The sequence below is a fragment of the Monodelphis domestica genome, chromosome 3, assembly GCF_027887165.1.
Source record: "Monodelphis domestica isolate mMonDom1 chromosome 3, mMonDom1.pri, whole genome shotgun sequence".
NCBI lineage: Eukaryota > Metazoa > Chordata > Mammalia > Didelphimorphia > Didelphidae > Monodelphis > Monodelphis domestica.
Genome location: NC_077229.1, coordinates 231413155 through 231557333, shown reverse-complemented (window position 1 = coordinate 231557333; position 144179 = coordinate 231413155).

The window sequence follows — 144179 nt, the reverse complement described above, 5'->3', positions numbered from 1 at the left end:
TTAATGTGCTTAATTCCATAAAAGGTATATGAGATCCCTATGTTCTGTTCTTCTTTGGAGAATCATCTAGTGGTGTGCTCCTCTCAGAGACATGGTCTCCAGAGCCCCCAGGGTTCAACTCTGTATGACAGTTAGTGCTTGGCTCTGTGTGGCAGCACATTATGAAATTCCTGTCTCTTTCCTGATTAAAGATTGGCTTTTGTCAACTACTTTAGTGGTTCTGTGTTTTTCCAGGTGGACAATGAGGTTTCTTCTACCTCTAAATTCTTTGAATCTGTGACATGATAAAGTCAAAAAAGTGGTATAAAAGTGAATAACCATTATTTCAATAAAAGCATATGAGGTTTTGTGTGAAGTAAATTATTATCCAAGTAAGTCAAAAGACATATTAAGGAAAGTCATGGTAAATAATAAAAGCAGAGATTTATAAAGTGCTTAATATGTATGATAGGTTTCAAACTTTCTTCACACAAGTCTCATGTAGTAGGGAGCAAAAGTATTATTATTATCATTGTATACGTAGTGCCTTATGTAACCTTCTACGCACAGGAGTACCAGTTCCCCCCAACAAACCTACTCCAGGCTCATGATACACTTTGGGTTTACATTTACTCAAAATCATAGCTCCCAAGTACCTTGCAATGTGCTTTTTTTTCCCCTCTACATAACAAAGTGACATGGGCACTGTACCCCAGAAACCCAAGCTAACTATTATCAGGGAAACTCCCTTGCTTTTGCATCCTTTTGACTAAACCCAGAAACACCCAATGACCCCACCTAGGGTCCTGAGATGTTTACCCTCTTTTGTCCTCTAGATTTAAGATGGACAAAGAGATGAATCTTTATGCCTCCAGGCAGACCCCAGTCAGATGACCACCTCACCCCACCAAATGCCTGAGGGACTAACACTCTAGGTCACCTCCACACCAGGACATAGCATCTAAAGAGTATAGTAGTAGTCTCTCCTAAGGGAGGATGACGATTGTCTTTGTGTGTTTTTGTGCACAAAGACTCTTGTGCATGAAGATTTAAGTAGAAAAGTCGATGCACAGAGACAGTCCCCAAAACCCCAGAACTGATGTCCTCTGGGGAACAGCCTTTCCACCCAAGCTGTCCCCATGGAAGACAGCCTTTCCATTCATGCTGTTCTCCCAGGAACTGCTCCCCATCTTGCTGTCCTACCTTGCTATCCTCCTGGCCATTCTCAACATTACTTTCTAAATTAATAAATTTCTCTTTTTGTTTTTAAGCCAAGTTTTGGAGTCTTGCATTCTTGCAAAGGGTATCCTTCCCGAACCCCAGGGGTACACATCCAAACCCCATAACACAAAGGACTCAATTAGTTCAAAGAAAAGTCATTTAATGAAATCCCCTTGTAAGAGAAATAGCCATGGAATATTATCCTCATAAACTGACATCACACAGGCCCACAAATGATTGTCTTCAGACAGAAAAGTGGACATATATAGGGATTATGTATAAAAGTCACAAAAATAAGGAATACTTCTAGCCAAGGCATACGTTTAGATGTAAAAAACAGAGAACCATCTATGTCTTGTCTTATCTTATTGTGTTACTCTTACTGACCTTTTATATAGTGTAGCCTTTCCCTTGGGCACATTGCTTATCATGTCTATTACTTTTATTGTCACTGTTGGGTATAAAACATCTAGTCTATGCTCAACATTTTTCCAATAGTCTCTTCATGGTGACCTTCTAGTTATCTTGGCATCTATGTAGTATGAATGAGGCAATGTGATGAAGCAGTAGTACAGATAGCAAGGTACCTAAGAAAAAATAAAATAAAGAAACAAATGGAGTGGGTTGGGCAAATATTGCCTATTTGGGGCCTATTTTCTTAGACATCTATCTATTCACGATTAGAAATTCCAAAATTCCTAATGGCTTGGCATTTGAATAAAATCAATCCTGAACAAAAAAGCAAGTGGAAGAAGCAAGACTACTACTACCTTTTAGGTACTTGGTCTGCATTTCTTCTTTAGCTTGTTTCTCTGCCACTGAAGAGAAAAAAAGAAAACCAATAAAAACATGTCTCTTCATTGTATTTTAATTCCTTCAAAACCCTACTATCTCTTACCTAACATGAAGAAATTAAAGATAGGAAAATTGAAGTGACTTGTCCTTTTTCACCTGATACTAGGGAGTAGTATTTTAGACTCCTAACCTAGTCTTTAGAATCTATCTCCAAGGCCTTTTTTTATTATACCTTGCTACCCCTCCATTGAAGTCTTGTCAAAAGAAAAAGTTCTGACTAACACAGAATGTTTTTAAAAGGTAGGGAAGATGTCTAGGGCAATGTATGAAGTGGTTGTCCAATCACATCAATGAAAATGTTGAAAAGGTCAAATACTTGGTTCATTCAAATAGTTGATAAGGGAATGATGGCTGAAGAGTTGAATTTAGATAAAGAAATAGAATCATTTTCAAAGAAAATTGAACATGAAGAAAGTTTCTGCTAAAATCATATGCCATGCATTTGAGTGATGAACAGAATCTGCAGACTTGACATTTGTCCAGTTTTCATGGAAAACTAGACAAAATAACACACTTTTCAGGAAAATAGTCCTCAATAACTCATTGCTCCCCACCAGTATGAACTAAAAAGAAAGCATTAAAGTCCATGGTAAAAAAAAAATACTTCAGAGATTCAGGAAAGTACAAATTAAAACCACAATTGAAGGCTTTGTTTATTTGTTTGTTTTCTTTGACAGCAGTGCCATTATTCTTTTAAAATTCACCCTTAGGATCTAATAGTAAATCAATGTTATCAATGAGAAATCAGGAAACTTTTCTGAGATTCTATATAATACTAGAAAAATAACTGGGGCTCAATGATTGACTTCTTCACTATAATAATTGTCTGGCTCTCAAGTCTCAGCAGGATGTATTTTTTTTTAATATGCAAGAGTGGGTGTGGTTGACACACCACAGTTGTCCATCAGAAAGAAGCTCCCTTTCACTCAATCTCCAATTTTCATAGAGAGTGACAGAGTTTTCTATACTTCTTGATTTTTATTTCATGATTTGTAGTTCTTATGTGGTTGCCTATTCTGTCTATCTGGAGCTATCTGTCTATCTATCTTTCAAGATCTCCTTACTAGGGGATATCAGAGACTGAAAGAACCATAGACATTATCTATTCTAACTGCCTCATTTTATAGTGGAAAAATGAGTGAAAAAGTGAAACTGAGCATTTAAATGTTTTTCCCAAGGTCACATAGGTAGTAGAAGAATGAAATAAATATTTATATAGTACCTATTAGGTACAAGGATCTGAGCTAAGAGCTTTTACAAATATAAATCTCCTTTCCTCCTCAAAACGTCATAAGTGCTACTGTATCCCTTTTTATAATTGAGAAAGCAGAGGTAAATAGAGGTTGTGGCTTGTCCAAGGTCACATGCCAATAAGTATTTTAGGCTAGATTTGAATTCAGGTGTTCTTGACTGTAGGCCCCAGCCCTCTAATCATTATATCACCAGTCAGTACATGGAAAAGCCCAAGATTTTAACCCTACTTTTCTAATTTCCTACTCCAGAATTTATTATACTACATCTCATCCCATTTAAATGTCATTTCAAAGGGGCAGTTTGGTTCAGTTGAAACAGTGCCAAATCAGAGAACCTAGAATCAAATCTTGACTTTATCTTTTACTGTCTCAGTTTCCGGATATCACAGCAAAAAGAGCTTTTGTGAAATAATCTTGGAATAATCCTCAGATATGAAGAACCTTTAGCAATGTTTAAAAAAAAATGCTTCTAAAATAGACTTATGAATACCAAAGAATGTGATATAGACTACAAAGTCAATTAAAAAAAAGAAAGAAAAAAAAACAGCTGTGTGAGTTTAATATAAATTATACCCCTATTCCTTTTGAAAACCCATTTTGGTCCATATTAGTCCCACCCTTTGACTGGGCATGCATCATACTATGGGAATATACCAGAGGCCTCATGGTTCCCTGGCCACCTGGAAGAGGCTGGCCTCTAGTCCTATGTCACTCCTGGGGTCAGTAGGACAAGTCTGTCTAAGCAGAGAGACCCAGGGGGAGTGACATCAAGGGTTTTATAAGAGAAAGAAATGAGGAAGTGGGAAGGTCATTTTTTGGTTTTTGGTTCTTGGTTCTCTTGGGATGGAGACTCTTGGCCAGATGATCATGTGATTCTCTCTCTCTCTCTCTCTCTCTCTCTCTCTCTCTCTCACTCACTCACTTTTACTAGTAAAGAATTATAAATTAATATACAATATCCAGAGAATTTTCATCATAGTTTTCCTCAGTTGGAATAAGGATACAACTAACCTCCACAAAATAACTACTTTGAAGAATACAACATTCATTTGAAATTATCCTTTTCTAATCCATTTTTTGTCACATTCTTTCATATGCTTGCTTATATGCTTTCATATGCCTATGCTTGATTTTCAAATTACTAAGTCAAAGGGTTGGAAATGTGGTCAGTGTTACTGATTACTTGGGATTTAGCAGTAAATGGTGTCTCGCTAGATTTTCTATATTATAGCCAGAATAATAAATGGTGAAAAAAAAATAAACAATATATATTCTAGCTTGGTTTGTTAAGGAATATGTATTACAGGCTAATAGATCTTGGATGAATGGACGATATAGGAAACATGTTTATTTCTAGCAGCCTGCTTCACCCATACTCTGTAAACCTTAAAATTTCTTAGACTTGTGAATGTTGGAAATTTCACTATTGGAATGTGAACCCCATTGGCAAGGGAGGTTCCTCCTCCTCCCTTCTTAAGATTACTTTAGGACAGAAACCTTTTGCTGAACAATGGAAAAGGCTGCAGCATAGATCAAAATTTAATTATTCCAATCTCCACCCTACTCAGGGTAACAGGATTTAGGAAGGGCTGCAGCATAGATCAAAATTTAATTATTCCAATCTCCACCCTACTCAGTCCTAACAGGATTTAGGAAGGGCTGTAGCAAAGGATCAAGATTTAATTATTTGAGAATATGACCTTCAACAGACATGTGCAAAGGGGCAGACCTCTGGGCGGTCCTGGGTTAAGCTAGAGCCACCATTGGCACAGAGAAGACATGGACAGTGATTGGTAGATGTGAGAACTGAGGGGAGGGAACTTGGATGTTTTCCTTAAAGATAGGAGGGTCTGAGGACTGGGGGTGAGGGGTGGTGGTTGGAGAGGTTTTGCTCTGAGAGGTTGTGCTTGCTCTGAAGGAAGCTGCTCTGAAGGAAGCTGGAGGTGGAGGCCCCTGAGACTGTTTCTCCATTTTGGTCACGTGAGTGATAGGGACTGATCTCTTTTATTTGCCTCAGCTATCTAATGGCTTGGGCCTTTTGGCCCAGCCTAAACAGAAGGGGTATTTAAGCCCTATTCCCTTCTCTCCCCTTTCTCTCTCCCTCTCTCTCTCTATCTCTAATAACCTTTCTTCCTCCTGTTTGTAATTAAACTCCATAAAAGGTGGACTGCTGACTTGAGTTTTCATTTAGGAATTGCATAGCTGAATTCCTGGGCGACCTTAAATTTATATATATATATATATATATCAGTCTTTTAAAGTGATTTCCTTCCTGTCACAACTCCCAAACCAAAGGGTGAATTCCTCTAAGCATGAAGAATTCTTAATCTCAAGAAAGTTGTCCATTATCAAGACACCAACATCAGTCACAATATCTTTATCATATCTATATAAGGGTCACAGACAAATGTTTGGGAGCAATTCAATTTTTGACTAGATTGCTCTTTCATATTAAATTATTTTTCATTGGTTTTTAAGTTTGGGTGAGAATTAAATAGCTAATATATATGTGTGTGCCTTTGTATGTGTTTGTGTGTACATATGGACATGTATATGTATATAATCCATATTGCATGTATAAGGATTAAACTTTAATGGTTTGGCTAAAATATATGAAGATTATAAATAATAGTGGTGGGTTGCCAATTCAAAGTATTATTGCTCAAATTTGAAATGAATTTAATAGCTTTTATTTACAAAAGATGTGGAAAGAGTGAAAGCAGAGAAATACAAAAGGATAAAGAAGACATTGATTAGCCTATCTAACTACATATTGCTCTGGATCTCGACTGAGCCAAGACTTGTTGACTTTCAACAGGAATTAAACTCTCTACAGAAGATAGGAAGGGAAAGCCTGAATGTGATTCTTGAGGCCAACTTTCTTCCTTGAACAGACCTTCTTCTTGAAGCTGACTTTCCTCTTGAAGTCCAACTTCTTCTTGAAGTCCACTTCCTTCTTGGAATACACTCCCTTAGCCCCAGAAATTCAGGGCCTTTTACAGTGACTTTTTTTCTTCCAAACTGTCTAGCACTGCCCCAGGAGGCAGTGTTTGTGGCAACCAGTTCTCACTTTCTGGAGAAGTGAATACTCATCAAAAGGGTTCACAGATTCCTGGTTGATCGAATTTCTGAGGGTGTGAGAACAAAAAAATTTCCTTTTACATGTGTATACACACATGTGAGTGTACATATACATACATGTAGACATCATATGGCACATATGTATATTATATGTGTGTGTAGTTTTATACATGATAGTTATATATGTAGTTATATATTCTTGGACATTTTTTCTGAACCTTTAATAGGTCTTTGGGACAATTCAGCCATGCCCACATTCTATAGCCTAAGACACAAACTGTTAACTGGATGGCTGGCCTTTACTGAGTGATTTTTCATAATTAGCCTACTGGTAAGATATATTTAGTTACCTTAATGGGCAGCTATTAGCTCAGGGTGTTCTATTTACCTAGTAGAGGTGCTAATAATAATTCTAAGAATATGCTTCAAAATAGCTACTATCTCTTGGGATAATGGGGAAGTGACAAAGTCCAGTGAACCTTCTTGAAAGAAAAAGGGAAATAATGAAGAATTCTCTTTTATTCCCAGAGTTTGGAGATTTTTGTGTTTTTATCATATATATATGAATTACTTGAGACAATCATTATGATATGGTTTCATTTTGTGACAGCAATGTTATGTATGTGTGCTTCTGAAGTCAAACTAGGCTTATTCAATGTTTGACCTTAAACCTAATTGTGGTAGTTTCCCCACTTTTATTTATTTCTCTGCCATTGGAATTCTGTACTCATGCCATGCACATTGCTTATTTTCATTGCATTTCTAATGCTATATAGCTTTTAAGGAACTATGAAAGCTATAACTATTGAAAAGAACATCAATGTCTGTTAGAGATATTACATCAGTGGACAATACAAAAAAGTACAAAATAATAATCATTCAAAACCACAGTAAAACAGGATTTGGGACACTAAAGCTCAATAGAAAGTGTGGTCAAATGAAAAAGAGATCCAATAACTCAAAAATTATCACTGCAAAATCTTCTCATTCTGAAATAATGCACAAAGACTTTGAAAGGGACTTGTCAGTTGGGGAGGTTTTCTGTTTTGTTTTGTTTTTTAATGATAACTCATAGTATAGTTGGTAGCTAGGTGGTTCAAAGGATAGAGTGTTAGGCCTCGATCAGAATGATCCAAATTCAAATCCTGTTTAAGACACTTACGAACTATATGATCCTGCGCAAATCAATTAATTTTTGTCCTTAATCCACTGGAGAAGGAAATGGCAAACCACTCCAGTATCTTTGCCAAGAAAACCCTTTGGGCAATGTGGTCCATGAGTTCATGAAGAGTTCAACATGACTGAATAACTAAACAACAACAATTATAATACAGGATTATTGTTGTTCAGTCATTTCAGTCATAACTAACTCTTTTGTGACTCCATTTAGGGTTTTCTGAGCAGAGATACTGGAGTGATTTTCCATTTCCTTCCCCAACTTATTTCATAGATGAGGAACTGAGGCAAAGAGGGCTAAATGGCTTGCCCCAGTTCACATAGCTAGTAATTGAGGCCAGATTTGAACTCAGGAAGATGATTTTTTCTGACTTCAAGTCTAGTACTTTCTACACTATACTAACTAGCTACCTTATGGTCCAGGGTAGATTTCTAAAAATTGAAACAGTAAGAATATAATTTTTTGATTCCTTCTTTCTCTTTGTAGGAAAAAAAATTGTCAAGTGTGAGACAGCACAAAGCCTAGATGACTGAAGATTAGAAAATGATAATTTTTTTTTTTTTTACAAAACTCACTCTTTTTAATTCAAGATTTTACTAAACCCTTGAAGAAGGAGTTCAAAACGAGCCTATCAGATCTTGGTATCATGTCATATGTCATGAAAAGTTAAGAAATTTAGGTAGGTGATGGAAAGATATATACCCTAATGGCCTGAATAGAAACTTCATTCTCTATATGGACATATGGACTATGTAATATATGCAATAATAAACTTATTTTTTTCAAATTGATTTTTAGATGCATTTATTTGGGGGTTGTATATCATTGTTGCATCTTTATAGGATACTAAATCTCAGGTAGAATAAAAGGTGAAAAGAGGAAAAGACATTCCATATGGCAGAAGAGCAAACATGTCAATATCTAAACATCAGATCTCAGAATAAGGGGCTAAACGTAATTTGAATAAGACTATTTCAGTTTGTCTGGTGACCTATTTAATATAAACAGGAATGACATGCAAACCTAGAGAATATTAATAGTTCTTTAGAGAAATGAAAAAAATTTACTTTTAAATAAAATGAAAGTCAAAGTTATAAAATCCCACAATGATAATATTTGTGTTTTTGAAACCTAAGGATATTTGGAAAGTCTTTTGTTCCAAAATTCAATATGGCACCTCTTATAGTTTTTCATTGAATGTGACATCTGATACTTCCACTTGCTATAGTTTCTATCAGTATAATTTTCCCAATCCATTGTTACAAAAGGCAATAGTATGCCCTCTGGTCCACATACTGGAGAGAAAAGCCCTTTAAACCTTCTGCAAAAATGGTAGATTAAAGAGATAAGTTCTCTTACCATCTACATAAACCTGTGGAAGACCTTCCTCTAGAGTTTTACAACCAACTAACATTTATTACTTGGGTCAGAGAATTAATTTAACACGTTCCTCTGTGAAACATTCACTTTTTTGATTCCCTTCTATTTTTATGCCTATTTACAGGTACTTGGTACCATGAAAGTATCTTTCCCTAATGCTTCTTTCAGGTAAAAAGGGTTGGGTTTATGGGGGGTTTCATGCTGTAATCTACAAAATTTCATTTTGTTTGTGCAACTGACAAATCCACTGACAGCACCCACATACTGCATGCCACTTTAATGAGCTATGTGTATATGGCTACATTTAGGAAAAAAAGTTTCTTGTGCAACCTGCTGTGGGCTTGATATGTCTGTGACTGTGCCAAATACATATTCCTAATGCCTTGGGTTTTAATGCTAAGTGCCAGCCACCTGTGCAGTTAGTTCCCTTTGCCACTGGTACAAAAACACTTGTCGACTTAGAATGTTACATAAAGTTTCATGGAAAATAATTCATGTGCAGATGTAAGATTAAAAGATATAAATAATAACCCAGAAGCCTTGATTAGCATTTAAAGCAGTATCAGCAAATTTCAAGGATGGAATAAGCCAATGTAGGTAATTTCACAACTGTTTAAAATACATTAGAAATATCTAGTTTCCTCTCAGTGTAATTCATTGGACATTTGATACTTGAGTCCCTTGGAGGAAATCTAAATAAATCACTATTAAATAAGAGCAACAGGAATCAGCTTTAATCAAGGCAAATCAAACCCAAGTGGGCTTATGTTTTTAAAATAATCCAATGTTTAGTTTAATTGTTTAAGAATTCTTAGAGAAAAATATAAATGTTTCTTGGGAAAAGTCTACAAAATGAGATTCCTGACTGTCCAGCATTATTTTTATATAATGTCATTAACATTCTCACAATTCAAATATACAAACTACTGCAGATATCCTCTTCAGAATATATGAAAATATCTGGAAATAAACTAAATTGTTTGCAATATGGTTCAGAAGAATCCAATCACTGTGGATATTTTTCATCTTGACCTCTCTTCTGCACACCAAACATTTATCCTCAGCTACCAAGTAGAAACAGTGAGTAGGATATTCCACAAGCACTTCAAATTCAACGGTTCAAAATTGAACTTTATTATCTCCCCACACTTTTCTTCTAACCACCTCCCAAGAAAAAATCTTGCTCTTCTCTCTATTCTTGCCAATAGCATCACCATTCTCTCTGGAACCACTATTTGGAAACTAAGTACCATTCTGCCTTTACCCTGCTAATATCTCTTGCATTCATTCTTTCTTCTTTCTTCTCATTGTCAACCCTAGACTTTCAATGCCTCACATGTCTCCTTCCAAATTTTTCCGTCTTCCAAGCTTCATATTCAATACAAAATGGACTACCTGCTATCTCAAACAATTTTCACAGTCTTCTGCATCTGTGTTATCCATAATGAAACCACTGATTACTGAAATTCTGCTCACTGGTTAAGACCACACTTAAATGGCACATTGTCAATGCAACAGTTCCCTAAACCCCGTTAACAGAATGAACTTTCCCTTCTTGGAATTCCCACAGCCTGTTTTAATCTCTGTTATATACTTTTAAGCTTCAATTTTGTGCTGTATCCATCAAAGTCTACTAGATTCTAGAATGCATGTTGTCAAGCACATTTTAATCATCTTTGTAAATTTTAGTGCTAATCAAAGTACTACATAAATGTTTAGTGAAATTATTTCAATTGAATTGTACTTGGCTCCAGTTTTACTGTGTTAAATAGGATTATACTAGATGATCTTCTAAGTTTCTACCTATCAGTTTTTGAAACTATCAATTCTAATTGTGAGATTCCTAGGAAAACTTTATATGGATGTATAACAATCCATTTCATTACAACATGTTTCTAATGTTTGGTTCTATTTTTCTACAAAAAGCAGTGACCAGACCACTCAACTGGAACCAGGAAATTTCCAGACGTGGATCAGAGGACATAGTTTCAAATCTTGGCTCTGCTACTTACAATGCTATCTGTGTGATTTATATCTACATCAAAAAGATCTTCACAGGCTATTAAGTTGGGCCAAGTATAATAAGATGAAATTTAAAAAGGATAAGTATAAAGCTAAGACTCTGAGCTCTACAAAGATTTAGCCCAGATAAGCAAAGCAGACAACTCATCCATCACTGACACCTTGCCTGAAAGCCAACTTGGTGGAGACTCTATTAAAAGAGAAAAGGACTCTGAGGACCAGAAATTTTGCTGTATCCCTATGCTGATAGGTCAACTTGGGTTGGGTTTCATTCAAGCAGATCCCTCAGTTTCTATGCTGGCTTCTCATTTATTTTTAAAATTTTTTTAAATTTTTAATTTTAATAACAAATTTACACATGAATTTCTGAAGTTACATAATCCAAATTGTCTCCCTCCCCTTTTTCCTCCCCTCTCCTGGAGCTGGCAAACAATTCAATCTGGATTATACATGTATTATCATGCAAAACATGTTTGCATATTATTCATTTTTAGAAGCAAATAATCTTATAAAACCCAAACCTTAAAACATATACTGTAAGAGAAAATTTGCAAAAGAGAGGAAGATGCAAAGGAAGGAAATCTGATCCAGTAAAGCAATTTCCTCTTACAATACCTAAATAAACATGTAATAAGTCATATGTTTTCATCTGCATTCTTACTCCAAGAGTTCTTTCTCTGGAGGTGAATAGCATTCTTTTTCATAACTCCCTCAGGATTGTTCTGAATTGCTGTTTTGCTGTTAGTAGCAAAGTCTGTTGCATTTGATTATTCCACAATATTGCTATTACTATATACAATGTTTTCCTGGTTATGCTTATTTCATACTGTATCAGTTCATGCAGGTTTTTTCCAGCCCTTCCTGAAATCATCCTATTCATCATTCTTTATTGTAAAATAGTATTCCATTACCATCATATATCAAAATTTATTCAGCTATTCCCCAGTTGAAGTACATCCCCACCACAAAGAGAACAGCTATAAATATTTTTTGTGCAAACAGGTCCTTTCCCATTTTTTTTATCTCTTTGGGATACCGATGAAGTAATGGTATTACTGGATCAAAGGGTATGAATCTTTAGCCTTTTGGGCATAATCCCAAATTGCCCTCCAGAATGGCTGGTTCAGTTCACAATTTCACCAATTGTGACACCATTGGTGTCTCAATTTTACCACATGCTCTCCAACATTTATCATTTTTATTTCCTGTCATATTGGCCAATCTGATAGGCATGAGATGGTACCTCAGAGTTGTCTTAATTTGCATTTCTCTAACCAAGCATGATTTAGAACATTTTTATAGGAATATTGATAGCTTTGATATCTCCATCTGAAAACTGCCTATTCTTTGACCATTTATCAATTGGGGGTGATTTGGATTCTTATAAATTTGACTTGGTTCTTTATATACTTGAGAAATGAGATATTTATGAGAGAAATTTGTTTAAAAATTTTCCCCGAATTTGCTGTTTCTTTTCTAATCTTGGTTGCATTGATTTTGTTTATAAAAAAAACTTTTAAATTTAATAAAAATTTTTCATTTTACATCTTGTAAGGTTCTGTCTTTCTTGTTTGGTCATACATTCTTCTATTCTCCATACATCTGACAGGAAAATTATTTTATTTTTCCCTAATTTACTTATAATATCACTCTTTACATTTAAATCAAATACTCATTTTGATCTTATTTTGGTATAGGGTGTGAGATATTTATCTAAACCTAATTTTTGCCATACTGTTTTCCTATTTTCCCAGTAGTTTTTGTCAAATAGTGAGTTCTTATTCCAAAAGCTGGAATCTTTAGGTTTATCAAACACTATGTTGCTGAAGTCATTTATCCCTGATCTATTCCATTGATCCACCCTTCTGTTTTTTAGTCAATACCAGGTTGTTTTGATAATTATTGCTTCATAGTAACTGGCTCCTCATTTAAGCCTGATATTTTTGCTATTGGCTCTAGCTGTATATTATACTTCTTATTGCTTTGATTTCTCACTTTTACTAATTGCCTAGACACTTCCTTCCCTGAATACTTACTTATTTGTCTAAAATCAGAAAAGTTTAAACACATAAGAGATGAGGGTTGTGTGCTCAAGGACATGCAATAAGCTAAAGATAAGGGAGCCATTGGTCTTATCACAACAGTTCTTACCTTACTACATAAGAAGGAAAAGTTCTAAAGGTCCTATCTAGTACTATCTTAAATTAAATAGCATTATTTGGAGCATTTTATATATGAATTCAATCCCAACTTAATGCTTTCCGAGTCATCTAATCCTTCAACTCTATAACCCACCAAAAGAATCCTAGTCAATAGATAATATCATTCATCCACTGACTAATGACTGGTGGTAGGTTCATCAAGCTTCTTACACATGGTTGGAGAGAAAGTAGGCTGAGAAATGTCTGCACAAGATCTGTTTAATCCACAAGGAAAGTCAAATCTGAGCATACTTTAAGAACTAGGCTACTCTGGACCAGTTCCCCCTGCCCTCATTACATAGGTATTAGTGTGGATTCCCTATGAATTTATCTTCAGTTGCCTAGTAATAAACAGTCACTACATAGGTTCCTTCTGTTTGTTGAGGTTCATTCTAAGTAGAGTTTCTCTGATTCTGTAAAAATAAATTAAGTTCTATATTATGTACCAAGAAATTATGAGGAGGAAGAGGATTATGATTAAAGGACAGAAACAGAAAATGAGACTATGAACAAATAAGACACCAAGTCAAATCACCTGACCTTACTATCTAAACTTTGCAGAATCCAGAGAAGTGTCATTCACTTTCCTGCTAAGAAACCCTGGGTCTCACCATTAGTAAATTCTCCTATATGTATTACCTTCGCCCATCAGAATGTGAGCTCCTTGAAAGGAAGGACTATATATACCCTTTCTATTTGAAGTGCTTAGCTTAGAGCTCCTGACACAGTAAAGGCTTAAGGCATGCTTTTTCTTTCACTCATTCTGGAAATATCCTAAGCCTGTACTGATGTGTCTAAAATTTGATGAGATCAAACAGCTAAAATATTTTCATACAGGTCAAACCTTTCTGATTGAGCCAAGCATGATTACCATGCAATTACTTAATATAATCTTGAGTGACCATAGCCAATTAAATTTTTCTTTATTGTTAAGGTGTGTGTTTTTAAGTGTTTCCACATACAGGATGCATTTTATTGCTCTTTTCTCTTACAATAAGATGAAAATCAATGAATGCTATTTGAGTTTTATGAAGTCTCATAAAGGCTGGGGCATATGTGTATACAAATATTTATATATTCAGTTTGTATGTATTATATTTGTAAAACCCTACATAATAATAAAAATAAGTCACATTTTCATAGTACTAGTCTCTGAGGATTTCTGCTTTTCACAGGCATCATTTCATTACTTTTTTCAACATTCCAGAATCAGATAAAAAAAACTTACATATAAAAAAAGTGCTCATGACTTAGACCAAGAAATAGGTATAGAAAAGTGATATGACTTGTCGAAGGTCAGTCATAATGCCAGAGCATCCATCAGGCATTGACAGTGAGAACTGCATATACTCTTGTCAAAGATAAAAACACAGTTGGAAAAAATAAAACATAGCATAGAATTAGAAATCCTCATAAAGGATTAGAAAAATCTATAGAAAGCATATTTTGTTGTTTTTTTTTAAGTGGGAAGAAAATTGTGAAGGAGAAAAAATAAATTCAAACTTTTTTAAATGCCTAAAATACAAAAAAGAAAGTATATGTCATGCTACAGAATTTTGGTTGTTCTCTCTCTCTCTCTCTCTCTCTCTCTCTCTCTCTCTCTCTCTCTCTCTCTCTCTCTCCCCTCCCTCCTTCTTGTCCCACTCATCCTCATCCTCCTAGTCCTCACTCTCCTCCTTCAGTGTGACACATCAGCCAAGTTGACACGGGGGGGGGGGGGGGGGGGGGGTTCTTCTTGCCATATAATGACAAAAAGTTTTCATTAATTGCTGAGATATTGTAGATGTACTAAAGACGTGATCCCCACCTCTTATGGGTTTTCTCCTCTGCCATCAATTGAAGCAAGAATTGCAGTATCTAGTGAGAGAGATACAGCTACACATGAAATAGTGATCACTCACTGGTTCCAGCTTACCATTCCAAACCATCTTACTATATCCCTACCCTTTGTTCGTTCTCTGTGCTACAAGGTGCTTGCTCTTCCCTAGCATTCTACCTTATATTTCTTTTCTTTGCATAGGATGCTTCCCCCCTACATAGAATGCAATATCTAGTCTTTGTTACTAATGTTCTAATTGCTTATCTAATTAAAAAGCTTTCATATTGTGTTCCTTAGAAGAATATAACCTCTTTGAGGGCAGTAACAGTTTATTTTGGCATCTTCCGCATTTTTCCCATTCCTTACACATAGATCAGCGCTTAATGAATGTTTGTTGAATTAAGTATAAAATAAAAGGAGTCTCTGTTCTATTTCTTTTCTAAATGATCATGCTTTCATATTCAGAAATCATGAAAACTAATACGACAAGTATGTCCTGGTCACTGAAAATTGGAGCACAAAAACTTTTCCCATACAATGCTGATTCACAACACCCTCTGCTGTTAAAATCTAGGTTTCTCATGAATAAAGCTAAGAAACTGAGCCCAAGATTGTTTTATAATGGGCATAACTGGCTATTTGTTTATTGTTGTAATTCTTGAAGTCCATCTTAAGGGAAAAAGCTTGATACCATATATTATAGTACCAGTGTTCGTGTGCCTGATGGACTTTTTAAAAGATACTTTTTTTGAGGTTTAAATAATAAAAGATAAAAGATAAAATCAATTCCAGGCTATTCACAGAGCACAATTAGCCCATTCAAAGCAAACTCCCTTTAATGAGTCTAACTCTGTGGCAGATAATACAGGAAATAACACTATAACGCCAAAGCATGGTTGGTCAAAGATAGAGAAAGCAGATTCCTACCTAGTGGAATTTGACAGTCTCTCTTCTATAATGATTTTCAACAATAGCCTGATGCATCACTAGACAATCCCATTAAAGTAATTCCTTTGGGTTGAGTCACTGTTTCCACTGTTAAAATGTACAAATTTCTTAAAATATAGTATGATTTCACACTGAATTCAACATCCATGGACAGTTGCTCAGTTTTAATTTTATCATAAAATGTAAGTTCCATGAGGGCGGGCTTTATGTACTCAACCTTAAGTACATAAATAAATTCTTGCTAAATAGATGCTTACTGATTGATCAATTGATTTGGCAAAGAACAGTCTTGATTGAGGGAAACAAGAGGAAAAGTTCTATGATATAGAGTATTGGCTAGAGAGCATAGATTTGAATGAGGCACTACATTGAGAGGCATTGAGCAGACTGTTAATTTTTCTGGATTTGTTTATGAACTTTACCTACAGCCTTTTCTGAAACTCAAGCATAAGAAAGTTAGGAATGCACTGGATAAGGATAAAATTTGAACAAATAACTAGAGAGTATGAAGCATTTGAGATTATAGTCTTTGGCCAAAGCACTTTGGCTGATTTGCTAGGGACAAATAAAATTTAACTAGGGGAGAAAAGTATAATAGGGGAGGTTCCATACCCACTTCAATCAATCATTAGTAATTTTACTATTTTTTAAATACGAATACAATTGTCTGTACCCTACCCTCCATTTTAATTGAATCAAGATGGGAACATGAGTGGCTATCCAAATTAGCTAAATACTCCCACTGGTGTTCTAAGTAGCAGCAGAGATTTTAGTAGTTGTTTACTCAAGTGGACTAAATTTAGTGGCATAGTTATACAAGTTCAAATTGAGTTTTCTAGTCCTTGAATTGGTATAAACCACCAAATGAGATTCATTCTTCAGGGAGGAGAGGGGGAGTTTCTCAATCTTTTTGTCCTCCCCCAAATGATGATGTTATTGGAGAGACTTGATCAATAGGAAATAATACATCAAGCATAGAGCAGAGAGGACAAATTAAGGATATGATAGGAACAAATACAGACAAATGTAGACAAATATAGATGCAAAAAGATAGCCACACACAAAAAGAGTTACCTTCAAAAATCTTGAAGCCTCATACCAGAGGAGAAGGCTCTCTGGAACTCAAGGAACAACTCCAGTATCCAGAATCCAGTGTTATCTACACAAGGAACAACTCCAGTATCCAGTGTTATCTACACATGCATCTTAATCCCATTGTATTCTAAATTGGAACTCTCTCCTCCTGGGCATTGTGTTTATTTGTAGGAGAACAAGCTCCTAGTCTAGAGGGAATGTGCTTTTTTTAAAGCAATTGTACTTGTTATACCAATTTAGCAAATCCCCTTTCTAAAGGCTAATTGGTTATTAAAGGTAACTGATTTTTATGAAAATCATGAGTGAGATTTGTGATTGCTTGTGTTTAGAACCTAGTCCTTCATGATTATTCCTCGAATTATGGGAGTAGCAGCCAGTTTTCCTTTAGAGAACTATCTTACCAATAAGAGTGTGATTGGGAAAGCATAAGGGATGCTATGTTTCCTGTATTTGAACTTTGATACACTCATTATTTAGGATGTGATTCCTTTTTCTCCATTCATATGTGTCTGCTTATATTTCTTTTATTAATTATGTTTTATCATATTCTAAAAAGAATATTTAATGCTTCTAGCTCTTTATATTTACTTGTGATTTATTTATGTTCAGTTTTTACAATGATGTCACATATCCTATAGTAAATAATTTAAAAGAACAAAGGAAATAACTTTTTGTTTTAAAAAATATTTTGTGATAAGGTATTCAGTTATGAATTTCCTTCTTATTTTTTTCTTCTCTAAAAGAGGAAAATGACATTCTTTCATATTTAATTACTCTTTCACATTTTTGTTAGATTTTCCTTTACAGATTTAGATATTATTCCATTTCCACAGATTTGTTTAATAATGATTTTTTTTAATCCAAGGGACACCCATGTTATAATGAATAAAAGATTAATCTGAGAGTCAGTAAGACTTGAGTCAAAATCTTAACTCTTGTATATACTGGGTGAACTATGGGCAATGCATTTACTTTCTAAATGCTTCCAGGAAACTCAAATAAGACAAAAAGTTACAGGTAAATTGTCAATCTGCATTGGGAGTTTTTTCAAGTTCATAAATATGGAGCAGAAAAAGGGACTTCAAGGAACCATCTAATACAACTTCATTTTACTACATGATAATATTGAGGTGCAGGGAGGTTAAAGTGTGTTGTCAAATATAACACATGAAATGTCAGATGTGGCCTTCGAACCCAGATCCTCTGAATTAAGGACCAGTTTTTTTTTCTAGTATACCGCATTAACTTTGTAATACCTAAATATGGCTGTGCTCTATGGCCACCTCTTATTTAATTCATATGTTTATTCTTCATGTCTCTATATACATATATGTTTTGTCCTCTGATAAAATGTAAAAAGAATAGGAAGGATTTTTTTTTCTGTACTTCTATCCCTAGAATCCCCTAGTATACTGTCAAACACATAGAAGGCATTTATTTAATAAATGTTTATAGATCATTAATTATCTGCTAGAAAGGAGAAAACAATTATGTCAATAGATTTAGGGATAGAAAGGAACTTAGAGGTCAGATAGTACAAATACCACAATTTCTATGTGAGAAAGTGAGCTCAAGGGAGGTTGTGACTTGCCTAAGATACCATACGTTGTCAGTATCAGAACCAATATGTGAATCCAGATCCTCTGACTCCAGGGTTCTTGCTCATTGCATTGTATAACACATGAAATAAAGAGAAAAGGGAATAGAAATGGAAAATATGGTTTTATTGTGATACCTTTTAGCTTGGTGTACTTTTACTTTTATATTTTGACATTATCAGGTTTTGTCACATTATGGAAATAATGATTTCAACTCTTTTGAATAACCTAGAATGTGAAAAATTTTGTTCCAGGAACCCTCTCTCACCCCATATTTGTCTTTATGCTTTAGAAAATGTGTTTCCTATAGACAGTAAATTTCAGTAATATATTTTCTGCTTTTCTATTACATTGTATGGGTGAAATTAATTCATTGACATTGAATGTTTCTGTTGTTAAGTTTGTGTCCTCTCCCATTAAATTATTTTGCATCCATTTTCCCTCCATTTATTGAATGAATCATCATTTAGCTCATGATGTTTATTTTGCATTAAATGGCAAGTTGATCTCCTTCCATAAGTTCCTGTTCATTTTTCATTTATCATACTCTACTCCCTTGAGTTTACTTTTATTTTTTATTTTATCTCTCATTGTTCCTTTTGTTCTATAACTATCTTATTTTTTCACTTTTTCTGTCTTATACTGTGCCTCTTTTTCTGTCACTCTTTCCATCTTTTTCCATCTCTCTGTTTCCCTTTCTCTTTCTTTCTCTGTCTATGACTATGTCTGTCTCTGTGTCTGTGTCTCTGTCTCTGTCTCTGACTCTTTCCTCTCTCCCTGTGTCTGTCTCTATCTTTTTCTCTCTGTTTCAGTCTCTGTGTATGTATGTCTCTCTCTCTCTCTCTTGTTTCTCTCCTGACCCACCCTCAATGACTCTCTGTCTCAACTTGAAGTATACTAGGTTAGTTTTGTGAAGATTGGATCTGGCTGTCTCCAGATTGTAACAATGAAGGTACTTAGCCTTTCCTTTATTGTGAAGATTAAATTGTAATCCCCTGTCTATTTTTAGATTTTAATCCTCAAAGTGTTAACTCAGTATTTAAAGTAGATCTACCTATTTTAACTACAAAAAGGTGTTAACTAACTACAAAAGGTGTGAACACCCATGTCATACTTTGAATACTCCATTTCATATTCCTGGAGAGGAGTGTCTGCTGTGATTTGTAGAGGTAAAAATTTAGGGGAAGTGACAGAGAGTAAAAGGTCTTTAAATAGAGAAAACAGAGGCACACAAGGAGGTTTTGAGAGAGATCAATCAAGATTCAGTCACTCAGAGTTGGACTGGAATCAAGATCAGTCACTTGGGCTTGGAGTGAGGAGAGACACTTGAGAAGAGACTGGAAGACAGACATTTGAGGAGAGACTGGAAGATAGACACTCAGACTTGAAGTGAAGACATTTGGCTGTGGAACTGGATCCCTGGAGCTCCTGCAGGAGAACTCAGACTGCTTCCTTTTAGATGGTCATTGTGGTGAGTGTAAAGGCTGACTTAGTTTCCTTGCCCCTTATGGAAGTGTGAACCTCTGAGAAAGACCCATTGTCTTGAGACTCCTTTCACCTGGCTGAGGCTTAGAATTTCTACTTGGCTCTGAGGAAACCAGAGCTCTATCTCCCCTTTTCTCTCTTCCTTAATATCTTCCCTCTATTGTAAAAATAAACTACCATTAATTCCATTCTACTTTAGTAATTCATTTTGGAATTTTAGAAATTAAATCCCTGATGGCCACCAATTAACTATTAAGTGCAACCAATAAATATAACAGTTTTCATATGGATCCAATTGATCTGAATCTCATGACATCTTTGTCTGGAATTAAAATACCACATCTTTGATCTGATGAACTAAATATAATCTAGTGTAGTTTGTATTTGACTAGACCTACTGGGTGAGGAAAGCTAGGTAGTGCAGTGGGTAGAGTCCCAGACCTGGAATCAAGAAGAGAACTTCAAATCTGGCCTCAGACATGTGTTAGCTATGTGACCCTCTGGCAAGTCACTTAACCCTGACAGACTCAGGCTCAGTGAGGGCTCCTTGGAAAAGGAAACAGCAAGCCACTCCAGTGCCTTTGCCAAGAAAACCCCAGACCCAAATTCCACTGGGTTAAGTAGAGTAAGACATGAGTGAAAGACTGAACTACAAATAATAGACCTACTGGGAACATGCAAGCTCAATTACACCACAGAGTAGATCAAATAAAAGAATAGTATCCAAGCTATGTGTCACCATTATAACTGTATAAGCATGCTATTAAGAGTTTCTTTTCTAGTCCAACATTTTATTAATCATAGTATCCAGGAACTTTAGAAGACTGACAGATTCACATTTTAATAATATTGATTAACAGCATACACACCAGCCCACCACACTTACCTCTGGTGTCAGCACAACATTGCAAGAAATCTGAGCTAGAGAAATATGTGTTTATTTGGTGGAAATGGATGAATGGTAGGTAGTGGAGGAAATGTCATTCCTTCAGGCTTCTAGGATATGAGGAACTTCTTGAAGACTGACAGATATTATTGACAGTTTCTACTCCTCTCAACAAACTATTCTTCACCAACTTTGTGCAGGAAAAACCATACCTTATGCTAGTTACTTGAGACTCAACAAATATGTAAAACCCTAAAATATCCCCAGCTGTGCTCCAGCTAGTCCTTTAGTCATTCTTCACAACAGGGAAAGGAAAATATTTCCATTATAGCAGCATGGAGAGACTGGGCAGCTAGGTGGAATAGTGGATAGAGTGCCAGGCTTAAAGTCAGAAAGACTCCTCTAACCAAGTTCAGATCTGGCCTTCAACACTTACTAGCTGTGTGACTCTGGGCAAGTCACTAAACTCAGTATACCTCAGTTTCTTCATCTGTGAAATAAGCTGGAGAAGGAAATGGCCATCTCCAGTGTCCTTCCCAAGAAAATCTCGAATGAGGTCAAAAAGGGTTGGCCTTGACTGAAAATAACTGAATAACAATTCTAGCCTGATGAACACTCACTTTTCCTACAAGCACATTGTCTGCAGAGCTGAAAAGCAGCACCTGTCAATAAAAGCTATTAACCAGAAAGTCCACATTTAACCTATGTTATCACTTCTAATTTGGAGTTACTCTAACCTGTACCACCTGGACTTCAACTTTCAAAACAAATATATCCCAAGAGTCTGACTTTTCCCAACATAATGACATGGCAGAGTAAGAGATCGAGAACATACTTAGTTATATTCTTGGGCCAGTAGATGATAAAAAGGGCAGTACTTCAGTACTTTAAGATGAAAATTGTGGCCCCAAATAAAATTTCCCAGTCTCTTTCATTCCTGATTTGTAGACAAACTTCCCTGGAGTGAAAACTCTGTTCAAATCCTATGGAAATGAAATAGGCTATAGTAGAGTGAAACAAATTCTGGATGTGAACATAAAGGACTTTGATTCCAATCTTAGATCTTCCACTTAATACCTGTGTGACACTGGACAAGTCATTTAACTTCTCTGAGATTCACTTCCTCATCTTTAAAATGAAGGATTTGCACCAGATGCTACCTGAGGTCCCTCCCAACTCTAAATCTATAATTTCATTAACTTGGCTTTCCAATCCAATAGATTCTGGTTCACAATGATTTCTGTTCTGTTTTAGATTCTGCTCTTCTTGACCCAAATGGGAGGATTTTACCTCAGCCCAGGTGACTGCCCTAATTATTGGCAAAACATGGCTCCTTTGGATATTTCCAATTCCTTCCCCCATGTCTGTAATTCCTCAGACAATGACCAAGTCATTTGGTCCCCTATAGACTCCTCCTCACTCCTCGTCCCTGTAGGGTCTATATACCTCATTATAACATGAGTGGAGGGTGAGAATTTCTGCTTGGCATGTAATAAATGTCTGACTCTGGACAGAAACAGCTGCTTTGCCTCATACTTCATAGTGATAATCATCCAGCCTCGATTTCTAGCAACCAGGAGAAGATGCTTGACCTAATGCACATTGTTCTGAGACCTCTATTTCTAAAATCTTAGGACCAGAGCCAAAGTGGTCTTCCTTATGTTGTCTTCAATTGGGCAATGCTGTAAAGATTAAAAATTTAGGTAAACTGAGGCAGGTAGAAATTAGTTTCTTTCTGCAAGGAGTATTATATTTTTTAGAGGTTTATTGAAGATTAAGGAGTAAAGAATATACAAGTAAGAAAAGCACATGCTAGGTGGGCCATGAGGCCCACCCAACTTTCACTCACATCATGAGACACATCTGTTTGCCAGCAAAGCCAGGAAGAGAAGAGGGCCCGCTGTGGGCAGAGACCCTCTAAATAATCATTTTGCTCTGGGCCCATTTGAGAATTCAGTGAGGTTAGAGGGCATTCTGGGAGCTAGCAAGGACTCCTGGGGAATGGAGTCCAGAGTTCAAATCTCAATTTTATATTCCCCCCCCATTTGATCCTCTGAGAAGAACTTCCCCAAAGGATCATAAAAACATAATCAATTTAAAGATTACAATAATTTGAGGGTAAGAGAAAAAAAAAAGAACAAAACAAGAGCCAGAGGGAGATTAGGCCCTAAGGCCAAGGTAGAAAGGAAAATCAGTCCTTGACTCATATGATCAATCTGAAGGGAAGCTGTCTGTGGGCCTCCTCCCCCCTCATGCTCCTAGCATGAACTGCCATCTAGTCCTGTCCACAGGAAGTGAGCATATTCCAGAGGCTGTTCCCTACCTCACTTCCTGTGCCTCACAAGTACCAATGGTGGCTCAAGCTTGGCTTAGGACAGCCCAGGTGGGCAGTTAGTTATTTCTGATTTGTCATTGACTAGCACATGCCCGTGTAGTGTGGGTGTGCACAATTTTGGGTGCTAGACCAAGCAAGATGGAGATTTTAAAATTCACAATGCTGACATTCTACTTCAAGACTTTGAGTAGAATGTTAGCTCTCATCTATTCATGTCCTGTTTAGTTGCTGTGGTGGCCCAATAAGCAACAGATCTATTGACTCCAAAAAGAGTAAGATACTGGCAGAACATGTCAGATCATTTTGGGCAATAATTCAAGACTGGACATAGAATATCATGCCTATTCTCGAATCATTCTTTTAAGGGGTTGACTAATATCTGAGGCCCACTTGACTTGACTACTAATTTGCTTTTGCTACTACTTCTCCTATTACTATTATTTCTGATCATAAAAATAATAATAAAATAATTATTAGCATTATAAATATGATCTCATTTTAGCCTCATAATAACCCTGGGAGTTAAAGTGCTATTTATTATTTTCACTTTAAAGATGAGGAAACTGAGGCAAGTAGAGGCTATAAGGCTTTCCCAAAGTCAGACAATTAGGAATAATCTGAGACCAGATTAGAACTGAGATCTCTCTGACTCTAAAATTGACTCTGTTTCTACCATGCTACTTTGCTGCCTCATTGGACAATGTATGCCTATCCAGTCCTACCTCAAGTCATAAATTTTTAAGGAACCTTCTTCCTTTAATGGAGGAACTAATAAAAATCCAGAGGCACCAACATGTCTAACACACATTTGATGCTCATCAGAAATTTTCATTTAGGGAAGGACACTCCCACAGGTCACTCTGTAAGTCTATTTACCTAAGGCCTTGGAATAGGAGGCCAAAAGAGTACCTCATTTCTTGTCTTGTTTATGAAACAGAAAGGAGGCCAGTGTTACTGGATTGAAGAGTATGTGTTGGGTAATAAAACAAAAGAAGGCCCCCAAAAATATGTTGTGGTTGGAGGGTTACATATTTTGTAAAGGGTCCTCCTTTAAGTAACTCTGCTATTTTTTATTGTCAGTATCCCAATAGGCTCATCCAACAATCTCCCTGCTATAGCCTGATCCAACACAAAAGTATTAGATATGAATTTGCAGGATATATATATTTAAATATTGGTTCAATTGCTTGCTACCTCTGTGACCCTGGACAAGTCTTTTAACTATTATTGCTCTGTCTCTTCATCTATAAAATGTGAATGTTGGACTAGATGGTCCCTAAGGTCTCTTTAAATACTAAATCTATAATCCTGTAATTATGTCTGAAAAGAGGAATAGATAATATCTGGGTTCCATTCAAAACCTAGCAGAATCCTAGCACCAGCCCTAAAAAAAAGGATTACGTAATTCAGGAAGACCACAGGGACTTAAGAATCAATCTTCATGTATCCACTAAGTCCCCAACCTGCTAAGAAAATGTTACACAACCACAATGATAGTCATGGAGGGTCTCTCAGAGAGATGAAATCACTGAGCAAGTAAACAGACTCCACCCTGGGTTTTGTTTCTTTTTTTGCTTTGTTTTATTTTTTGGTTTTTTTTTTAGAGATGGATGAGCTCACCTCAGGAGAGTGGGGCTGAGGAAAGCTCCTAGCCACTAAGCCAACTGCTAGATTTGGCAGCAGATTTCCATCATTCTAACAAGTCCTGTTGGGAGCAATTTTTCTTCTTATTCCAACTCTTGTCTATAGCTTCTATATTCCCCATCTCCTGATTCTTCCAAGCCAACCTCAGCCCTATTGACAGTACCTCAAACTGTCCTAGTCACAGTTCAGATTTAGTTCCTTATTGTAACTCTACCCCAAACTTCTGCCTTCTGTTGTTTTACTTGTTTTTCAGTCGTGTCCAATTCTTTGTGACCCCTTTTGGGATTTTCTTGGCAAAGATACTGGAGTGTTTTGCCACTTTATTTCCAGCTTGTTTGATGGATGAAGAAACTGAGGCAAACAGGGCAAAGTGGCTTTTCCAGGTCACAAAGCTAGGAGATATAAAATGCCAGATATGAACTCAGGAAGATGACTCCAGGTCTGGTACTCTATCCACTGTGACACCAAGCCACTTTTTAAAAAAAATTTGCTTAGTTCTGGAACAAATGCTCTATTCCATCCAGATACTTCTCTTTATCTAAGTATAGTCAACCTCCAAGGAGAACATGAGTCCCTCAGAGTGCTGGGATTGCTTCATTTTTAAATTCATAGACCTTTGCACATAAAAAAATAATAAATATTGGAAATTTTTGATTAATTGATTTTTTTGTTTAATTAGTTACATAAATATGGTACTATCTAATGGACAGATTTTTTTGAATAATATCATTCACTCTTGTGGTAGGAGTAATATCCTTCCTTATTCCTCTACACCACCCCAACCCATAGTCCCACCACTCAAGTTAGATTAGTTTTTCCTTTAAACATATTAATTGAGATATTCCTCAAGATTTGGTTGGCTCAAGAGACTAATGGTTTAGTCTGTTGAAGTCACTTCTTCATCATCTCGTACAAAATAGCCACAAAAAAATGTCAAGGGTCCATCCTCTGATGCTTGTCTTGTAGGTCAAAATGAATAACTCAGAAAAGGGAGCTTTGCTCTGCTAAATCAACTCCACATGTCTTCAAGACTTTTTCTTATTAAAAATATTTCTTCTACTATTGCAAAGTAAATTAAATGCTAAATGACCTAAGAGTGTCTCATTTTGTTCCAATGTTGAACCTAAATAATCAGGGAACTGGCCTGGGTCAGGCTAAGCCCAGAACTCTTCTCCTTTAGTCTGTCTTAGTTTATTGTAAGAAGACACTAGGTTTCTAAGGTTAGACCCCATGCCACAGGATAATAAAGGAAATGGAAGTCAAAATCATTTTACCATTTCCATTATTTGTGATAGCTGAATGTTCATCTCATTCATCTTCTTTCTAATTCCATTACCACCAATTTTGTGGATCTCTAACCATTTCTCACCTGCTCGATTTCAACATGCTTCCTATTAGACTCCCAACCTCGAGTCAACCCTCTTTACAATCCACCCTTCATTCTGCTGCATGGATCTGACCACATGCTTCATTATTCTTAATCGGTCAGTCATTCTTCATAGCTTCCCAAATAAAATAGAGTAGCTGAGTATTCAAGACCTTTCACAATTTCACTCCAACTTGATTTTCCATCTATAATTCATGACAACCACTTTAATATACTCTCCCATATGACCAAAAGGGCCCACGTACTCTCCTTCAAACTCATCCTGCCCTTTGTAGCTTCTGTGTCTTTATATACATCATCTCCCATGCCCAAAATAACCTCTGCTTCCTCATTCTTATTTCTGCCTGTGATGAGCATTTTCTTATCCTTCAAGGCTGAGGTTACGGTATCAACCTCAGGTAGAAGTGATGTTTCCCTCCTTAAATCTATTAGGACACTCTGCATGGTATCTACTATGCATACAATCAGACTCTTATTGGAATTATAGGTTCATTGATTTAAAGCTAAAAGGGATTTTAGTTGTCATCTTGTTCAATCTAGTTGTTTTAACAGATAAGAAATCTGAGAATCAGAGTTGGTAAGAAACTTTTCCAGAGACAGGTTGGGATTTTAATCTAAACCCTCTGCCTCCAAAGTCAGTGCTTTTTTTTTTACAATATAGTATGATGCCTTCCAGTTATCAGGGCACTAGATCCTCTCAGTTATATTTTAAATTTCTTGAAGATAGTTACTTTGTCCTTTTTGATTTGGACCTCTCTGGTGCATTGCAAGGAAACTGATTGGCAGAATGGGCAGAATTATAAACCTAGTCAGATTTCAAATACTGCCCCAGAAGCTACATGACCCTGGACAAGTCACTAAACCTCTCTCAGTCTCAGTTTCTTCATCTATGAAATAGAAAATAATTTAAATTTTCCCCAAGATAGTTGTGAGAATCAAGGGAAATAATATATGTATGCTTTGTAAACCTTAAAGCACTTCATAAATGCTAGCTATTAAAATTTATCCAGTATCTTATACATTGGGCACCTCATAAATATTCCTTTTTTTTTTTTCGATAACCCTTACCTTCCATCTTAGAATCAATACGATTTATTTGTTCTAAGGCAGAGGAGTGGTAAGGGACAGACAATGTGACTTGCCCAGGGTCATACAAAATAGGAAGTGTCTGAAGCCATATTTGAACCTAGGAACTCCTGTATCTAGGTCTAACTCTCATATCACTGAGCCATCGAACTGCACCCCCCCCCCCTTATAAATATTTCTGTAATAAGCATTATCTTAATGCTTTAATACTTCTATATTAATTGTATGATAGAATACCTTGGTTCTCAGACAAAATATTGTGAAGGTTCTTTTCTTTCTTTCTTTTCCTACCTTCCTCTCCCTTTTTCTTTTCCTATCTTCCTCTCTCTCTTTTTCTTTTTTCTCTTTCTCTCTCTCTTTATCACTTTCTTCTTTTCTCTTTCTTCCTTTCTCTTTCTTTCTTTCTTTCTTTCTTTCTTTCTTTCTTTCTTTCTTTCTTTCTTTCTTTCTTTCTTTCTTTTCTTCCTTCCTTCCTTCCTTCCTTCCTTCCTTTCTTTCTTTCTTTCTTTCTTTCTTTCTTTCTTTCTTTCTTTCTTTCTTTCTTTCTTTCTTTCTTTCTTTCTTTCTTTCTTTCTTTCTTTCTTTCTTTCTTTCTTTCTTTCTTTCTTTCTTTCTTTCTTTCTTTCTTTCTTTCTCTCTTTCTTTCTTTCTCTCTTTCTTTCTTTCTCTCTTTCTTTCTTTCTTTCTTTCTTTCTTTCTTTCTTTCTTTCTTTCCTTCCTTCCTTCCTTCCTTCCTTCCTTTCTTTCTTTCTTTCTTTCTTTCTTTCTTTCTTTCTTTCTTTCTTTCTTTCTTTCTTTCTTTCTTTCTTTCTTTCTTTCTTTCTTTCTTTCTTTCTTTCTTTCTTTCTTTCTTTCTTTCTTTCTTTCTTTCTTTCTTTCTTTCTTTCTCTTTCTTTCCTTCATCAACTTGGCTCACCTTCAATTGCTTAGTTAGCAGTAGTTTTCACTTCAGCAAAGGGAACTCCATACTACTATAAACTAATAACATGGAGGTTATTTACATGGACAGTTTGCTGATGCTTGGCAAAATGCAGTTGTATTAAGAGTTTGTTTTTCCTAAGGTTTAACAGTAGAGTTTAGGCTTTTTTTTTTTTAATCCTTACTAAACCCCAGTGGAAAACAGGCTTTTACTGTGAAAGTAATCCAACCAGATATCTTCAAAATCTTAATAGGCAAAGTGGATTGACCTCAGTTCATCTTCATGGAGCTTAGGACAAATTGATCAATTTACTTTCTAAATAATTACCATTTGAATGTTGATTTTTTCCTCCCTAAGATTAGCACATTAAAAAGGCTGTATTTGGAAATGTTAATGTAATTCAGCTAAGCACACATATACATAACCAAAGTCAAAACACTCTTTTTAAGCAAGTTGTAACTGGTTCTGGGAAATGAAGAAGACTCGCTTTTACTTTTGTTGAGGAACTTAAAAAAAAAACCTGAAAATTAAAGTTAAGTTACTGAAATGGATATTTATCCTGCAGCAGGGGGAGGGGGGTTGGGGAGGGAGATATCTATGATTTCTACAATTTACATATCACTGAGACAAGATATAAGATCCCCTACCCAACAGAGTAGGTCCTCATTCCAGGAAGAATAATCAGTAAGCAAGCATCATAAATCAAGGGGTACCATAGGGACCTTATATCCCAAAGTATCTACCAAATAGCAAGAAATTCTTCCCATCAGAATATAATCATTTATTTAATAATATGTATTGAACATCTGCCATATTTAGTGTACCATGCTTGGACATTGGGAAACAAAAGAATGATAAACAATACAGGGTCCTAGTTCTCAAAAAGCTTATTCACTAGCAAATGAAAAAGAACAAATGACTACTTGCTCCTATGTATTCTTAAGGTTGTTAACAAGAAGACATGAACTTAAGTACATCCACCCATACTTTATTGACATTCAGGGTCTGGTCACTTTTCAGCTATGGTAATCAAGGAAGGCATTATAGAGAATTGAAGCTTGGGAAGGCTTTGAACAGTCAGAGACAGAGTGAGGAAGACAAATAATATTCTAGGTAGAGGAAATATCAATTCATAGTAAGACTGAATTTGATCAGGGATTTTTTAGTTGCAATCTTTTAAAGAAATCGCCAGTTTCATTGAATGAAAAATCCAATAGTGCACCTCCCCCCATTTCCATAGCTCCAACCAAGAGTGTAGCTGAGCCTAGGCGAGGTGCTTTGGATGGCAGGACTGAGTAACAGGACAGGTGGGGAGAGGAATACTGTCTAATAATACATATATCTGTCAACTTGGAATCTAGAAACCCCAATCTTGAGATCTTGAGAACCCCAAGTTTGTAGCAACCTGAGGTCTTCATCTTGTCAGTTGAGAATTTCTCCCAGAGGGAAGTCCCAACTTCACAAGTTTCAGACTAACAATAGACCTTAAAGTACTTTAGGTGGAGCTAGCAGTCTTAATCAGGCTTTGTCCTGGTAGTTTCTCCCTTGTATCAAAGACCTTTCTAAGGTAGCCCTGCCCTTGGTTGGATCTTTCCCTTTTGTGTCCACTGTAAAGAAATAGCCTCTCCTTGATAATTCTGGCTAGGACTCCTCATTTTCTTTGTATCCAATCATCCTTAGTCCCCCAAGAGGTATATAAGTCCCCCAATTTTCATGGTTCCTTGGAGGTGTTAATCTAGAGCTATTAGCACTCCCAGGGGTCAGTAGCCTGAGTGGCCAGAGACTCCAGGGCTCTGTGAGGGTTTTGAGTGTGCAACTCTATGTGAAGGCCTGAGGAATTGTACCAAACTCTTCTCCTCATTAAAGACACAGTTTTTCTGACTATTTAATACTTCTGTGTTTTTTTTTCCAGTTTAACATATTGATAACTATTTTAATGTAACTATTTTTTTCTAATCCTCTGTATTCAACTTTATGTATTTAAAACATAATTCTGAGAAGATTGTCAAAGTTGTCCATGACCCACAAAAATGGTTAAAAACCCCATGACTAGAGAATCTCTAAATTACATTCTAGGCCTAAATTTATGCTCCATAATCTAGGTTCAGGAAAGCCTGTGTTTTGAATGGTAAATGACAAAAATCTCAGTGTAGCTCCAAAGCAGGGCCAAGAGTGAGATAAGACTGAAAAGGAGTTTTAGATTTATATTGTGAAGGACCTTATCTCTCAGAATTAGAAGCTTTCTTGGACTTTATTCCATAAGCAATGAGAAGCCATTGAAAGGCTTTTCAGCAAGGGATTGATAAAAGCAAATTTGTTCAGTAGGAAGTTAAACCATTTCAGATGAATTGCAGAAGAGAAAGATTAGGGACTTGGCAATAGAAATCAGTATACGATTATAATAATCTAGGCATGAGTAAGTCATTAATGTATGAAACCACATGGAAAGAAACCTTGTCTTCAGAGAGCCACATTTATATGCCCATTTCATTAGCATATCATCCATTTACCCATAGCTATACAACTAATTAATGTCAGAGCCAAGTTTGAACCCAAGTCTTCTGATTCTGAGCAATATGATTTCTCAACTATCCCATACTGCAGGGGGCCCCAAATTACGGCCACATGTGGCCCCTCAAGGCCATTTTTCCAGCCCCATCACACTTCTGGAAGGGGCACCTCTTTCATTGGTGGTCAGTGAGAGGAGCACTGTATGTGGCGATGCCACAAAGTGCAGTGTCACTCACATACAGTACTACTTCCAGTGACATAATCCTTTGCGAGGCACCTTGTTTTGAGAGTAACTGAATGAGAAGAAGGTGCTGCGTGAAGGATTATGTGGCTGCACAATGGAAGGTGAGCAGGGATCTGGGGGAGGGGATTCCACACTGTGTATACTGCTGCCTGGCATAGTGGTGGCAGTGATGGACCTGTGCAAGGTGTGACAGTCCCATCACAGCCAGCACTGCAGCCTCTGCTATCCCAGACAGCAGGATATAGATTTGTTCATAGTTCTTTTTATAGTCCAGCCCTCCAACAGTCTGAGGGACAGTGAACTGGCCCCCTGTGTAAAAACTTTGGGGAACCCTGCCATACTGCCTTTCTGATTACTGTTGAATGTAATTGAGGATAGGCTAATTCAGAATGGTTTGTTTAGACCCTAGACTTGTCTTTTGCTTTAGGGTCTCCTTTAGTATATATGTGATAGTATGATAATTGCAGAACTAGATATACTTTCTTTAATGTTTAATCCAAAATAGTTTTTTATCTATTGTATGTTTTACCTATGAGAAGAATAAAATTAGCATATTTGGCAATAATGTGGTGACTGCCCTAAGAAATATAATTGGAAGTGTAAAAATGAAAATTAGATCTCAATAATAAAAATATTATATATTTAGATTTATTAATGATTATTAGAAATAAAGGAGTAAGAAGGTAAAAAATAAAAATAAAACCACATGCCCATGGCTAATTAGCCCCATGCTTACCACCAGCACCATGCTAGCTGTCATCAAGCCAAAGGGAGCCAAGAGGGCCGCCCACTCACTAATATCCTCTGTCTACAGGAAGTACGTAACAACAGGAAGTCAGTGGGCTCCCGGAAAATGTAGTTCTTTTTTTAGGGTAACAGAGAAGACATCTTATTGAAAAGAAATTAATTCTTATTAATAGATTCAATTCTAAAATTGTTGAAGTGAATGGTACATTGTAATATCAATTTAGACAGTATCCAAGAGCTCAAGAGGGCTCAATTTGAAGGTACCAAGATAATTAGGGAACATGTAAAAATTAAAATTATTCTCAATAATAAACATATTATATTTAAAGAGATTTATTAATGATCATTAGAAGTAAAGAAATAAAAAGGTAACAAAAAAACCCCCAACACATTCCCATGGCTAATCAGCCTGTTCAAATCCCCCATTTACCATCATCGTGACATTAAGTCAAAGAGCCTGGGACCCTCTACCCCACTGCCTAATATCCCCTGTCTACAGGAAGTATGTAATGACAGGAAGTCAATGGGCTCCTGGGAAATGTAGTTTTTAGGGTAACAGATTTTCAATTATACAAACATAAGCAGCCAAGGCTGACAAAGAAGAGCAACTAGGAGAAAGTGTCACTTTTATGATGTGTGACAGAGGCTGGCACTAGAGAAAAAATGCCAGGATGAAGAGTATGTAGAGTATGTGAAATTGACCACCTTGACAGGGGAGGGGCCAGAGGAGTTTAGAATCTGGAGGAGGAGAAGATCTGGCTGGAGGAGTGAACAGTGAGGCTCTCCGTCAGGAGAGATTGTATTAAAAAAGAATTAAGACTGTCAGTATTAAGAGAGGGAAAGAGAGGAGACCCCCCCCCCTTCTCAAAGCAGGGTTCAGGGGAGATAGCTGATGCTTAGGGTTGGCTCAGAGAGAGGAGAGGGGGTTTGAAGATTTTTCCCCTTCTGCCTTTCCTCCTTAGCTAAAGCCACTCTCCCCAATTCACTTTTGTCCCTCTTGTCCCCCCTCCACTACTCAAGACCAAAGGGTCTCCCCTTGATCTGTTCACTCACACTCAGCTTGAGGAACAGATAACTTTTAATGTCAACTCAATCAGGTAATACAAAAGTAATAATGGGCAGGGAATAGTGGGAAAAGGAAAGTGGGAAAAGGGGTCCCTGTCTCTATCTAAACCCTTTTCCTCCTTCCTTGAGTTTGGGGGGAACTCAGGCCTTGGAAGCCTGAGCCCCCTGAGAGAAAGTCAGGTTGACTCACCCCTGGGCAACAGGAGCTGAGGTAAAGTCTGCTCAGTTCTCTTCAGAAAGTCCCTTCAATTGAGAAGTGTTGGGGGGAAAGATTTCTAGTCACCAGCAGGAAAAGTGTGTAACCCTCAGGAGAAAGTCTTTGTCCCACCTTCTGTCTTTGGCATCTCAAGACCAAGAGAGAGCAACCCCTCTACCAGCCAGAGTCTTCTCCTCAAGATTCCAAACTCCTCAGGCCCCTCCCCTGTCGAAGTGATCAATTTCACATATTCTTCAGCTTGGCACTTTTCTCTAGTGCCAGCCTCTGTCACAAGATGGATTAAAACTTTCTTAAAAATTCCCAAATATTAAATATACCCAAGTCAGCTGGGTTTTATAGAGATTTTAATTAATTCAAATGAGGAATTAATGAAAGAGAGAGAGAGAGAGAGAAAGGAAATAATAATAAAAAGGGCTAGACCAGTCTAGGCCTGCATAAGCCAGCCTAGGCTGAAAACCCTAAGAGAGAGATCAATCAGTCTTTTATCCACTCACCACAAGATTTGTCCAAGCAAGATTCTAGTGTTCAGAGAGACACCAGCTGCCTCCTCCAATTCAGCTTTTCCCAGCTGAATCTCTAGAGACCTCCTTTTTGACCTCCTTTTAAAGGGAATTTTCTCCTATGTCACCTCCCCTAAGTTCTCACACCTACCAATCACAGTAGACATTTTTCCAAAGGACAGACCATTCTTAATTCACAACTGAGTAGACTTAAACTTTTGATTAAGTTCACACCTGAAAAAAACCTCTGAGTAAGTTCTCACCTCTTTGCTCCTTGTAAATTCACAAGTTGCCTGACCTTTATAGGTACTTAGCACCCTTTTGTATTAGATCTAAAAACAGGCACAGCTTAAGAACTTTTGCCTTACTATAAGTATGGGTTTAAATATTTTTCATTGTTCAGCAAGGAGTTTCTTCCCCTAAAGCATGCTTAAGTATGGTGTGGAGTAGAGGTTTTCACATTCCTAATCTAAGGAGAGGTCTCACATTCCTGATCTAAGTTCCTTCATTATTTAAAATGGGGAATGGTCTTAACCAAATCTTATGAAGTAGGGTCTGAGAATTTTTAAGATTCATAATGGATGGGCTCTTAAAAGCACCAGACAGTAAATTTGAGGAATTGGTTCAATGAAAGTAAAAAATACCTCCACTCTTACTTTGCAGACCCAACTTGAATTCAAAGTCCAAGGCCAAAATTTGTTCAATTTCACTTGCGATTAGTGATAATGCACAAACAACTTGGTTTTTCAGGAGTAATTATTGGTTGGGACATAGAAGCCAGAGCTCCAGAAGAATAACTAAAACAGAAATATCCTCTTAAGAAACACTATTTAAGAAAATCTCCACATTATTGAATTCTAGTCAATAAGTACAATAGCATTGGTATATCTACAGCCTATATCCCTGAGAAGAAACTAAAAGTTACTAAGTGTTATGAGTATGAGATATTCCATCCCGATTTGAAAGTCTATTTCAATGAGTATGATGGAGCCAAGTACATTATTCACCCATGGCTAAAACAAATTTACCCTCATGACTAAATTTAGTTCCCTCATGACTAAATTTAGTTAATAACTATATTTTTTGTAAAATCCCACACCATCTAAATCTTAACTTTTTTTTTGGACAAAAGAAAACCAAGATACAATTGATACAGCTAATTTTTCTGAAATAAGCATTTTTAAAAAGTAGAATAAAACTTCTGAGGTGGGAACTAGAAAAAATGTCAGAAGAATAGTATTAGAACTCCAGAATTTGGGAGGGAGGGAATCCACAGAAGGGCTGGTTGAAAGAACTAGGGACATTTAATTTGGGGAGGGGAGGAATGGGAGAGTGGTCTGTTGGGGATGAGAATCATAACTGCCTTTAAATATTTGAAGGGTTTTTATGTAGAATATGAATTAGCCTTGTTTTGTAGAGCCCTAGATAATAAAACAATTGGTTTTAGAAAGAGGAATTTGAAAGCCATTTAAGGAAAATTTTACTAATAATTAAAGCTGTCCAAAATAGGAATGGGTTGCCTGAGGGGTGAGATCTCCATAATTTTGTGTCTTCAAGTAGAGGGAGAATGATCACTCAGCATTGTATAGGCTTTCACTTCTCTGCCATCTTCTTCTTAGATACCATGGTGCTTTCAGAAACTAAGTTTTGGAAGAATTAACAAATATATTCCAGAACTGCTGCTCTAAGAACTCATCATTTTGACCAGTGATTGCCCCAGTTTTACAATCTATTTAAGCCTGATTCCAGTAATTTCATCATGATGCCACACTAGATTCCCTTCCCCTCTCCCTTACTTTCCAACTCTGAAATCACATCCAAATACATTCTTTTATTGCTCCTAAAAAGAATGCCTCTACTTATAGCCCCCTGGGTTCACTCATCATCCAAGTAGCTTTCCAGATCAAAATATCCCTGATAATCACTTTCCTATATGTGTTGTCTTATCATATTAAAATATAAGCTTCTTGCAGGCAGTGCCCATCTTTGCCTTTGTATTTACACCTCAAGTGCTGAGTATAGAATTTGGAAAATAATATGTACTTAATAAATGCTTTCATTCATTCATCTAACCACTTAGTCTTACTTTAGAGGCTATACCTATGTGAGTATAAATTGGATTACATGACGATGTACTTTCTGATCATGAAAGTCTCTGATTTAAGCAACTCCTTGGTAGTTTACACATTGTAACAATGGAGTGAATACGATAATTACCTGAAGAATTCACACTAATTTGTAGGGATACCTATGGGACCATACTGACTATAAAGATATACATAATATAAATCCTAAGGGTCTCAACCGACAATGTAATTGGTCTCAAGGAAGTAATTAAGCAGAGAATTATAGAAATAGTCTTGCTAAGGTAGACTCAGGGACTTCTGAGATTGGAGGAAGCCAGGAACTAGTTGACCATAGGCTTCACTATTAAACCAAGGATTTATTTGGCAAGAATAGAATATTAGAAAATGTACTCTTCTTACTCAGCTTCTTAGGAAGGAACTCAAAAAAGTCAAAGAACTCATACATAAAGTAAAGGGAGAGAGAAAATGCTACTATTAGAAAACAGTTAAACTGATCTCCTTACCAGTGCCTATGTTAACTATCATATTGTGTTGGTTGGAGTGGGCAAGCATCTTCCCTTTTCATGCCCTTAGGTAAAGAGAGCAATAATATTCCACTCTGAGAGCAAGATCAGACCTTTGACACCCCTCATCATTTCAGAAGATATTAAGAATTAGAGATGAAAGAAACCTTAGAAGTCAATGACTTCATTTAAAGAAGAAACAGAGACCCTGAGATTGATGTCTCCTAATATGACAACACAAAGAATATAATCTTTGTTAGGAGTAAAGAGCTTATAATTTTACCCAATTCACAAATAATAATAGCATTTTGTTCTCAATCTTCTTTTTGGATTCCATTATCCCTTATTGTATTTCCTTTTTTTTTTACTTTTTCTCCCATGAGATCTATTTGTTGAAATTCACTAACATTTCATAATATGATGAACATGGAAACATGTATTGCATGATGGCACATGAATAATCTATATCATATTACCTGCTGTCTCAAACAAAAAAGTCTGGCAAAAATTAGATTTGAGCCTCCTAGTTTCATGTACAACAAACTCCAACTAATTAAGTGACAACATTTTTGCACCATTTTTTTTAATTATCAAAGAATTAGAAGGAAAGTAGATGGCCACTGATCAGTGAATGGCCAGCTCTCAGTATCTGCCCACTCAGTGCCTAAGAACTTGGGCTCAAATTCAAAGCATTTGTTATAAAACTCCCCTTCACCCTCTCTCCCCTACTCCCAAGTTCACTTTTAATTTCAGAATAGCAAAAAGATGAATTACTCTATGGCCAACAAGACAGAGTAACCTAGTCCTTTAATAAGTTTGCTGCTAGCCCAGGTCAAGTAGTTTGCTTCTCAGGCCTGGTACTTTTTTGGGCTCAGCTACTATGAATATTTATGAATTCTACAATAGAGCCCCTTTGTTGGATTCCATGACACTTTTCTGACCTTTTGAAAGTCATAATCTAGTCTGTATAGTCCCTCTCAAACCCTATGAACAGGAAAGAACAGACACAACAGCAACAGATGAAATAAAGACAGGAAGGAGACAAATTGTACAGCAGATGTCAGCCCAGGTGGAAGATATGGTGGCCAGTGGCAGCAGTACCTACTAGTTCCCCCTGAAGGCTTAGAGTATTTCTTGTCTTTCATGTCACCAAAGATACATCCTCTGTTCATGTCACCAAAGATACATCCTCTGTTCATCCCTTTTATATGACATGAAGTTCTGTCTCAGCAACCAATTAAGAGGGTTTTCATAATTGCTAATAGGAAGCAAAGAAGTAGAGAGGTAACAGATCAAACCTCCATCTCAAACTTCTAGAAGTGGAATCACACAGCTGTTGATATGAAGTTGAGTACAATGTGAATGTTCTAAGGATGGGTTTTCATCCATCTCCTGCATCATGGCATGGGCAAAAATAGGAGAGAACAATTTATGTGGGGAAGAAAGATTGGATAATAAATATAGCACTAATCTTGGAATCAGGAAGAATTGGGTTCAAGTTCTATCTCAAATAATTACTAGCTCTCCATTTACAAGTCATTTAAGCTAGGTATACTGCAGTTTCCTCATCTGCAAAATGAAAGGATTGGATGATTTTTATGTTTCCTTCCAGCTCTAAATCAATGATCCTATGGTGACCACAATACTATAAAAGAAAACAACACCAAAAGATTTCAGAGAATCCATCAATGCGTGACTCCCAAATAATTCCAGAATACTAATAATAATACATGACTCCTGCCTTTGAGCAGAGAACTAGCTTAGAATGAGGCATAAATTTTCAGATTGGGGAATGGGGGAAAGCCAAAAGAACAAAGTAGGTATCTTGTTATTTTCCCCATTTTTAATTCTTCAAAGTAATTATTACATAATTTAATTTGGTTTAGTCCGTAAACATTCACTTTGGTTTTTCAAGTAGAGACCTATTTATGAATAAATTACAAAATGCAATCTGCAAAGATCTGCTATTGGCTCCATTGAAGGGTTTTGAATTCATGAGGTCAATTGAATGTATCATTTCTCTTGAAAGGGTCTTTTTAGGACTATGGAGACAAAAGCTGGTTGTGTGAAAATACATTTTACAACATTTGCTTACATTTTCTCTTCTCTGAATAATCTATAGGAAAGTCAGAATGTTTAGGATTCTTTTAGATTCCGTTAATATTTCAATCAACCTTTGAATTATATTCCCCCAAAATTTCCAACAATAAATTGAACATTATTGAAATATAACATGTTTTTGTAAGAATATGTTATTATTCAGTTAACTGCTAGTGATTGAATTCAAAGATTGTGACACTTGGTTTACTGGATGAACTTTCTATTAACTGAGAGTATTTTTCAGGCTACACAAAATTATTTGAAGGGCTCAGACTAATTCTTATTAATCCTTTATACGAGATAGTCTTGCCACAGTGCAGACATCATAGTTAACAATAATTATGTAAGCAAAGGAAGAGAAGCAGCATTGGATAGTAGGAAAAAGTCTTAGCTCTTCAGTCATGATATCGAAGTTTAATTCTTGTCTTTAACATTTACTACCTATGTAATTTGGGGGCTCATTGTCTTTGGGACTCAGTCATTCATCTATAAAATAGGGAATAATAATAATATCTAACCTCAACAGAGTTGTTGTATGGATAATATGAAAGAATATATGGGAATCACTTTATAGCCCTTTATAAATGTCCATTATTATTATCATATAATCCACATGCGAATATGATCTTAGGTCTCTTTCTCAAAATTTCTCCAAAAAAAAGTAACAAAAAAACCATAACAGCTCCAAAGGAATGCCCATTCTTTGGAACAGAGTACCTAGAAATGTGTCCATAACTGTTCTGTTATATAAAGAAGATAGCATTACTCAAAATAAGTTAATCCTCATTTATCGAGTATGCATAATAAATAGAACACTGCTCTAGGCACTGTGGGTCATTGCTAAGGAGGTCAAGGATTCAATTTCTATCTTTGAAGAACAGACAGTAATATGAGGAGCCTTATAAGATAATCACTGATAAATGCATAAAAACACAAGTGATATCGTAGGTTCAGCCACAGTCCTTCAGGATCATATACGTTAGTGAAATACGAAAGTGAAAGCAGTAAGGATGAAAAATGGTAAAGGGTGCCAAAGTGACTATATATTGAGATGCTGTAATATGCCACTTGGTGAACAAAGCCACGGAAGTCTTGGCTGATGGTATTTGCAATTAAACTAAAATATATTTTTGCACACTTGTGGGGATGTCCACAAATAGATACTCAAAGGAAATATAGTGTAATAAAAAATAGATATAGAGGGGACCACTCTTTGTATATTGGTAGTTACTGTTTGAATGCTTTGGTGTTTTGATTTGTATTCCTTTTCCCCTGCTGCCTAAAATCATAGTTTGCATCATTTTTATTAAGAAATAAATAAGATTTCAAAAGGGTGAAAAGTCGTGGATTCTATGTTTCTTGGAAACTCCAGCATATCCTCCTTCCTTGAAACAGATTCATTAAACTATGAGAAGTAGGGTAATATTCTCCCAGAAGATTTTAAGCCTATCAATTTCTACGTGCTTGGTTCAAGTCAAAATAGATTAGAGCTGAGTAAAATAAAACACATGGACAGAATTTTGGTCCTCACATCAAAAATATGTAGTCTAATACTTGGGTAGAGCCCTAGAAAAAAAGGCTCCAGCTCTTACAGAAACTTTTGAAAGAGGTTTCCTCAAAGTGGGTGTCTCATCTCCAAATAACTTGGCTTGCAAAGAATTCTTTTAATATTTCTCCAAAGGAGGATTTGCACTGGAGAAGAGCACCTTGTAACATAGCAAAGGTAACTACAAGACAGAGTCAGCAGCAGAAGGCACTCAAACAAATGGCCCCAAGATGTAACTTGTATTCTCTTATCCTTGCTGTCAACTCCTATCCTTTTTTAGGAACTTGGACTTTATTCTGAAACAATCAGTCATAGTGCTTTTGACCTTTGGTTATATGCTAGACTATTTCCATCATGAGATGTCTTTTCTTCCAAGGAAATTCTCAGTGTCTCGGTAACTGATGTATTTATGAGACACAAATCAAAACAGATAGTCCAAAAAAAAAAATAGAGTGACTGAGAGTGGGACTTGGGAAGCGCTGCTTCCCTGAGTACTTCTTTGGCATGCTGCCTAAAATGGACATGGGGATCTCAACAGATGTCCATTAAATGCATTGCAAAATTTCCTCCTTGGTTAAGGGTAAATTCTGAAAACAGAGCAGAGAGTCACCATGTGAGCTAATTTGAACTTTCTAAAATACTTGCCTTTTAAATTTGAGGTTTACATTCATTTAATCTCCTGTATCACTTTCTCCCTGTTATTAAAATCACAATTAGATGGCACATGTGTTTATGCAGTAAAAAACAACCACACTTGTGTGTTAATGAGAAAATCCATCTACATATTTTGCATATGTGAACTCCACCTACCTAGTCCATCTATTTTTTAAACCACTAGCGGACTTAAAAAATACAGTCATTCCTGTTGTACTGATGAGAGGTCAAAGGTCAAAGGTGGAAAAAATCTGTATAGTTCATGATTAAAGGTAAGATTTTAAATGGGTTTGATAAAGGCTTGTAAAAAAGCCAAAAGAGATCCTGCAATTTTAATGTTAAGTGGCTTTTGTATTGGAAAAATGCCCAAGGGCCATGTCTAGCACGGTCACTTACAAATGACTGATGGGAGATCAATACAGACGAAGTGGGGATGCAGCTTTGTCATTGGGATATGTAGTTAGTATGTGATTAGCCTTAAGTAGTATTGCCTTAGATGTAGATGTGCAGTAAAGTACTTAATGTCCATTCACTTCCAGGGTGGCGTCTCTACGTATAGGGTGCCACTCTTACTGATTGACGTTCAGGGGGGCACTGGAGACCCATTTGGAGCTTTAAGGGAAGACTATTGACAATGAGTCTGTAACTAGAACAGAATGGTTCCTTTCAGGATCTTTAGACTAAAAGGAATGAAAACAAAGGAGGTTTTGTAGAATTTTAGGATCAAATTTTTTTTAAACCCTTACCTTTCATCTTGGATTCAATGGGGGTCAAGTGACTTGCCCAGGTCACACAGCTGGGAAGTGTCTGAGGCCATATTTGAACCTAGGATCTCCCGTCTCTAGGTCTGACTCTCAATCCACTGAGCCACCCAGCTGCTCCCAGGTTCAAATTTAAAGGCAGCTAAGTTGCTCAAAGGATAGAGGGCCAGACCTGGAGTCAGGAAGACTCATCTTCTGAGTACAAATCTAGCCTCAGACACTAGCTATGAGAACTTGGTCAAGTCACTAAAGCCCATTTGCTTCAGTTTCCTCATTTGTCAAATGATCTGGAGAAGGAAATGGCAAACCACTCCAGTATCCTTGCTAAGAAAATCTTAAAGCAGGTCAAGAAGAGTTAGACAGGACTGAAAATGATTGAACCACAAAGGTTCCGATGAATGGAAAGGGGACTCAAGTCTCAGATTTGTTGAAGGAGCTGATTGGCTGTTTTTAATCTGAAGGAGTCATATTGGATCTCTTTAAAAAAATTCAAGGGCTATCTTGTGGGGGAAAAAGTTGACTTTCCTGTAGAGCTCGAGAGGGCATGACTAAGACTAATGGGCAGAAATTATTAAAAAGGTAGCTTTCAGTTTAATTTAAGAAAGCACTTCCAAGGAGATTTAGTGGACAGAGCTCTGGTCCTGAAGTTAGGAAGACTTGAGTTCAAATTTGGTCTCAGATTCTTCCTATCTCTTGTAACCCTGGGCAAACATCACTTAAGTTCTCTTTGTCTCCATTTCCCCAACTGTAAAGTGGGGAGAGCACCTACCTCCCAGGATTGTTGTTAGGATCAAATGAGATAATATTTATAAAACCCTTAGCAAAAGGCCTGGCACATAGTAGTTGTTACATAAATAGTAACTATTATTCTTATCATAATTAGCACAATCAGAAAATAGAACAGGCTGCCTTTTGAGATAGTGAGTTTTCCATCAATAGAAATGTTCAGGCAGTTGGTAAACTAAGACATTAATACTATAAAAAGGTTTCTCCATCAGATACAAAATTGGGTTGAGTAACCTTCAAAGTCCCTTCTCTAGCCCTTTTTTGCCAGGTCTGTTGGATGCCAGATAGAGAAACTGGAATTTGCCCCTTCTAGAATTTCACACTTCATGGAAGGGATCTCAAAGGTTGTCTTGTCAAGAGAACTCTTCTGCACTAGCATGATGGACCTAAAGAGGTAGTCGATTGGAAATGTCCCTTAATCCACTGAAGTTCCATTGTCATAGAGTCAGTTTAAAGCTGGGGTTCTCAAGGATTCCCAAAAGGTTTCCTTTCCCTCTGTGACCTACCTAACCAACAGCTCTTTATTGGAAAGAGGGTCATCTCCTTTAGGGATTGCCTTCCAATAGAAAGAGTGCCCAGGCAGCATTTCTGCTGATACACCATGGATGCGTAGTCTGAGTACACTGCAATCTCATTTAGTTTCTCCTGCAACATTAAGCAGAATGGAGAATAACAAAATATGCAGCAGTTATCTTTTGCATAAAGAGTTAGTTATCAGTGCAGGGAAGAAAGAATAATCAGAACCATAGGGAAAAGGTGGGTCAAAGGCAAAAAAAGAGACTGAGGCAATTTTGAAGAGTTTCAGGTCACACACAACAGAGCACATGGCCCACTGTGGGCAATGGCAGGTCCATTTCATCTACTGGAAAAGCACATTTGTTACCAGCTTTCAATTCACAAAGTGGTATCTGTTTTCAAAGCTTAGATTAGTATCAGGAAAAAAGCCATTGAAATTGATTAGCTAATGTTCTTAAAGTGCTTCAAAGATATAGGGAGCTATATAAATGCTTATTAATATTATTTATTATTATTAATAAGTTAATATGCTTTTTTTAATGTTTGGTTAAGTGCACTGCAGTATTTTTCTCCCCAGTGACCAGGCATTAAAGACCAGCTAGAAGGCAAACCACTCCAGCATTTCATATTTTGTTTTCCAAATCTTTCCTTTCCTCCATTCTTACATTTAAACTTCAGTGTTTACCTTATGTACGATCCTTATTAACCATTGCACCATTTCAGTGCTAGGTAGGCATGCACTCTTTCAAGGAACCTGGTGGCAAGAGTGAAAACATGTACTATTAGAGGCCACTGACAAAGTTGCTTTTGATATATATTTTTGATTTAATTTTTTTCATTGTCAAGAAGTTGCATCTAATTAGATCAGGTCCCTTTCCTATTAGTGTCTTTTATTTTAGACCTAGCTATAACATTAAATCAGCAGTTACAACACTATATACAATGGCACACAAATAGCATGTTCTGGTGAAAAGAACACTGGCTTGGGAGTCCGGAGATACGGATTCAATCCCAGTTCTGCCACTAGTTAGGCTTATGTATGCCCTTGAACAAACAGATTCACTTCGATAAGCCTCAATTATCCTAGTAAAATGTGTGGGTAGAGCAGATGATTTCTAAGCCTTTTTTTTTTAGCCCTAAAATTCTATGAATCTGTATTTCTGGAGCAAAAAAGGGAGATTAGTAATTTGTCTGGTTCATTCAGAAAACAACTTATTAAGCACCCACTGTGTGTGTTGCACTTTCATAGGATGTAAGGGCACTATCCTACTCCATCATTTACCATCTGAATAGGTCTTCTATTTGCAATTAATTTTAAGGAGTATCTGGGCACCCCAGCTGTCAAAGTAAAGATGAGATAAAGCACTGGCTCTGACTGTCCAGATTGCTGTTATGCATAAGTTCGACATCCTCACATAGTTTCCCACATAAATCAAAGCTGACCCAAAAGCTCCTTGAAAACTGAATTGTAGATGTCTCAAGCAGGGTATTTGGAAGGGATGAGGTTCACTCTCCTGTCTTGGGAGGGGATGGTTACATTCTTTACTAAGGCAAATTATTATTAGAAAGTAACTAACGTTATTAGAAACATTAGTTCTTTATTCCATTATTCCAAATGACAAAAGGGTATACACAGTACACTAGAAGAAATCAATATATACCACTGTGTTGTCCACATTCCTGCTGTGTAAGACTAGGATTTTAGTGAAAAATTTCTCATTTAGTTACTACACAAGATGTTAGTAATATCAACACTGAAAAGCTGGGAATATTGAGATATAAATAAAGGAAGAAACTGCCGAGCAGACCCACAGTAGCACTTTTTTGTGCCCAAGGACAGCTTTGCAAAATGTGACTGGGACATGTAGAATGAAACACAGAGACAAATCAATCTTAATACACAAACTCAATTGGAATTGGGGAAGAGGACAAAGATCCCAGACAAAAGTGAGTCAGCTGCCTTATAAGGAGCAGGCCAAGAAGAGTTCATTGCTGGGTGTATCACTTAGGGAATGCAGGAGTACTTTCTAGGAGCTGCTTGTTCAATTATTCTTGTTATCTCCATATTAAACTTAGTCATATCTCTGTTGCTACAGAAAGACAATATATAATATCTGTATTTCCTTTAAAAAAGTGGGAAGAAAAGGAGGAAATCGAAGAAGGAACAAAGGAGAAAGGAAGCATATTAACAGTGTCATCCTTCAAATATTGGTACCCTTGAGTCAAATCTTGTTTTCTGACCTTTCTTACAGTTTTTTTTTCCTTACAGTTTTGCTCTATAGGTAAACCAAGGCAAAACAGATGTTTTGGAATTTTCCAAAACCAGGGCTTTCTCTATAAATTGGAAATTCCTTCTTATTCCTATAAGAGTAATTTCAAAAGCATTTTTTGCAATTCAGTTAATTAGGGTCAAAAGTGTGAATACCTATTTGTTTAATTGAGCACATATGGAGTTGTATTACCTTCAAGTATTCTGCTGAGCGATATTCCTTTCCCAAAGTGAATTTCAGTTCTTATAAATAAAATCTACATACTGTGTCTCATGACAGAAGGAATAGCAGAAAACTCATGTTTTCCATTATGGGAATGGAGCATTCTTTTCATCTTCATTTTAAATTTCAGTTAAATGAGCATTTATACATCAATAAAGATTTGAGGTTCAATTTTTTTTTTCTTGTTCCAGAGGGATCTGGGAGGAGGGAGGCTTGATTTTTTTTTAAAAAAACTCAACTCAAATCACTCTTCTTTCTGATGTTCAAAAAATAATCTCCATTTGTTCACATAAATATATTTTTAGATGGGAATAAGCTTTTAATTGCTCTCATACAGAAAAGCAACCTTTGACCTTGCCCCAAGTCATTTATAAACAAAATGAATATGAATTTTCATTTTCTATATCTCTTATAAAGATAATTCTGAGAACAGCAGAAGTTGATTTTTTCCACACACTGAAACCAAGTTTTATTTGCTTGTTTTCTTAAAGGAGAAAATAAAAAAAATATTTCTTCCAATATCTTAAAGAATAAAACTAAAGCAGATATAATTTTTTTTGTAAAACTATATCAGAAAGTATTTTCTTTCTTTTTCCCTGATTCTAACCCCATCATTTCCTTTCAAATAAGTATGGAAATGATTTAATGAGCCATAATTAAACAGGATTAAACAAAGATTTCCTGTAGCTCTTAATTCAAATATATTGATAACCCCAATGCCATCAGTCTTGAAGTTTTAATAAAGTACAAGCTGCTATTGAGTCATAAAGGTGGCAAAGTTTCCATTATTCTGCTTCTATTCTATATGTGGGATGCTTATTAGAGGGCATCATATCATCTACCCTTATGTTTACCAACTAAAATAAAATTTTTTGTAATTTGGGGAGAAAAGTAAAGACACATTTATGAGTTAAATATATCTAAAAATGTTACATTTATATCTACAGAATTAAAAGAGTATGGTATGACATTGCCTTTCCTTCCCTTTTTTCTCCCCTTCTCCTTTCCTTTCTTTCCTCTTTTTCTCCTTCCTTTCATTTATCCTTCTTTCTTCCCTTTCTTTCCACCTGCCTTCTTTCCTTCCTTCTTTCCTTTTCTATACCTTCTTCCCTTCTTTACCTCTTTCTTTTCTTCTCTCCTTTCCTTTCTTTCTATATTTCTTTTCTTCCCTCATCCCTTCCCTCTTTCCTTCCTTCTTCCCTTCCACCCTTCCTCCTTCCCTCTCTTTTGCCTACATGCCTACATGCCAAAATAACATTTTCCTTTTGACTCCTTATCAGATAAATTTCTACAAATTCAGGAAGGTCTTTTTCTTCCTTATTTTGACTGCCAAGGTCTGGCATTTGCATTCATTAAATGAGAAGCTTATCATTTGGGGTACTGTGATTTCAGCAGGGGAATTCCCCATATGGGAACTCCTTCCATGTAGGCAAATAAATCCCCAGGACTTACTGAGATACTCAAGCTACTACATAATGATATTATCAAGTAAAAATTATTTTTCTTTTAGATGCTAATGATATTATGGAAATGCATCTCATAGTCCTCTCCAGCAAAGAAGATGCTATCTCAAAATCTTAGGGTTCTTGTTTATACTACTGGTCAAGGCCCATTTTGTGTCCAGCAGAAAATGCATCCTTATAACAAGATACTATAGGAACATGCTCCTTAAAGAAGACCTTAATAGATATCACTTTCAAATGAAAAATAAATTAGCAGATTGGCTAACATGACAGCAAAAGAAAGTAATGAATGTTGCAGGGTATGTGGCAAAATTGGGACATTAATGCATTGCTGGTGAAGTTGTGAATTGATCCAACCATTAAGGATGGCAATTTGGAACTATGCCCAAAGGGTGCTAAAAGACTGTCTGCCCTTTGATCCAGCCATAGCACTGCTGGGTTTATACCCCAAAGAAATAAGGAATAAGACTTGTATAAGAATATTCATAGCCGTGCTGTTTGTAGTGGCAAAAAACTGGAAAATGAGGGGATGCCCTTCAACTAGGGAATGGCTAAACAAATTGTGGTATATGTTGGTGATGGAATACTATTGTGCTAAAAGGAATAATGAACTGGAGGAATTCCTTGTGAACTGGAATGAACTTCAGGAATTGATGCAGAGTGAAAGGAGCAGAACCAGGAGAATATTGTACACAGAGACTGATACACTGTGGCACAATTGAATGTAATAGACTTCCCTACTAGCAGCAGTACAATGACCCAGGACAATTCTGAGGTACTTATGAGAAAGACACTATCCACAACCAGAGGAAGAACTGTGGGAGTAGAACCAAAGAAGAAAAACAACTACTTGATCACATGGGTCTATGTGGGGCTATGACTGGGAAAGTAGACTCTAAAAGATCCCTTAGTGCAAATACTAATAATATAAAAATGGGTCTTGATCAATGGCACATGCTAAACCTAGTGGAATTGCATGTCAGATATAGGAAGGGGGTTGAGGGAGGGAAGGGAAAGAACATGATTCTTATAACCATGTAAAAATATTCTAAATCATCTAATTAAATAAAATTTTAAAAAATTAAAAAAATTTTTAAAAAATTATTCTTTCCAGAGTCCCCCAAGAAACTCATCCCCTCTTGAAAAGTATTCGGATTTCTAATTCTTAATCATGTCAAGTACATAAGTGTGTGGGAATGTGTATGTAGATGCACTACATACCGACTTACATGGTATTTGATAAGCACGGTAAAATAATCACATTTGTTCATTGGATTTTCTTTTCCTTTTTTTTTAAAGGGAAAGGAAGGGCAATCTATGAAGCCTGGGATAAATGCTAAAGAAAAGCCAGGACTCTGTAGAAATCAATCTCCTGCTTTATATACTCCCAAATTATACTCATAAAGAAGAAGCCTCCAGCAGCACTGTCAGTCATGATAAAGCTATCAGTCGGAGATTTATTACGAGTTTTCTTTTCATGTATTCAATGGAAAACATCCCACAGGTGTGTTTGTATTACCAGAGATATATGAAGATTAATTGCGTGCCCAGGCGCTGAAATTCATTGACATATTTTCTAAGATTTAAGTCGTGTTAAGCCAAATGGCTTTTAAAAAGGACTGTCCGGAACATTCACATGGAGAAGGAGAAGGAATATGATATCTTCAAGGTTTAAAGACAAAGGCCAAATCACTATCATTTACCCCAGGGGAATATGAATTCAGCTTTCACCTTGAGGCCCGAGATCTCATTTCCCTAATACTCAGGAAGGTCAACTCGGAGGTGCTGTGGGGATGAGCCTTCCCTCCAGACACCCACCCGGCCTTTCCACCTCTGTCCTTGCGGAACACAGTACACATGTAGACAGAGTTTCATATCATAATAACATAAGCCTGGAGCAGAGAGAAGAGCTTTTTGGCAAAAGGGGCTCCTACCAAGAAAAAAAAAAGATGTCGAAGTTATGTTCCTTTACTCTCCTCTGAAATGCTTTATCCATTTTTCATCTATCTACAAATTTCTGTTGAAAAGAGAACCCTTATAAAATTGTCCAAATTCCCATTTTAAGCCTTTGTTCCCTCCTCCAGGAGTACTTGTGGAGGTACACAAAAATACGGTAAAAAATAAACTTAGATTTCTAGGCTTTTAGTGTAACGTATGTACTGGAAATTTGGAAAAGTTTGGGTGCTGAGAGCAATGATTTTGTTTTTGTTCTGGCCTGTGATTTTTCTGAGGTGTAGCTAGCTTCCCTGGGTGGAAACCTCGCTGTACCAATACTGATCAATAGTTAGTTATTCTGCAAAGCTATGGTGGTGGGCAGTTCCCTGGGGTGTTTCAAGGTTAACAGAATCAGGATGCATCACAGAACCAACTTTAACCCAGGTTTTCCTTACTCCAAGGCTAGCTGAAGAGTCACTACATTACACTACACCTCCTGTTTACTGAACTCCAGACTCCATGCCCAACACTCTATCTGCTACACGGTTTAAGGAATCATGTCTTCAAATACTATAATTTTGAAAATAATATAATAATATAATTTTGGAAAATTAATAAAATGTAATAATAATAAATATTACAATAATATTAATAATAATATAATTTTGGAAAATCAGTGCCTGGTTTTCCTATAGTTATAAAAATATATAGTATTTTAAAATTTTTATTTAATTAGTCAATTTAGAACATTTTCCCCTGATTACCAGAATCATGTCCCTTCCCTCCCCTCCCCGAACCCCTCCCATAGCCAAGGTGCAATTCCATTAGGTTTCACACATAGTATTCTTGTTATCTAGGCAAAGTCCATTGAAACAAAAAGTAAACCCTACTGTTGACATATAAAATTTAGAGATTTAGGAGAGGCCATGGTGGGAAACAGGTGCAAAAAAAAAAGTCTTAATTAGAATGAATTTAAGAAAATCTACATGAAAAATTCTTACTATGAAGTAAGGCCTTCCACTCACCCCCACCCCCCATATTTTGGATAAGATGAGGTTGATGGACTACTCTAATAATGTGGTTTCTTTGTATATTAAAATAATTATTGAGAAAGTACAGAATAGTTCAACAATGTGGTGTAGGGTAAAAAGTATAGATTTGGAGGCACAGCTCCCAAGTTCCAATTCTGGCTTTTTTACTACCAAACCTAACCAGGCTCATTTCCTAATCTATAAAAGAAAGAGACTGGAATAGGTGAGCTCTTTTCTATTTTTAATCCTATGATATTCTACCTCTAGGGCTCAATAATATAAAGCAGAAATAGTAGTCAGTAGTAAAACATTTTTAGCCTTTCATAAGACTAATGATGCAATTAGAACAAAATAGCCTCCTTTACTTCCATCATTAGAATTTCCAAACCTTTTTTTCTTTTACCCAATCCATCATCCACTCACAATCAGAAAAAGAGGACATTATCAAGATTGCCAGTGTGCACTTTGATTGAAGGACAGCCAGTCTTATTAGTGAATAAAGACTTCAGATTTTGGGGGAGCCATGCAGTCCAAGAAAACAAGTTTGAACAGCATCCCCAACAAGGATATACAGGATAACTCATTTAATATTTTGATATTTTGAAACAAGAAGGTTATTTTGATATCTCGATGTATCTGTAATATTATCTGTGGTATATTTCAGGGATTTGCCCCTCTACCCAAATTCAAATTGGCCCTTTTCATTCCATGTGAATCTTTATGCATTCTCCCATAAACCATTGCTAGAAAACATACCCATCACACTGGGGAGCATTGTATAAATTTCTTGACATTGTAGGATACTAGTAGAATGCCTGGGATATTGGTCTATCATCATTTGTTCTTTCAAGGGTTCTTAACCTAGGACTTGTGACTAGGACTTTTTTTGCATATATAGTTATATGTATATGTGTTCTATATAGTTAGACTGATGCAATTATATGTACACTTATTTATACATATGCATATATGCTTACATATACACAAATATGTATATACATATATGTAGATGGACACATATTAATATTACAGATAACCATATCACTACATCTATATTGCATGTCTTTATGTGTGTAAAACTATCTTAATACAATTGTCCTCATCTGTATTCTTATGCTCTTTATTTTTTAACCAAAAAATATTCTGAGAAGGTAACCATAAGTTTCACCAGATTGCCAAATAAGTCCAAGTCACAAAAAATGTTAAGATCTTCTGCTTTAAATGAATATTATCCTCCTTTCTGGCTATCCATTCATTCAAAAGAAAAACAGTAGCATCTCTATGGCATATAATCTGTATCAGGCGCTGTTCTAAGTGCTTTACAAATACTATCTCATTCGAGCAAAAAATGAATTTAAAAGAGGGTGATTCAAGGCAGAGAGATCAATTATCTATATAATTATAAAATTTAAAGAACTTCTCCTTTGCATTTCTTCACTGGTGATATGTTGCAGCCTACTCATATCCATCATATATTATGCTATTGCCCTTTCATTGACCCTCAACTTTAATTCTTTAAAAAAAAAAAAACCTATGGTATTCTATGACTCACATTTACACAACATCATAAGAAGGACACTTTATTATTTGGCAAACAAAATAATGGAAAGAATCCTCAAAAACAGAATTGGTTTCATTTGAAGATCTGAAGATCACTGCCATTTCCTCCCTCATGGGCTTAAATACATTCCCAACATTCAGTGACAAATTATCGAAACAGAATATTAGCATTAGAAGGCATTTGAGTCATCATCTAGTCTAGCCAGAATTGAAGAAAAATCCATTTTTGCATATGCAGAAAATAGCTATCAAACCCTAATTTTAAGAGCTTCAGTGATCTGAGATGACACTGCTGCTTAAAGAAATCTATTCCACTTTGAAGTTGTTTTAATTGTAAGAAATTAACATCCTCCTCACTTCAACTTTTACCCATTGTCCCTATTTTGTCCCCCCTTCACAAACACCATAAGAATTTCAAGCTAAACTTTTCTATTTCCAATTAAATTTTACTCAGTTGTTTCAAACATTTTGTAACAATGTAACAATTGTAAAATAAAGTTCATATAGGATTTTAAGATTTGCAAAATTATTTACAAATAATCTTATTTGTTCCTTATAAAAACCCTGGATGATAGGTGCTACTATTAATCCTCATTTTTCAAATGAGGAAACTGATGTGGCCAGAAGTTAACTGACTTGCCCAGTTACCACACACTTATTAAATAGGTCCAGTGCTCTATACACTGCATCACTTTCCTTATTCTTCATATGTTATAATCTTTCAACATTTTTTCCTAAAATACAAGCTCTACACAAAGCAGATTGCAACACTTGAAGTAGAATTTATAATGTTCTGAGTTTTATGTCTTTTCTAATATAACCCAAAACTTTGTATTTTTGGAAATTTTTTTGTTTGGTGTATTATACTATTAACTCACAGTAAGCTTGTGAAAAACTAAAACCAACAGATCTTTTTTATGGAAATCTTGGTTTAGTCATATCTCTCCTATTCTGTGTTTGGATAGATGGTTTTTTCATCTGATGTGGAGTAATTGATACTTATGCCTACTGAATTTCATCCCATTAAATCTGACCTTATATTATGGCCTTTCATTATTTTAAAATCCTGAAACAGTTGAAAAACGTGGTAGTTTTCTTTCTCACACTTTTGATATCTGTGCATTTGATAAGCCTATTATTTTTGCCTTCATATGAATCATTGATAAAATGTTGGCAATGACAAGAACAAGAACATTCCACTTGTGAATTCCACTTATCTGACTGCGAATTCAAATAATATAAAGTTTAATAACCAGTTGGGATTGGAGTTTTTTACTCAGCTTCAGAGTTGAGGCCAGGCCCCAGAGGCTGGTGGAGGGTTTCTCCCACTCCCATCTACTCTATATCAGTCCTCCCTTTGTCTAATTCAGAATCTTAGCAGTAGACAGAAAGCAAACAAGAACAGGACTGACCTTCAGAAGTGATTGGGCCTGAATCTTTGGGCTGAACCAAGAAGAGGAACACCACTCCAGACTGGGCTAAATGAGCTCCTCCCTCCTCCAACACCAGGAAGGAAGTCCAGCCCAGCAGGAAGGAAGTGCTAGTCACAAGACCCAACTGCCACTCCCAGTTGCCCCTTCCTCCACAAACTGTCAGTCTTATTTCCTTTCCACATTGTGTGTGTGTGTGTGTGTGTGTGTGTGTGTGTGTGTGTGTGTAACCACATGCAAGCCATTTCACTTCAAGGAATTTCTTGATCTATCATATGAGGATAAAACATATTGCATATTTCACAAGAGATTTCTCACCTAAGCCATTTCTAAATCTTAATGTTCTTTATAAATTTAAACTATTACTAATACAATTGCTCTATAATTATAAATATATTGTTCTTCTATGTAATTTTAATTATATTTCCTAAAAGCATCATCCATTTCCTTCCTCTGACTAGATTGTCTGCTACAAAATATCAAAATAATATTAGTTCTTTCCATTACATCATAACAAAATGTTCTCTACCATTCATTGCCAATACAATTTATAGATTCCTTCATATGTGTATTTTAACACTTTAATGGATCTCTGATCATTATGTATACTATATACTCCATTTGTGCACATCATTTTTTTTTCATTCTCTTTGGTTTGTTTTTTACATGTTCTTGAACAAGTCCTCCACTAAGGATCCCTGCAAGTAGTTTAAGGTCTCCCTCTAGATCTTTCTAAATTTTGAAGATATCAGTGGAGCACTCTATTACTCTTCTGCAATAAAGAGTTTATTTCTTTTCAAGATTATGCATTATCTCAATGATATCCTTAAATTATTATTTGAGCATAGGACATCCTTGGACATATGCTATAGTCTGCTTTTTCCCACCCTTTATTTCTCCATTTTTTTTTTAGTTAATGACATCGTCCTAATATACAAAGTTGTGTCTCTATTTGTTTTATATAATCTTGAGGAGGGAACTATTTTAAAAGTCAGAGAATTAGTTCAAATTCTGGCTCTGTTACTTACCACCTGTGTGATCTTGGGGAAGTCACAATTTCTCTGGGATTCATTTTCCTCACCTATAAAGTGAGACCTCTAGATGGTCTCTAATGTAACACATCCATAAATCTATGGGCCTATGATCTGGTCCTTTGTGTATATAATCTTTAATACCACATTATTAACATAAACAATATTTCATCTGGTTTAAGTGATACCTATGAGGTCAAATTGCTTCCTTGTATTAAATTTTTCACTTTACATTATTTATTATCCATACTCCATGCATTTGTATATAGATACCTAAAACTTTTTCTTGCTTGTTGTTTCCTATGAATTCTCTACTGATATTATACTTCCAGTATTATATCTGGCACACTCAGTCCTATGTAGTTTATTGAATATTTATAACCATTTTTATTCATCCCTTTCCCTTTTCAGTTTAAATTCATCTTGTTTAGATTCAAAAGTCTATAGTTACATACACATTTAGTAGTTTTCATTAGATTCTTCCTTAGTCAAAAATCAGATGATTCTTATATCTGAAATGCTAAATCTAAAATCTAAATTCCATTATCAGACATATTCCTAACCAGCTTTTCACTATTTGAATGTGCCATTCCCTCCTGTGGCTCATAATATGTTCTCCTATATTTTTCACAGAATTTGATGTTGAAGGGACCTCAGGGATCATTGAATTCAACACATCCCTGAATACAAATTATCTTTATAAAGTATTTGACAGCTGACAATCTAGTCTTTCCCTGAAGATTTCAAATAAGGAGGAACCCTCTTCCTCACAAAGCAGACCATTGCATTTTTATATTACCCATCTTGGTAGGCAATGTTTACTTAAATCATACATATATTTGTCCTTTACAACAATGGTCCACATGTCTTAGTTCTATCCTATGGGACTAAAAAGAACAAATTTAATTCCTTTTCCACAAGATAGCCTTTTAAACACTTCAAGGTAGCTATCATTTTCCCAACATTCCATAGGCTTTCTTCTATACAGGCTAAACAGTCATAGTTCCTTTAAGCTCAGACCTTCTTATGTGCCAATCCCTTTTGTCAGTCTGGTGAATCTGTGTACCCTTTGCCAGGATGTGTTTGAAGATTTTTATTTCAAATGAAGATTAATATTTCAAAGGGAATTAACTTTATTAAGATAAAGTTATAAAAAAATTAATGTTGTTCTATCTATATAATGATGTTCTAGATTGTCAAGATCTTTTTGAAACCTGACAGACATTCATGGTTTATTATTAATCTCAGGTTTTTGTCACCCACTTCCTTTTTGTTCATGTCTTTCAAAACTTTGCCAAAGTAATTTAAAAATGTAAAATAGTATAGGACAAATCGCTGGTCCCTGGGACACTTCTCTCAGTACCTTTGACATCAAACCATTAATGCCTACTCTGGAGATCTAGTTATTTAATCAGCTTTGATTTCCCCTAACTCACTATGGACTATTTCCTTCTCCCCAAATTTTTTACAAGGATAATATCAGGAACTGAAAATATTTTGATACATCTCAGTAATCTATATCCCTAGCATTTATCTATCCTATCCCCAGAGTAATTCTGTTCAAGAGTATGTACATTTATAAAATAAGTGTTTTTTAAATAAAGTCGTTATAACTAGAGTTTTTACATAACTTGCATTCCCAAAGTATCCCATCTATCCCACTGAGAGGGAATAATGAATATTTTTTAAAGTTTTCAAAAACTAGTTGAGGAAAACTACTTACATTATTGAAAAAGTACAATAAGATAAGAAGTTGGTTTAGGAAAGAACTAAAAACCAGACAAACAATTGGCTAATTTGATCAAAGAAGGAAGAAAACCAAATTACCAGTATAAAAAATGAAAAGGGAGAATTTACAACCAATGAAGAGAAAATTAAAGCAATCATTAGTAGTTATTTTGCCCAATTATATGCCAATAAATCTGACAATCTAAGCAAAATAGATGAATATTTTAAAATGTAAATTGCTGAGTTTAACAAAAGAAGAAATAGAATACTTAAAGAACTTCATCTTGGAAAAGAAATTGAACAAACCACCAATGAATTCCCTAAGAAAAAATTTCTAGTATCAGATGGAACCACAAGTGAATTCTACCAGATATTTAAAAAGCAATTTGTTCTAATACTACATAAAGTATTTGGGAAAATAACTGAAGAAGGAATTCTACCCTATTCCTTTTATGAAACAAATATGGTGTTAATATCTAAACCATGAGGAATAAAAACAGAGAACGAAAACTATAGATCAATCTCTCTAATGAATATTGATGTGAAATTTTAAAATAAAATACTAGCAAGGTGATTGTAGCAATATAATAGAAGGATCATAATTTATGACCAGGTAGGTTTTATACTAGGAATGCAGATATGGTTCAATATTAAGGAAACTATCAGTATAAATAACCACATCAATAACAAAGCCAATACAAATCATATGATTATATCAATAGATGAATAAAAACCTTTTGACAAAATACAACAGTGATTTCTATTAAAAGCACTAGAGAATATTGGAATTAACAGGACATTCCTTAAAATGATAAATAGCATTTATCTAAAACCTTCAGTAATCATTATCTGTAATGGGGATAAATTAGAAGCCTTCCCAATAAGATCAGGAGTGAAACAAGGATGCCCATTACCACAACTATTCACCGTTGTACTTTAATTGTTAGCCATAGCAATAAAAGAGGAACTCGAAGGAATCAGAATAGGCAATGAATAAAGATATCACCCTTTACAAATACAAACCCAAGAACGATATGAACAATACTAGAAAATACTTTTCACACCACTAAAGTCATATCTAAATAATTTTAAAAAAAAACAATAATTCCTACTGGGTAGTCTGAACCAATATAATTAAAATGACAATTTTATTTAAATGTACCTTTTATATATATATATATATATATATATATATATATATATATATATATATATATATATATATACATATAACCATAACCAATCAAAGTACCCCAAAATTATTTCACATAGCCAGAAAAATAATAAAATATATCTAGAAGACCAAAAGGTCTTAATGAAAAAACTATAAAGGAAAATAGTCTACTGCACAGGATCTCAAACTATATTATATTATAAAGTGGCAACTATTGAATAATCTGATACTAGCTAATAAATAGATTGGTAGATCAATGAAATAGATTACACACTCAATACACAGTAGTAAATGACCACATTAACCTAGTATTTCATGTACATACACACAAACACACACACACAGACCCAAGCTGTTGGAAGAACTATTATTCAACAAAACTGCTGAGAAAACTAGCAAACAGTATGACATAAACTAGGTATAGACCAACATAAAGTAAAAATGGATACATGATTTGGAAATAAAAGGCAATACCATAAACAAATTAGGAGAAGACAACATAATTTACCTATCAGACATGGATAAAGGAAGAATTTATAACCAAACAAAACATAGAGAATATTAAATATATATATGACTATTTGGGATTTTAGAGGGTTTTACACAAACAAAACTAATACAACCAAGATTAGAAGGGAAACAACAAACTAAGAAGAAAGTTTTATGTTAATAGTCTGACAAAGATCTAATTTTTAAAATATATAAAAGAACTGAGTTAAATTTATCATAATACAAGGTATTCTCCAATTGACAAATAGTCAGAGGATATGAGCAAACAATTATCAGATGAAGGAATTAAAACTATCTTTATTTATGTTAAAAATGCTCCAAATCACTATCAATTAAGAGAAATGCTCTTTAAAACAACTTTAAGTTATGTCCCCATATCTATCAGACTGGCTAATATGACCAAAATGGAAAACACTTACTATTGGAGGGGAGGTAGGAAAATTGGGACACTAATATGCTGTTGGCAGAGCTGTGAACTCACAACACCATTTTGGAGAACAATTTGAAACCTCAAAAGGTCAAAAATTTGTTCATATCTTTTACCCAGCTATATATATCACTACTAGATCTGTATCCCATAGAGATCAAAGATAGGGGGAAAGGATACCTATTTGCACAAAAATATTTATAGTAATTTTTTTTTGGTGTGGAAAAGAATTGGAAAACTGAAGAGCTCTCCACCAACTGGGGAACAGCTGAATAGGTTGTAGTATTTGAATATAACAGGATACTACTGTGTCATTAGAAATGACAAAAAGGACCACCACAAAAAACCTGGAAAGATATATGAAGTGAAAGAAAGAGAACAAGTATACAAGTGTACATAGTAACAGCATTAGTATAATGATCAACTGTGAATGACTTAAGTATTATCAGTAATGTAAGGATCCATGACAGCTCCAGGAGACCCATGACATAAAGGCTATCTACCACCATAGAAGGAGCTGATGTTATCAGAACACAGATAGAAGTCTATCATTCTTCATTACTTTCTTAATGAATTTTTCTCTAATTAAAATGATACACTTCTTTTATAACAACATAATAAACATGTAAACATATAATTTGGCATGTAAATATATAAAAATATGGAAAAGAAAAAGTATGACAGATTATGTGGTGTCCCATACCCATAGACCTACAATATTGCAAAGAAGAGGCAAGGCTTTCTCATAGATCTTCTTGCTGAGCAAGCTTGAATATTAGAATTTTGTGAAATCATAGGATCAGACATGAGTTTCTTAAATAAGAAAATATTTAGACTATATTTAGTACTCCAGTCTTTGTTATGGCATGCATTTTTTATATCAAAGATTAGTACTCTTTTTTAAACTACTCACTACTCTTCCAGTTTCAAGAAACCCTGGGCAAGTCATTGAACTCCTCTGTAGCTTAGTTTTCTCTTGCTAAATTGTTGGGGTGTGCTCATTGATTTCTAAGGTCACTTACAGCTCTATCCAAATGTATGATCACATTAACCTCTCTATTTGCCAGGATCCAGTGAAAGTGTTTGCTTATTTTCTGAGGCTCAATTAGGGTATTTCAGAGCAATAGTTTTTTTTTTTCTATTGGTTCTAGAACTAGTACTATTAATTTTTAATAGTTTTAAAGATATTGTTTTAGTATTCTACAACACTGTTTTTGGTGCAAAGGATCCTCTTTTAGCATGGGTTTGAATGATCCCTGAAATGTTTCACCATTCCACAATAGCTACTACATTATCTCTAAACATCATTAAAGGTATACTCCTTAAGAGTTAAAATTCTTGCATGTGGCAGAGATATTCATTTTTATGACCAACGAATTAAAAGAGAGCAATGAAAAGTATATATAATATAAAATGTAAAAGTTAATTAAATAATAATTAAAATGTAACCAGTAAGTTCTAGCTTGTTGGATATAGTATATAAACTCCTTATTTTTCCATTTTTTAAAAATCAGAATGACATTTGTCCTCCAAAATGTAGTTATTTCTCTCACTTCCTACAATTTATAAAAATATTGCTGACAATAGTTCATTACTCCCATCTACTACTGCTTTCAGGACTCGAGAATATGTTTCTTCTCATGATGGTAACACCTCTAGAACAACTAGATGCTCTCTTAATATTACTTTAATTGTCTTCTCTAGAGAAGGAAATGGTAAACCATTATGATATCTTTGCCAAGAAAGCCCCATGAACAACATTGACATGCTTTGGTCCATGGGATCGTGAAGAGCAAACATGACTGAACAATCGATCAACAATTGTCTTCAATCAATTAATCAATCAACAGCATTTAGTAAATATGTCAGTCATCATGGTAAGTTCTGAAGATAAAAAGATAAAAAATAAAATAATCTCTCCTCTCAAGGAACTAACCTAGTATCAGAGGAAATAATATGAACATATATAAATATAGTAACTATATCAAAAGACTCCCTTATAATAAAAGTACTTAAAGGCTTTCTCATAATCAAGTATATATTTACATATATACATACTCATATACTTATATATCTCCACACAAGATGATTTAGGGAGGAGTGTACTAGCTATTGGGTAAATGAGGTAAAGTTTATATAGAAGATAGTGCTTGAGATTACTCATGCAGGATGTAATGGATTTTATAAGGAGGAAGCAAGAAGGGAGTACATTCTGGTCATGGACAACTGTGCAAAGGTACAAATACAGGAGATGGAGTACCATGTATTTAAGAAAAAGAAACAGGTCATCTTGGCTATGTCATAGGGTATATGAAGTAATATGTTCTGAATCTAGAAAAATAGGTTAGTTCATTTTGAATAAGTCTAAAAGCCAAATAGATTGGATTAGATTGTATTCTAGAGGTAATTGGAAGCCACCAAAGTTTACTGGATAGTGTGTTGGCATGATTATATCTATTTTGGGGGGAAATCATATCAGCTATTATTTGGAGGATGGATTAGAATAAGGAAATACTTGAGGGAGTAAAGATAATGGTGACTTCAGCCCATATAAGGAAAACCCAGAAATGGGTTAGTTTGGGGAGAAAAGATATTGAAATCAATTTTATACCTTTGAATGTAAGATGTCTATGAGACATCACTCAATGAATTAAATGTCCGCCATATGCAGGAACTTTACTTGATATGGAGATACAAGTACAAAAAGTGAAAAAATCCATACTCACATGGAGTTTGTATTCTAATGAGGGAGACCATGTACCACCCCACATTTCATGAGGGAGGGGCAGAGTTGGTGAAAACAAAAGAGGAGAGAGGTCTGGGTTTATTCTGGCATCATGAGAGAAGATTAATAATGCCAACCTCGCTTCTTACCACTGAAGAAGGAAAAAAGACTTTTGGAAAATGTCAATATGAGAGGAGCTGTCAGTCTTTTTCATGTCTCTCCCACAGCTTGCTACACTAGAGACTTTGGAGACTTTTTCCTTTAAGGTAGATCTAGGACTCTCTTGGCTAAGTTGAGATATCTCACTCCCAAAGAAAGTTGAACCTGCATTGTCTTGTATGTGTGGTTATATGTATACTTTCTCAGATTTCTGTTTTACTAGTAATTTGGATAAAAGAGTGTATTCATTTAGAACTGTTATGTGGTGAGAAGGCAGTCAAACTTTGCATATAAAATTTGGGCCCCCCCTTTTCCATGTAAAAAATTATTGATTACATTCCTTGGGCTAACAATATTTAGGAAAGAAGACAGATTTAGCTCCAGTCTAGTATCCCCTCTTTCTTAGGAGAGCAGAATAATCAGAATCTTGTCCCAAACTCCGGCTTCCCTCTTGGCAGGAATCAAAACTTTCTTGGAGTGGTATTTTGGGGAAGAAATACTAGAGGTATCTATTCTTGCCTCCAAATAAGTCATATCACATTAAGAAACTTTTTACTTGATTTTATATATATATATATATATATATATATATATATATATATTCTTGCTCCAAATATCACATATATAATATATGTATTTGTGTATACATAAATATATATATATATATATAAATTTAAGCTAACCACTATCAGTCAAAAAAAAAAAGATACGTACACAACTTTTTTTTAAATAAACCCTTACCTTCTGTCTTAGAATCAATACTTGATTAGATACTTAGAATCAACACCAATCAATTGGTGACTTGCCCAAAGTCACACAGATATGTTAGATTGATAAAATCATCCTTTCTTATATATTTTGTATTCTTTTTTAGATTTGTATTAGAGGAAAATCTTACACCATTAAAATGGAAAAAAAATCATTTATCCATCACTTTCATATGGCTCCTTGATGAGTATAGCATAATCTTTTTCTTTACCAATTCTACAAACAAGGAGGCAATCAGCTCTTCCTAAGGTATGAAACTCAATATCATCCTGGCATTAAAAAATAGATAGCTTTCATCTTGTGACCATCTCTGTAAAGACATGAGAAAAACCTTTAGATACTTCTTTTTTCCCCTTCAATGTTTCCATAAGATGCTGCTGTTTGTTTTTAGAGCAAACACCTGCTGTTATCTTTTTTTTAAATAGCAGTCATAGATTTTGGTTTGCTCTTTGTAGCAAAGAGTCTTTATCAAACGGCCAAGTTAGGCAAGGTCAAACATTCGAACATCCTTTCTTGTACTAAATTCTAGCTGACTTTCATGTTGAAGGACTCTGGGACTGGACCCTGGAGGAGATAAAGATAAAACCATCATTTACACTTTTCAAAAAATGATGATTTCCAGCTGATAAGTGGAAAGACATTTAGTTGAGGCAAACCATCCATCACATTCCAAAAAGAGCCTCAAGAAACACAGATGGGGAGTTGGTGAATAACGACTCAGTCGAACATCCTTTATGAAAAATTGGATAATGAAAAATGGAGTCTTGGGCTTTATTGACATGAGACTAGGCATTAACACAAGAAAACACAGGTTGAAGCAGTTTTGCAAAGCACAGGAGACAGCATCCTGCTAATGCACCATCAATGAGTAGGGCACTTATTCCCACTAGATAAACTACCATCTCCAAAAATGTGTGTTCAGTGAGTGTGCAGGGCTAGTTTGAGGCCCTATTGGATTAAAGAATAGCTCACATGGGATGTAGGAGAAAACCACAGAATTTTTCTTCTTCCTTAAACGTATTCTTTCCTGTGAAGTGATCTCCGCAAGAGGCCCCAATAAAACTAGCTAGAAATGCTTCTGGCAAACTAGTTCAATTTTCAGTTAACTTGATTATTAAAAAAGGAGCCAGATCTTTTCTTTGAACTGACCTTGTTTAATTTCATAATTATCTCAAAATTACTATAATTTTACAAGTAGCATTTTTATAAAGTACTGATCTTCTATATTAGAAATTCTAAGAAAATCAAAACAAAATGAAGGGTTTTATAAATTTAATTTTTAAAAATCATTTAAAAGTATGGATATTTTCACATATGGAAGGCTTATCTATATTATTTCAATCTAATAATATTTGGTAGCTCAGTCCTATATTCTCAACATATATTAGAAATGGAACTCTGAATTCAAATATGTCTTCAATGTGTAAGACCTTGGGGAAGCCACTTAACCTCTGTGTCTCAATTTCTACATCTGTAAAAAGAGAGGCCAATTCTGACCTACCTCACAGAACTGTTGGGTGGATTAACTAATTAATAATCGTTGAGGACTCTGGAAGTACAAAGTGCTATGCAAATGCTAAGTGTTATTATTATTAATGCTTCACTTAAAATTAGAGCTGGCAGGGATAATAATTTTATGATGTAAAAATGGAGTGAACATTCCAGAATTAATTTTTCATTTGAATATAATTTAAATAATAAAGTGAAATGTGATAGAGAATATTTTGTTGCAATTCTTCTATCCAGGAAATTCTACTGTGAAATAGATAAAAACAATCTGTCAAGGATGAAAGCACTAGGCTCAAATATTAAGAAAAGGAAAATATATACTAAGAGTTACTTTGGTTTTTTATGAATTCTGAGCTTTTCTGAGCACAGGTAAAATCAAGGCCCTGTGATTTTATTAGGACACTCAAAATCCTATAAATAAGACATATAAAATACCAAAAAATACATAAGTCCAGTAAAACAAGTTGCATATCTCTCAAATTTCCTAAATATGTGTTTCACTTCAAATAAGAATGGAGTTCCACAGCCTTCAAAAAGAATTAAAAAGCCTAAATCTTAATTTTCGTTTCTCATATTTTCTTAACACCTACAATATCCTGTTAAAGGAAATTTCCAAATACTAACTAAACCAAGAATATAATAATGTAAATTTTCCCATCAATTAATGGGGAAAACTGGGATTATCTAATTAGATATCTTAAAATAAAAGGGGAGAACTTGAATTAGTTTAATAAATAATAGGATGAACAGAGAATTAGAAAAAAAGGAATTCATATGTTACTCTTACCACTATTTTGCGCAGGAAACCTACGTTAGAATCAAATGTCAGACTCAGTCTATGGATGACTTAAACTTCAAAGCACTTGGCAGTTCTATTTCCTGTTTATATGTATGTTAATAGCCAAGACTTCTATGGATGCTACTAGGGGTGAAAAAAAAGCTAAATATTCTATTATGACACATGAGGATTGTATTTATAGAGAGGCCAACAGTCTTAACTTTTACTAAATGTGCTTCATCCAAAAACATGGACCAAGCCCGAGTTTGTCCTTCCGACATTACCTGACAGAAAAACAGTGAAAGTAAGCAATTGCCCAAAGTCCATTTCAATTCACAGCATCCAATACCCTCACTACAAAATAATAAAGTGTTCCTAGAAACATTAGAAGAAACACCATTATTTAATTACCATAAGGCCTTCCTAGACAGAAATAAAACATGATTTACATGGCCAGGGTGGGGGGTGAGAGGAACTGCAAAGCCATTAGAGATGAAACATGAAATGCTAGAAGGAAAGGAACCAGACTAAGAGAGAATGAGTAGAAGCATACGTGAAAAAGGAAAAATAGTGTGTTACATGCTAGTGTATGTCCTCAAATTTTTAGAATAAGTGAAAGAATTAGTAAGTGATAAGAGAACAGGAATAATTCATAAAAAAAGTGGAAAGCAAATTTATTACTTCTTCCCCAAAAGACCACAATCCTTTGAGTGTTCAGACTGCTTCTTAAGTTATTTTAATGGGGAAAGAGGAGGTCTGCCAAATGATAGGTGTTAAGAAAATATGAGAAACGAAAATTAAGATTTAGGCTTTTTAATTAAACGAATATGGAGCTTTTTAGTCAGTGAAAGATGTGAACAAAACTAACAGAAAATGTACATGACAAAGCAACAGTAATATTGTGAAATGATCAACTGGGTTAGACTTAGCTCCTCTCCACAATACAATAATTCAGGACAATTCTGAGGAACTTGTGACAAAAGACAGCTATCCATCTAGAAAAAGAACTAGTAGAGTTGAGATGCAGATCAAAACATATGATTTTTTCACTTTAATTTATTTGGGGTTTTATTTGGGAGTTTAAGTTTTATATGATTATACTCTTACAAAAATGAACAAATGTTTTGCATGATAACACATTTGACCCAGATGAATTTGCTTTCCAGCTCCAGGAAGCGGGGAGGGAAGGAGATAAGGGAGGAAGCAATACAATTTGGTTCATATAACTTCAGAAAACTTATGTGGATTTTTTTTTATTTCACATAATTGGTCAAATAAAATATCTCTATAAAAATAAAAGAAAATGTATCTGAAATTCTCAATGGTCAAGTCAAATTCAAAGAATCCCTTAGTGATATGCAAATTAAGAGTTTATTATAAAATTCAAAACAATTTATAAAACATCCATAGCCTCTGTGATAAAAGAACCACAATCAAGTATGAAAATGAAATTTATTTAATTTGGCTCTGAGATTCAGTGGATAAATTGGATATATATACGAAATCTCCATTATAAATCTTGAAATTCATGAATCAGATGATATTCACACAGATCAGTTAGCTTTTCCCTTTGCTGATATAGATTCTAACCCATCCATTCTTCCCATCCTGTGCAATTCTGATCCATGTCCTCTCATAAGTTGGTCACAGATCATCCAATATGCTGGAGACCTTCTTTGAATTCTCTTAACACAATGAAAATATCAGTGATCTACAGAGTCAACCCTTCAATTATTCCTTTCCTTATTTTCACTGCATAATTAACCCATCTTCTCTTTTGCTCATTCATTTCTTAGATGATATAATTTAGTTTGGTGCTCTTAAATAATTACTTGTTTGAAGACTACTTTTCATTCCTCTCACCTCCCATATCCATTACCTTCTAGGTAATATTTATTTTCAGTTCTTCAGAGATGTGAATGTTCCAGGACTTGGCCAGAGAGTAAAAGTAACAGAATATTGCAATTAAAAAGAGTATTTTTGTTGCAGAGAGATGCTTATTCACTAACTAATGTTTTTGATTTTTCAAAAAAATATAGAATGCTCCTCTTTTCCTGTTTAATTTTTCAACTCAACTAATTGTCCATTTGAATTATTTGATCAAGATATATAATATATACTGAGGGATGTGCTCTTTTATAGGTTGTCTATGTATTTATTATAGCCTGGAAATGGGCACTCTTCGTTCACTAGTTTTTCCTGTGTGAATTATTGACCAACTTTTGAGTAGTTAAAATTATACTTAGTTAAAATCACATGTTGCCAGGCAATATACCTACTAGCGTTTTTTTTTTAGGTGTACTTCAACACAAGCCAAGAGCCCAACATTCCTTTATTTTAAGAGATAGTTTGGAAATCTAGATCCCATTTTTGTGTACTTTCTAATAGTCTATCAATAACAAAATATGATTTGTATTGCTAAAGTCTTCAATTTTTTGGCAAGTATTTCATATCTTATCAAGCTTCCTAGGTTTCTTTTAGAGCTATCATTTCTCCACAGGTGAACTGGCAAGACTGAGTAGCTTATTCAAGTCCAAGGAGGCTATCTATCATAACTCTGAGATGAGCTCAGAGGTGATAACAGACATCTCAGTTACTTGTGCCAACAAGAAGTCTCTTCTTCTAACCAACATAGATGCCTTCTCCCTTGATGGTAGCTGTGTAGCTATGTGACAATTCCTTGGTGCTAGAAAATCCATTTTCTTCTGAGAAAATTTATTACCCTCTTAAGAAAAAATATCTTCATACATATTCCTTAGCTCCATATAGTAAATAGCCATTTTTTTTTCTTCATTCTCTGATTTGTAGTCTTCTATCCTTTTACTTCCTTATTCAGGTAAGGATTCCTGCTACTTCTTTACATATATTCTCCTATTTTTTTTCTCATTTAGACATTATTCTTTTAAATTATACTTCATTTCCCTTAATGCACCTTTAGCCCTCTCATGTTCTTGTTCTATATTTGTCTATATGTAACTGCTACTAAATAGCAAAAAGACAGTTAATATTCTGCAGGTCATTGAAAGATATCCTTTTCCTCAGTACTCACAGCCCACACCTTTGCCCTTGATGATAGAGCTCTTATGACCATCTCTGGTGGCAAACTGCTGTGGCAAACTTCCTATTTGTTGTGCTGGTGGCTCAGTCACTAAGGACTCCTGAGTGAGGCTTAATTTATTTATTGCAGGCTTCCTGCTTTTTCTTGGCATATGGCACTATCTCACTCAACTGCCTTTGACTGGCAATTACTAGGCTTCTGCCGAGCACTAATACAAAAAGTAAGCTCTCTCGGTTATCCTCTGTGTGGGGGGTCTCAAGCCCATGTACAATCTACATCAGGAATTTATCTAATTAAATCTAATGACCTACCTCTTTTCTCCCTCCAACAGACATTAAGCTATCTCCTTGTGCTTCTCCAATCACAAGGTTTTTCTATTAGAGCACTTGTCTTTAGTTCCTTGGGATTCTTTCCTTGTCCAAAAAATTAAAACATGTTCAAACATAAAGGATTGAAACATGGCTGGAAGACTGTAAACAAAGGGAAATGATCAATGGCAATTTGCCCAAGTACATGAAGGTGGCTAGTGAGGTGACACAAGTTCAACAGGAGGTTAGTTTTATTTAAGACCTATATTAATGATCTGGAAGGAGAAGTCAGCAATACTTCAATGAAATTGGCAGGTGATTTTAATTGGGGAGCTATTGCTAACACCAACAAAGACACAAAAGTGATGCAAATAGAACTTGAAGAGCTAAGAGCACATACACAGCAAAGAATGTGATTAAATTTACTTGGGAAGAAAAGATGCAAATGGACCAGGTGCAGTAAAAGAATAGCAAAGAGATTCCATTGTTGGGAAAGTCCAAGAAAGTGGTGTCTCTGACATCATGAAACTCTAAGGCTCATGATAGCAAATGAATTATGGTTCTGTAAAACAAAATGACTGATACAAAGAGAATGGAAAATATTGGTGTTATGGCTAAGGGGGGAAATAGAAAAACAAAGCTCTCAGAAAACAAATGTTCATTGAACTCCTGGAATAATTAGGTCTTCTTGGAATTTGAAATCTAAGACCACAATACAAAAGTATAACCTTAGCACTAGAAGAGGCCTCCCCACCACTTCCTGACTGCATACAGTTCTGTATTTCATATTTTTCACAATTCCTTGATTCACAACTACCACTACAGAAAACCATATGAATCAGATCAACAAACAAAATCAGGACATTTTAGTTCATTTCTTTGTAGTATAGAGCAAATTTGTCTTGACAAGCTTGTAAAATTTCCCTGGAAAAAGAAAATATTTTGGAGTGAGTCATCTATACCAACATTGCCAGGCTGTTGTGGGTAATTCCATGGCATAGTTTGTCTGAATGAAAGCACTGTTTATAAAACCTACTCTTAGAATCACACTAGTGACCATACCTTGCTAAAAAGACAGAGATGATTTTTTTAAGCTTAGATGACTTTTTTGGTCTTACATTGAAAGAGTTGCCTAAATATCCTTCAAAAGAGAAAGACTTTGATTAAAAGGAAAAGCTAAAAAAGAAAAGTAACTACTAGCCACTGTTGGAAATAGTTTCACATTCCTTGTATTAGAGAGAATGAAAGAAGACAAAGAGGAGGAGGAAAGAAGGAGGAGGGAGGGTAGGGAACAGGAACAGGAAAATGAGGGGGTGAAGGAGGAGAAGGAGGAGAAAGAGGAGGAGGAGGAGGAGGAGGAAGAGAAGAAGAAGAAGAAGAAGAAGAAGAAGAAGAAGAAGAAGAAGAAGAAGAAGAAGAAGAAGAAGAAGAAGAAGAAGAAGAAGAAGAAGAAGAAGAAGAAGAAGAAGAAGAAGAAGAAGAAGAAGAAGAAGAAGAAGAAGAAGAAGAAGAAGAAGAAGAAGAAGAAGAAGAAGAAGAAGAAGAAGAAGAAGAAGAAGAAGAAGAAGAAGAAGAAGAAGAAGAAGAAGAAGAAGAAGAAGAAGAAGAAGAAGAAGAGGAGGAGGAGGAGGAGGAGGAGGAGGAGGAGGAGGAGGAGGAGGAGGAGGAGGAGGAGGAGGAGGAGGAGGAGGAGGAGGAGGAGGAGGAGGAGGAAGAGGAGGAAGAAAAGGAGGAGAAAGGGAGAGGGAAGAGAAGAGGAAAAAAGGAAGAGAATATAGGAGTTGCCTTTTTAATGACACTATCTAAAGGGGATTTTGAGAAAAATATTTTGACTTAATTAAAACAGTTGCTAAAGATAAGTTTTCAGTCTAAAATATAGTAAGAGAGATAAAAATAAAATTAATCACAGAAGCAAATGATAGTTAGGGGAAACCAGATCATTTTGGAATTTTAAACCCAATACAATACAGATGGAGAATTCTTTTCCTGTGGTTTTATGTATTGCTAATATTGAATAAGAATGTTAGCTATGGCCTGGTTTATCAAAGAATTATATCAAGAAAGCTCCTCTGTAGCATCTGGGTCAGTTTGCTGATAGACTCTGTTTGTATGTGCATGCATATAAGTGGGGTGATGATTCAATCCATAGAGACAATGACAACCACCAAAAGGAACTGTTTGGCTTCCTGTTCTATAAAAGCCAATTGATATTTGATACAGATACACAATGTTTCATAATAATAGTGCCAACTATTTTAATTTTGAGCCAAAATACTTAACTGAAATTAGCAGGTGTCTAGTTGCTTTTTAAAAAACTTAATACAATTCCAAATAAATGTACTATCACATGTCATTTGTATGTAAGATATCACAAAGATAATGAATAAAGAAAAGAATGTTGGACATCTGAGTATTGGAAATGTAATTCTTTGCATAATTAGTCTTGGAATGCCCCCAAATCAATGCATTGACAATGGAAGTTATGTATGACCACAGTTGTGTATGTTAATAGTGATCATTATTTCATTTTAAAATATGAATCCCCTGTGCATTATTTTCAGTATTTTATCTTGTATCAAAATATATTTTAAGTTTACCAATAAGACTGTGGACTGAAACTTGGAATATCATTCTAGTATCTTGTACTTGAACTAAATAAGAATTATATGCACAGTCAATTCTAAAGAAATTAAGCATCATACACTTACACAGATACACATCTACCTTCATTTTCTCAGAAACAATATTCCAAAACTTCTCTCTGAGTCTTTGCCCTGGATTTCATCTCCATGTCTCTGTTCCTGGAATGCTCTGCCCCGTCACCTAGACCTTTTGATTTCCCTGTCTTCATTCAAGAATCTGTTCAGTCTTGCTTTCTACAATAGTCCTTTTCTGGTCATTCTAGCATCAAGAGCATTCCCCTCTCAGATTTTTTTACTCTAAATATAACTTGTATAAATATTTGAGTAATTTGCTCCAGTCTCACTCTCTATGGTCCAGGACTGAGTCCTGATGATCTGAGGGCCAAATTTTTTACATTTCCCTCTTACCCTACAGATTTCCAGTATCCTAAAGATTAATATGGTGTAGAGACTCTCATTCTCTACCACTGGGTAGAATCCCCAATAATAATGTTCCTTCAGTTTTAGGGTTGCACACACCTCAGTTCCATTTAACCAATTAACAGATTCATTTTTACTGAGGAATGTTTGTTTCAATGATATAGCAAAAACATATAAACATTTCCTCTACAATTCACCATCTCTGTCTCTGGTGTGGAATGGCTGATTCTGTTTGCAGTTAACTCAGTTTGTACATAGCATTATTCCCATTAACTTCAAGTCAAAATCCCTTCCCAAGATAATATCACAGGAACATCTGGGCTGGCTGCAACATCCACCCTGGAATTCTAAAATTCAAAGAACTTGAGCTATTAGATGAAGGGTTGTACTCCTTGTACCTGGAACTGAAAATGAAAAATGAAATCAGGCCAAAGCCCAAGCTTATTTTCCCAAGGTACATGGCTTAGGAAGAAAGAAAGGAAATCCTTAGAATCATCCTCTCTTTAATTCTTTCATAGTTTTAATCTCTGTAAGTGAATGAAATTCTTTCATAATAAAAAGAGAGTGAGTATGCTTAGTCAGGTAAATTTAAAAAACAGCCAATGAGAAACACCTGCTCGTAACCACCTGGTAGGTAAACTCATAGCGTCTGTGAATGAGCCAGTCCTCTTGTTTCACAGAAGCTGGTCCCAAGTGCTTCCTACATGGGTGATGCCACTTTAAGTTGGATGACCATATGTCAAACACCCATTACATATGTATGAATTACATATGTGTGTGTGTGTGTGTGTGTGTGTGTGTGTGTGTGTGTGTGTGTGTGTGTGTGTGTGTGTGTATACAATGTGGCTTCTGACCAGATCGCAGCACCATTGACATGGGCTTCACGGTGAGGCAAATGCAGGAAAAATGCCTTGAGCAGAACCTGAGTCTCTACATTGCCTTCATAGACCTGACAAAGGCATTTGACACAGTGAACAGCAAAATTCGTCAAACTGATCCAGCTCTTTCATGTTGACATGACAGGGGAAGTCCTATCTGGTGGAGAGACTTCCAATTGCTTCAACATCTCCAATGGTGTGAAACAAGGCTGTGTCCTCTCTCCGGTACTATTCACCCTATTCTTCACCCAAGTAATATGACATGCTGTGATGGATCTAGACCTGGGCATCTACATCAAATACCAACTGGATGGCTCACTATTCGACCTTTGCCGCCTGACGGCAAAAACAAAGACAACAGAGAGACTCATCCTGGAAGCTCTCTTCGCAGATGACTGTGCTCTTGGCCCACCAAGAAAATCATCTTCAAACCACTGTGGACAGGTTCTCTACCGCAACAAAACTGTTTGGCCTGACTATCTGCCTCAGCAAAACAGAGGTGCTGTTTCAACCCGCACCAGGGAGACCAACGAACCAGCCGTGCATTACAATCGACGGCATGCAGCTCTCTAACATCAACACTTTCAAGTACCTGGGCAGCACCATCGCCAACAACGGGTCCCTAGACCACCAGATCAATGCCAGGATCCAAAAGGCCAGCCAGGCACTTTGGGCGGCTGCTCTCCAAAGTCCTCCAACACAGCAGTGTAAGCACTGCGACGAAGCTCAAAGTGTACAACGCAGTGGTCCTCAGCTCGCTTCTGTACAGTTGTGAGTCATGGACACTGTACCGGAAGCACATGAAACAGCTGGAGCAATTCCACCAATGCTCCCTCCGGTCAATCATGAGGATCCGATGGCAGGACCGAATCACCAATCAGGAAGTCCTCAACAGAGCCAACTCCACCAGCATCGAAGTCCTGGTCCTCCAAACCCAGCTATGATGGTCTGGACACGTCATCCGCATGGACCCACAGCGAATACCAAGACAGGTATTCTATGGTGAACTGTCAGCTGGACTCAGGAAACAAGGCGACCAAAGAGAAGATTCAAGGATCAGCTAAAGTCCAACTTGAAGTGGGCTGGCATGACACCAAAGCAACTAGAACTCGCTGCCTCTGACAGAAGCAGCTGGCGAACCCACATTCACCATGCCGCCGCCACCTTTGAAGAGGAGCGACATCGACGTCTTGCCGCTGCTTGTGAATGCCGACACCAGGCCACAGCCGCACCTCCCGTAACAACTGGCGTCCCAGGCCCCATGTGCCACACACTGTGCGCCTCAGTCTTTGGACTCCAAAGCCATATGAGGGTACACCAATAGATGATAATACACAAAGACAATAGTCATTCTCGGTCACCGAGAGACTAGTACTATATATATATATGAATAGACATATAAAACTAGGGTTTTTTTGTACGCTGTTTTTCTATGAAAATGCATCATCTTTCAGAGAAAAGATCATTTTTGTCTTTCTTTGTATGGTCCAAGCTTAATACTTTGCCTGGAACATAATGAAATAGATGCTTATTGACTGAGTAATTAACTGACTGACTGGTCTACATACCTTTAAGAAAGGATAAAATAAAGATTTACATTTAAAGCCTGTGATTCTTCATTAAACTTGGGAACATTGATTTAAAAGATGGGGGGGAAGGGTGGGAAAATAGCAATTTGTCCAAAAAACCTAGAGCTTTTAGAGTATTGTGAGACCAATATGATATCACATATATGGCCAAAAAACCTGATTAAACTTAAACTATGTTAAGAGAGGGATAGCATCTAGTGCTAGGAAAGTGATAGTCCAATTGCTGTGATCAAATTAACTCTGACTTGTCACGTTCAGTTTGGGCAATGCATTTCAAAAATTGTATTGGTAACTTTTATTTTCATATCACTTTCACTATCAAACATATTCCTCTCTCAGTCCTCAGCCTGTCTTTCTACCCCGAGAATGATCTCTTATAATAGAGATTTTAAAATATGGAGGGAAAGAATAGAACAAAACTAACACAGCGGGAAATGTTTGACAACAGAAATTGTCCTCCTTTGAAGCCCCTGCATTTGCAAAGAAGCTGAGAGAAGTTAGGCACCACATTTCAGTACTAATATTCATAAGATGGGTAAATCTTAGCCACCCTTGTCTCACAAAATGAGAGAGTTCCTCTTTCTAAAGTAAACCTTTCTAATCCCATCCAAGTTAATTTTTGCAGATTTCTTCTTCTTTCATCCCCATTCTCTTAATTTATAGTCAATCTCTCTGTATCTACTGGATGCTTCCCTGTTGCCTAAAAACATGCCCAGGTCTTCCCCATCCTCAAAAAAAAAAAAACTTGATCAATCCATACCTTCTAGGTTTTGTCCTATATCTCTCCTCCATTTGTGGCAAAACTCTTTGAGAAAGCCATCCAAAATGGATGCCTCTGCTTCCTTTCTAATTTACTTCTTAACTCTCTATAGTCTGACTTCTGATCTCAACATTTAAACCAAGCCATTCTCTATAAAATTACTAATAATTTCTTCTCTTTATAAATTTAATTTTCTCAATTACATGTAAAACAAAATTTGGTTTTTTAAAATTCTGAGTTCTAAATTCTCTACCTCCCTCATGCCCCATTTTATAAATTATACATGTGTATGCATGCATCATGCAAAATATTTACAGATTAACCATGTTATATGAAAAAAACTCAAGAACAATATAATAAAAAAGGCATGCTTCAATCTGCACTCATATTCCATCAGTTCCTTATCAGAGGTCAGGGAGAACGGATAGCATTTTCATATACAGTCCTTTGGAATTATCATGTATAATTGTATTGCTGAGCTAAGGAATTCATAGTTGATCATTATATAATATTGCTATTAATTTTATATAATATTTTCCTGGTTCTGTTCATTTTACTACAAATCAGTTAATGTAAATATTTCTAGGTCTTCCTGAAAACACCCTGCTTATTATTTCTTGTAGCAAAATAGTACTCCATCACAATCATATATTCCAACTTGTTCCTCCATTGCCTAGTTGACATCCCTATAATTTCTAATTCTTTGTCACCACAGCAATAACTTCTATAAATACACTTGTACATATAGGTCCTTTTCCTTTTTACTAATGTTTTCTTACTTGTTAATTTTAATAATCTCTCAATCTTCATCCCTTGAGCTCTCTGCAGGCTTTGATCATATCAATCACCCTTTCTTTGATATTCTGTTCTCGACAGTACTCTCTCCTGGTTCTCTTCATACCTATCTGTTCTCAGTTTTCATTGTTGAATCATTATCCAAATAACTCTCAGTAACTGTGGGAGTCCCAAAGGACCCTATATTGTACCCTATTTTCTTCTCATGTATTATATTGCTTGATGATCTTGTCATATTCCATAGATTCAATTATCTCTGATTCCTTATTGGACATCTTGAATCAAATGTTCTGTAGACATCTCAAACTCATGAACAAAACTGAATTAATTTTCTTTCCCTCAAAACTACCTCACCTCTTTGCTTCCCTATTATTGTCATTGTTATCACCATTCTCCACAACCCCTTGGTTCACAACTTGGGTGTACTCAATTATTTCTCCGTGTCTTTTACCTTCATTTCCAATCTGTTGTCAAAGCCTACTTATTTTAATCACTACCATCTATCATATAGTGTCATTCTTTTATCCAACACTTGTACAACCATTTGATAGGCCCTCATTTTCTCATGTATGAAGAATTTTAATAACCTTCTATTTGGTCTCCTAGATATAAATCTCTCTCTCTTCCCATTCTAGTTCATTGTACAGTCATTAGCCAATGTGATCTTCCTAAAGTGAAGGTCTACCTAGGTCCTTCCCCTTAGATGGTAAACTCCAATGACTACCTATCCCTTCCAAGTTCAAATATAAAATCTGTTATCATTCAAAGTCCTTCAGAATCCAATGCTATCCACATACATACGTTTTTTTAGTCTTCTAATACTTTACACATCTATCCCTGTCTTATACTCTGTAATCCAGTGATAATGGCCTTCTTGTTGTTCCTTGAATAAGATGCTCCATCTCTTAACTTTAGATATTTTCACTATATTACCATTATGACTGGAATTTTCTCCCTTCTCATCTCTTCTTCCTTGCTTCTATGACTTTAAGAACCAGCTAAAATCTCAATTTCTCCAGGAAACTTTTCCCAAAACTCCTTAATATCAAGACCTTCTCTGCAAAATATCTTGTTTGTAAATATTTGCTTGCCTGAAATCTCTCCCATTAGACTAGAAATTTCTTGAGAGCAAGGATATTGCCTTTCTTTCACATTGAAATTATCATAATATCTGGAACATAGTAGGTATTTAATAAATGTTTATTGACTGCTAAGTTCATTTTAAGTTATTGGAAGACACCAGAGAAATTTAGTGTGAGGACAGGAAAAACTTAGGTGATATATGATAAAGTTTTGACCAATCAAGGATCAACATGTGAAAATGAAATTATATTTGCCCTACTAAGTCAAAGAGATAAAAAAAGAGAGAGAGGGAGATGGAAGCTATAGAGAGGCAGAATTAAATAGTATAATGAAAAATTTCAAATAATTAGAATTACCCAATAGTGAAATAGTCTATAATTAGAAAATATGGATTCCCTTTCACTTGAGGTCTTCACACAAAGGATAGATGATGGGTAGCTAAGTGGCTTACTGAATAGAGAATCAGGCCTGGAAATGAGAGGATCTAAGTTCAAATATGATCTTAGACACTTTCTATTTTCAGAATACTATTTTCTTTTTGCCATTTTTCTTCATCTTGTCTTACTTGATTTTTAAATTCTTTTTTGAGCTGCTCCATAATCTACATCCATTTCCCTGGTTTTTGTTTTTTTGTGTTTATTTTTTGACCCTTTGCTTGATATTTCCGGGATCTCTTCCTCATTCACTAGTTCTATTCTTTGGTCCTTACCCCTACAGAAGTTTTCAATTGTAGCTTTTTTTCCCTCCCTCTCATGTTTAATCAATTTATTTACTTTCTTTTCTTCAGCCCTATGGACTACATAGACTTGACTCTCTGTTGATTTACTGAACCTGAGTGTTGGAGCTATTCGGCCCTGAAGCTGAATCTTTTCTTTTCTTAATCCTTTGCTGGTATACTGGATTCAACTGGCTGAGCTAACCTAAAAGCTGGCCTGCCCTGAGGCAAATTTTTCACTGTAGCCAGCAGACTGAGGATGTTCCACCAAATGGCCCTACCCAGGTTCCTCCCTTCCAGCCATTAAACAAGGACTTGTTTAGTACTTTCATTAAAATTTGCATATGTACATATAGATATAAGCATCCTCTGCTTTTGTGTTCCCTCTGGATTTGTTTTCCTTGGATATTTTTCTCTTGATTTTTTAGCTATTATATTTTAAATTTAACCATACTATGTATTATTCTTAATCTCATTCTTCTCTTTTCATTTCATTATAAATTTTGCTTATTTTCTTTTCTTTGTATTCCCAATTTCTGTCATTTCTAATAATATTAATTGTATTCAAATATCTTAGTATCAATTCCAAGGACAAATACATTTTAAGGTCCTTTTAATTTGTAGAAATTATCACAAAATCCCATATTAATATTTAACAGGTCAACTGGAAAGGTTGAAGAATATTAGCAAATCTATATGAATTTGAAAAAGTCAAGACAATTCTTTTAGAGTAGTGCAGAAAGAATAAAGTTTCTAGTTTATCTTAAGTTCATCTGAGAAGGCCCAGTAAACAATGGTCTACACACATGCACAGTCAGGAAAAGGTAAGATGGGAATCAGGGAACAGGAAGAAACCTTTTTTCTATAAGCCCACTGGAAAAATAAAGTGAGTAACATTTTCCTTCACCTATGGAGAACTATATGCAACAGATACCTACAAGAAGAGACAGAGAATCAACAAGGAAACTAATTAGGCACTTTGAGGATAGGTCTCTCCTATGGTATGGGCTGATCCCTGTTTCAAGCCCTACAGGGAAAAAAAAAGTAAAGATCTTTAAGATTAGAAAATTCTTCTCCCTTTATTTTGAAATAACTAGAAATAGCTAGGTGGTACAGTGAATAAAATTTTAGATCTGGAGTCAGAATTGCTAGAGTTCTAGCACTCTCCTTGTGAGCATGGGCCACTGGCATAATTTCTGCCTCTTGTTTTTTATCTGTAAAATGGAGATAATGCATGTGAGGATAAAATGAACTATTTGTGAAATGGATTGCAAACTTTAGAGTGACATATAAGTGCTTGCTATTAAATAATAATTAAAAAAAAAACCTTCAGCCCCACAGGAATATTCAATTGTTCTTCTTGTCTAGGGAGATCAAGGTTATGGAGCATGGATTCCTGCCATTAGCTCCAAAGAGCACAAGTAAATCTTTGTGTAAGGGCCACTTCAGTGTTTCCTAAAATGACAGAATGGAATACAATATGTCTGGAATATTTTCCCCTCAACATCTGAATTGACAAATTCTTAAGAAACTTAAGTGTGAAAGCTTGGGATCAGGGAAATAATTTAGATTGAGTACCAATGGGTGGGGTAATCAATCAGCCCCATATAACTACTAGGGTAGTGAAATTAGAGACTGTTCTTGAGGGGCGTGAGATGATACAATCCACCTAGGAATTTACTAAGGCCAGTAAAGCACAAACCCTTAGCTTATAAGAAAACAAAATTCATTTTATAATGAGAGTAAGGAAAACTGGTAGTTAAAACCCTAACATTCTTATAACTAAGCTCCACTCAACTTCTATACCTCCTGCAAAAGAAGAGCTCTTCTTTCTCTTCTCTGGGCCTTGCCTACAGCTTCCTGATCATATCTAGAAAAACCCCAAAATTATCTGACTCTAAACTAATCTATTTACTCTGGATTAACAAGAGAGGGGAAAAGGAAAGATTGGGGTTGACTGTATTATATAACCTAAAGTCCCAGATGAAAATCTTTGGATTACCTTCACCCAAGGAGGATTTCTGGCAGATGAATAACTGGCAGATGATCTCTGTACTCAGGCAGACTAGTTCTCTCCAAAGCAGACTCTCAACCAAGGAGTCCCTAATCTTTCCACAAGATTTAGGACTTCCAAGGGAAACTCTGTCAGAGCAAAATATCTCCTTCCAGCTTGGAGGAGATCAGGACAGAAAGTGCAAATGATAGTTAATTCCCAGTAAAACTCTCACAATCTGATTCTGAAGAGAGCTTCAGAATCCCAGGGTTTAATATCCAAATTCCTTTCTTCTCCTCTTATAGTTAATCCCTGAAATTACTCTATCCCTAATTTATATTCCTACAGTAGCTAGGTAATTCTAATTGTATAGTTCCTGTCTCTCTTTTTTACAAAACCACTGACTCCCAAAGTCACAATCACTGATAAAGAGGCTCTTCATGACTATTTTTAACAACCTTCTTTATCTTATTTGACTACTTCAGCTTCATGATTACTGATAAGATGGTTTTACAATATATAGGTCTAGCCACATTAGTCTCCCATTGAAAAATTGTTGGTAGTTTCCACTTGTCTTTAGAATAATAAAGCATAAACTCTTCAGCTTAACATTTAAGTCCATTCACAATCAGGTTCCAATTTCTCTTCCAATCTTATTATTCTACTGTCAAAATTTTCATTATTCCTGGCCTACAAAATTTGGAGACATCTTGACTTGAAAGTCTAGATGACAATAAGTTATTATGGTGAAAAGTGAGGTATGTGTAAAGGGCTTAGCCAGATGTGTAGCATGCTGTTAGTCATTTTTTCAGTGGCATCCAACTTTTTGTTATCCCATTTGACATTTTCTTTATAAATATCCTAGAGTGGTTTGTCATTTCCTTCTCTATCTTATTATACAGACAGAACTGAGGCAAACAAGGTTAAGTGACTTGCTTAGGGCCCCATAGGCAGTAAGTTTCTGAGACCAAATTTCAATTCAGAATGATGTCAGATGAGTCTTCCTGACTCCAGACATGACACTCTATTGATAACACAAAGAAATGCAAAATAGCAAACAAAAATCTTATGATCCCTGCCCTCAAGAGGATCACATTTTAAAAGGTGACATAATGTGCAAATAATAATGCACATATAAAATAAACATGTGAGAAAGAGATCTTTTATTTTTGCTTTCCACCAAAGAAAATTAATTTTGCATTGTTAATGACAAAGGCTAATGTGGAGATAATAACTGAAACAACAAAAGATAGAATGAGAGAACACAAAATTATATTTGATAAATTCAAGTTACCTGTCCTAGATGAACTATATAATTATATATGGAAAGATATGATTTCTTAGCTACTTATCAGTGATATTTGAAAGATAATGCAAAAGGGGAAATCTATCCCTCCCATTCTCCATCCATCCATCCATCCATCCATTTACATATCTATCTACCTATCAGATCTGAAAAAAGGAAAATGGCATCCCAATTTAAAAATCAATATGAGAACAAACTCATGTCATCAGCCAATGAGCATGACCTTGAATCTTGGAAAAAGTTCTGAAATTTCCTTTAAGGAAAAGTTTGAAAGACATCTAGCAAAATAAGAAGTGAATTAAAATGAGGTAGCATGATTGAAGGGCAGGAAATTCTAGATTTTTTTATATTTCCCTTTTTCTTACAGTTATTATATGTTATATACAATTAATATGATATGTTAACTAATTTACAAACAACATTAAGATAATGTTATGGATATTAATCAATATTATTAAGAAAAATATTAATGCAATCATTTTGCATTGATGATGACAAAAGGCTAATAAAAAGAAAGTGCCTGACATAACGAAAGATAGAATGAGATAGCACAAAGTTATATTAGATAACATGGTAAATAATAGCTATCATCTATGCAGTGTGTTAAAGTTTACAAAGCACTTCATAAATTTGATCTCATTTCATCCTGACAAAACCTGTAGGAGATAAGTGCTCTTATTACACCCATTTTATAGATGAAGCAATTGAGGATCATAGATTATGTGATTTGTCTAAACTTGCAAATGGTCTGAATTTGAACTCCAATCTTTCTCACTCCAAGTCCTATCCACTATCCATTGTACCATCTGGCTGAATTGGATGATGAACTAGAGAAGATGCAAGAAGGAAATGGTGCTTGTCTTAAAGCATTTGAAAAACTATCATGTGGAAGAAGATTAAAATTATTCTTTTTGTATTCAAAGGGAAGAATGAGGATTTATGGTAGTAGTTGCAAAGAAAAATATTGGGCTTGATATAAAGAAAAAGAACATTTCCTAACAGAAGTGTCCAAGAGTAAAATAAACAGCCTTGGGACATCATGGGTTCTCCTTCATTGGAGATCTTCAAGAAAAATCATGATAACTACTTTTGTGGTATGTCAAAGTAAATATAGGTTGGTATGGATAACTGTTAATTTCCTTCCAATTCTAAAATGCTACGATGCTGTAAGTTCCATTTGGGAATTACCAAGAGAGAAAAAAAACAGAAAAGCCCTGAAGACAGAACCTCACACTTAAAAGGAAGGAGGAAGTAGAACCAGTGTAAAAGAGTAAGAAGGAGTTGTCAAAAGGAGAATTAGTAGAAAATAATGTGACAAGAAGAAGGGAATGATCAGTAGTGTGAAAGGTTGTAGAAATGTCAAGAAATGTGAGGATTTAGAGGAGGCCACTTGGCAACTAAGACATAACTAAAGATCTTAGAATGAATAGTTTCAGTAAACTGTTGGGGACATGAGCCAAATTGCATGGGACTAAAGAGTAAATAAAATAACGTGTAGTATCTCTCAGTTACACATCGAAAAACAAAAACAAGGTGTTTTACTTGTTCCCTGATACCAGATACTTGGCAAGACTATATTGCATTAATAAAATACAACATTTAGGCAAAAATTTCATTTTCTCAACATCAATATAAGACAGGTGAGTCATCAGAGCCACTCTTAACTTAATTCACCAAGCCTCTTCCATATCTAAATTCCAGAAAAAGGAAAAAGAAAGAAAAAATATCTCTTAGGAGGAGGCTGTTTACTTAAGCACATGCAGTTACAATCTCAACATTCAGTCACCACTAAGTCCCCACAATGTCCCTGCCTTCTAGAAATGATCCAAGTTCATCTTAATCACTAACAATGAAGAAATTGCAGTTGTTTCCCTTCACGTGCAGTTTACTGAGGGAAGCTTGACAATAGCAGCAGTTGCAAGAAAAATTGAAAACTTTTCAGCTCCAGGAAAAGCACCAGGGCCCCAACATATGGGTAATTATATCCTGATTCTGAGTCTTTCCAGAAGAATGAAACAATATATGTGTGTGAAATGCTTATGTATATGCATATACATATATACATGTATATAACATATCTATTTCTCCCTTCCTGGATCATAAAAGAGCTGAGAAGGAAAAAATATTGCTGGCTAGGTATGAAAAAAAGTAACTGATTGTGATGGTAATAGAGGATTACGTCATGCATTACCATAGCAACTAAACTTATAAAATAACAATTATGTTAGCAGAAGTTATTTGAAATAGCTTCCTTGATAGTTGATATACAACCTCGGTGAAAAGATGAGACAGATAAATAGAAAGATTTGTTCTTTCAATTGAGGTTTGATCCACTATTTGTCTCTGTTCTTGATTTTCCCCCATTATATTCTGAACTTCTTTAAAAGAAAGAAATATCCCTTTGTCTCTTTGATAGAATAAAAGCAATGCTTAAACCTTTTTCCTCTACCTTTATTTTTTTTTTGTCTGTTTAGGAAGAGCTCATGATTATTTACTTGACTCAAAAGGAAGCCCAGCATACATTCAGCTGGTACAATATAGGTAACAAAAAGCATATAGACCATGGGGACGTATACCCCCACTAGAACAAAAAAGAAAGTGTCAATGAAACCAGCTGCAAATTTGCCTGTTTCTTTTTGACTGGCACCATCTGATTCCATGTGTGGAGTTAGGTTTCAGGTTTGCTTCAAGAGCATATTGCAAAGAAAATCAAATAGGTTTTATTTATCTTCTGCAATGGGGAACTACTACAGACTATCATGCAAATCCCCTGCTACAAAGCAATTTTAATTTAAAAAAAAGATACTTAGTGATCTATAGATTTGAAATATTCCTAATAATGCAGTGACCATATACACATTTACTTTATAGCCATTTTCTTTTTTCATATTAGAAATGTGGAAAACATTAGCTAAAATTGTGTTGGTCTGTACAATTTTATTCCATTAAAGACAGGTTTTATGATACATTTAGCCTTTTAAATGACACTAATAGTCTCTGGAGACACATGGTCTTTCCTTCAGTTCAACAATTAAGTCCATTTCAATGCTATTTGGGTAAGTTGAAACAATTCAGTTACTGTATGTCGGCTCCCTGGCATGTTTTGTAAGTCCAGTGGAAAGGACCTAGAGTTACCTAAATAACAAAGTTTTAGCCAACTTCAGACACATATCTGACAATATTATTCCTTTTTATTTCCCTCCTTATTTTTCTCCTTTCTAATGTGGAAGAAAATCTGATATTTGTACCAGTCATAAGTCTGAGTCAGTAATGAACATTATTAATCACAAGTGTGTTTCCATTTTTCCTTTTTCTACATTATCCCTAAAATTAAGCTAGTTTGTCTATTGGTTTCTTTAGTTATTTCTTCCAGAGCATAATAAAAAAAAAACAGTTCATATATTTGAATGAACAAATCTATTACTGCCTGGGTTTCAGGTGAAAGGGTATATGAGTAGCTTGAATTCTGTCTTTAGAATGTATGTTTGTATGTTTCTCTGTTATGAAATCCAATTATACTTAAATTTTTACTGAGTGAGAAATGAGGAAGTTAGGGGAAGTAATTTAGTGGCTTCCACATCTTCGAATTAGTCAAGATCATACTTTTTAGCCAAATCTGAATCAGAAGGGGGAGGGAAAGAGTAGAAATACAGGAAAATATCACTTCAGTAAAAGACCCATAGGTGACATTACTCAGTTATATCAGACATTTGATCTGCAGCAAGTTAACTTGTCGAAAAGCCGTTGCCCGAATTATGTTTCTCATGTGGACACATCCATTTGCCAGAGTTTTTCTATGGGGGAAAAAGCTGGAAATGTTCAATAAAACTGGAAAGGCCTGACTTAAGATTTGGCACAATCGAATGAATAATGGTGAGACTTCAGGTGCAGTGGCACACAATATCTAGAACCATAGGGGGAAAAATTAGTTAAACATTGGAATGAGGGTAGTTTCATTTTGGTATGGAGCTGATTGGTTCCTGAATGCTACAACAAGAGAGGCCAACAATTTTAATAAGACTTACCAAGCTGGAAAGATTTGGAATATAGGAATGAGAATGAGTTTTGTCAACTCATTCAGAAAAACTCATGAATAAGGTGGTGTAAAGGTGAAATTGGGTTTTTTTTTTAATTAAAAAAAGTTGGACTGGATTATTTAAAATTAGGGTTACCAGGACTTTAATTAATTCCAAAGAGATTTTATCTACAATTTATTTACAAAATATAGAAAGAGTAAAGTAGGAAATCAGAGTGAGGATAGGGTAAGATATCTAGCCTAAGGTCTAAGTATTTTGCTACAATCCCTGGCTCAACCCAGGCAGGGGAGTTTAGTCCTTAGCATGGAGAGGCCTCAGCTTTTCGGCCGAGGACCTGGGGATGCAGGGAGCCTCTCTCAAGAGGTAGGTCTCTCCTAAGGAAAGTCTCTTCAGAAAATCCAGGAAAGGAATCAATTCTTTTCACTCACCACATGTCAGTGCAAAGGGAGAGATTCAAGGACAGTCTCACCAGGAAAGGTCTCAAGCCAAGTTAGTAGATCCTTCATTAGCCTCCAACTCCAACTCAGAACTCCAGAAAAAGTTGAAGTTCTACCCACAGGAAGTTGTAACTCCCTTTTAAAGACATTGTTTTTGCATCACCTCCACTTTTTACATGGACAAATCATAGTCTAAAGCTTTGCTTATAGCTACCCAGGGGGCAGTGGATTCTGATTCATCACTCACTATCTCACATGAGGGTCATAGACCTCTCCCACTTAGGTGTGAATGGAGTGTTGATACCTTTGTTGATTAAATCTAAAAAAAAATGGGCAGGGCAATTAATTTAATCTTCATAATCAGGGGAGAGTTAATTAATTTCATTTTTACAATAAAGGGGGAGTTAAATTTAATCTTTACAGTGGCCAACATGAAATGGACTATTTCAGATAAGTTAATTTGTGAAATGTGGAAGGGTCAGCTTCCTTTGATGGAGAGGGTCCACATCAGTAAAATTAAAGATATCCAAAAATAATTCAATATATTTAAAATTTTTTATTTAGAAATTACAATCAAGGCACCAAGCTAAATATTAAAGATATGGACAAATCAAAGGAACTGTCCTTGTTCTCAAGGAGCTAACCATCCTACTGTGAAATTTAATGGTAAATAATACTTAATAAATTCCTTTGGTATAGCACATTTTTTCCTTCTTAACAAACAATAGGGATAGGGACCAGACCTTTGTTTTATTGGTATAAGGAACTCCCAGATGAGGAAGTTCCTTTTATCAATTCAAATTGACACTTTCTCTGTAATTTCTTGACTTTATTTTCTAGAATACTGGGAGGTTAAAGGGCTTGTCCAGTATATGTCAGAGGCTAAAATTGAACCAAGATCTTTCACATTCCAATTCTAGCTCTTTATCCTTATGTCATGCTGTCTCTACTTATAATACAAGACTGATAACATAGTATTAATCATAATGGGATACTGATGCATAGTATAAGTGAGATCTAAAATGATGAACTCATCTTCTATCTAGTTCTACTGATTGTTTGAAGGCCTCCCATACCAATAAAGCCATGAACAAATAATTCTGCATCTAGGGTAAGAACCACAAATCATGCCTGAGCCAAGTAGCATGCAATATACCCTTACAAGACTGGTGAAGAGTGCAGATAGGGCAGAATGAGCAGTTAGTGTCATTTCAAAAACTTCCTATTTTAACTAATCATTCTTGCTGATTTTGTGTTAAGTTCTACTGTTTCTAGTTAGCCAAACCCTGAAAGCAGTACATGCATAGTCTACCATCACCCTAGGACAAAATCCTGGTTGTCCAACTCATTTCCATCTCTTAACACAATACTCCCTCCTTTAAGTTCAGCTGCTATTGGCCATCTCAATCACTTTACTTGAAAGCACAATGCAAATGCTGTTACTATTTTTTGAGTTCATGTACTTATGCCATTATTGCCAAACTAGATTGTAAATGGCCAGGGAACAAGGATTCCTAGAACATATTGAATGTTAAAAAATATTTGATAAATTGATTAACTTATTATTCTTGAACCTAACCCAAGAAACTCCAACAGTACGAAAAAATCCCATGCCACTATTTCCTATTCTTCAAGGGAAACTAATGCCAGATGTTAGCACCTTGAATGGTATTCATATAACCCTATGAATACCCTTAGAATATGTGGGATGATTATCATGATATGAGGGAATTAAGCATCCCTTAGAGTGCATGAATAAAGGAAGAGAAAAGAAGGAAAACATCAAAATCAGAATACTTCATGAAAGTAATGTAATAACATGAAGAAAAAGAAGAGGTAAAAATTGGAATATTACATGAAGGACTTATATAATAACTCATGTAAGTAGTACTTTTGAGTTTACAAAACATTTTTCTCTCAACAACTCTGTAAGGCAGATAGTGCCAATATTATTCTTCTTATTTTATAAGTGAAGAAGAGAGATAGCCTGGCATAGTACATAAGAAGACTTGTTGTAGAAGTAAGAAAGTTGATCATTTAAGTTCTGCCTCTGGCACATACAAATTGTACTGCTCTAAGCAAAATATTTAACCTTTCAGTGATCTAGGAACAAGCTAACACTATAAATTATAGTTCCTGTTCTGCATCAGTGGAAGAACATCCATAGCAAGAATCTCTTACCTATTTAATCAAAGGTTCACTTTTTTTTTAATGAGGAAACTGTAGCACAGAGAAGTTAAGTGATGTGCCAAAGTTCACACAGCTAAAAAAGTAGGAGAACTGGATATTTTAAACAAGGTCTGCTAATAGAAGAGTTAGAAGTTTTTTTCTAGTGGGCCACTGGGAGGCACAGTGGATAGAATGTCAGACCTGGAGTCAGGGAAGACTCATTTTTCCGAGTTCAAATCTGACCTCAGACACTTACTAGCTGGGCAAGTTACCCTGTTTCTCTCAGTTTCTTCATCTATAAAATATGACAGAGAAGGAAATGACAAATGACTTCAGTATGTCTATCAAGAAAACCTCCAAAGGGATCACAAGGAGTCAGATATAGCTGAAAAGAACTGAACAACAAAAGCAATCTTGCCATCATACTACATTAAATGGTTCTTTGAAAATCAAATCATTAAATGAAACAAACTTAAATTTATTCCTATCTTCTACTTTGCCTTGAGTTGTTGTAAAGGAGGTTTTACTTGACAATTTGTAGTAATGCGATGTGGACAATATGAGACTATCTATGGGGGGAAATCAAGAAAAGAGAAACTTATTACTGAATATTTAATTAGCAAGAATTTTTTCCCAATTTTAAAATTTTGTCTGATACTCTGTTTTCTTAATCAATACAAGAGAGCCATGAGGGCAAATGAAAATTCCTCTAAAGAAATGCTGAACTGGTTGAAGAAAGGCAATGCATAAATAAATGCAAGGCATTAGAATTAAATAACTTGTGTTTGTAAAACACTTTCAGCTACTCAGTGGGAATGCAGCAACTGTGGTGACTTCAGTAATAGGTCTGAAACTCATACCAGAGCTGATGGTGTTGAAGTGCAAAAAATGTGGCTCCCTCCTTCCCTCTCTTCATAAAATTGGACAAAGGGAAACTCAGTTTGGTTTCTAGACCCCAATACAGTGCAAAAGCAGGTGGAGATCAATAAAGATTTTTCAAGCCAAATAAGATTTTCTCCCTCAACATTTCAATATTTCTATCCACCCTTTGAATATAATGAAATTCCTCTCCTCCATCTGCCCTAAAATGATGATTTTGTCATATTGGTCTGAAATATTTTTAAAAGACCCTTGGCACAGGCTTATAGAATAGGCTAACATCTCATTCTAGTTATTTCATGGAGGTGCACAGGATAATTCAAGACTCAGACAATAATGTGAGAGGAACCCCTTTGATCTGCTTCAAAAAAAGAAATTGGTCCATATTTGAGAGAGTGTGTAATCCTAGATGTTATTCCTCCCCCCAAAACTCAGAATTTTTTATTTTTTTAAATTTCCCCAATTAGAATTGGTTCTAAATCTATCCAGAATATGACTTCTATTAGACATTTAGTATCTAAAGGAGAGCTAAGGAGGGGAGAGAGCCAAGATGGCAGAGAAGACACAAGGATCCATTTGATTTCTACCAAATTACTCTTCAAAAATGAATGTTATAATGCCTCAAAATGAAGTCTTGAGCAGTACAACCCACCAAAAAACAAAGTGAAGTAATTTTTCATCCCAAAACAATTCAAAAGGCCAGCAGGAGGGATATAGTGCATCATGGTATTAGGTAGAGCAGAGTGGGCCAAGGGAGAGCCTACTAAGGCAACAGGCCTTAGGAGCAACTGAAGCAATAGCCAAGGCTTCTAGAACTCTCAGTCACAGGTGGTAAGGGAGAATGGACAACTGCTCAAGGATATTACAGGGATCCCTTTGCTGGCTCTGGGTGCAAGACTCTTGTCACATTGCTTAAACTTGGAACCAGGTTTCAGCCCTGCAGTGTAGTCTCAAAGTGAGAAGGAGCACAACACACTAGCACTTGCAACCACAAGGGAGCAGGAGACCCTGGTCACAGTTTCAAAGGGTGAAAAAAGTTCTTGGAATTACTCACAGACATAAAGAGTATTAGACACACCTCTCCTTACATCAGTGATGGACAACCTTTTGAGTTTGGTGTGTCAAATTTCACCAAAAAACAGAATATAACAGATGGTGTGTCACTTCAAGAAAAAAATATAATTTCACAACATTTTTAGTTTAAATAACAAAAATGTATAATTGTAATATATAACTGTATCTGATAAACCCAAAACTAATTATTTAACTTACCTGCTTAGTGACTTCTTTGTTCATCCTTCAGTTTCTTTTGTTGGTCTTGATATTATTTAACTTGTGTGGGGTACTGTGAATTAAGACAATTGAGGGGGAGGAGGAATTCTTTAACCTGCCTATTAGTGACTTTTTTGTTGCTGAATTTCATTGGCTAAATTTTCATTTGAAGGTTGGTATTTTGTACACTTCAAGCCCAAGCAAATGCTACTAAATTCATCCATCAGTCTGTTTCTTTTGTTAGTTTTGATATTATTTAATGCTGAGAATAAGGTCTCACAAAAGTACATAGAGGGGAAAATTGTGAGTAAAGCCATTGCTATATTTTTAAGGGTGCTAAAAGTATCTGATAATTGTTTCCAGGCACTCCTCTGTTGCACATAGGCCAGAGCGTCCCCAGTCTTCCACAAGCCCAGCCTACCTCTCCCATCCCCTTCCCAGCTGGCTAGCCTGAGGGTGCTGGGAGAGCCTGCCAGCCTGTCTGCCTGCCTGCCCATATGCTCCTTCCACACTTGTGCTCCTCCTCTCCATCCCTGGGAGCCCCATCGGCCCCAGCTGCCTGGCTGCCTGCCACCCCTGTGGCCAGTGTGTGGAGCAGTCCCCTTCACCCCCCCAGACCCAACCAGGGTGTGGCCACAGCCACAGTTGTGGGCACACAGCTCCCTGGGCAGCTTCCAGGCCCCGAGGTGTGCTGAGCCTGGCCACATGTCATTGAAAATGACTACACGTGCTGACATGTGTGTCATAGGTTCACCATCATAGCCTTACACCATACCACCTTGGAAGAATTGAAAGCAGATAAATCCCCATAGCTAGCTCTGAAGGCAGCTTCACAAAGAACACAAAGAATAGTATTCCCTTTACCACAGTTACAGAGGCCAACTTTAATAGTTTTTTTTTCAAACTAAAAGAAAATAAAATAGGAGGAAAATGTGTAAACAACAAATAAAGAAACAACATAGTAAGTTATTTTGGTGGCACAGTAGATTAAAATTCAGAAGACAACAAAGTCAAATTGTTATATCTAAATCCTCCATAAAAAAATATGAATTGCTCTCAAGCTCATAAAGAATAAATAAAGGAGCTCAGAAAGATTTTTTTTTTAAATCAATAAGAGAGTTAGAAGAAAAACTGGGAATAGAATTGAAAGTGATATGGGAAAATCATGAAAAAAGTCAACAAGTTGATAAAGGAGGCACAAAAATTATTAAAGAAATTAATTTTTTAAAAAACAAAATAGCTCATTGGTAAAAGAATCACACATTGGTAAAAGAACTCCTTAAAAAATAAAAAGCAGAATTGGCCAACTGGAAAAAAAGATATATAAAAATTCACTGGATACAAAAACTTCTTGAAAACAGAACTGGTCCTTTGGAATAGGAGGCAAAAAAATCAATGGTGGAAAAGAACTCTTTAAAAAGTAAATTGGCCAAATGGAAAAGGAGGGCCAAAAGTTCACTCAAGAAATCATGTCTTAAAAATTAGAATTGGGCAAGTGTAAGTTAATGACTCCATAGGAAACTGAAGAAAAATCAAAGTCAAAACAATGAAAAAGTAGAAGAATAAGTGAAATATTTCATGGAAAAAATAACTACCCTGGAAAATAAATCCAGGAGAGATCATCTAAGAATTATTAAACTTCTTAGAAGCCATGATCAAAAAAAGAGTTTAAATATCATCTTTCAGGAAATAATGAAGGACAATTGCACTGATATCCTAGAACCAGAGGACAAAAATAGAAATTTGAAAGAATCCACCAATCACCTCCTAAAAGATATCCCAAAAGGATAACTCCAAGGAATATTATAGCCAAATTCCCAAACCCTGAGGTCAAGGAGAAAATATTGCAAGGAGCCAAAAAAGAAACAATTCAAATATTGTGGAGTCATAGTCAAGATAGCACAAAGCTTAGCAGCTTCTACATTAAAGGACTTCAGAGCTTGGAATATGATATTCCAGCAAACAAAGGTGCTAGGGCTTCAACCAAGAATCACTTATCCAGAAAAACTGATCATAAACCATTAGGAGAAAAAAATGGTCATTCAATGAAATAGAGGACTTTCAAACATTCCTGATGAAAAGACCAGAGTTTAATGGAAAATTTGACTCTCACATATAATATTCAAGAGAACATCAAAAGGGAAATAAGAGAAATCAAAAGACATTCAAGGTTAAACTTTGTACATACATACATGAGAGGATGATTTTTGTAATGCCAAAGAACTTTGTCTTTATTAGGACAGTTAGAAGGTATATACATAGACAGAGGTTGAGGGAGGGAGTTAACTATAATGAGAAGATACAAAAAAATAACATTAAGGCAAGAGATTAGAGGAGCACATTGGGAAAGGGGGCAGGGAACAGAATGGAGTAGATTATCTCACATAAAAGAGCATTCACTGTAGAGGGGGAGATGTGAGAGTTTGGAGAGGAAAGCATGTGAGTCTTACTCTCATCAGAATAAGTTCAATGAAAGAAAAACATACACAATCGATTGAGTATAGAAAGTTATCTTACCCAAAGGAAAGTAGGAAGCAAAGGGAATAAGAGAAGTTGAACAGGGCTGATAGATAAGAGGGTGAATTGGAGGAGGTGGAGGTCAGAAACTAAATAGGAATAAATAGGATGGAAAGTAATACACAGTAATCATAATTGTGCATAAATTATTTGCAAGTCTTGAATAAAGACCACATTTCTCAAATACATAGAAAAAGGAATTGAATATATAAGAATACAAACCATTCTCAAATTGATAAATGATCAAAGGATATAAACAGGAGGCTCTCAAACAAAGTAATGAAAGCTCTCTTTAGTCATGCAAAAATGCTCTAAATTGCTATTAACTAGAGAAATGCAAATTAAAAGATTAAGAGAGATGCAAATTAAAAATTCTTAGGTACCACCCCTCACCTATCAAAACTGCTATTATGACAGAAAAGGAAAGTGACAAAACTTGGAGCCTATGTGGGAAAGCTGGGGCAGGAATCCATTTTGGGGGAAGTTGTGCAATGATTCAATCATTCAGGAAAGCAATTTGGACTTATGCCCAAAGAAGTACAAAAAATACATACCCTTTGACCCAACAATAATGCCATTACTAGGTTTGTATCCCAAAGAGGACAAAAAGGAGGGGGGAAGGGCCTATATATGCAAAAATAGTTAAAACAGCTCTTTTTAGATAAAGACTTGGAAAGTGAGAGGATACCCATCAGTTGGGGAATGGCTGAATAAATTATAGTATATGATTGTAATGAAATTCTATTGTAGTATAAGAAATGGCAAGCAGGAAGACCTCAGAAAAATGTGGAAAGGCTTTTAAGAACTGAAGCAAAGTGAAATAAGCAGAACCAGGAAAACAATGTATAGTGACAGGAATACTTTACAATGAAAAACTGTGAATAACAGGTATTCTCAGCAATACCTCCAAAACTATCCCACGATAAAAATTGCCATCTACTTCCAGAGGGGGCAGGGAGTGTGGGGAAACTGTCTGAATCTAGGCAAAAGCAAACTATCTTCACTTTCTTATGTTTTTTTTTTAAATTTGATTTTCCTTCCACAAAAAGATTAGTTTGAGAAAATGTTTTACATGATCATCCAATGATTATAGGATCCCAAAGATTACATACCATCTCTAGGAAAGTGGGGAGTTGGGGGGAGGAAAGAAGGGAGAGAATTCAAGACAATATTCTTTGAAAAATGCTGGGAACTATTTTTACATGATGCTGGGGGAAAAGAAAATTTTTTAAATTTAGTTAATAAACACTTATTGAGATGTAAAAAAATAAAAGAGAGCTAAAACTAATCAAATCGCAAAATGGAAAGCCAAAAAAGAAAGGTGACAAAATGTAATTCTAAGATAATAAAAATAAGAGTTTTAATCATTTAATCTGATTGATTTGAAAAATATACTTTTTAAGTTATAATTTATTCTAACTTTTAATTTTAAACTGTCGCAATTTTCATTTCATTTTATTGTGAATTTAATCATCAATAAACATCCCAGGAAGGGAACAGGCATATTAAGCATCTATTATGTGCCAAGCTCTGTGATTAGTGCTTGAGAAATATTATCATTTGAGCCTCACAACAACCCTGTGAAGTAGATGCTTTAATTTTATAATTGAGGAACTTGAGGCAAACAGAGGTTGAATGACTTACGTAGGAACATACAGGAAATGATTGCCTGATGCTAGGTTTAAATTCAGGTCTTCCTAACTCTGGGGCCACTTTCCAAACCACTATGCAACCTACAAGAGGATTATATGAAACTAAATTTCTCTTATTTTTTAATTTCTTTTTTTAAAAAAATTTAACAGGTCAGTAACAAAAGAGTTCTATTTGTTTGTGCCCCTCTTTTCTTTCTGTCTTTATCTGTGCATTTAAAAATATTTTATTAATGCTGTTTTTGCATTTCTAGAACTGTACATTAAGCCACATCACACTACTCTAACCCCAAAATAGAAGCCCTCTTTTATAACACATATCAAGCAAAACAAATCAATATAATATTCTGAAAGTCAGCAAAACGAAAAAAGTGGCACAGTGGATAGAGTGCTGGACCTGGAATCAGAAAGACAAAAGTTCAGATTTGGTGTCAACACTTACTAGCTATGTGACCTCAAGCAAATCATGTTAACCCTCTCTGCTTCCATTTCCTCACCCATAAAAAGAGCTGGAGAAGTAAATGGCAAACCACTTGAATATCTTTGCCAAAAATGCCACAAATGGAGCCACAAAGAGTGGACTCCTGTGCCTGAAAAAGAACAAAGACACCAATATCTGATTGTGTCAGTGGAGACTCAGCAAGATGAAGCAGATGGCCTTACTGTTTACTTATATCTGAGTATACTCAAAGGACTTTAACAGTTTGGTCTGTACATAATTTTTCAGGCTCTTGGTTAAGACAAAAACTGGAATGATTCTGGATACCCTCCTCAGGGAGCTACAAGAGACAGAAAGTAGTTCCCAACAAAACTACAGCTGATGAAACCACCCCAGGATATCACTGGAGGTCATTAAATCTGGTTCAATAAAAGGTCTGTGGGAAGCATCTGGAGGAATTTGAGATTCATGAAAAAGAAAACATGCCCATTTTGTGTCAAAAAATAGAATGATGGACAGAGAACCAGAAGTGTCTCTAATCATTCTCATCATCTAAGAAACTCTAGGAAAGGGAAATACAACTCACCCTTTCCCCATTCCACCAGAATACTCATCCTCACTCCTGCAGACTGGGATGAGGAATCCAAGCTGGAAGTTTTCTGAGGCTGAAATCTCCCTGAGAGATCTCATGTCTTGCTTTTTGAAGCTAATTTATCTCCTAGAAAGTACTTCCTACCATCAGTAGATGAGTGTTAATGGGATTCTGCACAACTATGTCAGTTGCAGCTCCAAAGAGAGCCACGGTGAACTTATTCTTTTGGCAAGGAAGTACCATTAGCATCAAGGAATCAGGATCTTTGATCTATTGTTCAGTTATATTTGAGAGCAATCACAAGGATCCCTCTTCACACGAAGAGAAAATTAGGAAAGCAATTTAGAAGAGACCAAAGTCTGCAGAATGACATGCATGCAATCCACAAGGATTAATTGGCTATAGGAGAACTTAACCTATCATTCCCTTTCTCCTTCCTATTCGTACCTCCTGGTCTGGTCTGATGAAAATCAAAGATCAGAAGTAAGATCATAGCCAAGACAGTAGGAACCAAGACTACCAGCAAAAACAATACATAAAGTGAGAATATTAATCACCCTGTGATTTCACGGGCTTGGGGAACTCCCAGGTGAGGAAATTCCCTCTCCCAGTGCAGGTCAGCACCTTCTTTTCCATGTATAATCTTAAAGAATTGCCAAGAGTACTGAGAAAATAAGTGACTGGCCCAGGGTCAAGCAGTCAATGTGTTCCAGATGCAGGGAGGAATAAAATAATATTCTTATTGAAAGTTGTATATAGGGAATATTTCCAAAATCAAGAATGAGGTATTGACCTTACTGGGATATTCAGGGTTTATGGTCTGTTTTGAGACTTGGACACTATTTAACCAAAGAGATTTCTATCTCTAAAAGACATTGTTCTGAATACTCCTCATGATGAAATGGATTTTGATCATTAATGTCTGGGGAAATGAAACTAGAGTTGTACTGGGCTAAAGGTAGACAGTAGTAGACAGTGAGAATAGGGTGAATCCATGGTTTCTATAATCGGTATTTCACTGACATGAAGGCATGACTTCAGCCTATTATTTTTTGTTCATTCAATTGTTTCAGTCAGGGTTTTCCTTTATAATAGAGAAGTCACAGAGAAACCCAATACTACCAAGACCCACAGGAACCAGACTGAAATGTCATAGGGAAACAGAAAAATAAAATAATCAATAGGACCCAGATAATATTATATGTGTCTTTCTAAGTTAATAAGTGACAGGATACATAACATGGATTATATATGATTTAGTGTTCATTTCCTTTTGAGTTTGGCATCACTGTTCTACAATGCAATAGAATCTTTTTTACCTTGAAAGCTCACTTTCACTTGAACTTCTTATTTTGGAAGTTTCCTTCTTCCCCCTTTTTTCAATCTCTAATTAGCCTGTTTCTTTCAGATCTCCATTTTAGGCTAGCAATAATTCATTATTGTTGAGGCTGCATACATTTGACTGGAGGAAGAGTCATAACTGTCCCCAAGTGCCCTAGCATCATGTGCCTTCATCTCTTTCTCCTCTTATCCTTATATGCTGACATCCAGTAGATTCTAAGCTTCCTGAGAGTAGATGCTATATTTCTTTCTGCTTGTAGTTGTAGTCCCAGTTCTCAGTCAAAGTGAAGGTGAATAAATAAGCCATGGCCTAGATATGGCTGGAACTTATTTTGCTTGCTTATTTTTTTCTTTGTTTTAATTAAACCACAATGTTCATGTCACAGGATAGAAAAGAGTTTCCAAATGGAACTCTGTTCAGAGTACCCAAATTCAAGGTAATTGAGGTAAAACCAAATTAAAAGTCTGTTTAAAGTCCCTACTGCCCACTTAGGTACATGACATCTATCTGATCCATTCACATTATAATCATTTTACTTTTTATTTCCCATTGGCCCTTATGATGGAAAGGGAATTCAATTTGAGAGTGAAAAGTTATATTTTTAAATGAAGGAGAAGGTCCAGGGAAAACCCAAAGAAACCCACCAAAGTCCTACCTTTCAGTCATGTACTTAATATCAGCTGACGAAAACTATCAAAAGATCTTGGATGAATTGCTATCCATTTCTGTTTTACTATTTGGAAGAAAGAATAATAATAACATCTCATATTTACATGGCACTTCACTCTCCAAAGAAAGTTCTTCATTATATTCTGTAAGAGAGTGTGTAATTGAAAATCTGTTACCCTAAAAACTGCATTTCCCAGGAGCCCACTGACTTCCTGTCATTACATACTTCCTGTAGACAGAGGGATAAATTCAGTCGGGTTGCTGGTCTCTGCTCTCTTTGCTTCCTGTTGGTGACTGTGGTATTAAGCGGGGATTTTGAACAGGCTGATTAGTCATGGGCATGTGTTTTATTTTTATTTTGTTACCTTTTTTTAATTCCTTTACTTCTAATGATCATTAATAAATCTCCTAAAATATGATATTTTTATTATTTGAGATTAATTTTAATTTTTACAAGAGAGAGAATTCAAATGTTATGATCTCCATTTGATAGCTAAGGAGACTGAGGCCTAAAGAAGACCTAAGTCAAGGAGTTTACATAATTATGGGGCATACTACATATACAAGGACAACATTCCTTGTATTCATAGCCCCCCATAGACCCGCTTAGTCAGTGCTCTAGGCAAGCACAGATATGTTTGGGTTGGACATGCCTCTGGGTGTCCATGGTGAGGATATGTCTCCTTTCCCCCCACTTGAGAGGATATTAAAGTATCTTGACAACTTTCTATTGACATACCACATGGTTATGAATCGCCTTAGAATTGGCTCCTGAGTCAGAACTCACTGGATATATTGAATCATTCCCTACGATATTTGAGTCTCTAGAAGCTTTTAAAGTGAGAAATACTGCTGTGAACTGTCAGATAGAAGAGACTCAACAAGCCTGACCTTACGCTTGGCCTCCATGTGTCTATAAATGTATTTAACACCTTTTTTTTTTTTGCCATTTTTGAGTTTGCCCTTTCTTGATCAAAGGTAAAATGAGTATCCCAGAGCTAGGACTGACTAGGTTATATATAACCTTTGGAAGGTGAAAGAGATATCAGAGGTCTCCTCAATAACCAGAAACAGCAGAAACCTAATTTTAGTAGCCTGATATCAGATGTAATATCAGTAGCTGAGTTAGGTGAGGAGTTAGTGCAGCAGCCAATCAACCTACATTCCTCAGTCCCTAAGAAGACTGACCCATCATCTGAGACATCAGGTTCAGGCCAGGAGTCATCTACTACCATCAAGGATGCAACTTATTCATAGTAATGCCTTCTCCGGAAGCAAGCTTGGTGGAACTCTATGAGAGTAGAAAAAGCTTCCCAGTACCAGAAGTCATTAGGTATCTCCCTGATCTACATATTTGTTATGTGAGTAACTTATTATCATGCATATATTCCATTTTCCCCTCAAATACAAAGGCAAAGAGATTGGGGATAGAATAATGTGTAAGGGACAGCAAGTAGGCTAGTATAGCTGTACTATGGCTTATGCAGAAGGGAGGCATGTTTTAGAAGGCTGGACAGATAGTAAGGGGCCAGGTTATAAGGAGCTTCACAAGTGAAAGAGAACTTTTATTTGAATTCAGAGGTGATAGGGAGCCACTGGAGTTTGAGTAGGTCAGTGATCAGGGAAGACTCATAGAAAATAAGTTTGACAGTTTGAGGGGGATGGGGGGATGGGGGTGGAATGAACTGGTGGAAGACTTGAAGGGGCAGAAATTTGAATGATATTGCAATCACCCAGGAGAGACATGACAAGGACCTGAGTTAGGACAGTGGCTCTATGAGTAGAGAGAAGGAGATGAGTTAGAGATGTAGCGGAGAAAGGAATTACAGGATTTGGCAACTAGTTAGATATGAGAAGTGAAGAAGAAATAAGAGTCCATGATAACAAGGAGGTTGCAAATGTGGATGAATGAAAGAATGGTGGTATTTGTCTAAAATCATTTAACTGATAAACAAAGGTAATGCATCCAGTTCTCCAATCATCAAATCCATTGGTTTTTTTTCCCTTATATATGTATATACTTTATTGCTTTTATTGTACTTTTTCTTCATTGCTTGTTGAGTCTTTATATTCTTGGGGAAAGTTTTATATTGAAAGTATAATTATGCAAACTCCCACTAAAGTCCACTCTGATGCTTCACTGAAGCATAGAGGTGATTCCTAGTTCTTAAAATCTATGCCAGAGGAGCAGCACTTTTTGGAACATGCAAAGCTAGGAAAGTTTTACATTTGGGACTGGTGTTAGAGATCCACAACTCTATCAGTCTGGAGAAGTTTAGAAGAGCTTATAATCAGGTTAGCCACAGTGTGATAATTTTTTTTAGCCACTTACTCAGATGTGAGGATCTTGTAGTCCATGCCAGTAGGGGATAGTAACCACACTGACCAAATCTCAGAGCCTTGAAGATAGAAATGAAAGCTAACATAACATATAACCAAGCTAACATATTTCATGTTAAGATACATGGTTCAATATTTGTCAATGCTCATTAATCTTGAAAGTCTCTTAAGAAGTAAATATGTATATACATCTGTTTTTCATGTTTTCATTATAGATATAGTCTTTCCAATAATATAAATTTCAAATGGTACATGTTTTCTTTAAAATATATCACAAAAGTTGGTAGATGCCAAAATGATATTGCATATGTCTTCATTTTTATAAGCTTTCGGGCTAAGTAACAACATAGAAAATAAGACAATGAATTGAAATTTGATTGACATAGATTACAGATGTCCATTTTTATCTCCAAGGGGGTGGGTTTGAGGAAATCTATCTTTGACAATAGAGTAATAAGGAAATGGAAACGCAACTGTTTTTTTAGTTAAAGTCTAAACTGTTTAAAAGGATAAAACATCTTATTTTTCTTTGCATTCCCCTCAGGTCCTTGACAAGAATCTTGTGTGTTATAGCTACTCAATATTTGATGCTTAAGCAATTAATGGGAACACTCTATGGAAACTATATTAAGAACTACCACTCAAGTGAATCTCCTTGAAAAATTCCTCTACTTTTTTTTTAATCCTTCTGTCCTAGAATCAATACTATGTATTAGTTTTAAGGCAGAATAGCAGTAAGGCAAAAGGGGGTAAAGTGACTTGCCCAAAGGTAGCTGGGATTAAATAATTTTTCCAGAGTCACACAGCTAGGAAATGTCTGAGGTCATATTTGAACCCAGGACTCCTATCTCTAGGTCTGGATTTCAATCCACTAAGCCCCCTAGTTGCCTCCTCTACTTATTGTTATAATAAAAATGGAATATTGAGTACTTATTCTTTTCGCTGCTTATTGAATCTTTATATTTTGATGGAAGTTTTATATGAAAAGCATAATTATCACTAATTATGCAAATTACCACCAAAGTCCATTCTGATGCTTCACTGAGGACAGAGACTATTTCATTTTAGTCTCTGCATTCCCAGCACCAAACACAAAGTCTTGTAGGCCACATAATGAATACTTTTTTAGTGAGTGATTGGTCGATAGATAATCTACTAGAACAAGAGGTTGTTTATAGTTTCCAGTGATAAGCTCTCCATGACTTCCCTAAATAATCCATTTCAGTGTTTTAAACAAAATAACATCTTTCCTTCATGCAGAAATGCGTTACTTTCATCCTTTTGAAACATCACCCATTTTCATAATGATAACACATTTAGCAAAAATTTTCCTGGTCATATGAAATTTTGTCAGTTTCAAGCTATTTTAGTCTGGTTCATTTCATTTTTAGGAAAGAGTTAATGGTTATTTTTCAGACTTTTCAATAATTCTTCTAAGCTTTTTCTATATACTTTTGAAAATATTTTTTTTGCTTTCACTGTTGTATATTCAGAATATAGAACCTTAATGTACAGTAGAATTTGGAGCTAGAAGAAATAGTAGAAAATAGTTTATTCCAATCTATCGTTTTGTAGATGAGGAAACTGAGGTGCATAGAATTTAAGTGATTTTCCCAGAATCACGTAGGTAGTAGGCATCAGAGCCAAAATTTGAACTCAGGTCTTCAAGCTCAAAATTTAGTGGCCTTTTAAAAATCAAATAAAATTTAGATCCTAATATTCCCATGAATGATTCATGCTATATCAAATATTTAATTCCTGCTGTATTTAAAGCTTTAGTATGATCCTTTAGATAGGTACAATTCATATTAATACAACTTTATTAGGTAACTCAAATTTCAATTAAATTCGTTATAGACTCCATAGTACTATAAAGCATCATTTTTTATGGAAGGGATTTATACAGGAATGGAATGCACTACATGCTAGATTTTGTAGTCTTTGTGGGTCACATCAAGACAATAAAAATAAGGTCTGATGCAATCTTATCTCTTTAATTCAAATCATCCATTTCCTTTAGGCAAGTAGCTTTCTGATGGCCACACACTAGATACTACCCTATCCATACCTGCGTTGGCATATGCCAGACTACATTTAATTCTATAAGGCAAAGGTATCTATCTGGGTTGAAATGAAGGGAAAAGGTTGAATTCAAAGGTTGTGTGTTGTTTGAAAAGATCAAAAAGTGATGGAATATGAACATTCTGAGTTTCCAGAATTTCCAGAAGCACAATCCAGGAAAGTAGAAGCATGAATTTATTCTATAACCAAATCCTCTTTCTATTTGATTTAACTAACATAATTGCCACTGAATATCTTCCTATGGGTCAGTGTTATTCTGTAAGAAATGAACAATCACGTGAACATTTTTTTAAATGCAGTATTCAAGTGGAATCCAAGGGAAGCCAAATCAAAATGTACAATAACATTTATCTCCTATTTCAAAGCTCCTTTGTTCTGATTTTTCTCCCCCAAACCCACTATATATTAATTTATTGTTATTAGTTTCTTCTGCAAAAGCTCATCTGTCACACAATGGATGTGATAATATGCTATTTAGTATTCTCTGCATAAGGTAATACAGGCCTTGAATGACAATGTTGGTCATTTCTTTGTATAAAATATCCTATGATAACATTCAGTATCATGAATATTTAACTGGGAAGATCTGTTTGTGAATATGTGTGTGTCTATGTAATCACGTGTTTTCCAGAGTATGATATCCACAGTGAAATGATCCCTAACAAAAAGTGGGAGGCTAAACAACTAATGTAAATTCCATACACCACAGGACATCCTGTATCAGTGCTCTGGGATATGATTAGCTACCAAGTTGTGGAACTCAGTGAAACAAAGACAGCCCTCTATGGAACCTGGAAAAGCAAGCGAGAAAAATAGAAATGGAAAAGGGAAAATAGTGTCAGAATGAAACAATAGTGCAAATAAATATGAGCTGAAAATCATTAGTGTCAATTACCCTCGTTCAGCTCTTCTGTGACCAAATATAAAAATGGCTTTGGGATTGAGTTGCTGAAAAATTCAACAGATATAGAGAATTGGGGCATATTAATGTCCTTCTGTAAGGCTTAATTTGGGGTGTAGGGAAATACATTTTTACACTTCATACTTCTAGTCAGTCTGTTCAATAGCACTTTCTAGTGAACTAGATTGGGAATGGCAATTTGACAACTAAAAATGTAGGGGCTGGGTTACTGTGGAAAGGAGGACAAAGGAAGAGTGAAATGCTGTGACTTAAATGGATTCATACTAGTTAAATGGGAGAAAATCTTTACTGGTAATATCAGATTAAAGGAAAGCTCTAAGTTCTTCATCAAACAGGGAGAAAAGAATACTGGCTTCAAAGAGTATTAGAAATAAGGACAGAAAAAAGAGTCTTAGAATATATGAAAATATCCATGAAATAGAGGAGTTAGGGTATTTGTGTTAAAAAGGAACTGAGGTAAAAACTCCTGGACATGATATACTATATTCAGTAATATTAAACAGTCTGCCTGATTTCAGGATGGTAGTCAATTATATCAAAGGCACTGGAAAATTTAGAAATATCTTTGAAATGGTAACATTTTGAGAAATGCCCACTTGGCATCATAATCTAAGTTTTGTCTTCCATACAACTTGTTTTCCAAATATGAAGGAGAGCATGTGTATTTAAAAAAAAAAGACCCACAGGATACAGATAAAAGTCAGATAATTTCTATAGGAGGATCAATGCTGTGATTCAGTGAGAAAAATGTTTCCTATCTTAAAAAAATAGACTTTTTTTTAGTTTTTCCAGGTCACATCTGTATGTGTATACCACCCATTAAAAAGGTTGGTAATTGAAAAAAAATGTTACTAATGTATATACTGCAATCCAAGCTCAAGGTCCTAGACATCATAGATCATTAGAAAGACATCAACAGAGAAGCCAGATCACACACAGGCATCATAACTAATGGAAATGTTATATATTGATCAACTTTGGCCTTTCCTGATAGAGTTCAAGTCACCTGAAAAAAAAGAAAGAGAGAATAATGAGGTTTGAATTGATGAAGGGGAGAAGGGGGAGTTGACCAAAATCTTGAAGGATAGGTAAAATTCAAGTAGGCAGAGGTAAAGAAAAAAATGAACATTGTATAAAAGGCTGGAATGACTGTTATGTGAAATATGGAAAAAAGGCAAAAGGCAAATGATATCCTGCTTTAAAAAAAGATGATGGAGTTTGAGAACAACCAACCAATGAGTTTAACTTTGATTCCTAGAAAAAATATGGAATATATTATTTAAAAGGTTACTGGATATATATAAAAGGAAGTTGTAGTTACAATGAGCTTTCATGGTTTCCTCATATCAGACTAGGATTACCTTTTAAGTTTATTAAGCTCAAAAGTGAGGAAATTTCTACATTTAGATTTAGCAAAGCATTTATTATAATATATGTTATTATTCTTATAGAAAAGACATATCTAAGCTAGCTCATAAAAGATTAGATAGACTCAGGAAGTAGTTATAATTCTAGATTTTGAGATTTAGTCTTTATTAGTTCTATGTCATCTTGGAAGAAGTTTCTAATAATATGTTCCAGAGATCTATATCAACTTAATTCTTTGGGGAATTTTTATCAATTACTTGAATAAAGATATAGAAATTATAATTATTACAACTAACTTTCAACAAGGTGTCACAAAATTTCTCATCTTATTGTGGAGAAGATGGATAGTTTAAGGCTAAATGATAATTCAGTAAGACGATTTAATGAATGAACTCATGAGTAATCATTAATGAATCAGTGTCAAAATGAAAGAGATTTCCAATAGAATATCCTAGGAATTTGTCCATGACCCTGCTGTCACCATGATTTTCACCAATGACTTGAATCACCTGAAAATGACATCAACAAGGGAGGTATAGCATTGGATAATAGAATTGCATTCGGACAATATATTAATAGGCAAGCTAGACTATGTGACTAAACCTGATAAGATTCATTTTAACAATGATTTTAAAAGTTTTATATTCGCTTTCAAAAAAGTAACTACACAAGCATGGATGGAGGAAAAATATTTATATACCAAAGTGAGAATATCTGAATGTTTTAATGGACTTTGAGCTCAATATAAATTTGTAAATAATTTCAGCCAAAGAGTAATACAACCTCAGGTTACACTTAAAAGCATGTCCAGAATCAATATGGTCAGACTCTCACAATATTCTGCTCTAGCCAAACCACAATTGGACCCAATGATAGATATTCCTTTTTAGAAAGGGTATTGATAAACCAGAGCATATCTGAAGAGGAGGAACCAAGATGGTGCAAGTCTTTGAGTTCATAGTATGTACAGATTGATTTAGGGAATGAGAATGTTCAGTTAGAAGAAGAAATGGTTGTTAGTAGCTGTTGATCTTCATATTTGAAGAGAACAAAAATGACATTGCTATGTCATGATCAGTGTACAATAAGTGTTTCTAACTATGACTGATCAGACCGATATAAACTCAGAAGGCTCTTCCACAGAACAGGCACAAATAGCTCATACGAAGCTTTCAGGCTAGAAAAGTCTCTAAATTTGTATAATTCATGCTTCTTTTGAACTACTGCAAAACTACAAAAATAACTGATCACTAAGTTCACAAGTGATTATTAGAGATGTCCTGAATGCAACTTGCTACAACAAAATTATTTTGTCTACATTTTTGAATATAGATAAAAGATAATTTTTAGGAAAGCATATTTTTAAAAAAACTTATATGGTCAAGGATATAGTGTTGGGAAATGGAATGAAAAAAGTTTCAGGGAAAGAAACAGCTAAGTTGTCTTAGAATATCACAAGAGCCAGAATAATGTACAGTAAAAAATCCCTTGAGAAGTTAAACAGAGGCCAAGAATTGTAAGGTTATCTTAGTACCATGCTAGTGATTTTCACTTGAACAGCACACTCTCATATTTTTCTTTTGTTGTAAGTCATAATATTAAAAAATATAGACAAAATAGTTTTGTTGTAGCAAGCTGCATTCAAGGCATCTCTAATAATCACTTGTGAACTTAGTGATCACTTGTTTTTGCAGTTATGCCCAACTCTTTGTGACCCCATATGGGGTTCTTTTGGAAAAGATATTGGAATGGTTTGCCACTTCCTTCTCCAATGTACCTCATATATAATTTTGTATTATTGCTTCAAAGTTTTAAAACAAAAATTCCTAAAAATGAATTTGATTTGAAAACAGATTTGATAGAAATATTCATCTACCTGTGATGTTGGAATAATTAAATGATCTTTTGGTTGAATGGAAATAGTATATGATATCTATCAACTCTTTTATTGATGTCTATAAACTGTTTAGATAATATTATCATATAAATATACAAATGAGTAGACAATAATATCTATTTTTTTCTAATCCTGAAATTTTATTCAAATCCCAAAAGCTTTAATGACAAAAAGATTTGGCAAAATTATCAAAATAATTTCAATTCTATTGGCATGTGAATTTTTAAATATAACCATATAGAAGCAAAAGGAAGGAATTATACAGTAAACTGTATAAGAATAAGGAGACACATTTTGGAAAAGGTTGGGAATCATTAAATAAAAATAAATGCTCCTAGAATATTAGCAATTTAAGGAGGAAACTTTCTTCATTAAAGGTGTTAGAAATTTTTTTTCTTATAATTTTTCTCATTAATTAATATAATTTCATCACATTAGAGATGAATTTTGTTCTAGTTTTTCATGGCTAGTCATCATGATTGACATTCATATATTTGTTTCCAGGAGAATGAAGAGGGCAAGAATCTAAGCACTTAGAACTAAAAGGGGTCAAAACTTTAAAAAAAAAATCAATATTTCAGTATCTCTGCACAATGCCAAACTCTCTTTTACTGAATCAACTAAATCAATGTACTACATACATGGACATTCTAGTGACAAATCCTCAATATGCCTTCTAAAGTGTCACCCACTTTTACCTGAGAAAAACTCAAGTATTTGGTATTTCTTTTTAACTATTCATCAAAAGTTGTCACTTGGTTTTTCCTTTATTTTCACTGAATAATTTTAACATGACTGCCAGGAACTATAAAAACTATAGTCAATTGGATAAAATGTCCAATTCTCCTTTCTCTCTCTTGACCCCCAATTTTCCTTTTAACCTATCAGTATGATCCAAAGAGACTCTTAATCATTCTAATATGCATCTGAATTTGGATATGATTAATATAATTTTTAAACCTTGCCCTTGGTCTTTCTCTCCAATGAAAGAAAGGCAGAGTGAAGGAACCATATGATAAAATAATTTTCTTTCAAATGCTTAACTCTCCCATGATATTGTTTTATATTATTTCCTAATTATGAATACTTCTTAATAACCAAAATAGTATTATATTTTAAGTCAAAATTCAGGGCACTTTTCCTCTTACTCAAATCAAGTTGTGTACTTTCCAAAATATACTTCTCTTTCTCTAGCTTACTCCTTTTTTTTTTTTCACCTCCCTGCCCTTAAGAATTGACACTGGAAAAGTGTGTCAATGTGGTACCATAAGAAATAGGACAGCATGTCTTTGGAGAGCCTCCCATAGAGCCTGCCGAGGCAAAGCTAATAAAGGGCCTGGAAACATGCAGGTTGAAGAGGAAGTCAGTGGGCCTGTCAATTTGAATCGGGCTTCACATCACTCCCTGCTTCACATTTTAGAAGCAACTACTAGTGGACCCCACTTCATGGCCACTCCACTTTAAAGATGTCATTCTAGGCTCAGTCTCAGAAAAAGCAGCATCCTCATTTCATTTGATGAAGATTGCCTGGTGGGGCGTCAGCTGTAAAAGTCACAGCATCTGTCTGGAATTGAACCGGCGAAGCCCAGGTTCTTCAGAGATGTCTCTCCTGAGAGCTGCCAGGACTCTCGGGCTTTTGACACACAGCACCCAGTTTCAGCAGGATTGGTCACAGTGGTAACAGGTTTCCTTTCCCCTAGGCTAGACGCTTCCCTCTCTCCCTTTACTGACAACGGATTCAGGAGGAGTAGGGCCATATTTCAACTGTCAACTTGGCAGTACAGAAACACTATGGCAAAAAATATGCCATATAAACTTTTTTTTGGTAGAGTGTCAGAGACACCAACTGTCTCTTAATGAAAACCTCGCAGCAAGAATTTTTCTGAGATTTTTTTTTAAAGGGATTCCAATGACTAAACTTGTCCCCTCCCTTTTCTTCTCGCTCCCGCTGCCTTATATATAATGATTCTCTGCCAAGCTGTCAAAGTAAATAATGCTTATTTATGTATATCCATAAATATAATCAAAACTAGGATGTATTACTTTACTCTAAAGAGGCTGGCCAACCCCGGGTAGGGTTGATGCGTGGCCCACGTCAGCAATGTACACTCAATTAACTCAAAGCGGACTGTGGCTCCCCTATCACAGACTGAACTCTGAGAATCCGTTCCATTTACAAAGCCCAGCAGAATCATGAATCTGACCCTCCTTGTAAGACAAGGCTTCCTTGCAAAATAAAAGCTTCAGAAAACAGAAAGCCTTGATGGGAGTATTTATAAATCAAGGGGGGGGGGGAGGTGAAAAAAAAGGGGAGGGGATGGCAAAGAGATGGGGGGGGAAAGAAAAGGAAGCAAATTACTGAAAGCTAGCAGAGACAAGTACAAATCAATTATCCTAAAAAGCAGATGTAAAATGAAGCTGCTTAAATATATAAGGCACTTCCACATTGTATTAAAATAATGCTGAAATTATAGACCTGTCATTCGCAGACCTGTCGGGGGTGCATTTCCTTCCACGGTGTGATTCAATGCTTCTCTTGGAAGGATGAAGTCATTTTGACATGAGAGTCACTGGGCAGAACCAGCCATAAAATCCTCTTGGGGGGCCTCATCTTGTTCCTTTACAGGCCTTAGGAACCTCTCAATCAAAGAGTTTGACTCCAGGGACCCGTAGTTGCCAAACATCGCAAGCACTCTCAGCTGCCACAGGGCTTCACCCTGCCAGGACAGATTGATCTACTGAGTCTAAGTCACGCTCTGTGAAATGCTCTGTGTCATCTCCACTCAGAAGAGCCTGAGTAAGGTAATTCCACAGGGTGGAAATGGTTCTGAGGGCTCTTAGGAACAACGAATACTCCACTAGGCACCCCAGAGCTTGGACTTTCTTTCTGGAGTCCAAAATGTAGAAGACAAGAATCATGGCGGGGGGCAGAGCCAAGGCTGAGTGACTTGCTTCTGACCTATCGTGGGACAGGATTCTGCTACACATCAAGACTTAGCTCACTTTTCTATGTCTCTGTACCAAGGCTTCTAGCAAGCATAATTAAAAATCAAGAAGCCGCCTTCCCCTTCTATATTTTTACATCAACTGAAAAGAAAAATAGCAGGGTTTTTCCTCCTCTCCCAACCCCCTAGGGGGGACTTATTTCCAATAGGAAATACTTGGTATCTCGAGTAGTTAATGAGTCTAAAGAAAAAAGATGTTTCTTTCAGTCACTGAGTAATGGTTACATATCTTCCTGGTGAAAACTCAAGATGTACCTTCGTTTGACGGGTAGGGATGACATAATAATTCCACAACCCAAGAAAGGCTCCATCTACCCTGAGAGGCTCAGCCTGCTTTTGTACTCTGCTAGGTGAGCTCCTTGATTGTCTGCTGCATTATTGTTCAATGAAGAACTGGTTTACAGATAAAGGTGGCACTGTCAGAAGTTCTGAATAGCTCAGAGCTAATTGCTGACCCTAACAGGCCCAATTAGCTGTTACAAGCTCAGCAAGGCAGCCCCTGGGACCAATCTTTTCTTACACACACACATTGAAACTCACTGCCCTGGTACCTAGGCTACAAGCTTTGTAGTTACCTTTCAACAGATCAAAGGTTTATTAGAAAGAATGACTGCTATGCCAGCTCTTAACCAATGCAGACCCATGCACACATATATCCTCATATCCACATATGACAGAAAGGATTCGCATGGCAAGGCGGGGATAAGCTAGAACCAAATACAGTATATTTCTTGTGGCTCTCACACAGATATCCTGATCTCGCTGATTTGATGAGATAATCCTAACCATTTAGCAGCCACAAACTCACAAGTAATGTGAGCAATGATTATATCAAGTTCTTTGTCATGAGCTAAAGCTTTCTCAGCAAATGCTCTCAAACATGCAAAGCAGTGATCTTGCAGGTACGGGGCGTTCGTGCACCTGAATATATAATCCTTTGTGCATTTGCTTATTTTAACTCATCCTCAATTTTTCATTACACACCAGCCACTACTTGAATGAAATTCAGAAACTATGATATAAGAATCAGATTCTATTGGGGTAGAATGGGGGAGATTTGTGTTCATAGAACAGAAATGAAAATCATGGCCATTTCCTTTTCAGTTTAAAGAGGAAAGGGAAGACTTTGTAAACTATATGCACCTGATCAACGATATATGCTAGAACTTTTGCTTTAGCAGAAAGAAAATAATGATCATCAAGCATTCTCATAGTTAAATAATGCCAGTTCATGAATGAACTATTGGCACTTTCTTTCTGCCAATATCATTCTTTTTCTAAATATATTGAATACATAGAGTCTTTTTGATTTGTGATGATGATGATGATGATGATGATGATGACGACGACAACAACATAGGCCTCTCAGAACAAACATACAAATGATATGCCTGCTTAACCCATGTGTACAGAGAGAATAAATGAGTCACTCCTGGTCAAGAATGTTAGAATAAAGGACAGAGAGTCAATGCATGCCCTTATTTGCTCTTTAGTAGGTGTTTTTCTGGTATTTTTTTAAATTTTGAATTTTACTTAGATCTGGGAAAACCTGGTAATATGAGTTTAGCATTTAAAATGATTCCATAAACATCATTTCTAAATCTGTTTTCATGGATCTCATTAACAACTTATTAAAGCAAAAATATAAATTAATATCATTAGAAAATGAGGGAAAGTGAAAAGATATAACACACAGTTGAAGGTTTGGTTTAACAGCTCCAAACTAAATTATCTAAACTAGTTGTTGATTTAAAAATGGAAAATGGATAGAAGAATAAGTGTTAACAAAGACTCTTACTATTTTCTAAGGTAGTTTATCCAATTTAAGATAATTGCTATAATAAGATTAGGACAACTAGAAACTGCCTCTAACAATAAATATTTGGTTTCTTTGTCAGGAAAGATTTATAAAAATATGAGATTTTCCCTGGAAAAAAACCCACATATTTTTAACATTAGTATTTGTCCATTAATTCTGCATGTCTATGAACCAAGGAATATATAATCATCAAAGAAATAATGTTAAGGGTAATCTAAAAGTAATGGAAAGGATCATCATAAATATGAATATGATAAAACATTATCAATGGATTTTAACAAATTGTTTTCATTCATTCATTCATTCATTGAAAAATTGTCCACATGTGCCATAAAGATAATTAATAGAAAGTCATGTTACCAAGAAGAGAGGTGGGATATTCCTAGAGCATAAGTGGGGGCTTTGTTGTTATGCATGTATTGTCAAGAGACCTAGAGAAATGGCCTAAAATTAAGTAGACTTCCTCTAAGAACAATTTTCATATTTATTTATTAATATATTAGAATATATGTAAAGGATAAGAAATTATAGTTTTGATTTAAGTCAGTCACAAAGTAATAAAGAAGCTGTAGAAAGTAAAAATTTTTAAATGAACAATTTGCAGATTATGCCAAGATAAACCTATAAGGATGGATATGTCACTTAAAATATTTTACCAAGATAAATTGAATTGTCTTCTCTTTCTTTCAGTCTCCATACATATACTGTTAGACTTTGAACACTTTATTTACATCTTTGTAAATTGTCATGTTACCTGAGGCAGTTGTGTTACCTAAGGCATTATCTAAAATCAGTAATGCTTTAAAAGTAATTTATTGTTGTCCTAGCAATATTTTTCAACAGCTGGACAAAAAATGCTGGAAAACCAGGCTTTGAAAAGAGCTTTAGTTACCCATGTTTTCTTATTTGGTCATGAAAAAAAGTGGAAGCTATCTATGGCTCTCGATTCTCAAAGTTCAAGGATTTTGAGATTCATAAACAAACACTGGTTATAATTTAAAATTCTCTTTGGCATTGCCTGCAATCCTTAGACACTTACATTTTACATTGAATTTATTCTTTCTTAGAAATATAAGTTCTGCAATTACCCTCTTCCAAATATTAATATTTTATACATATTAAAATTTTGTTGATCAGTGTATTTTCCTTCATGATTTATTTTGGCTATTTATTAGATATTTATTTTCCTTTTCCTCAGCTACACTGGTCACCTCTCCATTAAGTTTAACATTATGTAATTGAATGTGATTTTTATAGTGATCAAACAAGCCAATGATTATAGTAAAAAAAATTTTCACTATCCACTTTATTTCCATTTGCTTTTATTGCCTCAATAAACTTGAAGCTTTTGTCTGAATGACAGCTCAGCTAAGAGAAATATGTTTTTGATAGCAACCTTTAATCTGTACAGCTAAAAGATGTTCCATTTCTATCATTAACACTTTTGTTCTTTATTATTGTTTGCAGATGACAAAAAGTTAATTCACCTGCATAGTTTCATAATGTTACATACTATAGTTGGGCATTCTGACATCTTATCTTTTTTTAGAGTTATTATAAATATATTTATGCCATTAAATTCTATTGAATTTTTGTTCTAATGTAATAACAAGATTTCTTTTTTGTGCTGGTAATAATTCCATATGAAGCATCCTTCCTTTTGTCCATTTTGTTAAGGGCATTAAAAATAGTATTAACACAATTGTTGGTAATATTGGTACTCTGCCGCACATCACATCATATTCACATAAGATGATTGGCAAATACAGACTGGTGAGGTACTATTGTATTAAAATCTTTGACTAACTCTCACATGTCACATTAGTTGAATTTTGGCTCACATTAAATGTGACTTGATATCATTTTATAATTCACACTAAATCAAATTTCACATTATTTAAACTCTCATTAATCTCAACCTAACTATAATAGGTGATGGAGACCCCCTGGATTCTGACACTGACTTCCTCAGTCTGATCTATTGCTTCTCCTCTAAGTGCTTCCACTTCCTCCCCTTATGAAAGGCAACAACATCTTAAAAGGCAGAATTGTGTACTGAAAAGTTTAGAGTTATTAGAGACCTAGTTTCAAAACTGATTCTGGGCACGTCATTTAAATCCTCTGAGCCTCAGTCTCCTCAGCTATAAAACAGAGACCATAATATTTGTACTATCTCCCTTATATGGTATTATGAAGAAAACCTTTATCTAAACTTTAAAGTGTTATATAAAAATGAGTTATTTTATTATTACTATTCTTTCCAGATATTAAAATGAGATGGATAGCAGTACAGTCTAGTGTCTTTCATAGTTCTTCATGTCAGCAAATATCTTCACTGATTAAAGTAGGCCTTCTAAGTAGTTCTTTTTATCTAAGATCTATTTTCTCTGAAAATAAATCCCATTTCCATCATGGTAGAGCCAATATGAAATTAAAAAACTGAAATAACAATAACAATAATATGAACGATCTGACAGATTGTATCTAGGTAGACAGTATGGACTTTTGAAAGGTACTTTGGTTTCTTATTGTCTCTGACTATCATGACTAGAGTTCCATTTGGATGTCCATTTTTGTTTATTATTTACCAGGTTTTCTGTGGTATATTTTTCCTACTTATTGATATTTTATTTTTAACTCATTTACATGAAAAAATAATTTTAACATTTATATTCTTAATTTTGAGCCAGTTTCTCATTCTTTTTCTCTTCCTGCACCTCCCCTTCCCTGAGACAGCAAGCACTCTGATATTGATTTTACATGTGCAATAGTATAAAATCGTGCTGGTGAACCTATGCACATGGACCAGATCATGCTAGAGGGTACCTTTTTCTAGGTGCCTGAAGACATTTCTCATATTACCTTCCCCTTTGCCCAGCAGTCCAATGGGACCATTTCCTCCCTCCCCTGTCTGGGATGAGGTAATAAGATTTGGGAGGGCCTCACATACAGCCTGAAGGTTGCAGTTTGAGCACTCAGTCTATAAGGTCTCTAAAAATTTGCCATCACTGGTCTTCACATCTTCCCATATTAGTTGTAGTATACTATTTTTTTAGAACTCAAAATCAGAACTCAGCCATAGCCACACTATACTATTTCATCTCATCCTTTCAGATTATTCATTTGATTCTTCTTCAACCAAAAATGTGGCCTCCACCACTGGTATCATCCATGGCTTTTATAAGCCATGACAAGCTAGCTTTGACTTTATTCTGTCCAGATAACAGCTTTGAAAATACTTTCATGACATCTCCACATCTTATGGCACCTTCTTTATCCCTCCCTCCCTTTCCAGATAACATTTATATTTTGTCCTCCTCCATAAGAATAACATCTCTTTGAAAGGTAAGCTCTACATTGCTTTTGGGTATTTGTATTCCCACCACTTAATACAGTTCTTGGCATATAGTAAATATGTAACAGAAGTTTTCTTTACAGTCTTTTTAAACGACCCCCCACCCTCTCCTTCCCTTGTCCTGTTTCCCTCCCCACCAGTCCGTTTGTTACCCTCCTATTTCCCTTTAGGGCGCAAATCAATCCACTGCCCCAATATATTTGATTGTTCTTCTCTCTTTGAGTCAATTTCAATACATGTAGGAGTTGAGTATTTCCTATCTCCAAGCTCTTTACCCTTCCAGTGTATTGATGTTCTCCCACTTCCTGATATGCACTTCTTTGTGACATATAAATTTACCCCATTTTGTTTCTTTTCCCATTTCTTTTAGTATTAACATCTTTTTTAACTCTAGTTATATATATATATATATATACACCTATATATATGTATTTATGCATACATATATCTATATACACACTTATGTCTTGGCATTTCATCTGATACAGTTTGTCACTGTTCCCTCTAAGTATAATTCTTCTATCTCCCCAGGTGATAATAACAATTTTTAAGAGTTACCAATGACCTTTTTTCTTATAGGGATACATATCATTTTAACTTATTGGGTTTCTTAAAAAAAATTTCATTTTTTTTGGTTTTGTTTTGTTTTTCTTTTTTCCCTCTTCCTTAATTACCTTTTGATGACTCCTCTTGAGTTCTGTGTTTGGGCATCGAATTTTCTATTCAGGTCTGGTCTTTTCCTTACAAATGTTTGGAATTCTTCTATTTTGTTAAATGACCATCCTTTCCCCTGTAAGAATATAGTCAGTTTTGCTAGGTAATTAATTCTTGGTTGTAGACCTAGTTCCCTTGCTTTCCAGAATATCATATTCCATGCCTTTTGGTCCTTCAGTGTAGATGCAGCCAGATCCTGTGTTATCCTCACGGTAGTTCCATGGCATCTGAATGACTTCTTCTTAGCAGCTTGTAATATTTTTTCCTTGGTCTGATAGTTCTTGAATTTGGCTATAACATTCCTGGGTGTTGTCAGTTGGGGATTAAGTACAGGAGGTGATCTGTGGATTCTTTCAATCGTCACTTTTCCCTCTTGTTCTAGAATATCAGAGCAGTTTTCTTGGATAATTTCCTGTAGTATGATTTCCAGTCTTTTTCTTTTGTCATGGTCTTCTGGTAGACCAATGATTCTTAAGTTGTCTCTCCTGGAACGATTTTATAAATCTTATGTTTTGTGAATGAGGTGCTTCATATTTTCCTCAACTTTTTCATTCTTTGGATTTTGTTTTATAGTGTCCTGCTGCCTTGTGAAGTTGCTTGCTTCTAATTGTTGTATTCTGTTTTTTAAAGCCTGGATTTCATCCCTGACTTTTTAGTCATCCTTCTCCTTCTGGTCTCATTTTCTTTGCAGGTTATCTTTCATCTTCTTCGTCTCATCTTCCATTTTCTTTGCCTCATCTTTCATCTCATTTGCCTCGTTTTCAAGCTAATTAATTTTGGCTTTAAAGACACTGTTTTCTGTTTCCAGATGACTTATCTTTCTTTTTAAGTTCTTTTCCCAGTTGTCTTCAGCTTCTATTTATTGGCAATATGCTGCTGCAACTAGGCTGCCTGTTCTGCGCTTCTTCTCCAATTGATTCCCCACCGCCTGCTTTGCCCGCAAGGTACTCCCTCCAGACCAGCACCCTTGCCTGCCCAGAGGTTCCAGCCACCACTAGAGGCTTATTGCTTTAGGTGGGGGAGGGGTCCTGTGACCTTCCTTCTTCCTTCCTCTTTAACCCAGAGTGTTCTTGAATTCAGGCTTTTTGGGGAGCGTACCTTTTAAGTGGAGTTCAGCAGGAGGGTTCCTTGGCTCCGTTCTGTTGTTAGGTCTGGTTTTTAATTCCCTAAGAGCATTTAGTTCTTAATCAGTATGGAAGGGCCTTCAGAGATCTGAACTTTCACTGCCTCTAAGCCACCATCTTGACCACCTCAAAACCGATGTTTTATCTGTCTATCTATCTATCTATCTATCTATCTATCTATCTATCTATCTATCTGTCTGTCTGTCTGTCTGTCTATCAGTTGATCTGTTTATCAATCTATCTAATCAATCTATCTCTACTTATTTATCATGCCTTATTGTCAAAAGCCTTAGAATTGGAATGCTGGTTTAAAAATAAATTGCACATAATTTCCAAAGAGCTCCTGAATTCCTATTGTTGAGATCAATTAGTTTTTGACAAGGATTTTTTAAAAAGAGATCATTACAAGAAATTCTACCACTCTGACTTCAGATTGTTGAGTTCCCCTATTCTAAAAGTTTTAAGTAATCAGTGAGCATCTTCTCTGGTCTTTCTGCTATCCTCCCAATAATACTGGCAATCCAGAAGTTATATATTGCCAGATGCATCTTTTTTTTTTCCTAAGAGAGTTTAATGTGACTCTTCTGAAGGAAGAACACCCTAAGAGTAAAGGGCCAATATCAAATTTGAAAAAAATTCTGTTATATCAATGAATTAGATAGATGATTTCATGAGAAAGAAGTAATTTGGTAGAGGATTCAAATGAGTTAGTCAATCCTGCTGTTTGACCTTGGACTTGCCAAATAGGAGCTACCAAAAAAGGCCATATTTATTGCCCTTTCTGAAAGACTGACTTAGATAAACTTGCCAACTGAATACTTAAAGCTTAATAAAAATATTTTTAAGAGCACTAGAATGAAAAAAAAATACAAATCCTCTACTTCCTTGCCTCCCCTCTGCCATCCCCTTAAAAACTGTTAATCACTGATAGGTTCAAATTTAATCTGGGGGAAGCAGTAATGGACAATTGCATCCACAGTTAAAATTCAAATTGGATCTAGTGTAACAATTGGAAGCACAATGAAATGAGACATTTTAATTAATTATAATTTTGAAAAGCATAGCATAACTATGGCAATGGTAATTATTCAAGTCTATTTTAGAGATATACCAGTGCAAACTATGCAAACAGATTTAAGCACATCTTTCTTGCTATATATAAGATGTTAAATAGTTTGCAGTATGTAAACACTATCAGCCACAGTATATTTAGTATAATTAAGCTGCAGAAGCTAACACTTAGCAAAATATTCTAATTTATACTGCATGATGGGAAGATGAAGACAAAATACAGAAGAACACCAAGTCTTTTTGGATTCTTTTTGAAACAGGTGTCAGTATCCGTCAAAGCATATGTCTGCTGCTTGTATCTGGAAATACTGTTTTCAGGTCTCAGAGAATGACTTAGGGAGCTCAAGGGAAAGGCAAAGAAATGGAATAGGAGTAGAGATGTTCTCTACTAGCTTCTCAAATACTCCAATAGATCTGCATTTTCAAAAATGGTGTGTATTCCCTCCAATGATATATATCTTAATCTATCCATGTTGATCTATTTTTTGTAACTCATATCTATTTCTTCCCATAAGTTTGCCAAAATGGGTTCCACCCAATATTATCAGGACCTTACTTTCATTCCCTTGATATCACTACGATAACAAAGGGAGACATCAGCTGTCTATACATTTTCCTTCATTCATGACCTTTGACTAATGGCTAATTTTCTTATCAGTTCAATTCAATAAATATTTAATGGGTACCTGTGATTTAACATGTGAAAATTCAATGCAATTTATTTTTGTCTAACTCTTTTTTTAAAGGGGACCTAGTTGATCACATTTAAAAGATCAAAATTTCCAAAAATTCTTTGAGTAAAAGGCAAAAATCCTAATTTTCTACAGTTTTCTATAACCCTGAACTTCATATTGCATCACTGTGAGCTTCTTTTTTTTTAAATTTCATGGGTTTGTGCAAGTCATTGTTATTGGTTTTTTTTTTTATCTTCTTGGCTCATGCAAACCAAAAGGTAGCTATTATGAGGTACAAAAAGTCTTAAGGACTACCGAACCATGAAGTACCCAAACTTAGTCTATTTTTTACAGCTCCATAAGGCTATGGCTGATTTCCACTTCAGTCTGACAACAAAGCCAAAAAAGAATCTATCAAAACTAAATCAGTGGGATAGTCTCAGTGCAGTAGAAAATGTCCAGCATGGAAATTTTATAGAGTTTGTCATGGAATAGTTTCTTTCCTCCTCCTACTCACCTGATGACCTATGTAAAATCAAGGTATTCCTAATGTTAGTTTTTTAAAGGAATCAGCCCTCACTTTGGCCACAATTTCTTAATGCTACAAGATGCTTTTATGGAATGTGCCATCTGGTGTGTGTTCAAGTGGATGGCCCAAGAATTCAGTTCCCATCTATGATTTATAGAGTGTTTGAAATTTCTGCATGATTTTTAGGCAACACATAAGGTATATGAATTCTGTTTTGTCCATTATGTTAGCTCCAGAACCTGTTTGTTAAATTCATTTGCTATGTAATCATGACTACACTAAAATTTGGAATTAATTTCAAGTAAGCTCTTTTTCGACAGTTGGAATAATTTTCCAGGCTGCATCATCAAATTTTTTTTTCCCTGCAAGGATAGCATTTTATGTGTCTCTTGAGTGTCCTATAAACTCTCCCTCTTAATGGTGTGTTCGTGGTGATATTGATGTGTGATAGCACTGACACTATATGTTCTATTATAATGTTTTAGGGTTGTAAACCATTTTAAGCAGTATTCTTTGCCAGCCTAAGCTGAGATAAGATAATATAGCACTACTAATTCTATTGATCTAATTAATCCAATTAATTAGATATGAAGTTGCACATGCCATTTGTCTATATTAACATTATGTAAACCTATTCTACTTGTCCATGCATTTTATATGCAATATTTTCTTTACACCTCAAGGACTTTAGGCATTACAGGATGATGAAATTTACTTTACTAGCTTGGTCAATACATTATATTGAGAGAGAGGAAGAGAAATTAAAATATATACAATAAAAGTCAAATTTCAATTGTTGTAAATAGTTTTAACATTCTAAAAACCCAAAGAGAGGGAAAAGGAAGAAGAAGAAGAAGAAGAAGAAGAAGAAGAAGAAGAAGAAGGGAAGGTGGGTAGGTGTGGGAATATTATGTAGTAAAATAGAAAAATGGCCTTAGAGTCAATAAGGTTAGATTCAAGTTGCAATTCTAGCACATATGCCCTGGATGCAATTTAAGTAGCTTCCTTAAACTCTTAGTGTTCCCAGACAACCTTAAATTTATAAGATGCAGAAAATCTCTTTTGGTAGAGGAAGTTCCTTTTAGAGAACTTTCTACATAGATAAAAACACATCTGATCAAATTACATATGTGTGTCTGTATATACATACATATATGTACATACACACATGTGTATATGTGACACTTTTCCTATTAACATTATTTGCTTTATTTCACCCTCATTATATCAACTTTTTCTTCCTCTTTTCTCATTCATGTATTCTTTCTCTTTACTTTATCACCTTTCATTTTTTATTTTTTTAATCTCTCTCTTTTCCTATCCTATATCTCTGTCTACATTCTCCTTCTTTCCCCAAATTCTCTCTTTTCCCTTTTGCCTCTCTTTTATTTGTTTGTATCATTTGAGTTTGTGGTGTCTATTATAGTAATTTCAGTGTTGCATTATTTGTGATGAGTGGATTACTCATGAAGCACCTATGCAACAGGAAATCAAAGAAATGATTATGTTGGATGGCAGCATATTTCTGATCAAATGAAAAATCAGAATATTTTAAGCCAAAATTAGGCTCCATAAGTTTGAGAGAAAAGAAGCTAGAGAGGAGACATTGTCAAAGTTTATAAAACCACAAATGCTGCAGGTAGGGTGAAGAGAGAAATAAAACCATAGAATAAAAGTCCCAGCTATGCTACTAACTTACTCTATGGCCTTAGGCAAATTGAAATTTTTAAAATACAGATCAGATCATGTTATATGTGTCATCAAAAATCTCTATTCTATTGCCTCTAGGATAAAATACAAAAATTTCCACTTGTCACTTAAAGTCTTCCACCATCTGATTCTCACCTGCCTTTCCATGTCTATGCCACTCTAATTGCATTTCCTCAGGTACTCTATCATCTGTGGAAAGTTTCTTCACCTCAGCCTCCTAAAATCCTTTACTTCCTTCAAGCTCCATTCAAGTGCCACCTGCTCCATGAGGTCCTATGCTTGCCACACATGTTCTTCATGCTTTCTTTTCCTTTTACTCATCTGGGTACATAGTGCATCTCTCAGGAGAAGGTACAGTTCTTGAGAAAAGTCACTCTTTCCAGGGGAGCAAAATCTTTCAGGAATGCCAAGAAGAGAATATTAGCTTGAGAGAGATGTTAGGCCAAAGTGAAAGTTGTTGCTTTGGAAGTTGATTTTTTTTATAATAGGAGTTAAAACTGGGATTGTTTATAGGCAGAATGAAAAGAGACAGTGAACCAAATAAGGAGAAATTAAAGATGCTAGGTGGCACGGGCAGCTGGATGGCTTAGTGGATAGAGTGCTTGGACTGAAGTGAGGAACATTCATCTTCCTGAGTTCAAATTTGGCATCAAACACTTACTTGCTATGTGACCCTGGGAAAGTCATTTAACCTTATTTGCCTTAGTTCCTCATCTATGAAATGAGCTGGAAAAGAAAATGAAAAACCTCTTTAATATCTTTGCCAAGGAAACCCCAAATGGGGTCAAAAAGAATCAAACACCAGTGAAATGACCAAACTAACAAAGATGAGAGACAAAATTGAAGGGGCATGCTTCAGAAGGGAATAATGCAAAAAAAAATTTGAGAGGTGTACTGGAGTGGAAAGGTCATAACATATGACCTTAATTTTCTCAATAAAGAATGAAGGGAAGTTTTTTCCCGAGATATATAATTGAAGTAGTGCTTCAGGGGGTTTGAAGGGAAAATAGGAGATTTGAATTGGGAGGGAAAAAAGTGGAAGAAAAATAGAGAATAAAGCAGAGACATGAAATGCTTTCAATATAATTATTAAGGTCAAATTAGATTAAACAAAATAAATTATACCCAATAATCACACCAAATTATCTTTCCCTACATAAATTTAGGAGCATAGGAATTGGGGCAATGAAGGATGATGGTGCTGATTTGCCAAAAGTTCTAGTTTTCCAAGTTTTAGAACAAAAAGTTTCAGAATTCAGAGGTAGAAAACATTATATGGTTGAACTGGACAATTATGGGGGCAAAATAACAAATGGGAGAAAAAGAAGACAAAATAGGCTTATGAACTGGAAGAAAACAATGGTAAAGAACAGGAAGAATGAATGGAGATTTAAGAGAGCTGGATTTCATTTTAATTCAAGGAAAAAAACTTCCTAATAATTAGAGCTTTCACAAAGTAAAACAGGCTTCCTTGATTGGCATCAGGTATGCCCTTACTGGAAATCTTTAAGCAAACACATGGTATGTTGGAGAAGAAAATCTTATTCATGTTCAGATTAGACAAGATATGTCAACATTTCCAACATCAAGATTCTGTGAACCTATGATTCTGTGTGGGCATAGGTTAGAGATGAGGAAAGGAAATGTTGTGGTTGGAGTAGGGGAATCTTGGTGTCAGCAACAGCCTCACCAAAGTTTGACTACATCATCTTCTCTTGAATCCCTTGCCCCCTTACCCTGTCAATAGTCTTGCCCTGCCAAATCTGTACCCTGGATTATTCCTACTCTCATGCATTCACTCTGACCCATGTGTAGCTGTATGATGATGCTGGAGAAAAATCACAAAACTGTGCTGACTAGATTTATTATAAATTTATATGATAAACTCTCAACTGGACTATTACGGCAGCAAGGCAATTCTTTCACATCTCCCTAGATAGTTCATATACCATTCACCATAAGACTCCTACAACCATTTCCCTCTGCCCTCCCCTCATGCTCTTACCTGGAAAGGTTGCCTCATATTACATTGGAAAAATTGGAACCATTCACTGAGAGTTTCATCTTCTACTCATCTCTTCAACACCCGCCTCCTGGATTCTCTTTGCACTATCTCTACCTATGCCCGTATCTCTTCTAATAAGCTATACCTTCTCCTTGCCAAAGCAAATCCCTCTAAATGTTTGTATACGTATTTTTGAAGAGATTGCCCCTGTAATTATACTCATCTTCCTATATAGGATTGGTGTGGGGGGAAGGGCTGAGTGAGTACATTAAGGATTAGATATTAGTTGTCTCTGTTGTTAGTTTATCACTTTGTTAATTGTTAGGGTCCTTGGTATCTTGGGCCATGGAAATACCCCTAATTATTTTATCTATTCACATAATTCCTGTTCAATGATATTTGAGAAGTTGTGAAGATAGGAAGAAACCTTCCATTGTTAGCCACATACCCCAGAAGTCTCAGCATCATATAACCTTCATTTAGAGCTGAAAGATACTTCAGAGACCATCTAATTGAATCTTCTAATTTCATTTTTTTTAATTATATCATTTCAAGATTACAAACAGAAGCAATTTTAAAAACCTTACTTTCCATCCTAGAATCAATATTAAGTATTAGTTTCAGGGCAGAAGTGTAGTGAGGGCTAAACAATTGGGGTTAAGTAACTTGACCAGGGTCATATGAGGTCAGATATGAACTGAGAACCACCCATCTGTAAGCCTGACTCTATCCACTGAGCCTTCTAGCCAACCCTAGAAGCAATTTTTAATAATCATTTTCTGGCATTTTGTGAGGCATGTCCCTTCCCCTCCCTGCTTCCTGAGACAGCATGAAATATGATATAGATTATACATGCAATATGTATTTCCATGCAATATTGTGAAAAAAGCAAATAGTTCTCCTATTAGAAAAAAATCATGAAGGAAACAAAGAGAAAATGGTATGTGGTAGTCTGCATTCTGATTCTATCAGTTCCTTCTATGGTAGTAGATAGCCTTTTTCATCATGATTCCTTTGGAGTTATCTCAAATCATTGCATTGCTGATAATAGTTGATTCATTCACACTTGATCATCATATATTATTGCTGTTACTGTGTAAAATGTTCTACTGGTTCCACTCACTTCAGTTTGCATCACTTCATAATGGTCTTTCCAGGTTTGTTTGTTTGTTTTTGAGATCATCCTGCTCATCATTTCTTAAGGCACAATAGTGTTCTATTACAATCATATACCATAACTTGTTCATTGCCCAACTGATGAACATCTCTTCAGAAACCAATTCTTTCCCCACAAAAAGATTTGCTATATATATTTTTGTAAAAGTACATCTTTTCCCCTGTCTTTAATCTCTTTGGGATATAGATATAGGGGTGGTATTGCTGGATTAAAGGTATACACAGTTTTATAGTCCTCTGGGCATGGCTCCAAATTGCTCTCCAGAATAGTTATATCAGTTCACAGCTTGACCTACATTGTATTAGTATCCCAATTTTCCCATATTCGCTCAGACATTTATCATTTTCCATTTCTGACACATTAGCCTGATTGAGGTATGAGCTAATATCTCAGAGTCGTTTTGATCCTCATTTCTCTAAATAATAGTGATTCCGGAGTATTAAAAAAAACAGAATAGGCACTATTATTATTAACAATAAGTCAGGCCTGAGTTTGTGAAGATAAGTTGGTCCAACACTGTAGTATATGTAGTAGGCAGTGACCTCAGGGGGCCAGAGGACAATTCTATGTGAAAAACTTCAGATTTCTCTAAGAATGGAGACATAGGTGCAATATGCCCCCTTGATCCCATTTTCCAAAGTGGTCAGATCTTGTCACTTTAGGTGTTGTAGAATTAAGAGTCTAGACCATCCCTTTCCTTCTGTAGGGAGGGGAGACTGCCCTAGAACTCAGAAGAGGATCTTTTGTTCAGTTTGTGATCTGATACAGCTGGGTCTCCATTTTTTTTCATTAATTCCCTTAAAATTCTTGACCTTTTGTTCTTCCAAATAAATTTTATTATATTATAGCTCTGTGAAATAATTATTTGGTAGTATGAACAGTATGGCACTAAATAGGTAAATTAATTTAGGTAGAACTATTATTTTTATTAAGTTGGCTAAGCCTATCCATGAGCAATTAATATTTTTCCAGTTTTTTTTATCTGACTTTATTTGTGTGAAAAGTGTTTTATAGTTGTGTTCATATATTTCCTGAGTTTGTCTTTGCAGGTAGACTCCCAGATATTTTATGTAGTCTACATTTTATTTTAATGGAATTTCTCTATCTGTTGCCATTGGACTTTATTGAGAGTATATAGTAATAAGAAAAAAAGAAAAAGAATTAAAGGAATTAGATCAGGCAATGAGAAAATAGAGCAATCATAATGCATTCCCGTATGTACCTCCTATGTTGTTCCCCAACAAGTTTGTCACAGGACACACCCCACTTTTTTCATCATCAACCTCTTCACATTTTCCATATTTTGGTGGTGTACATATATATAGTCTCTCTAAAAGAAAGTAAACTCCCCAAAGGTAGGTACTATTTCATTTTTATCTTTGTTTCCCTAGCATTCAGCACAGTGCCTAACACATAGTTAGCATTTAACCAATGCTTCTTCATTGAGAAATTATATTCATTAAAAGTCCAAATCCATTTCTCATGAAACATACTTCAGCTTCTTATACTGAAGTGTTAGAATCTGGTGTATTAAAGTCACCTGAAGGAATTAGGAATCCCTACCCTGATTCAAGGGCTGAAATTTCTTGTGGCCTTTTCCTACTAGAAATAAGGGATTCGTTGATATTATAAAGTGATGTCAAAGATTAAAGGTTTCTAGTTAGAGACTTGGAAGCAACTTTAAAAGGCATTTAGTACAGTCTCATCATTTTAAAAAAAGAAAAATCCAAGGGTCATAGAAGCTAAATTATTTGCCCAATATAGGTAGTACTGGTGGTTTTGCTTCTAAATCAAAGATGTAATTATTTTGTTTTTATAATGTTTCAAAACTTGAGAAAGAAGAAAATTTGAAACATCTCTTTTTATGAAAGGACTACATTTATTAGACTATGCTTATATGGAAGACATAAATTATGTTCATTTTACACATTTTCATCTCTGGAATGAGTCATTTAGCAGCAAAGGTTGTTTTGACAGGGACAGGGGGAAAAGAAGACCTGAAGTCAAGCATCAGTCTTTGCATGAATATTATTTGGTATTGTAAGGTAAATACATGTGACTTCTCATCTATTTGTCCTCTTAGTATCCCTGTTAATAATGCCCTTTTTGAATATGAAAAACAGCAATGTCTCATTAATAGTGCTTAAAATTTATTAGTGATTTTGAGCCTTTTATGTGCTTAAGGTGTTTCCAAGCCATGAAGACATAACTAGAATATGAATAAAGTAAAAAAAAAAAACTTTCAGAAGGGAAGATCCCACTCACTTCTGAGGATGTCCATTCCATTTTTGGATCATTGATAGGATATTCCTCAAATTCAATATGCTTCTTGGAAATGTCTATCCATTTGTCTGATATCTGCCCTCTAAGAATGCAGGTATTTTAATGTTTGTATGAAATTGGAAATTTCCCTGACTTACACATGGACTCGTTACATTGATTAAGGAAGAATTTATCTAAATAGAGATAAATTTAGGAGCTATACCTAGGATACAGAGAACTCACATTATTGAAATATTTGCCAATTCAGGTTGACACCTTCTTTGCAATGTATAGTCTGAGGGAATTGTCAAGGACACTGAGATCTGAAGTATCATCCAGAGGGGGTGAAAAAAAATCATTCAAATGGATATTTTTAGATGTAAATCCTATACATGTTACTGATCTTATGTCCTTTTCAATCCCATTCCTGTTCATTGACTATATAGTTATAGTCTTTAAATGTATTTTTATTTTTCTCCTCATAAAAGTCTTAGAGCTATTCTAGTTCTCTGATTTCTCTGATTTCTATGTTTGAAATGTGAATGTAACAAATGCTTCCTTTACTGTAGGGAAAACATGTTCTGTATTCACAATTATGTTTTCTGCAACCTTCTATGTCTTGCTGGAATGAAATGTGTTAAGAATTTTGTCTCAAGCTGAGTATGATACAAGTCTAATTATGTTAGCAGAACATGGACTAAGGCACAGAGGTGGCCTACCAATAAACAAATTTTGCCTAGATTGCCATATTTAAAGAAAGTTCTTAGTCCCGAAAGAACATCTGTATTGAAATTGAATAAATATAAATGTCTTTTTTATGCTACTCATCGACTCAGCCCTTATGCCAATGAAAGAGATTTGGAATATTGTTGGAGGTGGAGGGGTGGTTTGGCCAAAAGTTATTGAATTATCTAAATTCAGCAGATACTGACCAATTTCAGCTTGATGTTTGATCGAGACATGAAATAGATGAATGTCCATTCAAAATTGTGCCCAGACAAGGCATCAAATCATTGAATAACAGGGTTAATATTGGAGTCTGGAAGAAAAGGGTTCTCCTGTTTTTAGTCTTTCAGTTCCTTAGACAACTCTTTATGACTGTTACAAATCAATGACCAATCTATATTGGTAGGGGCTGTTTGTAAACTAGAAGCTCTTTAAATAATAATATATATATATGTACATATATATATATATATATACACAACAGTAACATTAAAAACAAAAATAAATATCTGTTGGATTCTGTCAATTTTCATTTCACAATGAGAATAAAGTGACATGGAAGAGTTTAACTGGTTAAATTACTAATTTAATAAGTGGATATTCTATAACCAGCCTTCATCCTGAAACTTGGTTTTTATAACTGGGTTAAAAGTTCTAGTGAAAATATGTTTATTAGCCATGTTTTTGTTGGCTTTTAAATTATGAGGTTAAAACTTTTGGTAATCTCTACTAGAAAAATTTCCCACATTTATAAAGGTAGAATATCAAATCTTTGGTTATTAAAATAAATTGCTAATATACAGCTTTGAGCCCTAGAAAGGTCTATAATTTCATTATTGTGAGGAATTCCCTCTCTGAAGCAGATTTTAACTCCTCTGTCCCCAATCCATTTTATGAGTTGTTGTGAATGAAAATGAAATCATCATCTGTTTCCAGACCTTCTGAAAGGGAAGTTGTGTTGGTTCTCAGACCATAGGCAGAGAATTTGTGGGTGGCACTGTACTTGAACTGATTTCCTTCACTTTGGCCAAACCAAGCTGTTTCTTTTTTCTTACAGCTTTCCTCAAGTCATCTTCATGCCACCAAAAACCATCAGGGGACAGGAATAAAGTGTGACTTTACCTATATATGTTTATTAAAAATTCTACAATGAAATAATAAGAGAGAGAGAGGCAGCATTGTGTAACAAATTAAGGGCTGGCCTTAGAATCAGGACCCTTTTGGTCCAAATCCTTCATCTCACATAGGACAGCTATTGACCATGGATAAGCCAATTAACCAGTAGGAAGAATAGACAGATCTCATAGACTATAAATTATTTTTAGAGATGTTTATTTGCCTCAGTGGAAGGAATTTCCAGACTAAGAAAACCCTATACTAAATAAAATGCCAAATCTGGACCAAATCTGGTAATAATAGATACAATTTATCAAATATGTTAAAATTCTAAGAGAGTTCTTCTAAGTGAAGGCAGCATTTAATTTTTAAAATACTGAGGGAAAACAACATAGGATATGTAATTATAAAGCCATCAAAAACTAGAATAGAAAAATTTCCAAAATTCAAAATTAATTAATAATATTTCAGTATAAAACATCAAAGAAAATTTTTGGAGTATCCTAGACTATGCTCATAGATTATAGAACAATTTAGTTGCTACTTTCTCAGGCATGAAATAGCAGGTATAAACTGTGGAATCAAGAAAGGCATTGAGAAAAAGCCAAAACACAAAAAAGTGTCCCTAGTAAAAAGTTTTTACCTCTAAGGCATCAGGAAAAATACTGAAATCATATTCAGTTAACAATATCCATCTATTCGGAGAATTTTCTGAAATTATGGAAACAATAGAATCCATGCACTCAATAAATAGAAATTTAGCCTCTGGCATGTGTGAAATCCTGTGGGAAAGTCACATCATAGAAGAATGAATTTAGAACCAGAAGGAACCAAAAGGTCATCTAGTGTGGTGGTATCAAAATCAAATGTAAATGGGAACCCCTAATCCTTACATAAGGGTCCATATAGGCCACATATTGACTTATTTTTAAAAAATGTAACATTATATATGTTCTACTACATTTTAGTTTCTTTTGTTAAATATTTTGCAATTATATTTTAATATGGTTTGGGCCATACTCATGAGTATTGTAGGCTGATTTAGTCTAACTCCTTCATTTTGTAGATGAGAAAAGTTAGGGTTAAAGGAAGTTTAGAGAATGGCCCCAAATCACACAGATTTCATCCAGTACTAGAAAACAGGTCCCTCTGTCTCCAAATCTAGTTCTCTTTCCCAAGGAGCTTATGAACTCATTTTGGTTATAACAAGCAAGTAACTATACTCCCAGGGATGATAAATGCACAAGTAAGGCACAAAAATAGATGTCAGGGGACAGAGTTTCTTTTAAATTGAAAGGTAAACATGGAGGCAGTCTAGATGCAGGACCCTTCCTCTCCTCAGCACCTACCGATATAGACTACCTCAAAAGACCAAAAAAACCAAATTCATATGAACTCTACAGTAAGGTGCAGAATTGAAGGTACATAGGATTTGGGCATTTCCACACTATAAGGGGGTGAAAAAGCTCCCACCCAAACATGAGCTGATCTACCCTCCCCCACTCCACCTATGGAGCCAGAGTCAGAGCCAATGTGCTCCAGTTTCAGTGAGTGAGCAAGTGGCACCTCTAGAATGGGTGAGGGGCACCTCTAGGTGCTTGGCAGCTGACTAAGACCACCAAAGACCTACCCCTGAGAGGAGCTAGATCTGAAACCCCAGCAGGATGAAGAGTGCAGACAATGGGTGTTCACAGGAAGTTAGCACAGAGAAGGGCAGTAAACAGCAGAAACTGCAGAGATTTGAGAGCTAGCCTCAGAAAAAATCCTTAGTCCTTAACTACATATACAGAGATTTTTCCCATCACACTCAGATTTCTGACTAAAAAAAAAAAAACAAACCTCCATGGTGATGGCAAATACTGCCAAGGAACAACAACCTCCCACCACCAAGAAAAAACAAGAAGGAGGGGTTGACCCTGGAAAATTCTTATAGAGAAAATACCCAGCCTACAGAGGAAATAGAAATAGAAGAGGAAATTCAAATAAATGTGCCAAAACCTTCCAAAAGAAAGGAAATCGTCCACAAGCTCTTTTGGAGCTTATCAAAAAGATGGAAGCCTTCTGGCAAGAAAAGTGGGAAAGAATTCAAAGAGAAAATAACAGTTTAAAGGACATGAACTCCCAATTGGAGAAACAGCTGGAAGTCACAAAAAGTAGGATAGACAAAACTGAAAAAGGAAAACCAGTCTTTAAAATCCAGAATCAGGTGATTGGAAAACAAGGATCTTGCAAAACAGCAAGAATTAATGAAGCAAAGTCAAAAGAATGACAAAATAGAAGAAAACATAAAATATCTCACTGAAAAGATGACAGATCAGGAAAATAGATCAAGGAGAGACAATTTGAGAATTGGTCTACCTGAAAACCCAGAAATAAACAGAAATCTTGACATCATACTACAAGAAATTATCAAAAAAAAAAAAAAACTCCCCTGATGTTCTTGAACAAGGGGGCAAATTAGACATTGAAAGAGTTCATAGAACACCCTCTACACTAAATCCTCAAAAGAGAACTCCCAGGAATGTAGTTGCCAAATTCAAGAGCATAAAAGCTAAGGAGAAAATTCTACAAGAAGCCAAAAAGAGACAAATCAGATATCAAGGAGCACCAATCAGAATTACACAAGATCTGGCAGCATCCACACTAAAGGACCACAAGTCTTGGAATATGATATTCAGAAAGAAAAGATAATTGGGTCTTCAACCAAGGATCTCCTATCCATCAAAACTGACCATAAACTTCCAGGAGAAAATATGGGCATTCAACAAAATAGAAAATTTCCAAATATTTGTAATGAAAAGACCAGAACTAAGTGGAAAGTTTGATATCCAAACACAAAAATCAAGAGAAACATGAAAAGGTAACTAAGAAAGAGAAAGAAAAGGGGGGAAATATTTTTTTTTATTATTCAAACTTTCTTCTTTAAGGGCTTCAATAAGAACAAATTATTTATATTAACATATGGGGAAATGTTATTTGTAACTCTCAAAAATTATATTCACTATTATAGTAAATAGAAGAATCATTCACAGTAAGAGATTAGGGCATTAAGGGCTATAAGATGATATACAAAAAAGAAAAAAAAGGGAGGGGAAGAATTGAAGATCACACCAAGAGATACTTGATGAAATAAAATAAATAGGATAATCTTTATCACACAAAGATTTGTATAAGAAGTGGGGTGAGGAATACTCTTATAAGAAGGAGAGGAAGAGAGTACTAATAGCTAATACTTAAACCTTACTTTCAGTGAAATCAATTCAGAGAAAAGAGCATCTAGGCCCACTGGGGTCTTGAATTCTATCTTATCCTACAGAGAAAGTGAGAAGGGAAAACTAAGGGTTGTAGGGAGGGAGGGAATAAAAAAAGGGAGGGAAAGAGAGGGGGGAGGGAACCTAACAGACCCTAGAAAAATAATAAGGGAACAAAAAGGGGCCAGAAAGGGAAGCATATTAAGGGAGGGATTAGGGGGATTGATTAAAAGTAAACCACTGGTTTAAAAGGATATAGCAAAAGAAGAAAGGACAGAACTAGGAAAGGATATCAAAATGCAGGGGAATACACAAGTGACAATCATAACTGTGAACATGAATGGGATGAACTCACCCATAAAACAAAAACAAATAGGAGAGTGGATTAGTATCCAAAATCCTACCATATGCTGTCTATAGGAAACATACCAGAGGCAGGGAAAGACTCAAAAGGTTTTAATTAAATGTTGGAGCAAAACCTATTGGGCCTCAACTAATAGAAAGAAGGCAGGAGTAGCAATCATGATATCTGATGAAGCCAAAGTAAAAATAGATCTGATTAAAAGAGATAGGGATGGTAAATACATCCTGACAAAAGGGAGTATAGACAATGAGGAAATATCAGTAATCAACATGTATGCACCAAATGGTATAGAATCCAAATTTCTTTTTTTTATTTATGTCAATGAATTTGACATGCAAATCAAAAAACTTGAAAGCAAACAAATTAAAAATCCCTAGATGAAAACTAAATTAGAGATCCTAAAAATTAAGGGAGAAATTAATAAAATTGAAAGTGAAAGAACTATTGAACTAATAAGTAAGACTAGAAGCTGGTATTTTGAAAAAACAAACAAAATAGACAAAGCAGTTGTCAATATAATTAAAAAAGGAAGGAAGAAAACCAAATTAACAGTATCAAAGAAAAGGGAGACTCCTCATGGGTAGGATGAACTAAAATAATAAAAATGACCATCCTACCAAACTCATTTACTTATTTAGTGCCATACCCATTGAAATACCTAAAACCATTTTTTGCTGAATTAGAAAAAACCATAACAAAGTTCATTTGGAAGAACAAAAGATCAAGGATATCCAGGGAAATAATGAAAAAAAATGTGAAAGAAGGTGGCCTTGCAGTCCCAGATCTCAAACTATACTATAAAGCAGGGGTCATCAAACCAATATGGTACTGGCTAAGAGACAGAAAGGATGGTCAGTGGAATAGTCTTGGGGTAAGTGACCTCAGCAAGACAGTCTATGATAAGCCCAACAACCCCAGCTTTTGGGAACAAAAATCCCCTATTTGATAAAAACTACTGGGAAAATTGGAAGACAGTGTGGGAGAGATTAGGTTTGGATCAACATCTCACACCCTACACCAAGATAAACCCAGAATGGATGAATGACTTGAACATAAAGAAAGAAACTATAAGTAAATCAGATGAACACAAATAGTATTCATGTCAGACCTATGGGAAAGGAAAGATTTTAAAACCAAGCAAGACTTAGAAAAAAATCACAAATTGTAAAATAAATAATTCTGATTACATCAAATTTAAAAGGTTTTATACAAACAAAACCAATGTAACCAAAATTAGAAGGGATGTAACAATTTGGGAAATAATCTTCATAACACAAACCTGTGACAAAAGTCTAATTACTCAAATTTACAAAGAGCTAAATCAATTGTACAAAAAATCAACCATTCTCCAATTGATAAACAGGCAAGGGACATGAACAGGCAGTTCTCAGTCAAAGAAATCAAAACTATTAATAAGCACATGAAAAAGTGCTCTAAATCTCTTATAATCAGAGAGTTGAGAATCAAAACAACTCTGAGGTATCACCTCACACCTAGCAGATTGGCTAACATGACAGCAATGGAAAGTAATGAATGCTGGAGGGGATGTGGCAAAGTCAGGACATTAATTCATTGCTGGTAGACTTGTGAATTGACTCAACCATTCTGGATGGCAATTTGGAACTATGCCCAAAGGGCACTAAAAGATTGTCTGCCCTTTGATCCAGCCATAGCACTGCTGGGTTTGTACCCCCAAAGAGATAATAAGGAAAAAGATATGTACACGAATATTCATAGCTGTGCTCTTTGTGGTGGCAAAAAAATTGGAAAATGAGGGGATGCCCTTTAATTGGGGAATGGCTGAACAAATTGTAGTATATGTTGGTGATGGAATACTACTGTGCTCAAATTGCACGTGGAATACAGGAAGGGCAGGGGGAGTGGAGGGAGGAATAAAATATGATTTTTGTAACCAAGGAATAATGTTTGAAATTGACTGAATTTTTTTAAAAATCAGTGTGGAAAAATAAATAAATAAATTGAATAACAGGGTAAAGTAAATATAAATTAAAAAAGAGAAAAATCATATTAGATTTGAACTTCAAAGGATGGGTAGGATATCAATTAAGGTTTCACAAAATTTAACAAGTTGCAAAGGGTATATAGTGTTGAATCACAAAATGAAAGATGAAACTTCCATACATCACTCCCAATGTGTTGCCCTAGTGTTGATACACTGAAAGTTAAGTTGGGGAAAATTTGGAAACAATCCATGTATAATCTACCACTCTGTTTTGACTAAGACATTGAGTTCATGAAAGGGAATAAAGCTGGGAATCTTCTAGAAAGAGAAGTCAAAATCAGATAATTGAAGGCCTTGAATGCAAAACTAAGGGGTACCACATTTATTCAGTAGGCACTGAGATGGCATGAAAAGCTTTTGAGCAGAAGAGTAACAAGATGACATATATGCATGAAAAATATTAATGTGTCAAAGTTGAATAGCGGAGATGAGTTGGAGGAGAGCACAGAAGAGAGAACAGTTCTGATGCTAGTACAAACATTCAGGTGAGATGTAACAAAGACCCAACAGTACAGACAGGAAAAATAAAATGGTAGGAGTATATGATATCCTGGGAATAAAATGCCTAAGATTTTGTGATTGATTGATAGGGAGGGTGGAGAAGAGAAAAGGATGCTAAGAGCAACACCGTTATGTTAAGAATGCCTGCATTCTTTAGGAAAGTTGTTATGTGAGAACTGCCTGAATCTCTCAACCAAGTCTGTTAAAGGCCAGTGCTCTCTTTAACTAGGGATCTTTTTCGGCAATGATCAATAGGATGCTTGGCAGGCTGAACCCTACTGAATAAACAGACGATTTTGCTCTAGAGAGAGGAAGAGAGAGATTTAATGAAGCCTAGTAAACACATGGGCATTCAGGGAAATTCCTACCTCAGTACAAACATACAAATCCATCAAAATGACTTCTATAAATTGTGAATATAATTAAAATTAACCACACATTCCTGTAAAAGAGGATAGAAATGGATTACTAATTGATGTCTGTTCCAGTCCCATCCAGACTTCTCATGTAACCCACCAAAAAAGAATCAATAGTATGACTCTCAAGAAACCTTTGGATCCTTTGCCCTCCAGAAAGGAAATTAAGATGAAATATTTAGCCTTCAAGAGATCTGTGTCTTTTTAAACCCTGCCCACTACTTTGGATTTAATGAGGTCATACTCTATTATTTTATTTCTTACTGAAGCCTGCTCCTTTGAACTCCAAAAGGGATGGGAAAATTGAAACTTCTGCATCCAAAGAATCTGTCCATTCTGAGGCCAGAAGAGGAGTTCCCCCATCCTTTTTTGCGGGGTTACCAATTTTGAATCAAGGAGGACCATCCCTATTAGCTACAGAAAGTTATCTCTCTAATCTATTTACATGACTTACTGGGACTCCATTCCCTGAGGTCCATTATTGTGGCTGAAGTCAAGGCTAGGAAGATTAAATTATCAACTCATTAAAACCAATTCTATGTTTTAAGTTGTTTGCTCTTAAGAAGTTGCAAATATATGAGAAGGGATTCTTTGAATAGTATATATCTCACCTTTGGATGCTCACCTTACATACCTTGAAGAAGCACAGGACATCCAAGATGATTATATTTGAATGTCCTATGCTTCTTCGATTTCTTGCTGCTATCTAGTCAATGAGAACTTAACATTATTTCAGCTGATAATTTTGGTATTGTCAAGAATGCCTAAGCAAACATGGAAGGATCACAGATGACTCTAGGGGTTTTAACCTGAGTCAATAGAAGAATGGTATTGTAGATATATTCTTCAGTTATGATATACATAGATAGATACATTCATACATACATAGATAACCAGACAGAGCATTTATTATGTATTTAGTATGTACATACTAAGGAGTGCTGGGGATACAAACTGTGAGATTAAAAATGAATAAATATTCAAAGTATTTAGTATATAGGATTTAATAATAATAATAACAAAGTGAGTAAGAAAGGGGTTAGTGCAGCCAAGTGAGCAGAGCACAGAGCCAAATAGACCTATATTTGCTGTGTTTTACCAAAAAACTTGAGCTCCAAAAAGTGTCCTTCAGCATGGGTCTCAGCCAAATTTATCTTCTAAGCCTCTGTACGTAAAATGAGGACATAACTTAAAAGGATGCTGGATAAATGTAGTTCAGGTATAGTAAATTTCTATTTTCACATTTTCCCCTGTGATCCTTTGGGAGACCAGTCTTCCCAATGGATCATTTCAAACATAATTAACTTAAAACTTTAAATATTTTTAACTAAAGGTATATACAATATTGCCTTTTCTAAAGGGAAATTACTGTCTGAGCAGGGAAATAAAAAAATAAAACCAATGTTAGGTACATTGACAAAAAGCTAATTAGGGGGCAATCCCCTTTGGCATAAGAGTACACATTCCAAAATAAATGCATTCTATCCCCCTGTAGTTCAAATTCAACATATTTCAAAGTTCACTCTGGGTCTTCTAGTGCAGCATGTGGTCTTTGCAGGCATCTTCGTGGTGCCTTCTCCAAAAAGTTCACTTTCTGTATTCTGGGAGGTAGTCTTTTGTTCCAAGTTAGGCTCAAATTCAAATCAAAGTTCACAACAATAACATATTACCCTCTGAGGAGGATAATAACAAAACAAAAGAGAAAAAGATAGTTCCAAATAAAGATGTTTTTACTTGAGGGTGTGAATGTTAAAACCTGTAAATGCCAAACTATTGTAAAGGTTTTGGCCAAATTGTAAAGGATAATTTTTTGTGTTTTTACTTAAAATCTAAAATAAGTGGTCACCATGGGAAATTTCCAAATATGAAAATACCCAAGTCAGCTGGGATTTATGGAGATTTTAATTAATATAAATGAAGGAATTAAGGGAAGGAGAGAGAGAGAGAGAGAGAGAGAGAGAGAGAGAGAGAGAGAGAGAGAGAGAGAGAGAGAGAGAGAGAGAGAATAGCCAAGCATCAGAAAAGGGCCTAAGCCAAAATGGCCTAGGCCTGAGTCTAAGGGAGAGTGAGTCAGTCTTTATCACTCACCACAAGATCATCTCCAAGCAAGGTTCTTTTCCTCCAAACTGAAATCCTCTCCAAACCGAATTCAATTGCAAACTCAATTCAAAAAGTCCCTCACTTCAACTCCGAACTTGAACTCAATTCAACTCTAATTCAATAAATTTTTTCCCCTTCCTTTTAAAGAAATTTTCTCTTATGTTACCTCCCCTAAATTTTCATGTCTACCAATCACAGTAGATGCTTTTCCCCAGGATTGCCCATTCTTAGTTCTCATCTTCTTTTGTTCTTGCCTTCTCTGGTTAGATAAAATCTACTGAGTACTTCAGACCTCTTTTGTTAAGCTTGCCTTTTGTAAGTTGCTTGACCTTTTAGTGATTAATTTAACCTTTATAGGTACTTAGCACCTTTTTGTATTAGATATAAAAATAGACCTAGCTTAAGGTTTTAGCTTTACTATAAGTATGAGTTAGGGACTTTTCATTGTTCATTCAGGAGTTTGCAACTTTATCTTCCCCATAGGCACTGTCTGAGCAGGGTGGAGTAATTTTAAAAGTTCCCAATACATTCCTGATCAAGTACCTCCATTGTTAAAAATGGGGAATAGCTTAATCAAATCTTCTAAATTAGAGTCTGAGTAGTTTTAAGATTCTCAAGGGTAAGTCGGTTAAGAAGTTGAAACAAAAAAAAGAGTAAAGTAATAAAGTCAAAGATTAAAGCTGTTTAGGAAATAGCTCACTATTTGACAAAAATTGCTTAGAAAACATTTTACAGAAACCAAACATAAACTAACATCTCACATCATATACTAAAATAAAGTCAAAATGGGTAAATAGTTAAGAAATAAAGGTGGATATTATATGTAAATTGTAAGAGTTAAAATAGTTTGAGGTCATAAACTGTAGTGATAGAAATAGTAGAAGAATTAAATTGATGTAGATAAAAGAGTGGATGAGTAAATTGTGACCACAGAAAATATGTTTTCACTACAGTGTCTTGTTTTTAAATCAATATATAAGATAGTCACCAAGGAAATATTCCCAATTATTAAATATACCTGAGTCAGCTGGATTTTATAGAGATTTTAATTAATACAAATGTGGAATTAAAGAAAAGGAAAGAAAGAAAGAAAGAAAGAAAGAAAAGGGGAATAATGAGAAAAAGATAGGCCGGCCCAGGACAGCCCTGGCCAACCCAGGCCTAAGCCTTAAGAGAAAGATCAGTCAGTCCTAAATCACTCACCACAAGATCTGTCCAAGCAAGGATTCTAGTGATACCAGGCCAGCTTCATCTCAGCTGCCTCCACCAGCTCAATCCTCAATCTGAATGTCAATGCAATCACTGAAATGTCTCTGAATGAATCTGAGCTCCTATTTAAAGGGAATTTTCTCCTATGTCTCCTCCCTTAAGTTCTCACATCTACCAATCACAGTAGATGTTTTTCAAAGGACAGACCATTCTTAGTTCACACCTGAGACTAAATTTTTGAGTAATTCACACCTGAGTGGACTAGAATCTCTGAGTAAGTTTTCACCTCTTTGTTCCTTGTAAATTCACAAGTTGCCTGACCTTTATAGGTGCTTAGCACCTTTTTGTATTATATCCAAAAATAGGCATGGCTTAAAGAACTTTTTGTCTTACTGTAAGTATGGGTTTGAGTACTTTTCATTGTTCAGCAAAGAGTTTACAACTTTACCTTCCCCTAGGGCAGACTTAAGTAGGGGTGGAGTAGAGGTCTCACATTCCTGATCAAGTAGAGGTCTCACATTCCTGATCTAAGTTACTTCATTGTTTAAGGTGGGGAATGGTCTTAACCCAACCTTATGAAGTAGGGTCTGGGAATTTTTTAAGGTTTACAATCCTAACCTTATGAAGTAGGGTCTGGGAATTTTTAAGGTTCACAAAATTAGGAGAGCATGGAAAAATGTATCCATCAGATCTCTGGATAAGAGAAGAATATATGACCAAAATAAGATATAGAGTGGATAAGGTGAAGTAAAATACATAATTTGGGTTATATAAAATTAATAAGGTTTTATATAAATGAAACCAATGCAGTCAAAATTAGAAGAAAACCAAGAAACTGGGATATGGGAGGGGAATTTTTAGAGGAAGTTTCTATGATAAAGGCCTCATTTATCAGATATATAAGGAACTAAAAAAAATTTAAAGGGCCATTTACCATTGATAAAATAGTCAAAGAATAAGAACAGGCAGCTTTCAGAAGAGAAATTCAAAGCTATCCATTGTCACATTAAAAAATCCTAATAACTATTGATTAGAAAAATGTGAATTTGAAGAAACTGACATACCTCACACCTATAAGATTAATTAATAAGACAGAAAAGGGAAAGAAAAATGTTGTTTTGAATGTGGAAAAATAACATCATGAATTATTGATGGATTTGTGAACTGTTCCAACTATTCTTGAGAATAACTTTCAACTATACCCAAAGGTACATATGAAACTGTGCATATCCTTTGACCAAAGATACCATTTACTAGGTCTGTATCCCAAAGAGTATTTGTACAAAAATATTTATAGGAACTCTGGTTTTTTTGGAGGTAAAGAATTCAAAACTGAGGAGATGCCCATCAATTGGTGAATGACTAAACAAGTTTAATATATGATTGTGATGCAATATTCTTCTGCTCTCAGTAATAATGAGCAGAATAGTTTCAAAGAAACCTAGAAATACTTACATGGACAGATGTAAAGTGAAATGAATATTACCAGAACATTATACACTCTAACAGTGATACTGCAACAATGATTACCTTTAAAGGACTTAGCTACTCTGATCAAGACTCAAGACAATTCCAAATGACACATGTTGAAAAGTACAATCCTCCTTCAGTATGAGAATTGATGAACTTTTTGAATGCAGTTTGCAAACATACTATTTTCATTTTTTCTGTCTTTTTTCCCTTCTTTTTTTCAACATGGCTAATATAGAAATACATTTTATATGACTTCATCATGTATAATTATTATCATATTGCTTGTTTTTTAATTGGGTGGGGGAAAGTCAGGAGAAAAGAATAGAATTTGGAACACTAAATTTTTAAATAAGTGTTAAAAAATTAATTTTAAAAGATATCTTCTCATCTCTAAGGAAGAAAGAAGAATGGAGAGCAAAGAAGAGGAATGTTGACAGATGCTTGGGCAATATCAACCTTTAGGGCAAAAGTGCTTAATATATTCTTGTGTGTCATGAATCTCTTTGATAGTTTTTTTTAAATTTTTAAACATTATTTTATTTGGTCGTTTTCATACATTATTCACTGGAAACAAAGATCATTTTCTTTTCCTCCTCTCCCCCCCTCCCCCTCCCCCCCCCCCCCCCCCCCGCCTTTCCCTCTCCCAAAGCCGACGCATGATTCCACTGGTTATCACATGTGTTCTTGACTCGAACCCATTTCCCTGTTGTTGGAATTTGCATTATAGTGTTCATTTAGAGTCTCTCCTCAGTCTTATCTCCTCCAACCCTGTAGTCAAGCAGTTGCTTTTCATCGGTGTTTTTACTCCCACAGTTTATCCTCTGCTTGTGGGTAGTATTTTTTAGATCCCTGCAGATTGTTCAGGGACATTGCATTGATACTAATGGAGAAGTCCATCACCTTCGATTGTACCACAATGTATCAGTCTCTGTGTGCAATGTTTTCCTGGTTCTGCTCCTTTCACTCTGCATCACTTCCTGGAGGTTGTTCCAGTCTCCATGGAATTTCTCCACTTTATTATTCCTTTTAGCACAATAGTATTCCATCACCAACATATACCACAATTTGTTCTTTGATAGTTTTATGAAAAATATAGATCATATCTTTGGATACTTTAAAATTCTTAAAATATAACAAATAGGATTATAAAGATATCAATTAAATTGAAATAAAAATGTATATATTTTAAAATTTAAAAGATACCCTCTACCCTCAGAAAAAACCTCTAATGTAGGAGTTAAGAGGAGAAAAACAAATTTGCAAAGTACACATCAAAGGTATTGTAAGACTAGTAAAAGAATAAGCAAAATGCTATATCATAGGGTTAGAGAATATTAAAGAAGAGATTGATTAATCAATATCACCCCCCCACTTTTGTCTTATTCCCATCCTTTCCTACTTACCTATTTGACAAAATTAATGTTTATTATCACTACAGTATGTAGATATGTTTTTTCCTTCTTTAAAACAATTTACATGTGACAGTTTCCAGCATTTCCTGTTCACTGCCCCACCATTTTCCCTTCCTCTGTAAAATCTCTTTTTTGTGTGCGTCTTATATGACATGATTTTCCTTATTTTTCCTCTAACTTCCTCCTTCACCTCCTTCACATTCCTCTTTTTTTTGCTTAAACTTTTCTTTGTACATCACTGCAACATAAATGATTGACTCCCAAACCCTCTTACTTTGTTTCATTCTTCTAACTGCCCTAAAAATGATAAACTTATTAGAAAACATAAGTATCATATAGAAAGTAATGCCAGTACTAAACATATATGAGCAAAATGGAATAGCATCCTAATTCTTAAGGGATGTTAGATGTGTTATAGGAAGAAATAGATAGTAAAACTATACTGGTAGGAAATAATTAGCTTTCAACTCTCAGAGCTAAATAAATCTAATCATAAAATAAGTAACAAAAAAGTCAAGTAAAGGACAAAATCTAAAAAAGTTAGATATGACAGATATCTATAGAAAACTTAAAGACAAATAAAGAGTTAAATTTTTTCAGCTGTACATGGCACCTTCACAAAAACTGGCAAAGTATTAGTACACAAAACTTCACAACCAAGAAATGAAGAAAAATAGAAATAATAAATATAGAATTTTCAGATCATAATGTAAAATAAAAATTACATTTAATAAACAACTGCCAAAGCATAAAATAAAAGCTATTTGGAAACTAAATAATCTGATCCTAAAGAAGGAATGAGGCAAAAGAACAAATCAAAGAAACAATCAATAATTTCATTAATTAAAAAAGTAATAATGAGAAAACATTCCAAAATTTCTGAGATGTAGTCAAAGCACTATTTATGAAAAATGTACATCTCTAAAAGCATATATCAATAAAAGATTAAAAGAATAGATGAATGAAATGGACTTGCAACTGAAAAAGAACAAATTAAAATTCCCATTTAAATTCAAAAGTGGAAATCCTGGAAAATGAAAAAAGATTATAAAATTGAAAGAAAGAAAACTTGAGCTCAGAAATAAAACTAGGAACTCGATTTATGGGGAAAGATCAATAAAATAGGTAAATAATTAGTTAATTTGATTTAAGTAAAAGAAAGAAGAAAATCAAATTATTCATATCAAAAATGAAATGGTTGAAGAAATCATGGTAGATGATTATAATGTAATACTACTGTGCCATAAAATATTACAAACAAGATAATTACACAAAAAAATTGAAGTGAGCAGAACCAGGAGAACACTGTATACAGTAATAAAAATAATATATGATAATCAACTATGAATGAGTTAACTAATATAAACAAGACAAGGGTGCAGGACAACTCTAAGGAACTTAACAAAAAATAATCTCCACCATCATAGAAATAGATGGAGCCAAAAACAGATTGAAACATGTCATTCTTTATTTCTTCCATGAAGTTTCCTCTAATATAAGCAATATGTGTCTTGTTTCACAACATGACAAACAGGAACATATTTATTGTATGATAATTTAAGTACAACTTATATTACCTGCCTTCTTGAAGAGGGGGGAATTGTAGGAGAGAAAGGAATTTTTTTTTAATTTATTAGATTCTTTATTGAATAAGAGAGTTTTGAAAAGTTGAGTGAGTGATAATGATCAAAAAAGAAAGAAAGGAACATTGACAAAGTCTTAAAAATAAAAATTGGAGAGTAAAAGAATATGCAGAATGGGACAGAGACAAGCAAAATTGGAACTACCATGTTAAATTTGAAATATATATTTTAAAAGATGTAACTAATAAAGATTCATAATTTCCCACATGATTTTCTTTTTGTTGTACTTTGAATGTGGAACTGTTCATGTTTGTTAATATTTACCAAGTTCAGAGTCATAAAAGAGATTTTTTAAAAATATAATACTTATTCCTATTTAAAACACTAGGAAGCATAGAAATTGATGAAGCCTATCATAAAATGAGATATAGTATTATTTTAAACCATTAACAAGCATTGAAGATAAACTGGAAGCATTCCCAGTATAATTTGGAGTGAAGCAAGGATGTCCATTATCAGCACTATTTTTCAATATTGTACTACAAATTCTAGTTATAAGATTAAGACAAGAAAAAAATGAAAGTGATAAAAATGATGGAGAAACAAAATAATCACGCTTTCCATTTGATATTATGGTATACTTACATAACCACAGAATCAACCAAAAAACTAATTGATATTACACTTTTATCCAAGAAACTATGCATAAAAATTTTCCAACTTAATCCTTTTTTTCTAATCTTGGCAACATCCATCTTATTTGTACAAAAACCCTTCTATTTAATGGATTCAAAATCATCCACTTTACATTTCACATTACTTTTTATCTATTGTTCATCCATAAATTCACCTCTTATCCATAAATCTGATATCTAATATATTCTCTGTTCTTCTGATTTGTTAATAATATCTCCCTTTTTACAGAGGTCATGAGTTCATTTAGTTCCTATCTTGGTAAATAGTGTAAGACACTGATCTATATCTGATTTCTATTAAATTTCCTTCAAATTTTCCAATTTTTTCCAAATAGTGAATTATTATTCCAAAAATATGGAACTTTACTTTTTATTAAACACATGCTTATCATTATATGTGTGGCTATTTGTGGTATGCTATTCTGCTTCACTGATTTACTTTTTTATTTGTTAATTTCTATCAGAGAGTTTTAATAATTATTGCTTCATAGTATTTTTCAAAATCTGATTTTGCTAGACCTACCTAAACATTATCTCATTATTTCCTTTGATATTGTGAACTTTTGTTTTTCCAAATAAATATTATTTTTCTTAATAAAATATTTTGGAAATTAAATTGGGATTGCATTGAATAAATAGATTCGGTAGGATTGTCATTTTAATTATATTGGCTTTGCCTACCCTTGGACAATGAATATTTGTCCAATTATCTAAATGTGTTTTTATTTGCATAAAAAGTATTTTTAAATTATCTTCATGTAGTTTCTGGATTTATTTTAAAAATATACTCCTAGGTATTTTATTCTACCTATGGTTAATTTAAATGGAGTAATTCTTGCTATCTCTTTTTTCAAGAAATTGTTAATGATATATAGAAATTCTTATGATTTATATGGGCTTATTTTATATCTGGGTATTTTGCTAAAATTGTTTATGGTTTTAACTAACTTTTAGTTGAATCTCTAGGAATACATATGTATGTGTCTATATATGCAAACTCAAACTGTAGTATAAAGGGACAATTATCAAAATATTCTGGAAATGGCTACAAAATAGAGTGATAGATCAAAGGAATGGATCAGGTAGTCAGTACACATTAGATAATGACCATAGTAATCTAGAGTTTGATAAAACCAAAAATCCAAGTTTGGGGATAAAAGCTCACTCTTTGACAAAAAACTACTAGGAAAACTAGACAAGAGAATGTCAAAAACTAAATATAGACAAACACCACACTGTATACCAGAATATGGTCAAAATGTGTATGCAATTTAGACATAAAGGCTACTTCCAAAAGCAAAACATGGGAGCATAGAAAAGTTTATCTGTTAGATATATGAGTAAGGTAAGGATCTGTGACAAATCAAAAAATATAGTGCATAATGTAATAAAAAAGTGAATATTTTAATGACATTAAATATAAAAGGTTTTACACAAACAAAACCAATGCAACCAAGATTAGAAGGAAAGCAGTACAATTGAGGGAATATTTTCAAGCAACTATCTCTGACAATGGCCTCTTTCCTTAAACATATAGAGAACCAAGTCAAATTTATAAGAATACAAGTTATTCCCCAATTGATAAATGATCAAAGGAAATGAACTGGCAGATTTCAGATAAAGAAATCAAAGCTTTCTGTAGTCATATGCAAAAGTGCTCTAGATCCCTACTGATTAGAAAAATATATATTAAAACACTCCAAGGTACCAACTAATACTTATCAGATTGAACAATATGACAGAAAAGGAAAATTATAAAAATAAGAGAGGATGTGGGAAAATGGGGACACTAATGATTTGAGTTTTGAACTAATTCAACCATTTGTAATTTGTCCAAAGAGCTATAAAACTGTGCAAACCTTTTGATCTAGCAATACCACTCCTAGATCTGTATCTGAAAGAGATCAAAAAAGAAAAAAGGACCTATATGAACAAAAATATTTATACCAGCCCTTTTTGTAGTGGCAAAGAATTAGAAATCAAAGGGATGTTCATCAATTGGGAAATAGCTAAACAAGTTACGATATATGATTGTACTGGAATACTCTTGCTACAGGAAATGATGAACATGAATTCAGAAAAAACTGGAAAGGCTAATATAAACTGATACAAAATGAAGTGAATAGAATCAGAACATTGTACACAACAACAACAATATTTTAAGATTATCAATTGTGAATGACTTTGCTGTTCTCAGCAATACCCTGATCCAGGTACAACTCTAAAGGATTCATGATGAAAAATTATATCTATCTCCAGAGAAAGAAGTGATGGTGTGACAATGCAGAACAAAGGAAAGTTTTTTTACTTCATTTTCTTCGTGGGTTTTTTTTAAAAATATATATCTTTTTCCAGAAAAAGAAAAATGTGGAAATCTGCTTAGTATGATAGACCACATATAATCAGCATAAAATTGCTTCCCATATCAAGGAAAGGAAGGAGGAGGGAGAGAGAAAGAGAATTGGGAACTCAAAATGCTAGAAAATGATTACTAAAAAAATTTTATGTGTGATTGGGAAAAAATAAACTATTACTAAAGAGTTAAAAAAAACAATCTGGTATTGTGAATCTTGAAATTTCTCAGACTTGTGAATGTTAAAAGATTCTCAAACTCTACCTTAGAACATTTGGTTAAGACCATTCCCCATTTTAAACAATGAAGCTACTTAGATCTAAAATGTGAGAACTCTACTTAGATCAGAAATGGGAAGACCTCTACTCCACCTGTACTTAAGATTGCTTTAGGGAAGAAAACTCCTTGCAGAACAATGAAAAGTACTTAAACCCATACTTAAGCCATGCCTATTTTTAGAATTAATTACAAAGGGGTGCTAAGTACCTATAAAGTTTAGGCAACTTGTGAACTTAAAAGGAGCAAAGAGGAAAAAACTTACACAGAGATTCTAACCTACTCAAGTGTGGAATACTAAAAGGATTAATCTACTCAGATGTGAATTCAGAATGGGCTGTCCTTTGGAAAACGTCTACTGTGATTGGTAGATGGAAGAATTTAGGGGAAGTGACAAAGGAGAAAATGCCCTTTAAAAGGAAACTAAAAAGCTCTCTCTGGGAAACAGTCAGCTGGGAAAGGCTGCCTTGAAGGGTCTGTCTCGAGACTCTCTCAGGGACATTTCAGATTGAGATTTGAGCTGGTGAAGGCAGCTGAGATGGAGCTGACCTGGTGTCACTAGAATCCTTGCTTGGACAGATCTTGTGGTGAATGATTAAGGACTGACTGATCTTTTCTCTTAGGGCTTAGGCCTGGGTTGGCCAGGACTGGCCAGGGCCGGCTTATCCTTTTCTCATTATTCCCCCTTTTCTCTCTTTCTCTCCTTTTCTTTAATTCCTCATTTGTATTAATTAAAATCTCTATAAAACCCAGCTGACGGGTATATTTGAATAATTGGGAATATTTCCCTGGCGACCACCTTATATTTGATTTAAAAACAAAACACTGTAGTGAAAACATATTTCCTGCGGTCACAAATTACTCATCCACTCTTTATATCTATCACAATTTATATCTTCCACTATTTTAATCACTACAGTTTATGACCTCAACCATTTTAACTCTTACAGTTTATGGCATCCACTCTTTTAATTATCACAGTATAGGATAAGAAATAGTGGTAAATTAGTATAATAGATTAAGTACACTGTAAGCACTAATCAATGACCACAATAATCTAGTGTTTGCTAACCCCAAAGATCCAGCCTTTGAGGAAGAGCTCACTATTTTATAAAAATTACTGAGAAAACTGTAGTTTGACAGAAAGTAAGCAGAGACCAACATTTCACACTATGTACCAAAATAAGGAAAAATGGAAATATTGTTTAGTCAAAAGGGGTGATATCATAAGTAAATTAATGGAACATGGGAAAATCTAAACATCAGATATATGGATAAGGGAAGATATTATGACCAAATAAGAGATAGATAGATAGAATTATGGAAAATATATAATTTTGATTACATGAAATAAAAAAAAAATTTTTCAGAAACAAAGCTAATGCAACCAAAATTATAAAAAAAGCAGGAAATTGAGGGAGAAATTTTGAAGTAATAATAAAGGCTGAATTTTTCAAATATACAGGGAATTATTTCAACTTCATAAAAAATAAGAGCTATTACACAGTTAAAGGATATTAAATAATCAGTTTTCAAAAGAAGTCAAAGCTATCAATAGTCACATAAAAATGTGCTCTAAATCACCTGTTATTAGAGAAATATAAATTAAACTAACTTAAAGTTATAACCTCATACCTGTCAGACTGGCTAACATGAGAGAAAAAGAAAATAATTAGTGCTAGAGGGGATATGGAAAAATTGGGAATTTAATGCACTATTGTGAAATAGTCCAACCATTCTTGAGAACAAT